This window comes from Notamacropus eugenii, chromosome 3 (genome assembly GCF_028372415.1).
Source record: "Notamacropus eugenii isolate mMacEug1 chromosome 3, mMacEug1.pri_v2, whole genome shotgun sequence".
Taxonomy (NCBI): Eukaryota; Metazoa; Chordata; class Mammalia; order Diprotodontia; family Macropodidae; genus Notamacropus; species Notamacropus eugenii.
Genome location: NC_092874.1, coordinates 10,120,534 through 10,261,081, shown reverse-complemented (window position 1 = coordinate 10,261,081; position 140,548 = coordinate 10,120,534). Strand labels below are relative to the sequence as shown.

The 140,548-nt window shown below is 44.1% G+C and overlaps 1 protein-coding gene and 1 long non-coding RNA gene across 3 annotated transcripts in view; one reads left to right on the top strand and one right to left on the bottom strand.

Annotated features, from left to right (window-relative positions):
- LOC140532407 (uncharacterized) overlaps positions 1-12,318 on the top strand; it is a 110,368-nt gene extending 98,050 nt beyond the window's left edge. The window contains exon 3 of the long non-coding RNA XR_011976500.1: positions 11,907-12,318. This is a non-coding gene — a long non-coding RNA (uncharacterized lncRNA). The remainder of the gene's footprint in view (positions 1-11,906) is intronic.
- A 68,598-nt stretch (positions 12,319-80,916) lies between these two features.
- AHR (aryl hydrocarbon receptor) lies at positions 80,917-138,713 on the bottom strand. 2 transcript variants are annotated; one of them, XM_072650833.1, is made up of 11 exons: positions 138,272-138,713; positions 124,492-124,679; positions 105,914-106,017; positions 96,494-96,583; positions 93,703-93,826; positions 92,931-93,061; positions 90,557-90,759; positions 89,536-89,645; positions 87,051-87,192; positions 84,363-85,821; positions 80,917-82,330 (listed from the first exon to the last, which is right to left on the bottom strand). In XM_072650833.1, exons 1-11 carry the CDS (start codon positions 138,337-138,339, stop codon positions 82,193-82,195), a joined length of 2,757 nt encoding a protein of 918 aa, XP_072506934.1. In that variant the 5' UTR covers positions 138,340-138,713; the 3' UTR covers positions 80,917-82,192. The 2 variants fall into 2 exon arrangements, with proteins under 2 accessions (XP_072506934.1, XP_072506935.1); XM_072650834.1 differs by lacking the exon at positions 138,272-138,713 and adding an exon at positions 106,231-106,346 and having other exon boundaries at positions 124,492-124,601.
- Positions 138,714-140,548: the final 1,835 nt, after the last annotated feature.

Genomic DNA, 140,548 nt, shown 5'->3' with positions numbered 1-140,548 from the left:
TATTTAAGACTTCAGGGAGGAGGAGCAGAGCAGGGAGAGTGCCCTAGGATATTGTTCTTTGGGAGGCCCATGGTGGGAGGAAGCATAGTTTCCTTAGCACATTTGGTCCTCAGGCGTGTACGGTGAAGACTGCAGTCTATTACCAGGTGCAGCACGCTATGTGTGTGCACACCTAGAATTTTCTTTCTTTTTTAAATATTTATTTTATTTTTATTTTATGGAATAAAACAAGCATTTCCATAATGTAGTACAATAAAAAATGATTGTACGTGAAACTGCAAATCTACTCTGTATGTGTTATTCCTTTCAAATATACAACAAAATTATCATGTAAATTTCTTTTTTCCCTTTATTTAGTTCCCTTCCCCTCTTTATCCTAGAAATGGCTAACATTAGACACAAAAAAGGGGTGCGCGTGTGTCTGTATGTGTGTGTGTGTGTGTCTGTGTCTGTGTGTGTCTGTATGTGTGTCTGTGTGTGTCTGTGTATGTATGTGTGTGTCTGTGTGTGTGTCTGTGTGTGTCTGTGTGTGTGTCTGTGTGTGCATGTGTGTGTCTGTATGTGTGTCTGTGTGTCTATGTGTGTCTGTGTGTGTCTGTGTGTGTGTCTGTGTGTGTCTGTGTGTGTCTGTATGTGTATGTGTGTGTCTGTGTGTGTGTCTGTGTGTCTGTGTGTGTGTATGTGTGTAAAACTATTCTGTACATGCTTCTATTTATCAGTTCTTTCTCTGTAAGTGGATAGAGCTTTCCTTCATAGTTCATTTGGTTGTTCATGCTAAGACAAAACAACTCATTTGTTTGAAGTCGTTCTTAACACAACGTTGCTGTTACTGTCTACAATGCTCTCTTGGTTCTGCTGCTTCACTCTTCTTTATTTTGTGCAGGTCCTCCTGTGTTCTCCGAAGATCATCGAGCTCGTTACTTCTTCCATCACCATCATACACCACAATCTGTTCAACCATTCCCCAATTGATGGGCATCCCTGCAATTTCCAGTTATTTGCCATCACAAAGAGAGCCGCTGGAAATATTTTAGAACATATAGGTTCTTTTCCTTTTCCCCTAGTCATGTTTGGAAACAGATCAAGTAGTGGTATTGCTGGGTCAAAGGGTATAGGTAGTTTGATAACTCTGGGCATAATTCCAGGTTGCTCTCCAAAATGGCTTGATCATTTCCCAATTCCATCAACAATGGATGTGTCCCAATTTTTTCACATCCCCTCCAACATTTGTCATTTTCTCCTTCGATCATTTTAGCCAGTCTGGGTTTTATATGTGTGTGTGTGTGTGTGTGTGTGTGTGTGTGTGTGTGTGTGTGTGTGTCACTGTAAATTGTTTTTATTTCTTTATTGGAAAACTGCCAGTTATATCCTTTGACCATTTATCAATTTAGGAATGACTTGTGTTCTTATAGATTTGACAAAGTTCTTTATATATTTTAAATATGAGACTTTTATCTGATAAACTGTCTATGATTCCCCCCCCAATTTTTTGCTTTCCCTCTGATCTTAGCTATATTTGTTTTGTTTGTACAAAACTTTTTTAATTTAATGTAACAAAAATTATCCATTTAACAACTAACTGTGCTATCTCTTTTTTATTCAGAAATTGTTTGACTATCCATAAGTCTGATAAGTGATATATTCCATGTTCTTCTAATTTTCTTGCAAAATCTCTCTTTATATCTAGGTCATGTATCCATTTTGACCTTTTCTTGGTAAATGGTGTGAGATATTGCTCCATGTCCAGTTTCTGTCATACTACTTTCTAGTTTTCCCAACAATTTTTACCAAATAATGAATTGCTAACCGCAAAGAAATGGGAGGAGGTGTGCACCGACATATGGGAAAGGGTCAGGAAAGGAGACAGATTTCAAGCTGAGTCATTTTGGGGATTCAAAAAGCTGAAGTGAGGAGGAAAAATGTGCCAGACTGGGTGATCTGGGGCAAGCTGCTTTACCTTTGTTTGCCTCCATTTCCTGGATCATAACAGGGAGAATCATAGTAGCACTTACCTCCTGTAATTGTGGAAAGGATCAAAATGAAATCATATTTTGAAATGCTTTATTTGAAGTGAAGTATTTTTTCGTGGTGCCGGCACATAGTAGGTGCTTGATAAATGTTGATTTCCTTCTTTCTTCTAGGATATTTACAACTATTTCTATTATTTGGAGTTCTGCTATATTTACGTGGTCATAGGCATTGAGCACATTGTTCTTCTGTTCTGTTTATTTTACTCAGGGCAAGTTCAAACAGATCTTCTCAAGTTTCTCTGCATTTGTCATACCCATCATTTCTGGCTGCATAATAATTCATTGTATTTACATGTGTTGGGTGTTTTTCAGCTCCTCCTCAGGCACTGGGCACCCTCTCTGTTCATAGTTCTCCTCTCTCAGAAAGAATGCCACTATAAGTATTGTGGCATATATCTGTCTTGGACTGCGTTATCTGTCTTCGACTTCTTTGGTGAATACACCCAATGATAGAATTACTAGGTCAGAGGGTAGAGGCAGATTAATTCTTTCATGGCATAGCTCCAAGCTGAGATCCCAAATGGTTAGACCACCCACTACTCCACCACCAAATCCTTTAGTCCACCTGTCTTCCTCATAGTCCTCTCACATTGATGACTTCCATCTTTGGTCAACTTTGCCCTTTGCTGATTATGACATGAAACTTCACTTGTCTTCATTTGCATTTCTCTTACTGTGCTTTTAATGATTTGTAGCATGTGTTCATGTGTTCATTTATCGTCTTAAATATTTCTTCTGCAAAACAATGTTCTCATTTCTTTGATCATTTATCTATTGGGGAATAGTTTTCAGTATTCTATATCTGTGCAAATCTCTGCATTTCTTGCATTTCAGACTTTTATTGGTGATGTTTTTTTCTCAGTATTTACCCTTTATCATTAAATTTGTCTTTGTTGTTATTTGTGCAGAAGATTTTTTATGTAGTCAAAGTTACTTATTTTATCTTTGACAGTCTCTTCTTCCTCATATAGATCATTGTATTCATCACTGGGCACCATATTTTAGGGAGGATCATCATAGAAGGACATGGAGACTGTCCAGAAGAGAGAATCAAGGGTGATATCAGGAAGAGAATTTATTCCATTCATTTATTAATTAAAGAAACATGGCAGTGAGGGGGATTGTTAGTGTAAACCTGAAGAATCAAAGGGAGAGGCATGCTACCTGTCTTTAAGTATCTCATAGACAAGAGGGGATGAGACTTGTTCTGGTCCCAGACATCAGGATGAGGAACAATAGGTGGGGTTACAAAGAGGGTCTAAGTAAAGAAGAAACCCACAAACATTGAGGGCTTTCACTCAGTGGCATGGATGATTCATGGGGGTGTTTAGAAACACCTCATGCCTGCTCTTCAGCCAAAGGCTAGGTCCCCATGAGTGGAGGATGTCATGGAGGGAATATGGTTCTGGTCTGTTCTGGTCTAGACAGCCCCTGGTATCTTTCTTGACTCTGAAAACTTGTGTTTCTAGGACTTCTTGGCATGACCAAGAGCCCGAACAAGGAGGTCAAGGAGCCTGGATTTCTATTCTGCCTCAACTTCCTCAGTTCACCCCCAGAGACCTAACTATCTAATATTAGTGATAGATACAATAAATATGAGCGAGGGATCCCAGTGAAGTGTGCATCTCCCATGTCTTTTAAAGACAGTTGATCCTTAGAGAGAGCTTCATTCGAGCCTCTCTCCAACCCTAGGACAGTAGGCACTTTGGCTTTGATTAGGTTTCTGTTTTTCTGATATACCTGTGATTCCATCAATCTCTCTCTGCCAAGAGGCAGACCAACTATGGTTATGAATTTGTAGTTTTAGTGAGTTATCTCAAAAATCAAAGTGAGTTGCCCAGGGTTACAAAGCCTGGATGTGACTGGGATGGTAGTTGAATCCAGATTGTCATATCTCAGAGGGTCACTGTCCATCCAGTATCCCTCACTTCCTCTCATTGTTTTAAAGCTTAAGAAAGAACCCAAATTCAAGCATACGTAAGTGAACACTGAAACATTGATTTAGAGCTAAAAGAGACCCTAGAGTTAGCTACGGTGACTCTCTTATTTTAGAGACGAGGGAGCTGAAGCCAGGAGGGACCTGAGAAGCAGGGACATCAAAGCATTTTATTCAATCTACTAAACATCATGCGTTGAATTCAAACATGATTTAACCACCTAATATTTTCATGATATTTGTCCAAAATACTAAGAGAGAGTGATTGAATATAAGTATTTTCAAGTTTTCAAAATGAGAACATTTTGAGAAACTTTTTTGCTCCTCTGAGTTTATAGATGCTGAACACTTAATGTTGACCCTTCTAGGCTCACTCATGAACTCAGTAATTGGTGACTTGATATTTTTCAGGATATTTTGTTTTCTAGAAAATTCATGCTATAGTTTCCCACTGCCCTCATTTTGTACTAAATAAGATGAAGTGATTCACTCAAGATAAGACAATTAATGAGGATCCCTTACTAAGGCTCCCTTCCCCGAGCTTTGTCTCAGTTTCCCCAACTGTAAATTGAAAAGTGGATAGAGTGTTGGATTGAAAGACAAAAATCATACAGTCTCAGAGTTGGCAGCAATCTCAGAGGCAGCTAGAACAACCCACACCTGAACAAAAATCCTAAAAAGAGGTAATCCAGAGCCCACTTGAAGATCTCTAGTGAAGCAGAACTTGGATTTTTATCCTGCTTCTTATACTGAATAGCTGGATAGCCAAGGGGAATTTCTGAAACTTATGGGACTTCTGCTTCTTTATGTATAAAATGAGTATATTGCAGGACTTGGAGTTAAAGAGCCCAGGTTCAAATCCAAGATTTTGGACTAATCACTTTCCCTCTCTTGTCTGAGGTCTGCTTATCTGTAAACTGAGAGCTTGAGATCTTTTCCCAGGGATGTGAGGCTCAAATGTAAAATATTTTCTGCGTGGAAAATGTTTTCCAAACTTTAAGTGCCTTTGAGGTATAGTTGTTATTCAATCAACCCATTAATAAATAATTATTGTTCAGCTACTGTGTACCCTGAATTATGTCAGGTGGTGGGGATCCAGATACACAAATGAAAGTCTCTGCCCTGGAGGAGAGGGGAAGCTGCAGTGTGATAATGATGAGTCTTCCAAGGTAAAGGCTGGGCTCCTGACTCCGGGTCTCTGCTCCTTCCTCTGCCTCCTCCATCAGAACAATCTGCCATGACATCAGTAGCCAATTTCAGGGAGTCCAGGCCTTTATCCTAGAAAAACCTTTGCTAATGCTGACAGTCAATCCCAGATCAGTAGTGTCAGTAAGGCACTCCCGTTCCTAGGAGATATTGGCAAGATCTTCATCTAACAATCTCACCGGGCTACTTTTGTCTGGGTCAGGAAGACTCAGGGCTTGGGAGTTTCCATTTCCCCACCTCCCCAAGCCAGTCAATGATATAGTGAGAAATCCCTGAGTTACTTCACTATGCACCCACAGAAGGAGAGCATGCAACCTAGGTTAGATTAACGACAACAGAATGAACTAGGTGCTGTTCTGGGTGGGAAAAAACCAGATCCACTTTGACTCCAGCTGTCTTCAAAGCCCTGGGTGTGCTCTAGGTCCAGGGCCTCCTTCCTTTGCCAGGGGTAAGGGTTTCCTCCTGACAGCTGAACAAGTCCGTCTCCTAGCAAACGCATTCCTATAAGATATCCCATAACCAGCAACACATGGTTCACCATCATCCAGTTTGGCGTAACTTTATCCTTGTTTGTGAGCTGTGTGCAAATGAAGGAGAAAGCCCTGCTTAGGAAACAGCCCAGGAAGTACACCCAATTAAGTGCCCATGAAGGGAAGGCCACATTTTTTTTTCTCTGTCTCTGGTGTTAAGAGCGTACCGACTGTCTTGAACTGTTGGAATATCATGCAACCTCAGGCAGGCCAGTTCTGGTGTCATTTTACATGAATTTGGGAGGGATTGAAGTGCCTTAATTGTGACCCACTGGTGCAAGACACATTCTAGAACCACTGTGTTGTCTGGTCCTTTGAACTCAGAATTACAAAGAAGTGCATCAATACCAGTTGGCTTTGCCCCCAACAAGTGCAATTTGATATTAGAAGGGGGGAACTAAATGGAGGCAACGATTGTGCACCAGAGCCCAGCTTTCCCCATTGGATTCATGAGAGTACCTCAGTTTCCTTTCTTACATAGTACAATATGGTAATTGTGCTTGGAGACTCTCTGGCCCACTTGGCTTGAAGGGTGTAACATCTGGTTTGCAGGACTGCAATGTGATCTTTCTTCTCATCTTTTTTCTTTGTATTTTCTCCATGAAACTTGGCAATGAAGAGACTTATTGAAGGGAGAGAGAAAGAAAACAAAAAGGGAAGAGAGAAAAACCCATTGCAAATGGAAACAACACTGCTAACAGGTCCGGGTGGCTACTCTGGAAACAAAAGAAGGATGTTCTGTCCTCCAAGGAAGACTTAGGTTCCAAGGAACAAAGCTTAAGGGAGATTTTTTTAAAAGGATATCTGTTACAACTCCATCTTGGTTTATTAAATTTAAATAAAAATCATTTTTAGATAATGAAAAAGAAACGATCTGTTATAAATCTTTTTTTTTCCTTTCAGAATCTGAGTTGGAAGGAATCTCACCTGGGACTCAGCTGAGTTCACACTTGAAAAATAATCTTTTCTATCAAATAAATACACTCATAAGTATGTATGTATATGTGTATATATGTGTGTATATTTATGTGTATATGTGTGTGTGTGTTCATATATATTTATATATACTACCAAACAAGTGGCCATCCAGCCTACCCTTGAAGATGTCCACTGCCTCTAGGGCTGTCCAATCCAATTTTGGGCAGTTTTCACTGTTAAGAATCTTTCCTTGCAGAAAATTTAAATTTGGCTTTCTGGGGAAACCTCTGCCCACTGGGCCCAAGAAAGACAAATCTAATCTATGTTCCATATAATAGTCCTTCAAAGATCTGAAGTCACCAGTAATGTGGCCAGGATTCTTCTCTCCCTATCATGAGTGGGAGTTGTTTCATTCTTCATCTCCCTACCCTCACTGCCCAGAACAGTGCCTGATACTATATAGGCTTAATAAATGCTTGTTGAGACGTGGTAAATGAATGTAATGGAATACTATTGTTCCATAAGAAATGATGGGCAGGCAGATTTCAGAAAAACCTGGAGAGACTTACAAGAACTGATGCTGAGTGAAGTGAGCAGAAGCAGGAGAATGCAGTGCATTGATACAATAGAATGGATGCATTGCACACAGTAATAGGCACATGGTGCACTGACCAACTTTGATAGACTTAGCTCTTTTCAACAATACAAGGATCTAAGACAATTTCAAAAGATTCATGATAGAAAATTCTGTATTCATCCAGACAAAGAAATACGGAGTCTGAATGCAGATTGAAGCATACTATTCTCTCTCTCTTTCTCTCTCTCTCTCTCTCTTTCTCTCTCTCTCTTTCTTCTTTCTCATGGTTTTTTCTTGTAGTTCTAATTCTTCTTTACAACATGACTAATGTGGGAATATGTTTACTATGAATACATATGTGTAGCCTGTTAGAGTACACACTGTCTTGGGGAAGAGGGAGGGAAAGGAGAGGAAGAAAACTTAGAACTCAAAATCTTATAGAAGTATATGTTGAAAACTAAAAATAATTTTTAATTAATTTTAAAAATGCTTCTTAATGGACTGGTTGATGGTTTCTTCAGTGAGTCCTCACCTGTCAAGGATTCAAAGCCCTTTGTCATTCTCTGGAGACTGTTCAGTTTATCACCATCCTTCTCAATGGGTTGTTCCTAGAACCAGTTGTAATGCTTTAGATGAAGTCTGGTGAAAGCCATGTAAAGCAGAGCCATCACCTCAACATTCTAATGCAATCCCTGAGTCCCATTAGCTCTTTTTGGCTTTGATGCTCAGAAATGGACTTAACACTGTAGCTCTAAAGTCAGAAGGTTTAGGAACAACCACTGGCTTTATCACCTGCTCACTGTGTGATCTTGGACAATCACCACATTTGATCGTCTGTAAGACTGGAGCCATTTCTTGCACTATCAACCTCACTGTCTGGTGAGGAAAGCCCCTCCTAGCTGCTTCAGCCCAACTTAAATGTGAGTTCTAAGCATCTGAGGTCAACAAAACGCTCTGAGAAGGTTCCACCTATAGGACTAGGATTAGACTCTTCCAGTCATAAGATCCAAAATACACCCTCTACCTTGACTCCCTGGAGACAAAAGTTTGGAATTCCTTAAAGACACAACCCTTTTCCATGACCCCTGCACTGTGGAAATTCTAAGATATGGTATTTTCCTTTTTCATTTCTGCTCAAATGTGTAAATGATTCAGTGATGTGTGTAGCCTTTCCCAATAATGCTTATCATGACTCATCTCTGATTTCCCATTCTGGGTGGCTTTCATCCTGGAGATCTGAGGGGAGATAATGAATCTAGAGGCAGAATGTTCTCCCTCTTCTTCAGATCTGTCTCTTGGCTCCCCTGGCTTCCTTCAAGTCCTAGCTAGAATCCCATCTTCTAGAAGAAACCTTTCCCAAGCTCTTCAATTGCCTTGCCTCACCTCTCCTGATTAACTCTAATTTATCATGTCTATGACTTGTTCATACATAGTTGTTTACTTGTGGTCTCCTCCAATAGACAGTGAGCTCTTTGAGAACAGGGACTGTTTTTGATGTTTCTTCATATCCCTAGCTTTTATCACAGTACCTGGCATGTAGTAGGTTTTTAATAAATATTTCTTAACTGAATAACTGACATGTTGAATCTGAGAAGCTGTGAGGAAATCTAGACAGAGATGCCCAGTGGATAGTTGCAATATGAGGCTGGAGCTCTAGAAAGAGATAAGGACTAACCAGAAAGATTTGGAAATCCTCTACTTAATGGCAGTCATTGAGCCCATGGGAATAGATGAAATTCCCAGGAGAAAAAATTAAAGAATACCAAAGACATAGTGTTAAGTGTCCTCTATGCTTAGAGAATGGAAAATGCATCATGCACTAGCAAAAGAGACCAACAGGAATCAGTCTGCAGAGAATGAAAATAAGGCAATCCAATTAAGCAGTTTCAGTTGAGAGGTGAAGTCTAAAGCCAGATTGGGAGACTAACGAGAAAATGAATAATGAGGTGGTGTAGAGAGCAGGTATGAGAGATACTTTGTCTGGGTGTTTAGTGGTGAAACAGAGGAGACGTAGAGGACAGTAGCTTGAAGGTTTGTTAGGATCAAGGGAAAATTACGAGTAAGGTGGGACTGGCCCCTGAGCCCAATCCCGCATTATGTAAGGATGGGAGAGACTTGAGAATACTTAGGGGAAATAAAGAGGGAAAGAGATAAGGAAGGGGAGAATGATTGAATAGGATGGGGTCAAGAGCATGGAGAGAAGGGTTCACTTTGTCATGGAAGATGTGCCCTTTATCCTCCGCCTCTGGAGGATAGAACTCTTTTCTTCAGTCTTGGTTTATTAGAACTAAAATGTCTTCTTAAAACTTATACAAGTGGAGGATAAATAGAAGGAAGTATTCCTTTATAAAGTAAACCAAGTGCATTTTTAAAAAGACCATGGAACTATTAACTGTATTAGGACAGATGCCCCTCTCATCCTCTGGGGCTGGAGAAAAGGACTTTTAAAAATCCGGGACTGGTTTATTAGAACTAAAAGGTCTCCTTAAAACTTAAAAAGGCTGAATGTAGAACAAATAGAAGCAAATGTTCTTTATAAAGTAAACAGGAGACTCCTTGTCCCAAGAGGGAGTGTAGACCATGTTGTTGCTCTCTGAAAGGTCTGGGGAAATTTGTGGTTGGTATACCCTACTGGACTATTAAAGGAAAGTCAGCTGCTTTTTCTTTGGGAGTGTGCCCCTAACCTTTGAAACTGATGACTTTGACGGATCACATAATGTTCCTTGGTTTACTAGTCAAAGGAAATACTGAGCTGAATGGACTATATAGCCTTACACAATTTGGAAATTCTACAATTGACAAATGACACAGCAGGGAAATTTGATTGCCTGTTCCCCCTCTGCCCTGTCTGGATTTACCCTTTCCATACCTCCATTCACTGGAAGAATACATAACCCCTCCCTGGAAATGGGTAGATCAAAGGCAAAGAGTGGTTTCACATTCAAACAAGGGGGAGAACACATACATACACACTCCCAACTGGGATTTTGTGTTGATTTTTGTGGGGTTTATTTTGGTGAAGAGCTGTTTAAATAATTTGAATTGTCAGTGTCATGTATGTATTTGTTGGTCACTTACAATGACAGAGCCAGAATTAAATCATCAGCCATCTAAGAAATGAATTTGACATGCCTAAGCAAAGCCCTTGACCCATCTCTTAGATAACAAGAAGGCCTCGAGAGAAGATCTGATTCCACAACTAACACTGATCATGGGAAATGAGAAGTGGGGACCCTTCGTTTAAGTTAAGCATGGATTTTTTTAATCAGAAAAAAGAGTCAGTTTTAACAGATCCAACTGGCAGTAAACACAAGAACCTCATTTGAGGCTTGTTTTAATGACTCAAGTGTCAATGAATGAGAAACACATGGATTACATCCTCCTCCAAATATCCAAATTGAGGAACAAAGATGAATAAGTGCAAAATAAAATTGGGAAACTACTAAACCTCACATGACTAAAAAATATTTCAAGTAACTAAAAAAACCCCTCAGTACCCCAGATTCCAACAACAACCCAAGTGCAGGATTTGCCCGACCCAAAGCGATCACGTGTTGCTATTGGCAACCTCTGTATCTGCCAGTACAGAGTATAAAGAATGGTCTAAGTTCAGGCGTTATGAGCATGATTTAACGCTCCGTAGTTACCTCAAATGATTGCTTGCATTCCATCTTTTCTCAGTATTTGACAAAATAGAAGACTAGATTGTTCACGTCAGGGCAAGTTTCTTTATCTGCAGACTTGGTATGATAATAGCACCTACGTCCCAAGGCTGCTGGGAGGATCGAATGAGATGACATGTGCAAAGTGCTTTGTAACAGAAGCTTATATACTTAGACCTATATGAAGGTTATCATTATTATTTGTGGTTGGTGTTATTTCTTTGATACATCTGTGACCCCACTGATGTGGGGATTCATAGCTCACAATCTACCCACAGCGGCTCATCCTCTGTGACTCCTGCTACATCTTCCTCAAAAATCCTCCACAAAGGACCACGCCTAGTGGGTGGGTGAGGGAGGGGGCCTTCTTCCAGGGCTTCCAACATTACATGGGCATCAGGGCCCCTGTTACCCCTTAAGCTATGAGTAGGTGATCAGCTTCCTTCCTTTTTTCATCTGTGCCTCCTTGACCAGTGATCTCAATCAGTCACTGGTCTATTACAGTCTTGCTGTGATAGGGTATATTCTAGCTTGGTCCCATGGGAGGGAAGTGAAAAATGGTCCCAGGAGAAGGGCATCCTGGCAATGGAACCCTGCAGATGGCAGCTCCTCCACAAGGTTGCCCAGACTGGCAGAGCACCCAGAGGGTCTGTTGGAGGTTCAGGGAAAGTGGTTGTTTTGAGGTGGAAGTCATTCCCCTGGTGATCAGTGCCTGGAACACAGTCCCACCGGTCCCAGCTGCTTGTGGCAATTTTGGGCACTGTTTTATTTTTCTGTCCCTTTCATCTCCTTCTCACAAAAAGATAGATACATTTGGCATACATACGTTGTGCTTCTAGTAAAAGGGAGATCATTCTCTAATTCCCAAAGATACAGCCAAGAATATTTTTTCATCCTTAATGCTTCTGAAGAGCAGTTTTGTGTTTTGAACATATTTTGGTTCCAGCACATGAGAAATTTCATCCGTTTCCTCTGAAAGCTTAAAGCTGAGCTTTATTTTGAGATAACTTAAGGTTATAAACATACTAACTTCTATTTGCTTTGCAGATCAGAGAATGGGAAGGGTGACTTTCCATGAAGGCTCTCTCCACTCTATCCTCGACTCATCCTGCTGATGCTGTGTCAAAACTGGAAGCACCAAGTCTGCTCCTTCCCCCAAATTCCAAGCGGTCAGAGGTTTCAGTTCATGTTTAGAAGTTCTCCAGCAAATGCGCCAGGCACATGTTGCCTATGGTAGATTCGGACAGATTAAAATAGGTTGAGAATTGGAGGGAGTCCTTGATTTTGTTAATTATGCCCATGGCTTCCAAACTGTCTTACTAAGTAACTCTAAAAGGTAGACATCTTTGAGCATGCACCCCAAAATGTGTACATTTATTCACAAACTGTATTCATGTTCTTCTGTATTAATAATGATGTATATTATAAAAAGACATATTAAAAGGATGAAATAAAGATGAAATAATATTTCACGTTAAGAGAGCAGTGAAGTTTATGGAGTAAGGAATGCTGTAGTCAGACCTATGCTTTAGGAAGATTCATTTGACAGCTGAGTGGAAGACGGATGGAATGAGGAGTGACTTGAGGCAGGGAGCCCAGGTAGGGGGTGATGAGGGTCCTGAACCAGAGGAAGACACTGTGAGTGGGGAGGATACATGCCAGGCATGCTATGCAGGTAGAAATATCAAGATTTCAGTGAGAAGCCAAGAATAACACTGATGCTGTGACCCTGGATGATGGGCAGATTGATGGCAGTCTCAACAGAATTAGGGAGGTGCAGAGAAGGGAGGTTTGGGGACAAGGATGGTCGTATCAGGACTCTTTCATATCTGTTCATCCTGTGCTAATTCTTTCCAATAGAAAAGTGTAATTTTTATTATGTAAAAATGACTTACCATGATTTTGTTGCTTCCACAAGATGATAGAGCATCAGGGAGTGAAGACGCTGAGGGGTTGGAGGGGAGTGGAGCTCAGGATACCATCAAAGCTGCAGGTGCCCATGCCCTAGCCAACCTCTGGGAGCCACCAGTGGGATGTGCCATGAACAAGCTTACAGTCGTTTAGGGGGAAGGGAGAGAAGGGAAATGTCACCCACTAGACCACTCTCCCATTGGTTCATCAAATGCCCCTTGGGAGTGAAGCCATCACTTTAGATACCACCGCAACATTCAAAAATAGCAATCTATTGGCTATTTTTCTTGTTCTGATATTTATGAAGGGATCCCTGCATCCAGCCAGATGTTACAGCCTGAGTGAGGGGCCCAAGTCTTATCTCCATCACCTATTTCACAATCAGTGGAGTTCATGTGCTTGGTTAGCTTTAGGAGTAATTTCATTTCTGAGATTTAAAATTAGTCACTCCACCAACAAGTATGCATTCAGAGCTTCCTCTATTCCAGCCACTATACTAGATATTTATTGTGCCTCCTTTGTTTTCAGATGACGGATAACAGATAATAGGTTGACTTGTGCTTGATCAGGAATGAAGTGAGGCAGAATCGCATGAAGTCATTAGTATCACCCTCTCTGTCAGAGTCATTGAAATACAGTGGCAGGACAAAAGTGGCACTCAGGAGACAGCAGATGACCTTGGCGTCTTCCATGCCTGACCAAGCTCTGAGCCCTCCACAGCACCAGCTTCTACCGCCTTCAAGGCCATGGAAACTATTATTCTTATCCACTCATTTCTCCAGGGGAAGTCCTCACATATTTGGGGTCACCTCAACTCACCAATGGATTTGAGGCCCCTTAGCTACCTTCAACTTGGTTTAGCCAGTCTGCTGAGATGGTTTTAGTGGGGTATGGCTGCTGTACACCCCACAGCTTTCTGGGGCCCCAGGTGAGACTGAGTGATAGGTGGGCACCAAAGGTGGATGAGCAGCTTTGGAAAGGGCTCAGCAAGCCCTCATCCCAGAGAAGCTAGTCCTTCTTGAATACCCCATGTGCCCCGATATTTGGTGACACAAATGCCCTATTAATAGAAACAGAAAAGGCCCCTCCTTCTCCACAGAATTTATCAGTAAAACAAAGTGTAAACTAGGTGTGAGCAAGTGCTTAATCATTAGGAAATGGTTTCCTGTCAAGACAGTCAATTCCTTGCATTTCTCACTTTTATTTGTGTGTGTGTGTTTGTATTCATGTGTGACATTCAGAGCTCCCCATTTCTATCTAACACCCAAGAATTCTTGGAGGAATGTCTTTTGTGGTCTTCAAATCCTTTAGCCTCTTTCATTTTTTAATACTGAAAAAATACTTTATTAATGATATTAACATTGAAAAATATTTAAATATATTTTTCATAGTTTCCTATGCCTGTCTTTGCATTAATAGCATTGAGTATTGAAATGTATGTGAATTTAATTTGGAGGATCTTATTAGGTTCTTTCAATTTAATTAAATTCATCTAGCATTAAATATCGTGTGTTTTCTATAAGATGCAGCATGGTAAAGTGCATGGAGTTGTCCAAGAAGACTTGGGTTCAAATTCTACCTCAGACAATTACTATGCAAGTGACTCTGGGCACATCATTTCATCTCTCTAGGCCTCAGTTTCCTCATTTGTGAAATGAGTGAGCTGGATTCGATCAAAGCCTAAAGCCTATGACTTCATGATTTTTCAGACTAGATCTTGGTGCTAGGTGCTCCCAAGACCACAGGGAAAGCTGCCATCAAAGCCAGGGATATTGAGAACCTGGCCACATTGTCTCTCTTGAACCCACTATTTGAAAAAAAAAAACACACACACACACTAAACCCACCCACCTCTAAACTTCATTAACTATAAATATTGAACACTGACTGGAGATCAAAAGTACTGTTCTAAGTCTAAATGGAAGGAATTTTCAAGTTATTTGGGGGTCATCAATCAGGCATCCCAACAGCAGTGCAAACATGTTTCTACAAGCCATAAACTTTGGTCAGGACTAAGCAGACACAATTCTTCCCTAGGAGGAAAAAGACCTTAAATATTTCAAAATCTTGTATACAGAAAAGAGAATCTATAAATAAAAGACCTCTCACACTCAGTGGGGTAATGCTGTGTCCAGAGAAATGCCATCTCTGAAGCATCTGTGACTTTTTGGTGGAGTCTGGGCATGGGAATGAGGACTGTGGTGTGTTCACTAATGAAAAAGCTTTGTCATGGTGATCATTTCAAATTCATCTAAGAAGTCCAAAGTTGCACAATCTCTTTCAACTGAGAAAAAAAAATCACCAAATTCCTTTCAAGTTTCCAAGCTCCTCCCAGGAACAGAGGCCCAACTGATTAATGCCAGTACAATTGAATGACTATGAGAAATGGAACACCACAGGCTCTAAGGAAGTGAAAGTGAATGCTACCCGGGATCAGAGGGGTCAGTGACTTGGCCGAGGCCACACAACTAGTGAGTAGCAGAGGTGGAATTCAAGTTCGCTCCTTTGGCTTGCAATCTAAGGCTCCCTCTGCCAGGCCACCAATAGGCTTTCTTCATAAACTAACATGGTGCTATGAAAGCTCAGTAGATATGTAAAAATGAAAAAGTCATTTGCTAGAACTGAAAGACAAAAACAAAGAAGGTAATTACATAGGCGCCTTTTGCCTCTGCTTTCTGAATTTCTGCAGGTGTGAGAGCCTGTGGCTAACCTGATGGCCTCTCTTTGTTCAACTCTAGGGCCCTGGCAGGAACCTCAGAAAGCCCTAATTTCAACATGTGGTGCAGGAGAGTTTGGACAAAGCTTGACAGAGGGATATGGGGAAGGCAGTTAACAAACCTCTATTACTACCCACCATAGAAGAGGAGAGCAGATGCCAAGTGTCTACCTCCCATTGTCCCCAGTTAAGGGGGCTTACAGTAGGGTGGCGTCACTCGACCACTCAAGAGCTTTCTCAGTCCAGGTCCTTCAGGGCTCCAACTCTGGTAGAGTTTTAGGCAAAGAATCAAATGGCATCCAACAGAGGCTGCCTTGCCACAACCTAAGGGATAAAGGTCGGGTGAAATGGGGGTGTTTTCTGATTACTTAACAAGGAGTGAAGAAAGAGGAAAATGCAGGAAGCAGTCTAAGTGTGCCAAGGCAGCAGAAAGGTGGGAGGGGAAGCAGTGCCTGGTCTCTAGTTTGTTAACTCGGCATACATGCATCCTTAGGGGCTAGGCAAACATTTCATTGGTTCACACTATGGCTTCTTTAGATTTGGAGGGCAGTATGGCCCCACCTCCATCACTAGCCATGATGTAGAAATGTAAAGCATGCTACAGATGTGATCTCAGTGGAGTTTCCCAACAGCTCCGGGAGGGGGGGTGTGTGATAGATCATGTTCCCATTTTGTAGATGTAGAAACTGAGTCACAGGATGATTTAGCTACTTTCCCTGTGTCACATATGGCTACTAAGTGCCCACAGTGGGATGCAAGTTCAGATTTTGCAGATTTTTTTTTTTTGGTTCTATGTTCTATTTATTCCAGAATTCCCCTAGCTAGCTGTGAGATGTTGGGAAAGTCCTTCCCCTTTCTAGGTCCCATTAGTCTCAGTAAAATGAGAGGGCTCAGTTAAAGGTAGCTGGCTCAGCAGAGTGCTGGACTGGTGTCAGGGGAGGATCTTGCTAACTAGACCCGGCCAAGTCATTTGATCTCCCTCAGCCTCAGTCTCCTCTTCTGTAAAGAAGAGGTGGCTGGACTCAAGAACCTTCAAGGTCTTTTTCACTTCTAAAGTGTATGATCTCTTGAAAAACCATCTCTTGCCTCAGAGCTCTATTGTACAATAAGCACAGTCAGAAGTTTTCTTCCTGTGCCAAATCAATAGCATACATTTCAGGAAGCACTGGTGAAGGAAGCCCAACATGAAACGATGTAATAGAAACAGCGACAACAGGTTGGCTGAAATTCCAGCCTCTGTGTAACACTTTCAAGTAGACTGTGGGATTTCACACTGTGTTATAATATAATAATGATGTTTTCCATTTTTTTCCAGGGCAAATTTTCTCAATGTCTGAGGGAGGTTATGGTCAGAAAAATGACCATCTGCAAATGTCCCCTTGGACTCCACCTCTAATTTTCTGCCTGACTCATTCGAGGTCTGATGATTGGATTGGCCAGCACCAAGCAGTGGCAACCTCCTTTTGCCTGAAAAGAGGAAGATGGGATTCATTTGACCTATGGGCTAGATTACGAAGCACCCTCCAAACTCCACTTCTCATTTCTTTACCAGGAGAGAAGATGGAAGATTTGAACACAACCTCTCCCCTAGTCCAGAACTTCATCCTCTCTACACTACTAAGGCAATAACCTCCCTGCTTCTAGTCTCTCCCCTCCTCAATCCATCTCCCACAAAACTGACAGTTGATATATCTAAAACCTAAGCCTGATCATGTCTCTCCAGAGATTTTCAGTGGCTCTCTTGCCTAGGTGATAAAATGCAAAACCCTCAGCCCTGCACCATTTACCTCCCATCTACCTCGTTGGCCCCATGTCACTCCCTTTCCATTCCAGACAAACTGGATTGCTGGCTCGGTATTTCATCTCTGGCCTCTATCTAGGCTTCGGTATGTCTGGAATGTCATGTCTCCTCACCTCTGCCTCTGCCTCAAACCTTGGCCTCGTGCAAAGCTCAGCTCACCTCATCTCTTACTCAAATCCTTTTTCCTCCCTCCCTCCTTCCTAAGCTTAGCATTCTAAGCTAGAAGAAATCCTTTCTAAAAATTGCTTTCAGTATAGTCTGCCTGGATTTACCTGAGCACCAGCTATGTTCTCCCCCACTGCCCTGTAGAATGTAAACATCTTGAAGACAGAGTGTTTCATTTTACTTCTGTCTCCTCAGTGCTTAGCATGGTGTCTTCCAAAAAACAACATGTGTGGAATTGAACTGAACTTGAAGAGAACAGAAAGAAATTGAGAAGGAAAGTGAAGGCTGAGATCTCCAATGAAAAACCATTCCAATGTAGCATCTTAATTCTGGAATAAATTGAAAGGAAACAGCTTTGAACAAAGTCATTTTTCAGCCTGTAATCAGAGGCCAAACTCAATGTTAAAATTCTCATAGACTGCAGAATTCCCTGACTGTGGTCTAAGGGAACTTAAACTCTAAAAGAAACCAAATTGTTGCCCCTTGAGAATGGGTTCATCAGTCCGTAATCTCCCCCTCCACAATGACATTCTCCATAGGATAATTCCAGCTATGTTGGCAGACAGTTCTAATGAGATGACTTCAAAGCACAGCTGTCAGTAGGGTTGGAACTTCAGGTAGGGTTTCCATGAACCATCACACAGAATTAAGACTTTGAAGGAAGACTCAACAGGCAGACTTCACGCTCTAATGGAAGTGTGTATGATTAATGTCAAGAGATCCCAATGGAAACTCTGCTTCCCATAAAACTTTAAACTGCTAGGCAGCTGGATGGTGCAATGGCTAGAGCATGAGCCCTGCCTTAGTCTCCTCCACCAGGAAATAGGGATAACAATAGCTCCCACCTCCCAGGGTTGTTGTGAAGACCAAATCAGATCATATTTGTAAAGTGCTTCACACAGTGCCTGTGAGTACACAGTAGGTGTTGTATAAATACTTATTCCTTCTTCCTACCAAGACACGAGATCATATGATCATAGATGTGAGGCTCATCCAGTCCAGCCCATCCATCTTATGAAGGAGGTTATGAGAGCCCAAGGTAGAGAAGGAACTCTAGCCCAGGTTGTCTGACTCCATACTCAATGACCTTTTCTGTATATCTCCTTTTCTCAGTCTTCATCCTTCTTAATCTTTGTTTTTTTCCCCAGTGTTTTTGGACACTATTAACCACCACCTCCCCCTTCTCCTAGAGACTTTCCTCCTCCAGCTTCTGGCTTGCTTCTCCTCCTGCCTCTCTGATCACTCCTCCTCAGCCTTCTCCAAGGCCCAGTGTGAGAAGTTGGTCTGACCCAGTGCCTTTCCTGAAGCCACTCATGGTGGCTACTTTCTCCTTTCTATGAACTCAGATGTATTCTTTTACCTTAGAGAGTCAGCATGATATGGTAGACTACAGTCCACTGAGTGTCCACACTAATCTTGGAATTGTGGAGCCTGAGTTTGAATGGGACTTTACCATGTACCACTTGGGGACCTTTGACTAGTCAATTATTGTCTCTGTGCCTTAATTTCCTTATTTGTACAATGAAGGGATTGGACTCAGTGGTCTCTGACACCCTTCTAGTTCTAGAGCGATGATCTTATAAATCAATCAATCAATCAATCAATCAATAAACATTTATGAGTGTCTCCTAGATGCCAAGCACTGTGCTAAGTGCTAGGGATACAAAAAGAGGCAAAAATAGTCCTGCCCTTCGGGAGCTCCCAGTCTAATGAATTATTTTTTATTTCGTTTTTGTGTGCTAAGTGTCTTGTATATAATAGGCATGTGCTTCAAACCTTGGTTCAAAGGGCCCCTAGAAAAATTATTACAGGTTCCAAAGATGTGAATTCTGGACTCTAGGACTGTTCCCAATGCCTTTTTGTCACCCTTTCATCTGAGTCTTTAAAGATCTGTCTTACTGGGAACTCAGCTTGAGAACCAGCCCAGCTAAGTTCAGAGAGCTCCTCATCTGGGCACAGCAACTCTCAGAGATGTCTGCTAAGTCACAGAAGGGACTTTGATCTGTGTGGAAAAAGGGAGCAGCCCCTGGACGGGTCCTAATAGATCCTTGGAGTCCCAAAGAATTGAACCCTAAGGGGGGTATCCTTGATGCTGACCTGGTCCCAAAGAATGTGCTGTCCCAAAGACTTCTAACAGATTTAAAACTCTAAAATGTATTGCAGTGTTAAAGGATGGGTAGAGTACTATGGGAACAAAAAACCCCATATTTACAAGAAAACCTTCTAGTAGAAATAACAAGTAGATGAATATTTCACTGTCATCAAAGATTTAGAATGTAATCCTCCCCCTCTGAAACTTTACTAAAAATTGAGAACATCTTTCCAGTTTCAAGAAAACTTACCCCACCCCCACCCGTCTGTACTCTAGAGGAAGGTCTGCAGAGCAAAGATATAGCCCCCAAATGTGTCCTCTAAAGATTTCATGTCTCTGAGATTAATCCACAGATGATGATACGAATGATGATTATTAATGATATGTTATAATGACTTGAAGCAGCTAGGTGGTACAGTGGATAGAGTACTGGGTCTGGGTCAGGAGGACTCATCTTGCTGTGCGATGTAGAACAAGTCCTCAACCTCTCTGAATCTCACCTGCCCCCACAAGATTGTGAAGAGGATCAAATGAGGCGAAGCATGCCAAGCTCTTTGCCCACCTTCAGTATTTCTACAAATACTGCCAATGATAATGATGACAAAGATTACTTTAGAATAATTTCGATGCCTCTGACATCTAACCTGCATATGACCATGAACAAAGTCCTAAATAATCACCTGTGTAAGCCTCAGTTTCCTCATCTATAAAATGGGGATGGCAATGCCTTCAGCATCTACCTGATTTCGTTTTGGAGAAGAATCAAATGAGATGGTGTTTGGAAAGTGTTGTGCCAACAACACAAATCTGTAGAAATGGCAGCCCTTATTATCGTCTTGTCACTACTTAGATATTCACATATCTTCTAACTTAGATAAGAAAAATGCTCCGAAGTATGGATGGACAAAGTGTACAAAACTGGTTTGTCACCAGCCTACCTTGGTGATGAGTATATTTTGTTCTGTTTTTGTAGGGATACCGCAATCAAGGGGGTAAAAAATAGCTATCCACGGATGATGTGGAAGTAGATCTAGGCCACGAGTCATTACAGGTTGCCCGAAGGCTGGATATGGGGATGTGCTTGGTGCTAGACTTCAAAGTAGAGAATACTGATGTTGAATAAACATCTAGGACTAGGCTGAACTCAATCCAAATCTTGTTGGCATGTGAGGTCCGATCTAAGTCTAGATCTGACCTAGGTCTTATCGGAGCCACAGTCTCCATTAAGAGGGCTAGCCCATGTAACGGAAGGATGAATAATTGTGGAGCAGATTCCTATAACAACTCTAGATCCCATTCCCCGGTCAAGTAAAATCAACAGTTCAGAGTAGCTAGCACCTTTAAGGCCAAGTACAGATACCTAATGTCTACCTTTATGTATCCTTCAATGAAACCTACATAAGCAAACACAGCAATGCCCTTCTTGTATCAGACCTTACCAATCCTTTGAAGGCAGTAGCTCAGTGGACATGTTCTCATGCCTTTGGCCTAAAATCATGTAGAATTATCCATTGGTCTGTCTAGGTTTCCCACTTAGGTGGAGTGTATTAGAGACTAAAAAACACATCTCCCTTGGGAAGTCCCGAAACCACCTACCACAATACAAAAAAAATGAAGGATCTGTGACTTTTTAGGACAGGGAACTCTTAGCATGGAGCCCAACTCTGCTAACATCAATGGCAGCCTACTTGTGACTGAAAAAGTAAATCTTAGGAAGTGACCCAAGTATCCAAGGTTAAGTGACTTGCCCCAGGTCACATAGCCAGTAGGTGCTGAAGACAGCCACCACCACCCCCCCCCCCCCGCCCCGTCCTCTCACCAGGTGCTTCTCCCACTGATCACAACATCCTCCAAAGCAGAATTTCAAGAACTATTTTTTATTACAGAGCCGTAGATTGTTAGAGCCAGAAGGGGCTTTAGGCATCATATACTCAAATCCTCTCATTAGGAGAATGAAAAGAATCCACCCTGATTCACTTTCTGCATCCTTGAAAGACCCAGGAGAATTCCAGGAAACCCTGATTTTCCTTCATCCACTTTGCTCTTCAGAGACCATGAGGCTGGATTCTGCTGGATTTTCACTGCAAAGGCATCTTCCCTTCTGCAGCTGTGGGCGCAGAGCCCCATTTATGGGACAGTTATTTCAGTCCATAGAATGGCTATGCTGAGAAACCACAGAGTTAATCAGACTCAAAATGCCCCAAATTCTTTCTAAAAAACAGAGAGAGAGAGACAGAGAGAGAGAGAGAGAGAGAGAGAGGCAGAGAGAGACAGAGAGAGCAAGACAGAGAGAGAGACAGAGAGAGCAAGACAGAGAGAGAGAGAGAGAGAGAGAGACAGACAGAGAAAGAGAGACAGAGAGAGAAGATAAAAAGGAGCTGTGTTTGCTGCTTTGGAGTTTTCCATCTTCAGATCAAAGTTTTCATGCCCGTCAGTGAGTCTTTAATGTCGTGGCCCCTCTCGTGCTTGACTTCCATTAAAAGACTCCCCTTGGCCTGCTGCTCGGAAGGAGCCTGTCAGCTTGCCAAGAGAGGCTACTCTGATGGAGAACTTGCCCTGTGGAGCCTTCAGGGAAAAGGAAGGGGAACTGACCTTTGGCAGCTGAAAAAGAGGGGAGATTTCCAGTCGTGAGAAACTGAAGGTAGGAGGGATGTCAGCTCAATACTCATCTTAGAGCATCATCTTTACATGTAGACCTGATTGTGTCACTCTTTCACTCAAAAGTATTCAGTGGCTCCCTCTGGCCTGCTAGGATAAATGAAAACTCTTTGGCCTTCAATCGATCTTTTACCATTTCCCCCTACCCAATCTCACTACCCTAGAGTAAAGCTGGTAAAAGGATGGCTTGTGTTTCCATGGGGAGCTTCATAATTCCCAAAAGGAAATCCAGTCAGCCTGTGGGATGAAATCTGGGTTGGGCAACAGACATTTTTCATCTTTGAGTTTTCCTCTAGTCAACCCCAACCTTCCCATTTTACAGATGTGGAAAATGAGGCTTAAGGAGAGGAAATAACTTGCCCAGGGTCATACAGTATCAAGTGGAGTTTTAGATGCCCGGGACATGAAAAACCACGCATTACCATAAAAGTTTACTCTCCTGAAAGAGGGGCCAGAGGACCAGAACAGCCTTTCTTGGCTGGTCCACAAATCTGTGGCCAAACACTAGATGCATGGGCCTGCTCTTGCAATAATGCTTCAGTGGCTGTCAATGCTGTCTGAAAGCCCTCGTCAGCCTCAGAGAATTGAAAGAGCTCTGACCTTAACGGATTAATCACAGCAACAGGTGAGAAAAAGATGGTTGTATCATATAGAAAGGCAAACTGTAGAGACCCAAGGCTAACTGCTGATTAGCTGAAAACATGTGCATCTATTTTCAGCATTTAGAGGAGATAGCAATAGAAAACATATTTCTAAGTATCCATATGGTTCTTCTCACGGTAATTGGGGCTGCATATCTCTCCTCCCCACCTTCTGTCTCTGTTTCTGTCTGTATCTCTGTCTTTTCCTCTCTCTGTGTCTCTCTATCTCTCTCTCTCCACCCCCACCCCAGTACTAATTTGTATAGTCTTTCCAAGTTTTTGTTCTTTGGGGTTTTTTGTTTGTTTGTTTTTTAGTATATAAAAGGTAATTGAATTAAGATAAGATTCTGGTCCCCAGCAGAACTCCTGGTGCAAACTAAATCAGAGGAGTGTATGCATCCCCTGGAGAAGGGGGGAGGGGAGAGAAAGCAGCAGCAGTAAGAGAGGGGACAACATTCTGATTTTGCAAATGTGAGTCTTCAGCTGGTGCCTACTCCTTGGAAGATCAGAGGAGTGAGAGCAGGACAAACTGTTCTCATTCATCTCGAAAGGAAGATTTGACTTTTTTGGGGACTAATCTGACTGTAGAGGCTCTTCTCATCCCCAGGCCCCATCGAAAGAGAGCTGATTGATGGTAATGAGGGTTCTCTTACATCTAGGTCAGTTAAAACGGTCAAGACTACAAAATTTACTACCCAGCTGACTGTGAATAGGTCCCTTAACCTCCTTAACCCATTGACTCCTTGCTTCTAAAATGAGGGGTTTCCAGATAGAGTGCGCACTCTGCTCTCTCTTCCAGCTCTGCATCTCTGATGCTACAGAGTGAGTCACTGTTAGAGTCAGGGATAACCTGGGTTCTAAACCTGCCTCAGGATAAGTCTCTCATGGCTCCAGGCAGCTTTTGAGGCCTCAAATAACAGGGCAGGAGCTGGCTGAATTAATCGGAAGAGAGAGTCTTCTCATCCCGAGTGCTCCACTGGAATCCCAGGTGCAGTCCCATTCAGCTAGTGGCCCATGATGTGGATGGACCAGCCCCCAAGCTTGGAGAGTTCTAGACAATGAAGATAAGGCATGGGAGAGGTGGAGTGGAGGGTGGTCTTTCTCTGGAAGGGGAAATAAGTGGGGGCTCTCAAAGCTTGCTCTCACCAGGAAAGAAGAGAGACCAAAGCACTTAGAGGAAGATGTGTGTGTGTGTGTGTGTGTGTGTGTGTGTGTGTGTGTGTGTGTGTGATGGAATGGAATAGATAGCTTAGAAGGTCTGGTTCTACAAGAAAGAGCTGCACTTCCAAGGACTGCATTTCACTCCAAGAGAAGAGAACATGAGGCTATGAGTCCCTAACCCCCACCCCTGCCACTACCATAGTGACCAACATCCAACTAACGGAACACCATGTCCTGAATATATTTAAATTTTTAAGTTTTACTGGTGGCTTTTTCTTACACAACAGACATTGCCCAATATCACTTCCCCCCAGACCAGAATCCTCCTTATTCTAGAAAAAGAGTTAAGAAAAATCACCCAACAGTGACCTCAGTGGATGGTATATGCAGCCATAATGCCCACCTCTCTAAAGGAGAGAAGGGAAGTTGGCTTCATCATCTGTCCTTTTGTTGCCTTTAATTAATCACTTCTGCATGTTTAATAATGAGGTCTATCCTTACATGTGTCCTTATTTCTCCCTCTATTAAACTGTAAACTTCTTGACAGTAGGGATGGTTTTATTCTTTGTCTGGGTGTCATCAGAGCTTAGCACAGTGCTGGTGCTAAGTGGTTGGCCAGCCCATAATAGACTTTGAGATAAAAGAGATGAAAATTTGCATTTCAACATGATTCTAATATCGGTTATGCTTTCGTTAAAAACTCCCAGTGTACCACTGGACACTTTTTAAGAACGAAATGGGAAGGCTTTTCCTTGCCCAGCACTCATTGGCTTTCCAACCTTCCTTACCCAAGAGTAATTAAGTGCATTTGGCATTAGCCTCTCCATTAATAAGTCTAATACCCAGGGAATCAGTCATGATTGCGTCTTTGTGTTGTCTCCCTAAGCCTGAGGCGGTCAGCATTGCATGCTCTGGTTTCTGCCCATTCCTCAAAGCTTTCTCCTTCAAAAGACACATGATACATAGGATTTACTTTCTAGGCCAATGATTTAATCTGACCTCAAAAGCCCCAGGGTTAGAGGGCTTAGAAATGGATTGAAAAACACTCCCAACTTGAAGGAAATAGTTCCTAACATTTCTGCATTTGGAGCAAATTGGTGTGATTGGATCTGATGCTGGCCAATCGTCGAGGCAGGGTGGGATTGTAGCCTCTCATAAGTCTCATAAATGCGTGACTTTGCCCATGCCATGACTGAGTTTCCAAGATCCCAGCCAGTTATGTCAGGGAATTGAATCAAGCCAAAGAGGCTTTATTAAGCACCTACTGTGTGCCAGTCTCTGCTTTAACTACTGGGGACACCATAAAAGGTCACAAGAGTCTCCCCTTCAGGGAACTTAGAGTCTACTAACGGGATAAGTCCCAGGTTTTTTTTCTAGAAAAATTGAGGAAAATCAACAACTTTAGGATCTTGGCCATATCTAAGATGATAAAATGGGGACGGCCACATCTTTCTCTATCTGGGAGTGCTTCTTTCAGTCAATGGGAGGGGAATCACCTCCATGTATTGTGAAAACCCAGGTAGGCACAGATTCCTAGTTTCATTCCCATCCACATGTGCTGTTCTCTCTCTGATCTCATGAGCTGACTATGCTACTACCCTACTTAGTAAGCATCAGTGGCTCTCTATTTCCTCCAGGATCAAAGGCTCACTTTCCCATTTGGCATTCAAAACACCTCACCCCCTAGGACCCACCTATCCTTCTAGCCTTATTCCACATTCCTCCCTTTCACACACTTTGTGACCTGGCCAAACTGACTTTGCTGTATCTCCTCCCTCCATGCCTTTGAATAGATTTCCCTTATACCTAGAATGTCCCCCCTCCCACCCCCCTGCACCCCCATCCCCACATATAACTCTTAGAATCCTAATTTTCTTTCGAACCTCAGTTCAAATGCTACTTCTCACAGGAAGCCTTCCCTGATTTCCTCCTCCCCCACTTCTAGTACATCCACTGTCAAGTTGTAGTTAAGTTGTATCAATTTTAATATACTATGTATACATATTTTCCACACCCAAAATCGAAAGTAAACTCTTGGAGAGGGATTATGTCATTTTTATCTTTGTATCCTCCAGTGCCTGGCACATGGCAGGAGCTTAAAACATACTGACTGATTGGAAGCTGGCTCCGCCCTTGCCTCAGTTTCCAGTGTCCCATGTTCTCAAACTGATGTTCGCATTTTCCGGGAAGATAAATCTCCTGCAATTAACTTTTGGGTTCCGCTGGCTCCCAGCGGTCTCTCTGTCCTCTTTTCTTCACTATCATTTCTTGCACCTTTCCTTCTTTCCCCTCTCTCCTCCTTCCTATTCTTTCCCCTCTCTTACTCTCCTCTTTCATTTTCTTCTTTCTTCCTCTTTTTCACATTTTCTTCCACTCTCTCCCACTTCCTATCCCTCTATCCCATTTCTCTCTCCTTCCTTCCTTCCTTCCTTCCTTCCTTCCTTCCTTCCTTCCTTCCTTCCTTCCTTCCTTCCTTCCTTCCTTCCTTTCTGTCTGTCTCATTTGTCTTTCTTTCCATTATGGTAATCAAATATTCCTTTCCCAAGTCCTCCCTATGTCTACTGGTATAGTACCACATCAACACGCCACTCCCATAGGGAACTTCAATGGATATAAAGATGTCTTAGTTTACTAAATATACCATCAAAACATCTAGAAATCTGGAAAATGCATGATTGAAAAGTTAGAAAATGTGATCCAGAATGGGGTTCTAAATCTAGGATCTATGATCTTTTTCCCAATATTTTGATGATTATTTCTATGTAATTGGTTTTTTTTGCAATCCTATGTATTTTATTTTATGCATTGAAAAACATGATTTTTGAGAAGGAGTACCCGGGCTTCACCAGACTGCCAGAGCCCTAAGGGTTCATGGCACAAAAGGATTAAGAACTGCTTCTCTGGATGATTAAGAGTTTGTTCCCATACGTGCACATGGAACTCTGGGCATAAAAGCAACATTTCAGAATCAAAGACTCTCAAAGCTGGAGGGAAGGTCAGAGACCATCTGTTGCACGCTAGCCCTAAACAGGAATCCTCTCCATCCCATCCCTCAAGGTGTCATTAACCTCTGCTTGCAGATCTCCAGTAAGGAAAAGCCCCTGACATCCTGGAACCAGCTAGCCTGTTTTGGGACAGCTATCATTGTGAGGAAGTTTTTGGTAACATCAAACTGAAATCTCCACCTTCTATGCTTTACTTGTCTTCCTCACTCTGGGGACAAGTCAAACATCTGATCCCCCTTTCTAGGTAATAATCTTTCAGTACCTGAAGAAAAGTCTCCTGTCCTTCCTCCAAGTCTTCTCTTCTGAAAATTAAAGCTTTTGAATCAATCCCTCTATAGCATGGTCCCCAGTCTCCCAGTCATACTCTGGAATCAATGCCCTTTCTAAAAAATGGCAGAATCACCCCATTGAAAGGGACGTCATGGAGGACCACTTCACCTAAGCAAGGCTCCAGAGTGTAGAACCAGGAATTGGTGGGGGTGGAAGGGGGCACACAGAGACAGATTTTAGGTCCTTCCCAATACTTTCAATGAGTTGCCTCCATGGGAGACCTTCAAGCTGAGGCTAGAGGTCTGCTCAGTGATAATGTAACAAGGATTCTTGTTCAGGGAAGGATAAATGACCTCCAAAGTCTCTTCGAACTCTGTGATTTCTCCTCCAGAGGAGGTTGGAACAGAGCCCCAGACTGCTGCAGAAACCACATTCTTGTTGCAAATCTTCTACCTCTCAAAGAAGCCTAGAGTAATTAACCCTAGCATTTGGAGCTGCCATGTCTTGGTATTCAGGCTCACCTCTAAGGTTACTGAGATCTCTTCCAACCAAATTGTGACACAGCCCTGCCCCTTCTTCTTGGACTTGAACTCCCCCCCTCCCCATAGAAGAATTTATAGAATTCATCTATATTAAGTAAGAAGGATCATATTTCTGTGTCCAAGGGTCTTGATTTTTTTGGTGTCATGGACATTTTTGGCAATCTGGAAAAGTCTTTGGACCATTTCTCACAATAATGAGGTTTTAAAAATAAATTCATAATCAAAGGAAATGCTCAATAACTTCAGTTGGAGGTTAGTAAAAATCAAGATGTCCTTTTTCCCATCCAGAGTTCCAGATACCCTGAGATTCCCCCATGGACCCACTAGGCAGTCTGTAGGACTCAAGTTAAGAACCTGTGCTCTGAGTATTTCTCAAATCAGCATTTTCATTTCTGGAGTTTCAAACTTCAAGGGGATTTTTGACAGTTTGGAGAGAATTTAAAGGGCAAGTACCAAAAAAGACATGGGAGGAAGGTTAAAATATAAAGGACAATGAACCTCACAAAAACCTATACTGATGGTGGCTTAATGCCGGTTCTGGGGGGAAAGGGCAGTTAAGAAACCAAGCCCCGCCCCCACAGAAGACTTGAGATGCAGCCATGACCTCACTCTCAGAAACCCACAGTCAAAGACAAGGAAATGTTTAATGAAACAGAAAAACAATAGCTGAAACCTGACCCAAATTCAACTTAAATCCATTAGTCATCATGCAGATGGCTGGAAGCCTAAGACAGAGCAAGCCTTTGCAGAGACAACTGTCTCTTTCCAAGACTATCTCCCAACTTGTTTCTGTCCCCCTGTAGCCCTCACTCACTCAAAACAAAGTCAAGTGCAAGTCATGTCATCATTTTTCTGATCAGAAAAATGATGACATGGTCTTCTTAGAAAACAAAGGACGAACACAACCTGTGAGTAGACCAAACTACTAGATGGGTAACCCAGCTCATCCTCTCCTTCCTTCCTTCCTTCTTTCCTTCCTTCCTTCCTTCCTTCCTTCCTTCCTTCCTTCCTTCCTTCCTTCCTTCCTTCCTTCCTTCCTTCCTTCCTTCCTTCCTTCCTCCCTTCCTCCCTCCCTTCCTTCCTTCCTTCTTTTTTTCTTGTCATTTCAAAAACCTTCAACCCAGTACACTCGGAAGTCCATAGATTACACAACAATAGGTCCCTGCCCAATCTCCACTTAACGCTGGGCTTAGAGTGATTATCAATAGTAACAGTATCCCTTTCCCTCCCAGCTTGATTTAAGATTTTTTTCCTTTCTTTTTTTTTTTTTTTTTTTTTGCAATTATGGCTTTTATTTATGGAGATTTCTATCTTACATTCATCTCTTCATTCACAGTGCATTATACTAGGTATATGTTTGGTGAGCGTTCGAGTTTAACAAATGGTCTCGAAGGCCTTGAAATCCTCCATGTTTATTTGTCTTTTGATTCCTTTGACTTTGCATCCCTACTCTCCTGGACGCCCAAGAGCACAACATCAGCTTCTAGTAAAGTTGTATCTGTTTTTGCTCCCAGGAATCTGGATGTGAGTTCAAGATCCAACAGTCGCAGGACTACTCTGGTTTCTTTCTGGTATTTTCTGTGGGTGGAGGGACCTGCGTGGCGCTGGAGATTCTGTCCCTGAAGCCTGCTGGGATCTGCTCCTCTAGGTGCTGTGGAGGCAGGGATGGGCTTTGCTCTGGGTCCGGTGCGCAATGGACCTTTCGCGTCAGGTTTTCAGGTCTCTCTGGAACAGAAATTTTGTCCGCTCCATTGTTCTGTGGCTTCTGCTGCTCCAGAATTTGTTGGGAGTTCTTCTTTACAGATATTTTATGGGCTGTGGGTTCGGAGCTAGCATATGTGTGTCTTTCTACTCCACCATCTTGGCTCCTCCCCCAAGTTTTTTTTTTTTCTCATTAAAGAGGCCATTACCTGATGACTTCTTAAAGAGGCTTATTCATTGAATGGTTGTTACCTCCCTCTAAGTGAACATCTGAAAAAGCCTAGCCTAAAAAGGCCAAGGTCTCTCAATACATCCTGGGTCATCTCCAGTCATCCTGATGAATATCTGGTCACTGGATTCAGATGGTTCTGGAGGAGAAAGTGAGGCTGGTGACCTTGCACAGTCCTCCCTCACTCAAAACAAAGTCAAGTGCAAGTCAGGTTATCATTTCTCTGATGTCATGGTTTTCGAAAAAGAAGGATGAACATAACATTCTGTCCCATGAATTGAGGAAGGCAGTGAGTGTTCTGAAATGCTGAGAATCTGTGTTCTGTACCATGCCTGATCCCCAAATGTTCTAAGGACTTTGGTGTTGTATACAGTTAACACTTGGCTTGGGGGAAAGGGGAAAGGGAGGGCATAGAAGGAGCCAAGGGAGGAGAGAAAGGGAGGAACAGGGCAACACGCATTTATTCAGCACATACTACATGCCAGTCACTGGGCTAAGCGCTTCACAAATGTTATCTCATTTGATCCTCATAACAACCCTGGGAAGCAGGTGCTATTATGCCCACTTTATATTTGGGGAGACTGAGATTAAGGGACTTGCTCAAGTGAGTAAGTGTCTAAGGCAGGTTTTGAACTCAAGTCTCCCTGACTCTAGGGATCACTGAACCCATAGAATTTCTCCAGCTGAATCCTTTCTGCTCTGGGTACCTGGCCCAAATATCTGCATAGAGTGTATAATTCAAAATGCTTCCTCACAGTGCAAGCTACCCAGAAGGATAATGGGATGCCTGAAAAGGGGGTAGATTCTTTTTTCTTGAAGGTCTTTAGGCAGATGCTGGATGATTACTTATTGAGTAAGTTATCATGGGATTCCTTTGGTTGGGTTTTGATGGCCACTGAAGTCAAAGGTTGTGACATATTGTTAGCTGAGAAACATATACTTTTCATCCACTTAAATTTTTCTGTGTGGATTGTCAGGATAATCTCTTTAAATGGCCACAGATCTCATTGAAGAGGCTCTGGAGCATTCTGGGATTTAACTCAATCATCATTAAGTTGACTTTTCTCTGACTTAGTTTATTTTTTTAAGACTTGACATGACTTTATTGGTATAATGAAGTGATAAGGAAACCCCATGTACCAGTGCTGGTCAGTAGGTGTTTTATAACTTTTGTCATCCAACAATGATTTTTTAAAGGTCCCCTTCTTATCCTTAGCATTTATCATCAGTCACAGTATGCACTTAACATAATCCTTCTGTACATTATTTTTAGGAGACTCAAGCATCCTCATATCCTCTCCTTTCCTTCATCTTCTTTTTCAAATCTGAACTCATTAATGAATTTCCTACAGTATTTCAATCAATCAGTCAACATTTACTAAGTGCTTACTAGGTGCTAAGACAGCTAGTAGCTCTTGGAAGCCCTGGCTCCCTTCAAAGCTGCAGAAGAGAGCTTGCTTTGTCCCACTAATATTTTAAATAGTTGATCTGATTTCCAGACTTTGTCATTCTATGTTTTGAAAATGGCTGGTTGTCTACAGAGGGAGGAAAAGCCCTGCCCCCACCTTGTCCCCACCCTGCGGACCTATTTTCAATTAAGAAGGTGCTTTAATTTTTTAAAAATTCTACTCTCCTAATGCTCTCCTTGTTGTGTCTTGAAGCCAAGCTGGGGGGTTGTGCTTCGTTGTTGACATTCACAGTGGCCTCATAGCCAAGACGTCCTCCCTGGGGCCAGAACCACCTCCCTTGTCTTCCATCTTGTTAGCAGGGCAGCCACCAATGCCTTTATAGGCATTCTTGATGTGCGTGAGGTCTATGACCGTCATCCTCAGCCTTCTCTTCTCCACAGCAACCAAATCAACCCTTTAATCATCTTCATGTCTTCTTTTTATGGGCAAATTTCCCAGAGTGCTTGCAAGCAGGGAACCCCAAATGGGAAACAGCCATAGCCAGGCAAGAAAGCAGCAGCTGCCCCAGAACCTGCATGGTGGCTGCGAATTGTCTCCTTTGTTGTTAAGGGCTTATTCAGAAAACTTATTTCAGATGACCCAACAGTCCCTTCATTGCCTGTTGTTGAAGACACATCTCAAGCTTTTTTAAAATTAAAATTTTAAATTACCAGTTTCATTAAAATGCCAATTTCAGTTTGAGAGGCTGCCTCAAATTAAAAGCAACTTTTAAATCCCACACCTGGAAATTTTCACTGGGGACTCTGGAATCTTCTGCATGTAGGAACACTTGTATATACTTGGCAGCAACCTGCCCATGGCAGTTAAGGTGATTTTATTGTTTTTGTCTGCCTGCTAACTCCATAAAAGTCAGTTTAATTGTCTTTTGACACACCTTTCCAACTCAAAAATGGAGTTTTAATGTGATTGTTTTTAATCCAGAATTTAGATTTTGTCTTCATTTTGGTTAGACTGGTTTGCTACTTTAGACATAGAACAGTTCATTTGCTAAAGGATTCATTTCTAATAATAATAGACAGCCTTGATTAAAACTTATTATGTGCCAGGCCCTGTGTTGCTCACTTTATACCTCTATCTCATTTGATCCATACAACAACCATTTCACAATTGAGGAGATGGAGGCAAATTTGGGGAAATTACCCAGACATCTCTGGACCTCAGTTTCCTTAGCTGTAATGACTGCAAATGTGTCCCCTCTAAATCTATGACCCCATGAAAGTCTGCCCTTTAGAGTTGGGACAATTTCTATTAGTCATTGTATTACAAACTCTTCCTCAGTCATCTACAATGGATGAACTTTGGTTGAAACAACATTCTTAGGGGGCAGCTTTCTTTCATGGCATGAGGGAGCCAGGCCTCCTGGGCTGCCAGATTCTTGGAAATTAGCAAACATGGGATGCCCCTGACCCTAGGGATGGATATCCTGGCACACACACATACACATACACATGCACAATCTACATATGTGCACATATACATACATACATACACATATATACAAACAGATTTTCGAAGATCTCAACATGGCTAGATATATGTTACAATCATTGTCCAAGAGAGGTGAGGGTCTGCAGGTTGTACTCCACAGCCTCCCTCTTGACAGGTCCTGATGAAGTCGATCTGAACTTTCAAACTGAGAACAAGCAAACCATTGAGAGAAGAAATGAATTTGCTGTTGGATCCACAGCTAAATGGGGCAAGACCACAGCTGATTGGCTGCTCTGGTAAAGGACGTCCAGAGGTGTCTGCCACCTAACAAAAGGACCAATTCACTAACAACAGGATCCAGCAGTCTCAGGCCAGCCTCAGGGCTATGGGGGAGAAATATCTTACCCATTGTTTGTGTTTGGGATAAAGAAATTAAGTACAACATTCAGAACTATCTGAAAACCATAGTCCTTCAGACTTTGCCCCAATGAGCCCCACGCCCACGTTCGAGGGGATTTTATCTCAGGGAAACCAGCAGCTGAACCTCAAATGAGCAATGGTCCGTTGGGAGCTTTATCTCCAGAAGGGACATAAACATCATCTGCAGGGCCATAGACACAGGCCTTCTTAGGAGGCATCTCATTAATGGCTAACTAAGACCTCTGGCAGCCAGGCCTTCACCCTGGCCAATGGCGCCCAGCTTCCTTAGGCCTGCATTGCAGTACAGTACCCTTTGGCATTCATTTCAAAAGCCAAAGAGCTCGCTAAAGGAGAAGGAGGGCTTCCATTACATCAGAACTGGAAGGGACTTTTGAGATCATCCGGTCCAATCCCTTCATGGGGCATAACTCAGAAGAGAGGATGCTGGGCTTAAAGTCAGGCTGACCTGACTTCACATTCTGTCCCTGTCATTTGCTACCTGTGAGAGCCGACAATCATTAATTCTCTCTTTGCCTCAGTTTCCTGAGAAAGCCTACAGAAGGGAAAGGACTTCAGAGAAACACAGAATTTAAGAGTTGGAAGACCCTAGAGACTTCTAATCTGAGTTGTACATGAAGGAATTTTCACTAAAACATGGCCAAGCGATCCCTCGAGGGTACCTAACTTCTTAGTGCCAAAGCCAGAAGTTAGCCCCAGACCTCTGGACTCTGATGCCAGGGCTTTCCCCAATCCTGCCTGTTGCTCTCTCCAAGATTCGTTCACATACATATTTAAAGTAAAATTAGAGCAAGGTCTAAGCAAAACTTGCAAGCTCATCATTAGGTTAATGACACCATAAATTATAAGGCTATAAAACAATTTACTTCCAGCCTAGGAATAAATAGATGTCGATAAATGGCATGATTCACAGGTCACGGAAACTGGATCCCTTTATGCAGATTGTTACAGATCTGGGAGAAGCGAGTGTGGCCTCAGGTGAATTGAAATGTTCTTGTAGAAAACTGTTAAACAAAGAGGAAACAAAAAAATTCCCATCCCTTCATTTTGGATGGGGGCTTTCAGATGAACATAACGACCTCACATAATAATTTATGAGGCAATGTTCTTTTCTTCCGATAGTAATGAGACCTTGTAATAAGATTTCATAAAAGCTAATTATGCTGAGGCTACAGATTCCCATAAAAAGAGGTCAATTTAGGACACATGTCTCTTGGTGGCAGCCTGGGATTCTGGAGCAGAATTCTGGAGACAAAGAAAGTCATGGACCTGGAAGGAGGCAGACCTGTCCATGCCTCAGACCCTACAGGGGCGCCTGCCTTGATCCAGAAGCCCTTGTCTTTTGTCCAGCCTGTGATACAAGAATTGAGAGGCCCAACCCAGGGTTCTGTTTGGAAAGGCTTTACTCTTGTCTGTTGTTTGTCTGCCCAGAGGTTACTGGTGTGGGCTGCTGCCCTCCTAATGGAGGGGGTGAGAATCTGGTCTCTGGCAGAGTCACTTTGTATCTCAGCCAGATAGCAATGTAAGCAGAGGGAAGGGTGGCTTCCTGGTCAACCATCCCAGTACAGGACTCCTTCCCCGAGGTCACTGCAACCCCATAACCCATTAGACTGTGAGATCCTCCAGGGGTACAGCCTGTTACTTACCTTTCTTTGTATCCCTAGAGCTTAGCACAGTGCCTGATGCAGTGTAAGCGGGATTTGAAGTCTGATTCTCTGGCCCTAAGAGTGCTGTTGTTTCCAAAACTGTCACAGTATAATGTAGCCTCAAGAAGGCCAAGGAAAGGCTGGTGGACTCACTCAGGTAAGATGAGGGCTGGGTTGTGCTTCTGGGAGAGAAGAGACAGAAATATGTGGTTCCAGAATAGAAATTTGTTACAGAGAGGATTCATCTTCCAAGACTACCTTTGACAGAGGCTATCTAACAAAAGAAGAAGACCCTTCCAAAGGAAATCAGGGCAAATAAGGGTCTCAGTTTCCTCACTTGTAAAAAAGAAGGGGTTAGACAAGATGACCTCTAAGGTCTGTCTCAGCTCTGCATCTGTGATCTGTCCGACCAGATGATCCTGAGATTTCTTCTAGCTCTGACAGCCTGTGATGCTTTGGTCCTTTGTAATCAAGAGTCCAAGCACAAGGCTTCCAGGGAGACAGGGAATGAGGGTATCACATTTGAAAAGCAGTTGTGGGGTTTTGGTCCAAGCAGCCTAAGGAAACACCATCAGCCTGGTTAGGGAAGCCATGGAAAATCTTCCAGAGCCTCCAATTTTGACATGCTCTCCAGAGGAATGGAAAATGTAAATTACTGGGCAATGGAAAAGAGGGAGGGGAAGAGGCAAGGAATACCACCAATTAGTTACAGTAAAGTCTAATTACTGAGACCTCATAACTTAGAGAGATCAAAAGAAGGTCAAAGGATGAGGATGTCCATAACATTTCCCAGATGGGATAGCACCAGGCAAGGTGTAATCCTTGTTACTGAGCTAATAGAAATAAAAAATAAAAGGAGGAGAAAAACCTTTGGCTCATTTTTACTTGTAGGAATTAGAGTAGGAACAGGGTCCTAACCTTGGACCCTGGAAGACAGGGTGCACTGAAAACAATGTCAATCAGTCAACTGTTAAATTTCCACAGTGAACAGTCATACCTACAGATTGGCAAATGCTACAAGGCAGGGCTTGTTTTTTCTTCCATTGATTATCTGAATCGAAGAAGATGCATATTCAACTTAGAAGTGGGTCCTGTGTACAGTTTTCTTTTCCAGATAATTGTCAAACATTTAGCGGCAGGGCACCACTGGCAAGAAGGGGCCTCAGGAGCTATGTAGAGAAACCATGCTTCACGTTTTACAGATTAGGAAACTGAAGCACATGGAGTAAGGTGACTTGCTCAAGATCACCCAGGTAGTAAGTCACAGTCAGGATATGAACCAGAATGGCATACTGGAAAGAGTATTGGATCTGAAATCAGAGGACCTGAACTATGGTCTTCACTCTGCATTGACTTTTTATAGGACCTTTCGCAAGTCACTTCAGTATTCTCATCTGTAAAAGGAGGAGATATTTCCCATCTTTTATTTTCTTATTACCTAGATATCCCCCTGTGTTCCTTCTCCTTTTCTTCCCAGAGAGTCAACCATTATGCCAAAGATTTTCCTAAAAATAGAAAAAAGAGCAAGAAAAAAATCAGTGAAATGAAATACTACACCAGCACATTCTGACATTGCATGTGATGGTCTATGGGCATGGGACTGCCCCCCATTTTTGCAAAGGAGTTGGGGAGATGTCTTCTCATAGCTCTTGGGCCCAGGCTCAGACTTGTTCTTTGTAATGGCTCTTCCAAAGTATCTCTGAAATTCCTTCCAGTTCTAGACCTATGAACTCAGATTTTCTCCTTCCATTGCCTCACCTAGTCCAATCCTATCGTAGTACCCAGGAAAACTCTCAGGCCCAGAGAGAGCTCAAAGCAGTCAATTTAGAAATAAAACATCTAGCTTAATATTCTCTTTCCAGATGAGGAAATTGAGGCTCAGACATACTTGTATGTGTTTGGCGTAGAATCTGCAAACTCTTGACATCAGCTGCTTTGGGGAAAGAACGTTGCCATCCTTTATTGGTGATGCAGATTTTGGTTCGATATCTATTTTTTATTTTTTTATTATTTTATTCATTTTCAGTGTTCCACAATCACTATCATACAACTTAGAGTTTCTTTCCCTCCCTCGCCCTCCTTCCCCGCTACGTTCCTCTTTTCTCTCTGAGGTGGCATGCCATTTTATATAGGTTCTACATATACATTCCTATTAAATACATTTTCACCATAGTCATGTTGCATAGAAGAATTAAAATGAATGAGAAAAACCATATAACGAACCAAAACATAATACAAAAGAAAATGATCTGCTCCATTCTGCAATTGAATTCCATAGTTCTTTCTCTGCATATGGAAGGCAGGTTTTGGTTCGGTATCTAGAAAATCCTTAATAATAAGAGCTGTCAAAAAGTGGAAGGGGCTGGCCAAAAGGGTAGTAGAGGTCTTCAAGCAAAGTCATTTAAAGAGAGTGAGTGAACTCCCAGCACCTCCTAATTCTACCCTTTGGGCCCAACACAAGTCTAGTCTCTGTTCCCTGTGACAGTTGATCACATATTTGAAGACTGCCATCATGTTCCCCTGGAGTCTTCTCCATGTTGAATATTCTCAATTCCTTCAAGGGCCTTTAATTATCTTCCTTGTTCTCCTCTGGTTATTTTCCATCTTTTCAATGCCCTTTAGAAAATATGGTGCTCAGAATGGAATGGATTGTTCCAGCTACTGACTGCTGGGGTCAGGGTGTAGTAGGACCAGCAGTCCCTGGTACTAGACCCTGTACCAAAGGTCACACCGGTGTTTTTGGCAGGCCCACCATGCTGTTGGTTCCTACTGACCTTGCAGTCCACTGAAACCTCTAGCTATTTTTCAGAACAACTATTGTCTGATGCCTTCCTATCAAGTGTTTATACATTGTGAAGGATTTATAGGAAGACATGGATCAAAAATTCCAGGGAATGAGAAGACTTGGGCCATGATGTGTACCACTAGAAGTGAGGTCATGGATCCATAGAAGTGATCTACAGAAGGCCAAGTTATTGTTGGTTCCAGTTGGTGGAAAAACGGGCAATGAAGTTTCACTGTGGGATTGGATCACCAGGGGAAACCGAGATAAGAAAGGCAGGGTCCTACATTGGTATAATGAAAAAGGTAAGCCTTGTCCTAAGATTGTTTGTGCTTGTGACTTGGGAAAGATGACGTCTGTGAAACAAATTAAAGACCCAGAAGAGGGCTTCCAGTGCCTTGGGCAGGGCTTGGTTAGACAAACACAGCACTGAAGGACAAAGGTGGGTTGCAATCTACCCTATTGTTTTCCCTATTAAAATGTAACCACCTTGAGTGTAGGGACTGTTTTTGCTTTTCTTGGTGTCCTCAGCACTTACCATAGTGTCTGGAATACAGCAGGCTCAAAAAATGATTGTTGATCGATCAATTCTATCAATCAGACCAATGACATCCATTGAAGGATACAATTCCCAAAGAATTCCTAAAGAATATGCATATATATATATATATTCAGACAGTTGTGGATAATCAAATTCAGGGTCATCCCCTTTAACTTTAGCACTTCAGACATTCTGGTATAAATTTATTTCAGATGTTGGGAAATACTGAACCCATAGGTCTATGGAACCCAATCCTAGACCCAGAATAATTGAGAGAGAAAAAACACAACAGTTCCTTGGAGACTCTAAGACCTCTACATTTGTTTAACATAGAAAATGAAGAAGTCACAGGGTCTCATGCAGCCCAACCTGATGTGACTGCACCATACCCACCATAATTCCACCTTGGGGACTTTTAGCAAGAGTTGATTTAGTCCCCTGTTACAATCTTTTGGTGGAATTCAAGCCAGTTTTCTTGTATTGCCTTTTGAAGTTCTTGAAGAGGAAGCAGTGGTTAGCCATTTCCTGGAGGAGAATGGGACACTGGGGAACATTAGCAGATGGCACAATAGCAAAGGAAATGTCATTTGTTTGAGTTCACTATGTTCGTGTGAACAGTGATTTTTCATGAGTCTGTGGGGCATTGAATAGATGCTCAGGAGCTTTCGGTTGGAAGGGGCAGGTTCTAAATCCATGCCCATCATGGCTTGCTCAAAGGACTTGCTGCAAGCCACTTAACTGCCCTGAGCTTTAGAATTTTCACTTGAAAAAACAGCTGACATCTGACCTACTTCCCTCAGCAGGCTCACAAGGATGTTGGCTTCCTTAGATTAGCAATCATGGGAAAGACCCTTGGGAACCCTTGGAGTGAGAAAGACAAGCTACAAAAGAGGCATTAATGACAAGAATTTTTGTTTTGTTTTGTTTTAGTAAACTCTCATCTGTTAAAACATCTCACACACATTTGACTAGTATCTTCCCTGAGAACTGATTGACATTCTCAAGGGAATCTTATATTTCCCAACATTTCCATGCACACTTTGCATCAGGGATATGATCAATGGATGTCTAGTTCCTCCAGGACTCCTCCTCTGAGGCACTTGTCTACTACCTCTCCAGTGGTGCTGCCCAGCCTGGTACAGGCCATTCTCAGCTTCTCCTGATGTTGCACAGATACCAGTGGAACATGGGAAGGCCAGTGGGTCTTTGCTCTAATGCTATAACCATCTTTTTTGTGTTTTTTTTCTTAGTCATTCAGAGGATATAGGCTTCTAAAGGTGGATCTGGAAAAGGTCATCTAATCATTTCCTCTTTATGCCACATGTAAATTCCTTGACTGTTATTTTTTTTTTTGTATACCATCTCTCTCATTAGATTGTAAGCTCCTTGAGCACAGGGACTGTCTTTTTGTAAGTCTCAGTGCTTAGCAAAGTGCCTGGCACATAATCAGCACTTAATCTAATTTAATCTAACTGACCTACACATAGATAGAGATACAGAGTAATCCATTAGATTGTAAACTTCTTGAGGAACTGTCTTTTGCCTCTTTTTTATCCCCCGAGTTTAGCACAGTGCCTGGCACACAGTAGGAGCTTAATAAAGATTTATTGACTGATTGACCTAGTCCAATTCCCTGATTTTACATATGAAGAAACTGAAGCTTATGGAGGCCCCAGTGTTGAAGTATTGAAGGCAGATAGAGATCTTTCTGACTTAGGAGACAACACTCCATCTCTTGGACCATATTGAAAGGTGTTCTTTAAAACTCTTCTAAGGGCATGAATAAATGCACACATGCTAGGGACACATCAACCATGTCAGCTGAACTCATTGAGCGATTGATTGGTCAGTTAGTAAGAAAGGATAGAAAGGAGACGCTATGCCACCGATGTGTGAGGTAGGACCCCTGCACTTGAGAACATGACCAATGAGGGGGCAGATGAAGGGAAAAAGTCTATGGGGGCAGGCAGTGAGGTGGGGCAGTTAGAAGTAAGCCCAGCCATATGGGTGGAGGATGCTCTTTCTGGGGCATCACCAAGCTCTGGGAGAGATGGCTTAATACTGATGTGGCAAGAAAAGATTTCATTAAAGAGTAAGGATTAGAATTGCCCTGGTAACAGCAGGTCTTTGAGGGTTTGTGGTTTTCCCCTAACAACCCTGGGGAGGAGATAGAAGAAGGATTCATTACCCCAACTCTGCAGATGGGAAATGGAGACTCTAGTTCATTAATTGACTTGCCCAAAATCACATGACGAGTGAATGTTTGGAGTAGGCATCCTCTATAAATTCCCTTTCTGGTTCTTGCTACCCATGTGACTTTGGACAAGACTGATCCACTCTCTGCTACTCCATTACCCTATTTGGTAATGAGGGGGTGATCTCAGACAATCGTTGAGGTCCCTTCCAGCTGTAACTGTAACTTGTGGGTCAAATTGTATCCAATCCCTTGCTGTCAGAACATTGGGAAACTAAGGTATAGGTGGAGGGTGGTTGGATAGTGGTGGAGGCAAGTGTCCCAGGCAGGCAGCTGAGGCAGCCCCAGGATCCAAAACAAGGGAGGGCCTTTGTTCTCCCATCCCCCAGAAGGATGTCAGAGATGAACTCTTGAGGCTTCTTCTACAGTCTGCCAGGTTCTATACTCAGGGTCCAGGATACCGATAGCAGGAAATTCGAGCTTCTCGGAATTCTTTTCTTTCCTGGCTCAGATCCAATGCCCTAGGCCTGAAAATGAGCAAGGCTAGGGGTGGAGACTTTCATTTGACTTTAATTGATGAGAGTGAAAAATATTCAAGTCTTTCCTGGCAGAAGCAAAACTTTCCCTACCTCCCAGATGTGGTCAGCCTCCTGATGAGACAAAGTATGCAGAACACTGGAAAGCCTAGAGAGGTGGTTCAAAGGGCAGGGGTAGCAGCATAAGTAGCTTTTGTGTCCTGTGCTCACCAAATCCCATGTAATAAGACTCATACCTGAAGGAGGACCCCTCCTCCAAAGGATCATCCAGCCTCCAATGGAAGCCATACTCCAGTGAATAAAAGAAAGTCTCTCCCTCACCAGTCAGTGCATTCTGTCGCTGGTCTTTTCCCTCCAATTGCTCAGAATGGTCCCAGCTGATCTGGGCCTTGGTCCCAGCTAGGATGGCCATGTGATGCTCTCCTTCCTTTCCCCCCACAACACTATCTTGAATCAATCTGTTGCCCCGTCTTTTCATGCCAAGGAAGACAATACCCTCCTCTTCCGAAGCTCCGAGAGGCCCGCAGGATAGATGGAGGACAGCATGTCCTTGCCTGGGAGTCTGTGAGAGCCCTTCTACATGGGGAAGCAGTGAGGTTTGGGATTACTCCTCCTAAGGAGAGCCTCAGAATTTTGCCTTGAAAGGGTTTTGGGTCTTAGCACAAAGTAAGTAAAACCCAGCTAGGCTGAGTTGATGGTGATGATCACCACTCACATCCTTGTTCCCTCTGTCAAAGGGCTGTATCCTGGGCTAGGAGAGCAATCGTTGGACCAAAGAGATGAGGAAAACAGTGCAGGTCCTCTAGCAGGGAGGCACCCAGGTCCTGGCTTAGAGGGTCAGCCCCCATACAGCCCTCAGGAACCCTTCAGTCAAAGCTTCTGGGGGCCCCTCTCAAACATCATTTCATAACCCTTCTCCCTTCAGAAACCCAGAAGCAAGGTTGTCCCAGAAACTCTCTCAAGAGGAAATGGCCCGGACTTTTTTGACTTTTGGGACACGAGAATCTCTCCTTAGTGGATGGTACCTTAGAGAACATCTAACCTAATCCCTTCCCTTTACAGATGAGGAAACTGAGATCCCAGGAGGTTTAAATAACTGGTCTAGATCACAGGGCTTGAAACCCCAATCTCTGATGATGTCCCTCAGACTTCCCTCTGTCATACTGCCTCCTTTTCCAATGGTAGACCCTTTAGGAAACTGACCATGTCAGTTATAACATTTCTCAAGATCATCTTTGTCTGATCCTCAACACTCTTTCATGGACTGTAGAAAGCCATTCTCTTTCACAGACAGATTTAGGAGGTAATCAAGAGGACTCAATGGCCAATATCAAAATTTGGATCAAACCCATGGGTTCTAGTGGTCAAAGGAAGGCCTTGACATCAAAGAGTTTCCCTTGAGAGAGGAGGGTTGACATGATCAGAACATCCAGAGAACTGCTTGTCTTTGGAATGAAGATCGCTAACAATAAGTTTCTGGGCAAAAGTCTTTGTGGTTCCCACTCCAGTTTATCTCAAACCCTTTCATGGGGAACAGGAGACAAAAAAATAGTCTCCCTTCACAGTGAGTTCTTATGTGCTTGTGTTCCAGGTCTTTTGCTCTTCAAAGGCCATATCCATCATCCCTAGGGAAGGGTCTTGAATCAATAAGATTTTTATGGTAGCAAAGAACTGGAAACAAAGTGAGTGCCCATTTATGGTTGGTTGTCCTTCATCTTTGAAGAGGACCAAAACAACATCACCATTGTAAAGTGAAATTTCAGTGTGTCCAGCTGTGGCTGACCAAACCAATGCAAGCTCAGAATGCTCTACCACAGGTTGGGCACAGATAGTCCATTTGGGACGGATATCCCAAATTTGGGCATCCTGTGTTTTGCTGTCTCAATTTTGCTTTGCTCAAAGAGCATAGCACCTTTTCTTATGTGGGCACACCATGCTCAGCCGTCCTGTGCCAGTGTCTCCCATGCTGCACAGTCAAATCCAAAGTTCTTGAGAGAGACCTTGAGAGTCCTTTTATCGTTTCTTCTGGCCACCATGTGATCGCCTGCCCTATGCAAGTTCTCCATAAAATAGTCTTTTTGTCAAGCATACATTTTGCATTCTAACAACATGGCCAGCCCATCAGAGTTGTGCTCTCTGAAGCATAGTTTGAATGCTTAGTAGTTCAGCTTGAGCAAGGACTTCAGTGTCTGGTACCTTATCATGCCAGGTAATCATCAGAATCTTCCTAAGATAGTTCAAGTGGAAGCAATTCAGTTTCCTGGCATGGCTCTGATAGACTGTTCATGTTTCACAAGCATGTGACAGTGAAGTCAGCAAAACGGCTCTGTAGACTTTCAGTTTGGTCGTCAGTCTAATATCTTTTCTCTCCCAAACCTTTCTTCGGAGCCTCCCAAACAATGAGCTAGCTCTGGCAATGCATGTATCAATCTCATTGTCAATGTATACATCCCTGGAAAGTATACTACCAAGTGAACTTATATAAGTGAACTTATCCACAGCATTCAAAACTTCTCCATTTGTTGTAACCAATCATTCTACATATGGATGATGTGGTGGTGGTTGATGGAGCATCTGTATTTTTTTGGTGTTAATTATTAGGCCAAAATTAGCACAGGCAGCAGAGAATTGATCCATACTTCATTGTATCTCAGCTTCAGAGGCTGCGTTGAGGGCACAATCATCTGCAAACAGAAAATCATGCACCAACACTCCCTCCACTTTGGTCTTGGCTTGTAGCCTTTTCAAATTGAAGAACTCACCATCAGTACAGTAGTTGACCTTGATGTCGTGTTCATTCTCACTGAAAGCATTTGACAACATGTCTGGAAACATCATGCTAAAAAGCACAGGAGCAAGCACACAACCGTGTTTCACTCCATTGATGACTGGGAAGGTATGAGAGCTTTGTCCATTATCCAGAACCCAGACAAACATGCCATCATGAAATTGACATACAATATTGATGAACTTCTCTGGGCAACCAAATTTTGACATGATTTTCCTTAAGCCCTCATGACTAACAGTGTCAAAGGCCTTGGTCAGATCCACAAATGTGTACAGACCTCTGTTCTGCTCCTGGCATTTCTCCTGGAGTTGTCAGGCAGCAAACGCCACATCGACTGTTTCTTGGCCCTTTCTGAAGCCACACTGGCTCTCAGGTATATGACCATCTTCCAGGTGAAGGATCAGCCTATTAAGGAGGACTCTAGCAAGAATTTTGCCAGCAATGACTAAGAGAGAGATCCCCCTGTGATTGTTGCAGGACATTCTATTCCCTTTACCCTTATAGAGATGGACAATGGAGGCATCCTTGAACTCCTCAGGGATAACCTCTTCTTGCCATATAACCTGGAAAATTTCAGTCAGCTTTTGTATGAGCAGTGGTCCCCCTACCTTGTAAATCTCAGCTGGAATAGAATCAACACCAGGTGCTTTGCCACATGAAAGGAGCCTAATGGCCCTCAAAACCTCTTCTTCAGTTGGAGGTTCAGCTAAGGAGGGATTGACTTCAACCTGAGGTAAGTGGTCAATGGCCTCAGCATTGATTGATGATGATCTGTTGAGAACACTATGGAAGTGTTCAGTCCATCTCTCTAGGATCATGTCCTTATCACTAATCAATGTGACTCCATCAGCACTGAGTAGTTGTGATAGGTTTTTGGTCCATAAATAGCTTTCAGGGAATCCTAAAAGCACTTTGAATTGTTACTATCAGCATAAAACTGAATTTCATCTGCCTTCTTGCTGAGCCAAGAATCCTGCATCTTGCTTGTACTTTGCTTTTGATGGAATTAAATGCTGCCTTCTTGGAGGTGTAGGGTGTGTTCAGGGAGGATCAGTACTTTTGGTTTGATGGCTGCTGAGCCCTTTTCAGGGCTCTTTTCACCTTTGATGTCCATCTGTTCCGTCTAAATCTCACCTGTGGCTCCAAGAATCTGTAGCATGTGCAGCAGCCACATCCCAGTAAACCATTTCGGCAGACAGGCCAAACTAGGTTGAAGATAACCAAGGATCCTCAAATCCATTGGTGAGTTAGGGGGGTGTCTACTTCAAGCATGTGAAGACTTCATGTGGTGGAATGGGTGGATAAGAACAGTTTGTTCCAATGGCCATGAAGGCAGATGAAGCAGGCGATGTGGAGTATTTAGAGCTTGGTTTGGTTTGGTGCACCAAAGACACCAAGGTCATCCACTGCATCCTGAGCCATTGCCAGCCAATTGGACTCTGTCCTGCCACTGGACTATGATGACTCAGGAGCAGAGAGTGAGGCTGACAACTTCATGAAACTCAGCCCATTTAGAGGAATGGCTGGCTAGGTTATGGTATAGGAAAAAATGGAATATTGTTATAAACGGTGATTATGAAAAATTTAAGGAAACTTTGGAGAGACTTGGATAAATTGATGAAGGGTGAAGTCAGTATGCACTTCATAAACACTGATCATGAGTGTTTGCTTGCGTGTTTAAAGGACAGCTTCAGAACACTAACCAAAGAGGTGACCAACTGATCAGAGTTGGCCCAATGAACCCAAGGGATGGGTTGATGTAGAAGTTCTCAGATCCTGCCAACATGTGGATATGTTGGGCTTCTCCAAACTTGTTAAAAGGCGCAACACCAAGAAAATAAAAGCATCAATCAAACAAAGAAAATGCAAAAGGAACATCAGAAGGGGACATAAACAGCAAGTTTGTGAACACCTTTTAACTTTTATGGACACTTTAAAAATAAATGGTATTGAAATGGCTTCATGGTTGGCTATACAAACAATAGAATTCCTTACAAATTAAAAAAAAAAAAGACGAAACAAAGCACATACACCCATATCCTGATCTAGGACAGCCAAAGAAATGTGGTCTGGAGTTGAATTCTGTGGTGCTGCTCACCGGTCAATATTGACTCCAATATTCCAATAGACCAGTGACCTCATCCATGGGAATGGTACTTCTGATACTCACAAATCTCACAGAGAAGAGAAAGAACCATCTCATGGTATATTGTTAAGCTCAATGAAGAAGTCAGCTAGACAGGAGCTTCAGAGAGGAATCTAGGTCAAATTCAAAACCAGATAGAAGAATGCAAATGCAAAATCAGCGAGGCTGGACTTTTGAGGAAAGACGGCAGCCACCACAAAGCAAGAAGAACCCATCTATACCAGAATAGGGCAAAGATCCCTCTCATCTTTGATCTAGTCACAATCCCGGATTCAGGTCAGTCCCTCAGACTAGTTCAACAAAAGGATATCTGACACTTTCTTCCTCTCCTGCTGTTCTAAAATACTCAACAGACATCAGCAGATGGGACCACACTGGAGTTTGCTCGAGAATGAAACGAGAGATGCCCTGCTTGGCCACTGTCCCAGAGCAAGGGAAGAAAGAATTCCTGTAAAATTTGTCTTCTCCTCTGCAGTGCTGGTATTGGAGGGGTGGGATGCAGGGGGAGAAGAGTCTCAAATAGGAAATTGCATATGAAATCCCCGGACTGTGAAATTGATAATGCCAGACCATAGGAAACCACAGAAAGTCAGCCTCATTGGGTTACTTTATGGTAAAAACTCCTACCTGCCATGTGGTCGATTGAGAAGTATTCTAGAACTGGAATCAGTAGGAACATGAGTTTTAATGTGACCTCTGACACTTACCAGCCGTGTGATCCTGAGCAAGTTAGTTAATCTTTGTCTCAGTTTCTTTATTTGGACAATCCATAGGAGCTAATTCATGGGGTTGCTACGAGGAACAAACGAAATCACGTACCAATAACAATAGCTCACATTTGGTAGTGTTTTAAGGTTTGCAAAATCCTTTTCAAATGTTATCTCATTTGATCCACACAACAAATCTTGAAGATGGGTGCTATTATCTCAATTTTACAGACGAGGACACTGAGGCAAACAAGTTGAGTGACTTGCCCAGGGTCACAAAGCTAGTAAGTATCTGAGGCTGGATTTGAACTCTGGACTCGCTGATTCTGCTGAACCATTTGGCTGCTGCATAAAGTGTCAAACATTATGTAAATTGTGTTTACATATATTAAATAAATATACATATATTATTAGTAAGATAATTATATAAATGTAATTGCTTCTCCTAGAGACAAGACAGAGTCATTGGGGTTTCTTCAGCAGAAGAGTGACATGGAGATGAATAAAATTCTTTTAAAAGCGAAAACTGATTAAATTGCTTATTTCACATGGAGTTAGTTGAAAAGGATCAAATGAAAAGGCAATTGAATGTTTTTGAAGTTCCAAATTGGATCAACTCTAGAAATCAGCAAAGATTTTCAGGATTTTTTTTTCTTTTCTCTTCTTCTTCCAGAATTCTTTATCACACTTCATCTTTCATTTAAAGGGGAGGAAAAAAAGCCTTGGCTTCTTTATCCTCTTTAAGCCCTCATATATTGGAAATGACTGTGGAACTTCTGAATGCTTTTTTTCTAGCTTCAAGTCTGCTCTTTGTCCTAAACAGAAACTAAAGGAACCCCCACTCAGGTCTTCCTAATAGTTCATTAGGTTAAATTTCCATACAGCTATAACATTTTTGTGGGTTTGATGTTCTGTATTCTGGTTTTAACCTCCTTTTAAATCTTCCATTTGGGGAGGAAGGAGAAAGAAAGAAATTTCAGGGTCCACATGTCTTCTGGGGAAGCTGAGAAGGATTTCTGGATTAGCTGCCCTCTTAATTTGAAATACAGCTGGATTCAGATCAGATGCTTTCCCAATTGTGTTACAACCTGCTTCCATAACTGTTACCACAAAGTGTTTGTAGGAAGAGGCGAGCAGAACACTTTGGACTGTTTGATGAGAGAAAACATAAATATGCGATCTTCCCCCTTCCTGAAAATTTATCTTAGAAATGGTCCCTCTTCTAGAGCACAGTACTCTGTCAAAAGAATGATTCGTGGATCGATTCTCAGCTCCTCTGGTACGTTTCCTTTAAATCTTTATCTGTATGAGCTCAAGGAAGATTATTTAAGTCTTACTTTGTTTATTAAAAAACAAACTTATAAGTCATCATTTAGTTCCAGTATCAGATATTTATATTGATATACCAAATGCTGATATTAAATGCTAAGATCTCTATTAAATATGTAGAAGGCAGTGTCATTTGCTAGATAAAATGATGCACTTGGAATCAGGAAAATCTGAATTCATAGCCTGCTTCAGGAAGTTGCTGGTTGTGTGCACTCTGGGCAAACTGAGTCAACCTTAATTTCCTCATCTGTAAAATGGAGATAATAATTATACCTATCTCAAAGTGTTTTTATGATGATCAAATGAAATAATCTCTGTAAAGTGCCTTGAAAACCTTAGGTACAATATAAATGTTCGCTGAGTTGTCATATTACCTAGACATGGTTGTTGTCGAGTCTTTTCAGTCAAGTCCAACTCTTTGTGCCCCATTTGAGATTTTCTTGGCAAAATAACTGATGTGATTTGCCATTTCCTTCTCCAGCTCATTTTACAGTTGGGGAAACTGAGGCAAACAGTGTTAAGTGACTTGCCCAGGGTCACACAGCTACTAACTGTCTGAGGCTGGATTTGAACTCAGGAAGATGAGACTTCAGGCCAGGTACTCTATGCACTATGGTACTCCCTAACCGCCCCTATTACATAAAAGTATAATGGCATGATAGAAAGAGTGTTGGGCTCAGAGTCAGGAAGTCCGGGATTTAATTCTCTCTCTGATATTTCCTAGTCTCTTAACCTCTCCATGCTTTACCCTTTTGCCCTCCATCTTTGTCACTGTCATAACTGACTGCAATCTGCACTGGTGAAGAAAATATCCACAATGAGAGTTCTCAATCATAGAATCTTCATGTGTTTGTGTATTAAATACAAAATGCTGGTCTCATTTATTAAATAAAACATGATATTTCTAGGATACAGTGGATCCTGTCAATAGCAGTTCCTGAGTCTTTAAATGTTACTGAAGTTCCCAAAGTAAGTACTACAGTTTCAATCATCCATCCACATCACCAGCCTCCTCAAATATCCCTCATAATATGATTATTACTGTGATAATCATATAAAAGATTTCTCTGAATCACCGAGAGAAATGCAAATCAAAAAGTTTTCTAAAGTTTCACTTTCTACCCAAGAAATTGGCAAAGATGACAAAGAATGGAAATAGTCTATGTTGGAAAGGCTGTGGAAAGACAGGCATCCTGACACATAACTGATGGAGCTAAGAAGCTTTCCAATTGTTTTGGATAAGAAACTGCAGAGAGGAAAAATGTAACTAAAATGTTTAGAACTAGAGATCCTGCCATGAAGTATATGTTTCACAAAGGAAAAGGACGTAAACGAGTCCTACATACTCCAAATACATACAGCAACACTTTTTGTGGTTACAAAGACCTAGAAACAAAGGAAAGGCCCATGGATTAAGGAATTCTAAACAAAGTGTAGCACGTAAATGTAATGGAGTATCACAGCACCTGAAGAAAAAAAAATGTAGAAAATTCAGAAAAGAATGGAAAAGCATGAAGCAATGCAAATAAATTCATGCAGGTCCAAGAAAACAATATGCACAATAACTAATAAAATGTAAAGAATTAAAAGAAGGAAATTGAAAATTGTGTGATTATAATGACCAACACTAGTCTCATCAAGGAATTGAAAAATTGCACATCCCTCCCTTCTTCGCAGAGATATGGACCCATGGGTTTAGAATATTGTATATACTGTCACACTCAGTTCATAAACTTCATTTTTTTCTCTTTTTAAAATTCTTTGTTACTTAACTTGCTCAGTAGGGGATGGATTATATATCTGAAAATGAAAATTTTGTGAAAGATATATCTGAGAATTTTAAAAATAGCAATAAAAAATAAAAAAACTATAAAGTGATTTCAACATTGTTCTACAGATATGTTGATAAGAAATATTAATTCCCCGTAAGATGCTACCCCTTCATTTATTACAGTATTGACTTTGGGCTCTTGAAGGCTATGTCAGAGGGGAGGGGTTACAAACTCCAGCAGGCCCTACCCCCCGGAAATATTAAAAATCCAGGTCCAGCAAAGGTTCCCAGAAGGTTTTTTGTTTATTTATTTTTTTTTTACCAGATTGGCAATTCACATTTTGACCACACAGAAATTCTCAAAGTGTATTTGTGTACTCCACTATAAGCCCTGTGTTCTAATAAATCGAACACTTAAAGGCAAGAAGACTTAGATACAAATTCTTACGATTATGGGACCAGGAGAAATTCTATTTTCTTCTTTGCAACTCAGTTTCCCCATCATTAAAGTGGAGGAAATTATACCACCTACCTCCCATCCCAAAGGTTGTTTGACCCAAGGTGCTCTGCCAAAGTCTGTTTGTTGTTATTGTCACACAATCCAAATGTTGTGTTTGCGGGTCTGAGAAGCATGAGCACACCCACCAAAAAAAATAAACCATAGAACTGATAAGATAAGATTCTGGGTAAAAAGTCTAAATGAGCCACTAGTATTCAAAACATATTAACTGTCCCACTGAAATTCAAACCACACCTACATTTTAATGGAATTCTTTTGGTGATTCAAAAGTGCTTAACACAATCTGAACCCAAAATGCATGAGTTTAAGTCTGGGGATTTAAAAATCAATCCTGCGCTTGGCCCTCACCCCATCTTTCCAATTCATGTTGGAAAGCTGATTCCCAGCACCCTGTCTGAGGCATCTGTCCCTAATTATATTCCATATCCCCCAGCCTTTCAGGTTCTGAACAGTCCACTTCTAAGAGCTAACTCTGATTTCACAGACCTCCAGTTTCTAACACCATCAAACAAGGCCCCTTTTGTTGGAGGCTTGACCTTGCCTCAGAGAGGTTTGGTTTCAATGAGAGTTTCCCAAGGTGACAGAGTTTACCTTTGGGTGGTTATCCATTTCAAAGGACACAAAAACTCTTATTCCTGAATCTTTGTTTATAATTTCTCTTTTCAGTTCATCCAGAAGGAAGAGAACTCCTGCTACCACTGCTAATAACCTTCTTTACGTTGAAATTCCAGTGTCCTTAAAATGCTTTCCAGAGCCTCCAGGGTATGCTCCTGCCCCATCTCAGCCACACCTGCTTATAGTTAAACATGCAGGTGAACTCTCTGGGTCATTCTCTGCCTCTGCTGGATTACTTTTCATTTCATGATTATCACCATCTCCTCTTTCCTTCTACTTCTAAAAGTCTAAGGACTTATAAAACACAAGTGTGATTTAAACAGCCATGACTATATTTAGCCTAGATATAGTCAGAGCTAGATAGGTTTATTCATTCTTACATATAAGACCATAGGAGGTCATAAATACTGTAGAAGGTCATAGATGAAAGTGACCTTATGGGTCATCTGGTCCAATCGCCTCTTTTTATCGGTGTGGAAATTGGAGCCTAGAGAGGGGAGGTGATTTGTCCAAAGTCACATAACTAGTAAGCAGAACAGCTGGAATTTTAACCAGGGTTTTCTGACTCCAGACAGCTAGATGGTACAGTAGGTAGAGCACTGGCCCTGGTAGGAAGACCTGAATTCAAATACGGCCTCAGACATGTACCAGTTGTGTGACTCCAGGAGCAAGTTACTTAACCCTGTTTGCCTTGGTTTCCTTATCTGTAAAATGATCCAGAGAAGGAAACAATAGATCACTCCAGGATCTCTGCCCAGAAAACCCCAAATGGGGTCACGGAGAGTGAGATACAAATGAAGCAACAAATCATCAATGACCCCCACCTCTGACTCCAGTACCAGCGTTCTCTCCACTATTCCCACCATGCTCCCTGTGCTGCACTAAATGCCTGAAACTTAACCCTTTAGGCAATCACCTTTAATTTATTTTTCATCATTCTTGGTGATAACCTTTCTCAATTAGATCCTTGTAGCAGAGATATCTGAGTGGTCCTGTGCTACCTACATGTTTCTCAATAAATCTGATAGATGAATAGCTGTCATGCTTATGCTACTTGTAAGTGACCAAGTGCTAAGGGATAGCTAACACAATGGATGATAAAATATTCCAAAAACTTCAAAGCCTAGAATACATGCATTAGGCATCAAAGAGAAGCATCAAATACTGGGCCCAAAACATTGACTTTTTAAGAACAAGATAGAGGAGGAAGCCATGGCTAGACAGCAGAATGTCCCCACAAATTCTCAGTGTTTTGTGTGTTGCCCAAGATTGTGTGATAAGGAGGCCAACCAAAGCTGCAGGAACCCAGGCTGCTTCCAGAAACAAAGAGAAGATGGATGGGCCAACCACATCTGGGCTGTTGTGTTCACTCCTGGGCACCTCATTTTAGGACAGGAGAGAATCCCAACAAAGAGATTCCAGATCTCTAAAATGTCAAAGAGCAACCATTGAGTTTTTCCCCCACAGCTGCCCTTTGGGGAAAAAAACTAAAACAAAAACCACATCTTTCCTTGACAGTGGTCTTAGGGATTCCTGTGAGAAGAAAGTGACCAAAGAGCAGTGAGAACTTGGAAAGTGTTTGGCTAGAAAGGTCAGATTGTGGGATTCGTTTCTCTTCCAGATCCCAGGGAAGGAAATACAGGTGGAAGCCTTCTGAAACAGAAGGAGAACATGCTCTGCTTTAATAATAGAAGGCATGAACTACAATGTTCATTGCTTGTTTTTAAAAGCTGCTTCATTAAAAATATTAATATTGAACATTTCTACAAATAGCTAACTGGGCTGAGGGATTATTTAAATTTTAAATTTTAATTTGTTTAATTGCATCATCTTTTGTGAATGTCATCATTCCTTGAAATATTGGCCTGAACTTACTTTAGGAATGACTGCTGGGGTCCTCAAGGTCCCAGGAACCTCTGTTTCTTAGTTTCTTATTTTCCAGCTTCCAAACTTGACTTCTGTAGGACTGCAGGTGGACTTGATTTTTGCAGGAGTGAGTGCAGGTGACCACCATGGCTGTCATCATCTCTCTCCAAATGGGGAAAAAAAGGAATGATCATTGGGGGAACTAGGAAGTGGCTTCCTGCCTTTAGATCTTGAAGAGTCAATGACTGTACACATCAGCTTCCTGATGGGAAGGTTGTTTGATTATCACGATTACTATTGCTATTAGTAGTAGTAATAATAGTAGTAGTAGAAATAGGAGGAGTAGGAGTAGGAGTAGGAGTAGTAAAGGTGGTGGTGGGTGCTGGTGATACCAGTAATATAAAATATAGAACTAAAACTTTGGAAGTCAATCAATCAGTCAAGAAATACCTTTAAGTGCTTACTACGTGGCAGGTACCATCCATCAAATGGGAATTCCAGTTGACCAACTGGTTCTGGTAGAGCTCATGGATAAGGCATGCAGCAAGACCATACTAGGAGGCAAAGTCACCTAAGAAAATACCTGCCCCCACTAGTGGTTTCCTTGACAGCAGCACCTGACATGCTCTAAGGGAGGGAGAAAAAGGTGGGGATGAAATTCCCTTTTTGTCAAAAAACAATGAATAAAAACTCACTCCCAGGAAATGGTCATATGAGGAGCAAACCTGATTCATCTGCTGCCAATGTGGATGACTCACACGAGCCATAGAGAAGAAATTAATATTGGAAGGTTGCAGAAGATTTAGAATATACCTTATTTGTTGTTGTTGTTTTTAACTTTCTATCTCCATTACCGAGCACAATCCTTGGCACATATAGGGCTTAATAAATGTGTGTTAAATAAATTGAAAGAACACTGTATGGAACACACGGGGAATCTGATTTATGAGACTTACTGCAAAACTGCAACTAATGGAAAAGAGAAAATTGCCATTGACCTTAATCTCTTTAGAACAAACAAAAATGGTCAGACTTATTTTCCCCTCTTAGTTCTCATTTTCAAATTACTTTTTCCCTCCCAAATTTTTGGGGAAATGAACTCAGGGCATGTCTACCTTGTGGCAAAAAAAACAATTCATCAGGCATGTGGAGATTATTCCAGCAGAAGTCTCCTAAAACCTTGAGGGGTGACATTCAGCACCATGAATGAGAGTGCAGGTATCCAGAATGGGACAGACCTCAGAGCGGAGGTGCTTTGTCAATGCCATGGGCAGAGATTTAGCTCCAGGTTCTAGGCAAGATGGTTGTTCAACTGTCCTTGTAAAATGGAAAACCTTCAGAGTCTTGGACCATCATAGAGGCTGTCCATGTCATACCCTAAGGTGACATCATACTTTAAAGAATCTAGGTCTGACTCTCATATATATCCTCCAATATTCCAGTAGATTTGTGATATTATCAATATGGGTGTTTGCTTTTTTATCCAACAACAACTCTCACCCGCCATTCATGCCGTCCCATTCTATTCAATGGCTGATCTGTGTTTAGAAATTCCCCAGAAGACGTTGATGCATCTTGCTAAGGGCATCATTTGCCTTCTTTTGACATTGCAAAGATGTAAATGGAACATGCAGCGCAATGGTTGGGCCGTTCTTTTTGGTTCCTCTTTTCCGCTAGTCCAATGACAGTTTCATTTCTCAACCATTTCCAAACTATACAATTCCAGCTATCCTCCTCATTCCTCAAGCAAAGGAACCTTGAAACCTGCCCATGGAACCACTCTGGGCTCTGACAAGTGAGTTTTTCTTGATTTTGCCTGAAAGTAAACCTCCATGCCATCTTTCAGACATTTCCAAATCACGGTGCTGGATGTGACCCATTTCTCTCTTTATAGCTCTCTGTTGTCTTTCCCTATTAGAATATAAGCTCCTTAAAGTTATGGCCAGCCATGCTTAATTGTCTTTGTAGATCTAGGACTGTCACATAGCAAATGTGTGGATAAATGCTTCTCATTCATTCATTCATTCAACAGATGGTCCCTGTACCTTGTGGGTACTTGATTCATTTTTCCTTGCTGTTGTAATTCTGTCTTTGGACAGTTAATTGAACAAAAGGCCATTTTCAGAAATACCACAGGAATTACATTGGTTGAAGAAAGATTAAGCAATTTAGAATTATATTCTCAAGCAATTTAGAAATGAAATATTTTGACTGTACATGGACTAGTTTGGAGAAGAAGTGTCTGTTAGATATATAGTATAAATATACAAAGTCCAGACATATTGTGTGACTATAAAGCAATGAATTAAACTACCTGTTTTGCAGAGATCAGATTCCTTATGTTAGAAATACTTTGTATGGCATTCATATTTAAATAAACAGTTTTTTAGCACATCCACGTTCAACACAGTTACAATCCAAAGTTACATTTGCCAGAGGAATCAGACATCATTCGAGACACTTATGTACACTTCATTCAATATTACAAAACAAAAAAAGTGCTTCTCCCTCTTTTTCTACGTAACCAAGGGCTTTTAGCCTTCACAGAAATACAAGAATTAAAGCAGTACAGAAATAGTGCCTAAATCCCGCAGAGAGACAACTCTTTTAGCTAAAAATGTTCATCCAAAATTAAATGTGTTTGTGCATGTAATCTGTGTAGCGATGAAGGCTTAACAACTGATGATAATGGAACAAATGAACGTAATGGAATCTTCCTGTGTCATAAGGAGTGAAGAAGGATTCATATGACAATGAATCAGGAAACAGTCAGAATCTGGGAAACGACATAACAAAGGATGACAAGGAGGTAAATGGAAAGAAAAATCAAATGAAAGTGACCACAGTGCAGGTAGAATGACCAAGGCTGGCCTTGGCAAAGAGCTGAGAAAAAGAACCTCCTTTCCTTCTTCAAAGACACAGAGGACTTCTGGTAGCTAATATGGCATATAGTCTCCAACATGGCTATTGTGTTGGTGGGTTTTTTGGCCCATGTCTTTTTTTTTTTTTCCAGTCCTTCATTTCTTTGAAGAAATCCTTAAAAATCTTCCCCTGTAATCCTCATTTGTGATATAATGTAGCCTGATCCTATCCACCAAATATCTTATTTATCATTGTTTTTTAGGTTATTTCCAAATTCAGTTCAGTCAATACTGTCATGTTTAACAGCTCTATATAGTATAAGATTTATCTTCAAGTATGTAATAGAGATTGGGCTTGAGCTGCTTGGCCATGGAATTGCAGTGGGTAGATGTTGCAGGGAGACCAATTAAGGCTTGATTTTAAAAAAGCTATTCTTCATCATTAGCACTATCCCCAAAAGGAACAGGCTGCCTTGGGAGGAGAGTAATGGAAGACCCTTCATTATCTGTCTTCAAACAGTGGCTGGAGACCACCTGTCTAGTACGTAGTTGAGTGGTTTCCTAGTCAGGTAGTCAGGTTGGACAAGCCAGCCCCTCACATCCCTTCCTTCCCAGACATTCTATGATTCTGAAAACAAATTTCCACTCTTTAGCCAGTGCCAGTTGATCGGATGTGATATCTACTTGGCTTTTGATGGTAGGACTGTTTATATGCCCAAAGCCAAGGGGCCTCTTGCAAAGCCATGTTTCCAAACGATGCTTCAAAGGATGCTAGTTTGCAACACCCTGTGACTAGAATCAGTATAAATATTTTGAAACAACAGTACTTCAAACATGCCTTTAAACCTCACTTTTTAAGCTCTAGGAATACTTTGAATTCAAGCATGTTTTACATGTGTCATTGCCATCTTTGCTCTGAAGTAGAACCGGGGCTATTGGTGAAGCTGCTTCATGGGGACCCGGGAAGCCAAAACCAAGTGCTGGAATGCTGCTAGTTGGGATGGGGCAGCCAAGTTGGGCACTCCACGGGGCCTCTTTCCCGTCCCATTCTCTTAGCTCTTTCTTCTCTTACTGACCATTGTATTATTAGCACAACCAGAGTCCCTGCATTCCTTAATTATTTCTCAAGAAAATCCAGGCCAAAGAGCCAAAAAGCAGGCTTTGGAAGCTGAAACAAACATGGTTCTTATTTTAAAATTTCTTCATTAAATTGGCTCTGGCATTCTACAAACTCAAGCTGCATCTAATGGGAGAATTTGGCCCCATGTTCACTGGTAACCCAACTCCCATTCTCTATTTTTACACAGTGCAAAACAAAACAAAACAAAAATCCCCAGATTTCTGGTATTAGGTGTTTATTCCAATGATCTTGATTTCCTAATGAGTGGGAACATCCAGGAGAGATAGTGTGGAGTAGTAGTAGCTAGATGTTGGCTTTGGAGTCAGATACACTTGGGTTCGAGTCTTTTTTCTAGTAATTGCTAGTGGTGTACCTATGGACAAATCATTTCACCTCTGAGTATCCCAGGGAGCTCTGAGGTGAGACTATAATTTAAAGAGGAGATGACGAGCTATTTGGGAGAGGGAGCTCCTATGCAAGGACTTTTCCTGCACTGGTGGAGTCACGAGTTCAGATTTATGCACACACACATCCATAGGATCAAGTTCCAGTGTTTACCACTAGAAACTATATACTGGCATGTGGTCATACGAGGTATACAGACGTATTTATGCAAATATACACATGTACACATATACACATATATACACATGTGTAAGTATGTTTACAATGTACATTTACATATATTTGTATGTATATATGAATATATATACATGCATACATATATACATACATACACATATATGGATGGTCTAGATTAAAACAAAAAAATAACTGAACACGTTGAATTTGCAGGGAAAAAAAAATCAAAGTCTGAAACCCAACCTGAGCAGTATAGCATATTCATGCACTTGTATTGCAATATCATAATGATATCTGATTTCGCCAATGTAGGCATCTCATCCACCAGAGAAGACTGCAGCCCACCCCCGATCCCTCCTCCTGCACTATTATTGTTTATATCTTAGCAGAACCCTGCTTCTCCCCACCACCACCTCCCCAGGAGTAGGACCAGTCAGCACACCAGAGGCCATGCTCAGACTCTTCAGTTTGCAGATGCCAAGCTATCTGTTATTCCTAACTCACACAACATGATCATCCCATCTTCTTTTCCAATTGGTTGTTTTCATATTTCTACTTGCTCACAAGTCATCATTTCAATGATGGCCCAGCCTACTAAGCATGTATTTCTCTCTACATGGCCCTATGGGTCATCTGTCATTCTGATTCCTTAGAGACTGGCACTTCATGATTCATATCCCTGTGGCATCACCTGTAGACAAGCATAATGGCTATGGGATTGGAGATTTAGGAAAACGATGCAACAGATGTTGAGGAACTAGAATTAAGAAAGATATGAAGAGAGAGGGAGGGTGCAGAGTAAAGAGTGACAGAGGCTTGGAGTACTGCAAAACATGGTGGCAGGAAAAAGAAGCCAAGGAGGATCAGTCCAATAGGTTGGAGATCAACAGAGAGAGAGAGACAGAGACAGAGACAGAGAGACAGACAGAGACAGAGACAGAAAGAGACAGAGAGAGAGACTGACAGACAGACAGACAAATAGAGACAGAAGGAGACAAAGAGAAACAGAGAGACAGACAGAGAGGGAAATAGAGACAGAGAGAGACAGAGGGAGACAAAGAGAAACAGAGAGACAGACAGAGACAGAGACAGACAGAGAGAGCAGAGAGAGACAGAGAAAAGAAAGAGAGAGACAGAGGTGTCACACAAACTCAAGGTACAGAGAGTACCCAGAAAGAAGAGGTGATTCTCAGTATCAAAGGTTTCAGAGAAAGCACGGGAGATGGGGCCTGAGAAAAGGCCTTTGGATATGGCAACAGAGAACTCAGTGGTGACCCAGATGTGAGCAGCTTCTGTGGAGTCACAGGGACTGAAGGTCGATTAGCAGAGGGTGACAGGTGGGTGGGAGGTGAGAAGGTGGAGGCCATGAGTTTAGACAATGTTTTCTAAGAGTTGGGTTTTTAAAAGGAGGAGAGACACAAGGTAGGAACTCAAGGGAACCAGTAAATGCTTTGAGAAGAGCCTTCAGCGTTAGGCTATACTCTGTAATCTTGTAGACTTTTTTACTCCAAGGCTAAAAAAAGGCTTGACTAACTTTAATTCATCCAAACAATGAAAGAAAAATAGACGTTTCTTACTATTGGATGCTTTTGTGCTTATATAATAACACAAAAACCTGGTCAGAATATCTTGGCAGACATACAGTGCTTTATACTGTTTAATAACTTTTGGTGTTCAGGAATCAAAATAAAAAATGGCTTAGATATCATGGTTTCCAAACTGGCAAGGGAGCCCACAGAGTCGCTTTTGCCTGCGGACTTTTGCAGGCATCCTCACAATGAAAAACAGACCTGGAAGGCTATAGAAATGATTTAAGACATTTTGCCCTGAAGTGACCCTGTCTTCTGGGTGAATGCTATGGTGGGATTGTCTTATGTAAGAGATGACGACAATAATGAATTATTGTCCCATGAGAAAGCTCCCATGTTCTGTTGGTCTCCACATATTGTCAAAGAACCAGAAAAAGGCCCCCGGGACTGAGGAGGGGCCTCCTGGGGAGGATTTATGTCAGGCTCAAACAAGATTTGTACATACAAGATGAGAGATGGTGCTGATGGGTTAAAACCCAAATTGTTGGCAGGGTACCCATGTCAATGAGATCTCAGATCCTCTGGAGTAGGGAAGTAACAGCTACCACCCATCCAATTCTTTCTTCCCAAGGCTTCCATGAGGTAGACATAGTGGGTGGACTGCTGGATTTGGAGTCACCTGGGCAGGTTGCTTAACCTCTCCCAAACTCAGTTACCTGATCTGTAAAGTGGGGATAATAATGTCATCCCTCTCCCAGGATTGATGTAGGGGCAAATGATACCAGAAATACACAGCTCATTGTAGACCTTCAAGTACCACCTCCAGACTAATCATCCCATAAGGGCAAGGACATGAAGGGACTCCTTGGCCAGCGTCCAAGAGGCAGCCTTTTCATTCAACGCTCATTTCAATGAAGACAAGTGTCACAGTGAGGCTGTGGGACACCTCAACACTCCATCTTCTTCAAACAGTTCTCAAGTTTCTTACCTTTTCTTTTAGCTTCCAAAGGAATAAATAAATAAAAAAAAAAACAACCCAGTCATTTAGGAAACAAATTCACCTGCCTGAAACACAAGTTTGCCAACTGTGAGAACAGGTCCCACAAGCCTAAGGGACAATCAAGAACCACACGGGGGAAAGAACACAAGGTTGTCAACAGCTAAAAAATGGTGAATCAGAACAGTGGAAAATCCTTTGAAGTCAAAGGATTCAAATCCAAATTCTGTCCCTTGGGAGCTTGGTGACCTAGGCAAGTCAAATGAATCCTTCTGGGCCTTGATTTGCTCACCTGTAAAATGGGTTTACTATGTGAACAACAACCACAGGTTGCTGTTGGAAGCTATCCCTCATGGAAAGTGCTTCCCAGGGTTATCCAGTGTTCTCTATTCATGGTCTTACCAGCTCTGGAAGCAGTTTTCTGCCTATTTCCCATCCCTGTCAGGCCTGACTGGTGACCCACCTTTACAAGTGTTTCTGTTATGGGTTAACAGTCATTCTTTCCAAAGCTCTTTGGAACAGTTAACCCCCAAGCAGAACAGACTGCCACTGGGGCTTCTGCTGTTCAGTCCTCTCTAGCTGGATACCCTGGCCAGCTTCACCTTCCTTTCATTCCATGCTCTCTCAGGCACATCTCCACCTATCTCCTTTTAGAACAAAGGACTGGCCAAAACCTGATGCTTTTTTTTTTTGAAAGGGATTCAAAACAGGACCTGGAAGCCCCCAAGTTACTGTAATAAGAAAGATTTAGTACTTTCTGCTTCAATTTAATTCAAAGAAGTCCTGTGAGAGAGGGCACTGTGTCTATACACTGAGGATAGGGCAACAAAACTGAAAATTCCCCACCTTCAAGGACTAGGGACTGAGGTAAATAAAACCTTTTCAGCGATGAGCGCGGAACAGTGGAAAGTGCCGAGGGTGTAGAAAGAGAGGACTTGAGTTCAAAATCTGCCCTGGCACTTACAACCACTTGCTTCAGTTTCCTCACCTGTAAAATGATACAGCTGGACTCTGAGAACACCTACATCACTCAAAGGACATTTGAAACTTTGTCTTTTCCGTGTAGCTAAAGGACCATGGAGGGTAGCAGCCCCCTTAGATGTGGGAGACCTGGGATCTGAAGCCAGATTTCTCTTGACTCAAAGTTCAGAATTCTTTCTACTGAACCACACTGCTCCAGGAGATGCTTTTTCTCAAGAATGCATCCCCTAGTGCTATTACTGTCTCCAAAAGAATGCAATCAAAGTTTCAAATGGATAATGGACTCGGAAGTATTGCTGCAAATACTTGGCGTGCCTCGCAAACAGCCATGTGGTTTTACTTTCCAAAAGCTCACCCTCATCGCACATGAATGTGGAAGCCTCCATGACAAAGCTGCTGTTATTTCAGTGCTTGTTTGTCGTAGCATAAGAAACAAAAAGAAAAGAAAATATGGGCAACAATAATAAAAAACTCAAACTCACTACAGCCACAGACTCTTTTTTACCCAACAAGCATCTTCTTACCATTTACTTGGATCCTGCGCCTCTTTGGGGACAAAGAAAGTGTGTGTGTGTGTGTGTGTGTGTGTGTGTGTGTGTGTGCGCGAGTGTATGTGTGTGCATGTGTGTATGTGCGTGTGTGCACACGTGCGTATGTGTGTGTGTGTATGTACACACATGTTGGAGGAAGGGGCTCATTCCAGGTCTCAGAAAGTAGGCAACAAGGTAAATAGCAAAAAAGAAGGCTGTGGAATTCAGCCTCTCCCCAGTGCTTCACTCATCACCTCAGGGCCCATCAGGTTTCTGAGACAACAAGCAGTTTCCTCAGGTTGCAGCAAATGTGCGTCCCCTTAGTCCTTGGGTTAGCTCATCTTCTCAGTTCTCTCCTGGTCCATTTGCTCTTTCCTGAACTGGTCACTCCCTCTCCCTCATGTGTATCTTGACCTCTGGTCTCACTTCTGTCTCTTAGAACCTTGGTCTCATCCCAAATGCCTCTGACTCTGAGCAAGACTTGGAGGTTCTGTCTCCTCTCTCCCCCGCACAATGGAAGCTTGAGAATACGTGTTGCAGATCATGAGTATTTTTCCTAGTCCTAGCGCTTTGACCCTGACTCTAGCAGAGGGTGCTGGACTGAGCTTCTGGAGTTGGAAAGACCTGGGATCTTTGCACATTCACCGGTTGTGTGAGCCCAGCAAGTCGGGTAACGTCTCCCAATTTGTTTCCTCAGCTGTAAAATAGGAGTGACGATATCTGTAGTACTTGCCCCATGAAGTTGGGGTGAAGTTTAGATGAGACAAGAGGATGTAAAATGCCTTGTGAACCTTGAAGGACAGTTAATCATCATCATCATTCCATGGCAGGTGTTTCCATGGGGCAGAATTTCAAGCTCACATAGAAATGAGACCCACTATGTGCCCCATATGGACTTTTACAACCCCATATTATTATCTATGTTTTATTGTATTTTTATTTGTTATTTATTTCCCAATTACATTTGTGTGTGTGTGTGTGTGTGTGTTTGTCCTTCACTGCCAAAGAAGACCACGCCATCAGAGAAATAATGACATGACTTGCACTTGACTTTGTTTTGAGTGAGGGAGGGCTGTGCAGCTCACCAGCCTCACTTCTCCAGAGCCATCTGAATCCAGTGACCAGATATTCATCAGGATGACTAGAGATGATCCAGGATGAGGCAACTAGGGTTACTTGCCCAAGGTTGCACAGCTAGTGAGTGTCAAATGTCTGAGATGAGATTTGAACTCAGGTCCTCCTGACTCCTGCACTGGTGCTCTATCCACTGCACCACGTAGCTGCCCCAACCCAATTACATTTAGATCTATTTCAAAGAACACTCAGATACTGTGGTCCCACGCCCCTCTTGGGTCTGTATTTGATGTCGTTGATGGAGGGACAGCATCATGATATGACAAAGAGGCCAACTTTGGAATCAGAGGGTTGGCCTCAAATCTGAGCGTGGTCTTACCCTCTGAATGAGAAAGTTACACCCTCCCTAAGCCTCTGTTTTCTCCTTTATACAAGGGGAGGTGGGCAGGGTCCAATGCTGCCTGCCCTGAAGGAGTTTACAACCTGGGTCTCTCCTTGCCCTTTCCACACATTCCTCCCCAAGTCAAATTTAACCATGTCACCCCTTGATAGAGCATAAACTCCCTGAGGGCAAGGATCACATAATCACAGTGCCTAGAACACAGTAAGCACTTAACAAGTACCCTTTCCCCCTTCCCTTTTTTTGAGCTCAATTAAATTGAATTGAATGATAAAGTAGCTAGAAGGAGAAAGTGTGATTTAAGTTTACAACTTAAAAAAAGGAAGTGATTGGCCCTGGTATGGATGATACTTCCCTCAGCCCTCTCAGCTCTGGGTGAGGGAAAGCTACTTCTGCCAACTCTGAAAAATGGGGGAGGCTAAGAACCCCAACTCTCCAATCCCCCCAAGCAGAAGTGGGCTCCCTGTCTATGAGTCCAGACACCAAACCCCTTACAGCTCCATTAACTAGTTGTACAGATGTACCAAGGCACAGCCAGTAGCCAAGAGCTAGGGACTAGTGTCCGTAGTCTCTGATGATCAGAATTTGGATTTATGCTAGACTGGGTACAAAGAGAGGAAAATGATAGTAACCTAAGACAGCTGGTAGCACAGTGGACAGAGCCTGGAGTTAGGAAGTAAGTTCAAATCCATCCTCAGATATTTCCTAGCTGAGTGACCCTGGGTAAGTCACCTAATCTGTGTCCACCTCAATTTCCTCAGCTGTAAATGGGAATAATTATAGTCCTAGGGTTGTTGTGAGGATCAAATGAGATACTATCTGGAAAAAGCACTTAGCACAGCACTCAGCACTTAGTAGGTGCTGTATAAACATGAATTCCCTTGCTTTCCCTCCTTATCTTCTACATGATTAACCATCTATCCTCTCAATCCGTGATTTACTCATTAATCTCTGAAAGGTACATGAGTTGAGCTTAAGGCCTTTGTGGATCAATGAACATTACGTAATTTTAAAAGATGTTTTCATTATAAAAATCACCTTCAATATCCCTCCTAATCTGCCCATTTACTTCTTCTAGTTTTCAGAGATAGAGTTCACCTTGTTACTGGAGGGAGGTGACTTCATGACCTGAGTGCAATTTGAACCCATGTCCAAATACCCAAACTGGTTTGCTTGTGGTGCTCGCTCTTCCTTGGCTGCTGTGCCCAGGGAGCTCTTTTCCTTTACAGTGCGCTGGCCAATGTGCTGACTTCTTCAGCTTAGTTCTCAGTCTTACTTTTCTAACTGAGCGGACTGGTAAAACTTATCTGCTCAGCCTGAGCCTCTAAACACAGTCCATAGGCCAAAAGAGAATCAGCCAGGCTCATTTCATTAGATTCAACCAACAAGGATAATTGCAAAATTCCTAAATTCTTACACACTCAAAGACCTGAACCACATCAAAATGCAAATCCCAAACCAGAATGCCCGGAACGAATGCCCCAAAGACTTCCTGGTGCTCAACCAAATATGAACTTTTGAGAAGCTGCAAACAGAACCAAAGCTTTTTAAAATATTTTTTGAAAAGATGAAAATAGTGAATTGGTTTATCCTTGGCTAAAAGGTATAAAATTGGGCCAAAAATGGACTTCAGCGTGTCTGAGGTAACTCCCTAGGAAGTATTTACCAAATCCTCCAATTGTTGTTGACTTTCTCTACATTGGGAGTGGGGATGGCAGGAAGGGTGGTTCCCACACCTCTAGCTCCCCCATGATGAAACCATGGCTCCTTCACATGTTTGATCATGTTCTGGACATTTCACTAAGGCTTAAGGACTGGAAAACAAAACAAAAATATCTTGCCTCCAAGGAACTTCAGACATTTTCCTGGGGGCATAATCTCTCAATCAATAATCAATAAATATTGAGCTCCTCCTATGTGCCAGGTGCTGACACAGTGTGTTAAGTGCTGGATTTAGGGTCAGGTACCCAGCATGGCCTGGTGGAGAGTGCTGGATGTGTTGTCCAGAGATGCAAATTTGAAATCCAGTTTCTGCCACTATCTGTGTAGAGATGGGTAGGTTGATAGGTGTCTGGGCCTCTGTTTCCTCACCTGCAACAAGAGCCATTAGGCTAGAGGACTACTGAGATCTCTTTTGGCTCCAAATCAGTAATCCTATGAAGGAAGGATGGACACAAAATAAACAAAAAAATCATGTCAGGTAAGAGTGGGTGATTGCTTAAGATCAGGCACCGTAAGAAGCTACCTCATTGAGAGTTCATCTCAAGATTCTCTTTCCCCAATATAGTCACATTAAGAGGCAAGCATGTGGATGAAATATTGGCAGGACCAACTCAATTTCCCCATTCACCAGCCAGTCACCCAATCAATAAACATTATTAAAGACCTATTATTGTTGGTCACTATGATCACTAAGCACCAAGGATACAAAGTGTAACGGGGGAGACAAGCCATGTCCGTACAAGATATAGACAGAGTGAATTGGAGATTATCAGTGAGAGAATTCGCTAGACTAACCATTTCCCTAAATTCTTCTTGCTGTCTAGGAGGCAATGGAGAGAAGTGAGGGTCCCCTTTACCCAGGAAGTTCACAGCTTGCTTCAACCTAAATCTTAGCATTGATCTAAAGCTCACTCTCCGACCATGTGGCCCATCTTTTGATGTTGGATATTATGGGCTAGGGTAAAGATAGGTTTGGGTTGTTCAGTTATTGAAGAAAAGCTTATAGGATACATCTCATACATGGCACTCCTGCTGTCAAAAGCTCCAAAGCTGTCTTACTTTGGTCCCACAGGCGGAGTTGGCAAAATATATCCTCCTTCCTTGGTGCCGCTGGTTTCGACAGTGTGAGGGTAGCCTGTTGTTCATGTGTTATTTGTGTGGCCACAGCTGTGATCTGAGGGCACCCACTGCCCAAACCCACATCTGCTTCCCATTGAATCAAGAGGGAGCCGTCCACTGACTCAGCACATTTCTGTCCAGTGAAACAACCGCTCTGGTTTTCCATGTCTTTTCTGATAACGAGATCTGAAAAGCAATCCAAAAAAAGCACATGCTTGAAACCTGTTGCTGCCCCATCACTGGCCTCTGTTGGTTTTCATTTAAATCAATGCCACTTGAACTCCCATCACCGCCTCTGTGCAGTGATGGCAGAGAAATTGTATTGGGATCACAAGCTGATATGAGGTCCAATAAGGGTAGAAGAGCGGCCAGAGGCTGAAAGCCAAGGACGAGGTCCAGAGGAAATTAAACTGTGCATTTGCAGATAATGGAAAAGTGAATCACACAGATTTGCCTTGACAGTGCAAGGGAAATGACCACAATTCCTCCACGCCAACTTCAACACCATTGTTCCGTTGAAATCTTTGTAAAGTTGTGGCTCATATCAAACTAGGGAGCAAGGTTTTGATTGTGCCAGTGAAGAAATAAATTAAATGGCAGGGGCCTCTAAAGCATCCTCTGGCTATTTCTGGATAAATAGGGATCTGGGAAAGAAGGCCCACCTTTCCCTCTCTGTAACTAGAAGGTACGTTAGCATTGCGGTTCTTTCATGCCCATTCTCTTCCTCGTGCAGATGGGAGCCGTGCTGTCTATGCCCTCTCCCCCAGAAGATTCTTCCCTGGACCATCCCCTCATGCCCTCATGGAGGCCTGATCCATGCTCTGGAAGCCCAGAGCATGGCCAAGCTGACCACCATTGCTCTCTTACTTCTACTTGACATCAGGACCTCCTAGTTTTCCAGGTGCGTGCATCCTCTGGAATGTCTCTGAAGTCACTTCTCCCACTCAAGTCATCACAAGTCAAAATCATTGCTAGGTTTAGTATCTGATGTCTGGTTTGGAAGCCTGGCCCAACCCTCCTAATCTCAGCACCTTCACTCTGTTTTCCCATTTCCCCTGTAGAGAGCTTGCTTGGTAGATGTCTATTTGCATCTTGTCTCTCCCATCAGACTGTGAGCTCCTTAAGGGAATGGGCTCTTTCATATTTCCATTGCTTAGCGCAGCACTTGCACATAGTAAGCACTTAATCAGTGTTCATTGAAGTGAATCAACTCAATCCATTATGATCTTTGTTTAGATACAGCTTTCCCTGAGATCACAATCAGTCTTGGACTCTTTCACACCAGGGGTCATCTTTCTGCTCACGTTTTTAAAATAGATCTTCTTGGCTAGCCTTTTTAGGACCTCACCTCCTTCTCCCAATGTATCTCTTTGCCCATCCCTCCCCAAAGAGATTCCTTTATCACAAAGAATAAAAAAGAGAAAAAAATGACAGGACAGCAAAAGTAATATGTTGAAAAGACTGACATTACATGTAGCTTTCCATATTCAAAATCTCTCATCTCCTACTATTTTCACTAGTATGTGAAAATACTGGTTTATCTGTGCAACAGGATTTTCCAACTATGATGCTCCAGCTTTGCAGACCAGAAGGGCATCAGTCCATGCCATGGAATCCACTTTCAAGTCTCATAGACCCTCACACTGGCCCCATCTAGGTTTAGGGACTGGGTGTGTATGGAATGGGGTGGAGAGTGCGGTGGATGGTAGAGGGTCAGTATTTTGTTGGAAATGATCACATCTTCCCCTTTCTGGAGGGTCAGGTACTTGACCAGATCCAATCCCTTGAACCCTACTGATGTCGAGTCCACATATCTCCATCTTGTCCAAAATAGATCACGAGACCCCTTGCCAGATGTTTTGTTGAGATGGAGGTATCCCTTGTCTCCTGAGGTTAATTAATTGAGGGGCTTTGGACAGTAGTCTTTTAACAAAGCAGGCCTTCATCCTCTTGTCTGGGTGGAGCCTAGGAAGTGGCCTCTTTCCTCTTTATACCAATCTTATTGGGGAACACAGATGTGAAGTTCACCTTTATGAATAGAATGAGCTTCTTGGTAGAACTGCGTTGCCTAGATAAAACGTCCCAGCTCTGGAGCCTGGCTGGGGAAGATGCGCCCTGAGATAGGGCTGACAGCATGCAAGGGACTCCTCCTCTGGTAGATTGTGGGATTTGGCAGAAGTGAGATACAGACATTTTGAGAAGCATCCCTATGATACTTTCTGGTTGACAATGCCACCGACCCACCAAAACGCGTTCATGATGAACCTGCTACGTATGATGTGTCAGGTGCCAAGATAGAGAAGCAGAGTCAAAAGAGGGGCAGCCCCTGCCTTCAGGGGGTTTGTATGCCATAAGACACACATAAGTCTAGGCAAAATACATCAAAGATAACTACAAGGCAAGTTTTGGTCAGGGGGAGGGAAGGGGGCTCACACAGAAGATAGCATTCAGCTGAACTTTGAAGGAAATCAGAGATTCGAAGAGATTCAAATGAGGAAAGAATGCACTCCAGGTAGGAGGCACAGTCAATGCAAAGGCATAGAGGTGGGGGGGAGAAGCAATGAGAAGATCAACTTAGAAGGAGTACAGTGTGTAAACAAGAGCGATCTGTAATAAGGCCAGAAAAGTCACTTGGAACCTGGTCATGAAGCATTTTCTCCCCAAATCTTTTGAGGATACACATAGAAGCCCTTAAGGAATGTTTGTTTAATAGAAGTGAGTCTCAGAGAAGTCATAGGACTTGCTCAAACTCACACAGGCCCCAGGCCTTGGGCACAAACCCAGGTCTTTGGACGTCAAGTCCTGGCTTCACTTGGCATCCTTCAAGGCTCAGCTAAAGCCCAACAGTCTACAATAAATCTTTCCCAGGCTTCCTTTTTCTGAATTCATTCCCCTCTGAAATGATTTACCCTATGTATGTATGTATGTATGTATATATAAGTACAAATTTACACCATGATATCATATAGTGAATATGTGTGATACCCTATGACATTATATATACACTTTGTATGTCACTGCTTGCATGTTCCCTGCCCAACTGCACTATGAGCTCCTTGAGAGCAGGGACCATCTTTTGCCTTTCTTTGTGCCCCAGAGGTCTGCACATAGTAGGCACTTAATAAATGCTTGTTATGTTGTCTTGATTTGACCCTCCCATCCTTGTGGAAAACACACTGAAATAAACACTGTGACTACTTCCTTAGAACCGAGAGACGACTTGGCCAGTGATGTTGGCTTTGCATAATTCCAACACTCCATCCTGTCAGTTTTTTATGTCACATTTAGTCTGCCAGTATTTTACGTCCAACAATCCTCTTTATTATTGGCATTTATAGAATCATAAAAAAAAGAATTTGGATATGTGACCTAATCAGAAATAAGGCCAAACCACAACAAAACCTTACTCCCTACCAAGCTTGGATGCAAACCCAAATGATTCTGGCCTTGAGTAGGGAAAACACTCTGGTTGGGGCCAAGCAACAGCTGGTGGGCCTGCTGTCTGAGGACAAGCTCCATGGAGTGCCCAGAAGCTCCTCTCCAAAGGGCTGGTCATAATGGGTCCTCCAAAGGGCTGGTCATAATGGGTCCAATGGTTTGGTCTCAGTGAGTCCAGCTATTGTCACCTATGTTGTGGATGAGCTACAATGGGTACATATGAAGATGTCCATACCTTGGTGTCTTGGCCCATCCCTCACCAGAGAATCTCTAGAGCCTTGACCCAAGAGGAAAGAAATAAAGATGAGATCACAAGCCATCCAGAAAAAGTCTCCTTGATGAGGAGTTTCAATGTCACAACATAAGCCGAGTTCAGCTCACTCCTCCCAAATGCCCTTTACTGACATTGTAGAACGCCTTAACCCAGTGCTATATTGTAGCTTTCCAACGACCTCTGGAATCTGATGGCACAAATACATGGAAACAGCCGTAGCTAACATTCGCCCTTTAGGCATGCGTCCATCTCCAAAGAAAGAGCTGAGGAACTCTGAGTATTAAGTGAAATTGAATTTTCTCATTTTCTTAATGTTTTTTGGTGACATGGCTAATATGGAAATATTTTCCATAAATTTTGAAAAATTTCACACACATTGTTGATATCATAGTGTTTGCTGTCAGTGCGTGGGGAAGAGGCTGGAGGGAGGGACAGAAATGGGAATTCAATATTTTAAAAAAATGACAAAAATAAATAATAAATTTACAAACAACTTTAAGATTCGCAAAGTGTTTTACACATATATCTCTCTATATAAGTACATATACACACATGAATTATATACAAGTGTTATTGATCTTCACAAACCACCCCAGGGGGTATATGATACTATTATCCCCACTTGAGGGATGAGCAAACTGAGGCTGAGATGAGGTTAATTGAGTCGGCCAAGATCCCACAGCTCAGATGTCTGAGGCAGGATTTCACACGCTCTCTGTCTGCTGGACTAGCCAGCTGGAAAGGAGGCTCGTACAAGCAGCGTGGCCTTATGTTTCCAGCCCTGACAGAGCTCTAGGTCTCACACCTGCTAGCTGAGCCGTGTGACCACCGGTAAATGGCTGAGCCTCCGTATCTTCATATATAAAATGGAGATGTTAGTACCCACAGCACCTGCCTCCCAGGAGCGTTATAAGGCTCAAATGGGATAATGTGGGGACAGGAAGGGCTGTGCAAATGCTGCTTATAGCATGAGACTTGCTCAAGGTCACACTGCCAGGCTTGACCAGGTAGTGGCATTAAGGAGCTGCATTATCCCAGGTCCTATTTTGTGCCTTTAGGAAAAACCAGTCAGGAAACAATCCATAGAATTGGGCGGGACTCCTCTACAGCGGGAATAATCAATGAGAAGAGTCTGCCAGATGCCACACCTCCACCCCCTCCTGCCCCCACCCCACGCTGGCCAGCCCGTGGAATTCTTCTTGACCTAGCCCTGCTCTGTTCCTTCCACCCTTATTACGACGAATGTCTCATGTCCAGTGGTCTAGGTCTCCTCACTGCCTCGGTCTTCACCATTGTCCCGCAGAGTGTTTTCAGGGGCCTGCCCTGTGGGTCAGAGCTGCTAATTCAGCTGTGCCATCTGGTCAGTAAAGAGGGGAGGCAATCTGTGTCACTAGAGGGACTTCACCACACTGCTGGATGTCCAGCTCCTGGAAGTGCTGCGAGAAAGAGAGAAAGAAAGAAAGAGAGAGAGAGAGAGAGAGAGAGAGAGAGAGAGAGAGAGAGAGAGAGAGAGAGAGAGAGAGAGACAGAGAGAGAGAGAGAGAGAGAGAGAGAGAGAGAGAGAGAGAGAGAGAGAGAGAGAGAGACAGAGAGAGAGAGAGAGAGAGAGAGAGAGAGAGAGAGAGAGAGAGAGACAGAGAGAGAGACAGAGACAGAGACACAGAGAGACAGAGACAGAGACATAGAGAGACAGAGACAGAGAGACAGAGAGAGACAGAGGGACACAGAGAAAGACAGAGAGACAGAGAGACAGAGAGACAGAGAGAGACAGAGACAGAGACAGAGATAGAGAGGTCCCTGGAGCTGGTATCTGCCCTCTGGTGAATGATTCCTCAGGGCATCTGCTGTCATCCCTCATGGCCAGGGAAAAGACCCACTTATCCATGTTTGCATTTTAATAGCTTTTCTGATCTTGTTAGTATGGAAGAAGAAAAAGTCAGGGATATTTTCCTGTGACTCGGCTGCAGGAAGCCTCAGCAGGGGCGCTGGGGCTGGGCCAGATCTGGGCTCCATGGGAAGGGAGGTGATTGTTCCTGAAAGTGTATGAGGAGAGGGAGCAGGGAGGGGGACATCTCCCCAGGGCGTGTGCCCACCAGGTCCACCCTCCTCACCAATGCCTCCTGGCAGATTTCTGGGCTCTCTTTTGGGGAACATCTCAGGAAGGGGAGCACTTAGAAGTCAAACAACTTGTTTTTGGTTCTCTTGAAGGCAGCTAGTGGATAGAGCTCTGGGCTTATGGGCAGGAAAACTGAATTCAAATCCAGCTTCCCACATTTCCTGCCTGACTGGCTCTGGGCAAGTCCCTTACCTCTGTCTCAGTTTCCTCACTGTAAAGGGATAACAATAGCACAGAACACCAATGGTTGTTGTGAGGATCAAAAGAAGTACATAGTAGGCACTTAATTAGGTCTTCTTCCCTCCCCTTTCTGCTTCATAGTGGTAACAACATGGATCTAGGTGCTCTGATCGATAAGAGTCACTCAGAGCCTTATCCATAGCCAGGATCACATGTTGTAAATAGGCGATGAATGGTTATCCAGCGAGAGATCCCCTGCCAAGGAGACTAAGCAACCTTTTGACCTTGAACCCCACCTGCCCAGCTGCTTTCATCACACCCAACCCTGCATCCTGCCAGCTGTAAGAGTGGGTGTGCATCAACAAGTCACAGAATCCCAGAAGGTGAGAGTTGGCAGGGCCATCTACCTCATCTTTGAAAAGAATTCTCCAGATAATGTACCCACAAGGCTGTGCTAAAAGAATCTGATGACAGGAAGCCCTTGACCCTCCAGAGCTGTTAGAAGGAAGCTGTTCCTGATATTGAGATTATACTTCCCACCAGGACTGTTGGTTCTTTCTGCCTCTTAGGAACAAGGAGAATATGTCTGCCCATCCAATGAACGACTGCTCTTTAGAGACCTGAAGGCAGCCACCATGTGTCATCTCCTCTCCAGGCTAAACATCCTTGGTGCCTTCACTTGGTCCTCATGCCAAGGACTCATGATCATTCCTCATCTTGGCTGCTCTCCTTTGGCCTTTCTCCCAATTTACCAAGGTCTTTCCTAAAAGGTAGCCTCCAGAGATGAACATAATACCCCATATATGCTCTGTCCAAGGTAAAGCAGCCAGAATGTCCACCCCACTATTTGGAAGGCTATGTCCCCCTTCATGCAGTCTTAGATCATTGCCATATCACACTGAGACTGACATCTGCCAGAACCGCTTAATCATTTCCAAAGATCCACTGCCCTGTCATGTCTCCTTTATCTTGTATTTAAGAGGTTGATTTTTTAAAATCCTAGCTTGAGAATTTATATTCATCTCTGTGGATCAACATATCCATTGACAACCATCTCCCCAGAGCTGGGTTGGTCCTGGACACCCTTGCCGGGCTTTATGCTCACAACAGAGCAGTTGCCTAGTCACCTTATTATGGTGATATCAGAAAGCAGAAGTATTTGGGTGGCCTCTCCTCTCTCCTAGCAATAATCTAACAAAGATAAAAAATGACCAGTAGGTGCTGCTTTGTTTCAGATGCTGCAAGATCCCAGCCACAGATGACATAATGCAGTGAAGCTTCATGAAGCTTGGTGATATCAGCAGGAGCCAAATTTTCTTTTTAAAAGCCTACAAGAATGAAAGAACAAAACAAGTTCCATTGCTAATGGGAGGGAGTGGGGAGAGTCAGAGAAGAAAAGTTCCAATTCAATAAAAATTCCTTCTGAATTTGGAGAATTATTGAAATTCCAGTAAATAGGACTGTTCTTTTATTTCTTCTTGCCAACTCCAGTCAGCCATTATCCAAACAAAACCTTCTGAGTCAGATAATCAAGAATTTTAGTCCTAGTTTCTGTTTACGAGGTTTGGAAGGGCACGGCATGCAGATGAGTGGACAGTTCATTGATCAATACATAGACCAGGGCCAGGGCCACAGTTGGACATCAGCTTGTACTCTGAATGGACAACAATAGTCTAGAGGAGGGGTTCTTAGCATGGGGTCTGGGGATTTGTGTTTTTAAAATACTTTGATAACTACATTTGCATATAGTTAGTTTCCCTGGTAATCCCATGTTTTCCATTTGGTGTGGTCACAAGTATGATTCTGAGAAGGGGTCCATACAGATTCCTCAAGGGGCTGGTTCATCACCCATAGAGTTAATAATCCCTCTTGCAGAATGTACTTGTGGTATCCATGACTCAGTCCCCAAAGACCATGATATTCCCAGGGATTCTCCCAGGTCTCAAGTATTAGAAGTCTTAGAAAGGACTTAATTCAAGCACTCCTACATATAAGTAAACTGAGGTGAAGAGAGGGGAAGTTACCCAAGATCTCATAGATAGGACCAGATCAAGGATATGAACTGAAATATTAAGAGAATAGGGACTTCAAAAGGCATATGACCTAGCTTTCTCATTTTACAGATGAGGAAAGTGAGGCTTCAGAAAAGGGACTTGTCCAAGATCATGTAGATAGTAAAGTCTGGATTAGATAGTCATAGGCTGAGAGGTGGATGGCACCCCAACCACCATCTTGTTCAGCATCTTCATTTTACAGAAAAAGAAACTGAGGTTTAGAGTGACTCACTAGATCATACAGGTAACAAGCATACAAGGCAGGATTTAAACTCAGGCCTTTAGACTCCATACCCAGCAGTCAGTTCATGGGATCTCACTGCTTCTCCAACACCATCTCACAGATTACCATAACTAAGATGGATTCTAATCACCAGAACAGAGACCAGACCCCTAGATTTATCCTTGGATCAAGGCTTTCTTCAGGAGTCTTGATAACATTCTAAAGAATTAACACCATCCATAAATCAAATGGGCTGCCCCGGAGGGAGGAGGGCTTCCCCCAAAATGGAGCTGCATGGCCACTTGTCATGGATACTGTAGAGAGAAAATGATGCTGGTAGGGAGTGGACTTAGGGCCTCTGAGATTCCTTACAGTGCTAAGAGTCCAGGAATGAATGAATGAATTAATTAATTAATGCATAGGTTGAGTAGAATATGTTTACTTCACATTTTGGGGGATACACAACATTGAACTTGGTATTTTTTAACAAGGATAGACAAAGGGTAGGGAGTCCAGACCTTGAATATCTGTCTCTTCCCTCCTGTCTCCTCCTCCCTTCCCCTCCCCTTTCCCCCTTGGTTAAAAGGTTAGAATACTCATAAATGTTCTGAAAAATCAGCAGTCTGCTCATTTAAGCCACCAAGATCTAGACCTTGAGAGATTTAGAACAATTCTCACAAGAGTGTCCTGCCTACGTTCTTCTGGGAAGTTGGCCAGCTTCATGGGGCTCTTTGGACAGACCAGACACACTGATTAGTGAACTTGACAAACACATGTGAGGCTGCAAGTGGAACGTTTCCTGACTTTTACCATCAACCTGACATCTGGGGAGAGAGAGTGCTGGCTGCATTAGATGTCTTCTTCCTTCTTTTTGTGGGGCCCTGATGAGGTTGCCTCAGCCTGGTTTCCAGCCTTGCCTCTTGGGGGCAGCTGCTCCAGAGTAAGGAGAAGGGGGAGGAAGGGAAAGTGTGACTCCCAGATCCCTTTTCCTCTGTTTGGACCAAAGATTGGCCTTGGTGAGCTGTTTCAGGAGGCAATTCTGCTTTAGAAATGGTTATTCTGAGACAGATTAATGGTCAGCTAGTTCACTGCAGTCACTCTACTTCTGCTGTTGCCTACTTTGATATGCAAGGGAGACTTAGGTGTCAGGTAGCATCCCTATCAATTTCAGACCAGTTGCATGACCCTGATTTGGTTACCTTTTCTGTGCCTCAGTTTCCTGGTCTGTAAAATGGAAAGACACAGGCTCACTTTCCAGATAAAACATGCCATCCACAAACCTTAAAGTCCTTTACATTGCACATATTCTTTATAAAATGATTTTCTTATTCAAACAATTTTTTTTCTACCACAAACATTTTAGGGTCTTTTCCCACTTCTTTCATCTTTCTCATTTTAGGCCATTTGTCACCCTGCTAAATGAGCTGTTCCCAAACCCACACATTTGACATTCTCAGCAAGACCCCTTGAAGGACTCTCTTTGCCCCTGGTGCCAGGGGAGGCCAGCTACACTGCTGGTCAGCTGGGTGACTTTGAGAAAGTCAAGTGACTCTGTCCCTTGAATTTCTCCATTTGTGGAATGAGAAGGTTGGCGAGAGGCAGGGTGCTGTGCCACAAAGATACATGGATGTGGGACCCAAGAACCAGGTCAAAGGCCAGGCTTTGCCACCTGCCTCTGGGTCTCCACCTGCAAAAGGAGAGTGTTAGACTCGATGTTCTTATGGTGGTAGGATTATGGGCTTTGAGTTCACTCTTTCTTTCTTTGAATTCTTCTCTGGATCCAAGTCAGATTTGTGTGGGCTGTACTCTCTCCATCCTACTGGCCTTTCCCCAGTCCCTCTTTCCCAATACCCACATTGCTTCAGTGAGGCTGATTGGCTGTACATGAACACGACCCTTTCATGTCCTTGCCAACTATGCAAGGAAGATCCCTGTGATAATACCAATGTTCAGAAGTCATGGACAGAACTCACTTAGCAATAGAAGATCCCAGGGGCATGATGGATTGAGCCTAGAATTTGGAGTCAAGAACCTTGGATTTGAATTCAACCTCAGACACTTCCTAGGTGTATGACCCTGGGCAAGTCACTTCACTATGCCTCAGTTTCTTCATCTGTAAAATGACCTGGAGAAGGAGATGGCCAACCACTCCAGGATCTCTGCCAAGAAAACCTCAAATGGGGTCATGAAGATTCAGACATAACTGAAAAGAGACTGAGTGATGAATGAGGTTTCTTCCAGTTCTAAATCTATGATGCTGTGGAGGTTAAGGGATATTTCCAAAGAGAAAGAGGGAGTAAACAGCAGTCAGCTATTGTAGCCAGGTCCTCCCATGTCCAATCCAGTGGTCTCTCCTCCTTCTGCCTCTCTCTTCTCTTCTGTACAATGGGATTCATAATAGCCCTTACTTGAGAGCACTGCTTTGAGGATTAAATGGGATCCCATGAGTGCATATTTCAAGTTTTCTTAAATCTTTAAATTTCTACACAAATGTCAGAGGGAAGCAGGACCAAGGGAGTGAAATACTGGTAGCAGAACCACAGAAGCAATGTTCTAAATGAGCCAAGTGTCTGTGACCTCTCAGAGTTCTCCCCTTCTCCTCTCCCCTCCTCCTACTGACAGCGGCTGCCCCAGTTAGGGAGATGTGCAGATAAACCACAGGAGCAACTGAGACTCTTTGCAGAAGGAGACTGAAACCACTCTCCCTGACACCCGTGTCTTTGACCCAACCATACACGTCACTAGACTTGTGCAAACCTCCATACATTAAATACCGGCCTCAATTCAGGACTGGGAAAAAGGAAGCGGCTAGCGCTGTGAGAGGTGAGAGGTGAGCAGATTCTGTCCAGTGCTGTTGGACCAAAGGCCAAACTGGCTGAGGGTGGCTGGGCATCACCCCCATGGATGCCCCATGGAGTGGCTTGGGATCATTCACAGTGTCAGGAGATGAGAACAGACTGAACTCAGACCCATAATGAGTAATCCAAATGACAGAGACAAGTCTGCAGATTGTCTAGGCCAACTCTTCACCCCACCTCTCATTAAGTCCTCATTTTACAGATGAGGAAACTGAGGCTCAGGGAATTCACTTGACTTTCTCAAGGTTGCACAATAGGTCAATGGTAGAACTTGGTCTTTCTGGAGGTGGGAGAAGAAGAGAAAGCCCTGGGGACCACCCTAGGACCAGGACCCTGGACTTGCTGGGAATACCAAATGTGAGAAGGTGTGTGTTGGGAAGTGACTGAGGGGGAGGACAGGGGAAGAAGGCACTGAAGAGGACCAAGGAGGAAAGCATTAGTGGGCAAAGGATGTGTCTGAACAAGGCCAGCCTCCTGCAGAGACATTGGTCAAAGGCTTTGGGGTTTGTGGGTGGCACGCTTTTTCTGAAAGATCTTGTTCTTTATTTTCTGGTGATACCAGGAAGCTATTTCCTGGGTGACTCCTGTTTGCAAAGAAAAGTCCTTCACTGCTTTTTCTGTTGATTGTTAAAATTTGTCTCTCTCTCAAATCCTGTCTCAGGCATTGAGTAACTGTGTGACAGAAGGAGCTAGCCACTCCATCTCAGTTTCCTCATCTGTAAAACAGGGAGAACAGTACCTTCCCAGGGTGGTTGTGAGGATCAAAGAAGATAATATTTGTAAGAGTCTAACACATAGTAGGTGCTGTCAATGCCCTGCCCTTGGGAGTTCTGATGCAGAGGTGCCATATCTCTGCCCATGATTCCCTGGACTCTCCCTGGTCTGTGCAGGATGATTGCAGTGACTACCTCTGGGGTTAGGTTTTTGTCTGGACCCCACCCCGCAGATATCATGGCTTCTGCAAGAGCCTTGCCTGGCAAAACTCTCTTGCTATCGTTTCTCTTTGGATTTCCTGATCCTTTCTAGGTCTGATGCTTTCCTATTTTTAATCCTTATTGTAGTTATGAGAAAGCTGAACTTGCCTGGTCCTTGGGTTCTTCCCACTTCTTTCATCTTTCTCATTTTAGGCCATTTGTCACCCTGCTAAATGAGCTGTTCCCAAACCCACACATTTGACATTCTCAGCAAGACCCCTTGAAGGACTCTCTTTGCCCCTGGGGCCAGGGGAGGCCAGCTACACTGCTGGTCAGCTGGGTGACTTTGAGAAAGTCAAGTGACTCTGTCCCTTGAATTTCTCCATTTGTGGAATGAGAAGGTTGGCGAGAGGCCATCCTTGGGTTCTGCCATCTTGAGGATGAAGCCTGTGCCGCTTCTTGGCAGGATTGCCAAGCTGGCATCACTAAAAGTACAGGACTGATCACTGCACTCCCTTAAGAAGGTTTGCTGGCTCCCTACTCTCTATCCACCAAGATAAAATTAAATTCCTGTTTGCATTTAAAGGCTTCCTGTTACCTTTCCAGATTAACTTCTAATTCCCTCCCACCCATTCAGTCTCCTTGTGGCTTACTGTGGGTGGCATTGCAGGACCATCCTCCCTCAAGACCCTTTCTTGTAAATGGGAACTTTTTCAGTTGACATTGAATATTCATGCGTACCTCAGGTATTACTTTGTATTTTTCAATTTACCTGTGTACTTGTTGTGGGGAACATTTTGTTTGTGTCTGTGTCCCCAGAACCAACCATGGTTCATGGCTCATTGAAGGCCCTTTCATGGCGCTTTCTGAATTAAGTCCAGAGCTAGCCTCTAAACAAGGTACCTTGGAAACACATGCGGAAGATAAATTCCCTGTGCTTTAAGTGTGTGCTGGCTCAGCACTTCCTGAAATCTGTCCACCCACCGATGGGGGCTCTGCTGCACACTGATGGCTTGATGAAAGCTCAGCTCAGCTGGCCCCTGCACAGAGCCCACAGTGAAATCCGAACTGGCTCAGGACACTGGGGTGAATTCAGACCCTTCTAAAAGCATCATCTAGAGTGGGAGGTGACTACCCTGGCATGACGGCTCTCAGAATTAGGAGGACGAGTGTTGATAATGGCCAGTTAAGGTGATAGTGACCCCAGCTCCTAGAATCTGGAAGGGCCCCCCGATCGGCATCTGGTTCAGTCTCATCAGGAAGAAGGAAGGTCCCCAAGGCTGCCCAGAGTCCCAAAGCTGGTATGTCTAAGGTGGAATCTGAATTCAGGTCTCCCTGACTCCAGGCTCGGTGCTCTTGGCACTGCCTCTGGTTAGTATCCTAGTTCCAATGTTTGTTAGTTTGTGCCTGGATTACTGCAACAATAGCCTCCTAATCAGTCTCATTTCTAATGTTCCCCCTCCCCACTCCACACTTATCCACTCCCGAAGTTGCTAAAATAATATTCTAACTCCAGGTCTGACTGCAGCTGTTTCCCGCTCAAAAATCTTAGACTTGCTCCCTGGGGCTCCCAGGATAAAGCATAAATGCCCCTTCTTGGCATTTACTGCCCTCCATAATCTGACTTTCCCTCTCACCTTCCCAAACTTAGGCCACCTCCCCCTTTCATTCACTTCGCATTCCAGACAGACTACTTTCTAGCTGTTCTTCAAAGCAGACATTCCAGTTCCCAACTCCATGCTTTTGCATAGGCTGTGACCAGTGCCTGGAATGCCCACCCCTGTCTGCCTCTTCAAACTTCCATCAAGATTCAACTCAGGTTACTTCCTAAGTGAATCCTTTCCTGGCCTGCAGTTCCTAGCGTTCACTTCCTTCAAACGAGCTTCTCTTTATTTATGCATGTGCATCTTATATCAATTCTATTTTTGTCCTCGTGGCTCCAGAACTCGGCTCAGAAGCTTGGGCATCAGAGGTGCTTTTAATTACCACTGAATGGAATGGATGAAATACATCTTTTAAATGCCACCCTAGCCTGAAAGTCAGGTGAGAACTGAGGCGGGGATTTACCCCTCATGAAAAGACACATCTCGGAAACAAGAATACGCTTAAAACCACTCAAGGAATTGTGCTGAGAGGCGCTGTGCCCTGAACTCAGGGGAGTCCAAGCTTTCTCATCCCAGCAGCAGAGTCAGTTTATGTCTTCCCAGTTCAGTTATGCAGATCAAATTTTCCACACATCCATTTAGAGGCAGAAGCTGGAAGACAATATGAGATATGGGCTTTCCTATTAAGAATTCATGCCAAAGAACAAGCTGCTGCGACCCAGGAGGGGACTTGGCGATTATTTTATTACCATATATTATCATTTACAAGTTTTGCTTGAAGGGAAATAACATGAAAAACCATATATTAAATATGAAATTACTCCATGGTATGTAAAAGCCATAGCAAATTGGAGATGAAAGAAATACAGGTCATGAAGATATTACCACAAGTACAGTAATACTGAACACTGCGAGGTTATGTATTTTAACAGCTGGAAGATATATAACTGAAGTTCCGCCTTAGAAAGGTTCGGGTGTATTGGAAAGGTAGCGCTACGTAGCAAAGGAGAAAATTAAATATACTAATGCAATTATGCGTTCATCATGGGCTTAGCTCATGCAAAAATACTGACTACATCCCCTTTAAAGCAGCTTGCCAGGAATTACTGCTTCCTTTGGCACTTAGCGATACAGACAAGGTGTATTTGGTTTGATGGTATTTATTAATCTCAATAAGACAAATTTAATAGTTTTATTGACAAAAATACACAATATCCCTTTTACCTTTCAGTTTTACGTTATCTATATATAGCTGATTGTCACATTCACAATTTCATTGAATATCTAGTTTCTTCCATTAAATACTTATTTCCAAAAAATGGAAGATTCCACAGAAAGTGGTTAAGACTTTTAATGAAAATTTAGATGGAAAAATAAAAACTATTCAGATCCCGGTCTGTATTTTAATGATACCTCATGTTGCAAAATGATGAAATGTTTTAGACAGTCCAATTTGTGCTTAATATTTAAATAACATTCTACAGATTTTTTTTCTGAAAATGGATAGACTGATAAAATTTACTTTTGGGTTTTTTATATGTATTAATTTACTGCAAAAGTAATCGTAAAGAATGTCTTCTGCTGTGTCTCCATTGGAGATTCCAGCTGATATCATCCAACAGGGACTCTGCCCTTCAAATAATGAATGAAGAAGGCCAGGCACTAAGTGGCACGTGGCTTGGAAACGAGTCAGTGGATCTGAAGCCACAGGACAAATAAGCTTTTTTGTTTGTTGATCATAAAAGTTCCATTCTGATACCTGTATTACTGCAGGTAATGAGTGGCTGTCTCTTATTAATACAGGACACCAACCTAAGCATATTTGGGTTTATTATTTTATTTTTTAAAGACACAGTTAACTGACATATATAGAGCTTGAATTTATGATAGCTATATGTATTTAGATATGATTCATTACATTTCAAAATGGAATATTTTAACTATTGTACAAAGGGCAGTTTTCTTCATTCCATCGATAAGACACAATTCTGAATTTCCTTTGGAACAACACTAGGCACCACACACTGGTAGTTTCATTTCTAACAATCCTCAAATATGAGAAAAAAATCATTCCCACTGCCTTAAAACTGAAATTTATTAAGACAACCCAGTCTATCTGAACACACCGAAGACCTTGGAACTTCTCTCGATCAGGTCCGATGTGAAGTTGGCCCAACTGGCGGCTCTCCCCCCGTGCACAAGCCTGGCCTCACCGAGCCCCTTTGGAAAGTCAAGTGTGCAGCCCAGCAAAAGGCATGCCATCATAGCGACCTTTAACATCATCCTCATTCCAACAGGTTTCTTCTGAAGATAGAGGCTCCAATTTAAGTGCTACCCTTTTAATATAAATTTCATGACTATTTATTTGGAAAGAACAGATGAGTTTTGTTTCCTTAAGAGGACTGTATTTCAATAAAAGATAAGGCACGTTGCAAACATTTAAAGTCTCAAAGTAAACAGCAATATTATCAATTATTTTCTTTTAAATAAATATCTTAGTTTAACCTTCTATTACCTGAAGAAAAGCAGGGAGGAACACCACAGGTAACATAAAGCTGGAGCGAGAGTTTGCTTTTTAGAAGTCCAAATGACAGAGTGAAGTGGACAGAGGCTGCAATCCATGCATTGTTCAAAAGGAAATTATCTTTACTGTCCAAAATTCCTGCACTCCCAGAGGCACTTGGGTGGATGTAGAGGAGGTGTACACTGCACCGGAATGGGGCAGGATGCACCAGGCTGGACACTCACAGCCCAAACCGAGTCCGTAGGAGCAGCTTAGGACCATGGAGAGCCGCAGCAACGCTGGGCAGAGAAGGGTCCCAGACTCTGCAGAGCTCCCACCCATGGCAGGAGGAGGGGGCATTCCTTCCCAGCTCTGCTTACGGATGCTCCCACAGGCTTCCTCGGTCAGTGCCTCAGGGGCTGTTTGGCCCAAGGTCCAGACTGGTCAGAACTTTGTTCTGGATGGAGAAGTGCCAGCTGCTTCTTCTTTCTTTTGGTTTGGCTGTTCCTGGCAGTGCCTCTGCCTCAGGTTCCGGGCTCCTTCCAAGCAGCATCTGCTGGGCCAGGTGAGCAGGCCAGGACCAGCATCACAGGAACCCACTGGACGGCAAGTGCGAGAAGGGTCTGGCTTCTGCTTGGTGGAGACAGGCAGCAGTCGAAGGGCTGTTCAGGCCGTCTAATTGAGCTGGATAGTCTTCATTTAAAATACCTCCACTTAAACCATTCTGAAACCAGAAAGAAGTCATGAACTTAATAATGATAAAGAACGATGATGATACTGACATTTACATACAGCACTTTGAAATCTGCAAAACGATTGACAGATATGACGTCATCTGATCCTCACAGCAACCCTATTGATGTTCCCATTTTAGGAGCCAAGGCAGACGGCTTAACTGACTTGCCCAGGCTCACCTGCTGACACATGTCTACAGCTGAATTTGAACTTAGATCTTCATGACCTCAGGCTCAGGCATTCTATCCACTGCAACGCCTGGCTGTGTCTCTGATCGTTGGCATTTGAATTGGAAACGGCACCAATATATACTTCAATGAAGAAAAATTAGCCTTGAAATATTATAATAACAATATACATTTCTAATTTAGCTTGTTTGAAAAATCCTTTGATACGTGTACTCAAGGACGAAGAACAAGCCTATGAAGCTGGAGGGAAAGATCGAAAGGGAGTGGAGTGGGGGTTGGGGGCTTAGCAGTCTGGAATTTTTACTTTTATTTCAGAATATAAGAGGCCTCTCATGAAGTGGGAGTCATCTCTAAATAGAAGTAATATAAATAAACTATTAAGTGATTACCCTCTCTTCCCCTCCCCCAAGGGAATGAATGAGCTGAGAGGGAGAGATTAAAGAGAGGCTTCGATCTGCTGGCCGCCTCACCTACTGTAAGAGTCCAGAGTTGGGGGTGCTGCCGAGGGAAAGTGTGAAGGTGCCCCAGCTAAATGCTTTCCATTCTCTCAGTAAAGTTGGGGCTGGGGTCCTCGGCTGAGCTGCTGAGGAGGGCAGGGAGACAGAAGGACAGGGAAAGACCACGGACCAGAGGGATGGTGAAGAGCCCATAAGACCCACCCAGTAGCCTCAGGAGAGGGAGCCCTTTCAACTTCCCTAGGAGGGCCTGAGGGAGGGAAGGAGGAGGTCACAATTGAAGGATTTCCCTAATTAGAGCTGGGTCAGGAGCCACCAGAATACCCCGTGCCGAGGGTACTCCTCCTCTTCCACACTCAACAGTCCAACCAGAAACGGCCTTCGCACCAACCACCCCGACCTGAGCTGATGGCCGCTCTCCTTCTTCATCACTCCCTCAGAGTCTGTCACCCCCAGGGGTAAAGTGCCACTTTGCAGGTAAAATCTTTCTGTTGCCCTCCTCACCAATACTGGCCCTTCCCCCTCAAAATTACTTTGTGCATATTTTTTTAAACAAATGAGAAGGAGGACCCCTCGTCAATCCAGGTCATGGTAAACGATAACTATTCTCTTCCCCAGGCAAACTTCCATTACACTCGCAGGCAACCAAGGGGCCTACTGTGTGGATTCCCACAGGACTCTCTGAAAGGAGCTGAAAGTTCCTGGAAGGTGGCAGAAAGTGGGCACACAGTAGGTGCTCAATAAATGTTTAGTGGTGGACCGATCAGGAACTGGAGTCAGAAATACTTTCAGAAAAGTTTATCAATAAGTTCCTTAAAATGACAAACTAAATGGGGGAAAAGAGTTGATTTTGCAAAAATAAGAAGACTAAGTCTGTATTTGCCAAATATCCATCTTCTAGGATTGATCCTTAGATTCTCAGGCTTGGTCTGAGCTCCAGAACAAACCACTGGGGCTCTGTTAAGTTAAACTTGGGCTTTCTCCTCAAGCCGTCTCATGGAATTCCCAAATGAAGGCTGTTACTTCAAAAGTTGCAGTGCTAGTTTGGGAATGAAAGCCTTTGGAGAGTGAAGGACCCACTCACACTGCCCACTACCCCAACTGCCAAAGAGAAGGATTTCCCAGACACATTAGGAATATGGCGGCTTGGACAGACAACTGGAGGCCTGTCCCAGAAAATAGAAGGCTGGACTGAAAGGAGCAGGCCCTGCCTTGGGGAATGTCAACACAAGATTCCTCCATAACTTCTAATTTTCTAATTTTCCAATATTCATTGAGGAAACAGTCCATAATCAAAGGAATGGAATCTAAAGTCTTATTTTTTTACAAAAACTCAAGCAATGACTGAAGAGATACCCTGAGCTAGGCCACAATTTACCTTGTTTAACAACATGTTCTGACTGGAGGCCATGTGGTTATACTGCATCAGATCCTCACTGGAAGCCTGGCCTTCGGGCTGGCACTGAAACATCGAGACAGCCCCTGCGTAACATGGTGGAGGGGCAGCCAGGGTGGGCTGGGAATGACCCCCATACCCTGAGTTTTCTGGGATTTGCTGTAAACAGTTGGAAAAGTCTCCTAAGTGAGACACTGAGTACGGTGATTGTTCAAAACTTCCTATGGGAAAGTCTAAGTGGCTCATGGCAGACGGCTGAGGGAACAGAGCCTGGGGGCAGGACAGCAAGCTCTGGGCATAGGGCAGGGCACTGAAGTCAGACTTGTATGGGAACTCAGGATCAGGAAAGACACCATAGGACTGCGGCTCTGGCTGGGCACAAGGGAAAGGCTCGGGGTCTCCCGGCCTCCAGCTGGTCAGCACTCCGCCCACCTGCAGGTGCTTCATCTTCTGACAAAGATGCTGTTGCTGCTGTCTTTGCTGATGCTCTAATCGTTCTTGGACCATGCAGCTGGAGCTGGGGACGTGTGGGTCCCCCTGTGGGGGCAGCTGCAAAGGAGGTTGGGGCTGGGGCTGCAGAGAAGGCTGAGGATGAAGGGGATGGAGAGAAGGTTGCTGTTGAAAGGGATGCTGCTGCTGCTGCAGAGGAAGCTGGGACTGCAGAGGAGGCTGGGGCTGCAGAGAAAGCTGGGGCTGCAGAGGAGGCTGGGGCTGCAGAGAAAGCTGGGGCTGCAGAGGAGGCTGGGGCTGCAGAGAAGGCTGTGGCTGCAGTGGAGGCTGGGGCTGTAGTGGAGGCTGGGGCTGGGGACCTGAATGGGAGAGAGTGGACTTGTTTAAGGAAGTCTGGACATATGTCAGGATTTCATCTGTCAGATCGATATCTCTGATGTCATCCCCACCAGAAAAGTCAGTTCTGAAAAACTCCTCCTGTTGCATGCACCTAATATCTTCAAAATCAATGCCCAGGCTTTTCATGATGCTGTGCAGTTCACTGTTTCGGTTATCAGGAAAGGGGCCAGTGTGATCCACGTTGGCTTCGGGAGAAACCTGCATCTGTTCCTGCTGCAGCACATTTTCATTCCCCTGGGTCAAGAAGCTCTCCTGCCAGTCACCAGCCATGACACCGCTCAAGTCCTCCACCATTTCGCTGCCAAAGTCCCTCTGCAGGGGCACAGCACAAGGCGCGGGGGGACACAGATACACAGACTCGTCTTGCTGCAGCATGGCACTCAGTATAGAGGTGGAGTGACAAGATTCTTGGCTCCGAGACTGTTTGGGGGCACTGTCTTTTCCAGCCCCAGGTCCTTTTGTCCTCACCAGTGTGGGGTCCATCAGCGCAGGGAAGGAGAAACTGACCTCATATAACACGGCCTCTCCTGTGGCAAACATGAAAGGTACCTTCATGTTGCGTTTCTGTAAGTGCTCTGTCCCTTCTTCATCACTGAAATCAAAGAGGAGAATCATTCAGAAACGGAAAAGTTATTAGCTAAGTAGAGCCCTTCGATGGACCTGGAGGCAGGAAATGAGACCAACAAGGTATTTACATGGAAATCCTTATGTGGAAACAGACATCCCAGGACTGTCATCAGCAGTGTCCTTGACTTAGTTATGAACTTTAATAAGAGGCCTTGGAATCTGTAAGAAAACTAAGGCACCATTTGGAGGATATGTTTATTTAAATTCTAAGAGGATAATGATTTAGCCTTTTTCAGAGGGCACACAGCATTACAATTGCCTATCCTCACAAAAGAGTTTGGGGCTTATAATTGTGCCAATATATCAGGTGACTATTAGCCACAAAACAAGGAAGGAGATAATGAATAACTGGCCTTTTACAAGGAAACACTTTCCGTTCACTCAACTCATCCTTGGATGATGAGCCCAAGAGGTTTGCTCACACATTCCCGATAAGACACTTTGGACTCAAGGTCAAGTCTTTCCAATGAAGGATCCTGAACTCAGTATTTTCTTGAGAGTCTCTCCATGGAAGTGACTCCATCAGGACTTGGTTGGGCGGGGTCTGCCTTGGAGCCACTGAGAGGAGAGGAACAGGGCTAAACTGAGCTAACGGAGGGGGCTTCACGAGTTCCCTGCTGCCACAGGGCAGCTCCCTCTACCTCCTCTAAGTGGCAGCTGTCTTTCACGCCCCAAGAATACCACAAAGACATCACCATTTTGGGGTCAAGATATGGTATGTCTGACCATGACTGATCGGCCCAATGCTGGCTCAGAAGGCTCTACCTCAGGCTGGGCACAAAGAGTCCACCTGAACATCCAGAGAGCCCATACCTCTAAATCTGCACATCTCACATTTCTTTTGCGTTATTGCAATTCTGTTTCACTCATAGAGCACAGTGCCCACAGTGATGTGGGTCAGCCATGCTGGGTGGTGCCATGGGACACTATCTATTCCAAAGTTCACTCCACCTCCCCTAAATACAACCAGTAAGGAAAAAAAAAACCCTGATGGTCTCCACACCGACCTTGGGCATTCAGGCACACAAGACCCAAGAGAATGGACGAATGGAATATCTACATATCCAAATATCAATTTTTCCATTCATAGTTCAATTCTGAGTGGAGAGAATAATTTGCTTCCCCAAAATTGATTTCCAGATTACATATGGCATTGCATAATCTCACTGATATATACTAAGTCTGTATGCTCACGTGAGTGGTCTTTGTGTTGCAATGATATAATCTGGTCTTCCGTTCTTATACACAAAACGGGCATTGGATTGAACCCACGTCCAGCGATTCTCCTTAGTGAGAAGCCTAAACACTGTCATGCCACTTTCTCCAGTCTTAATCACTAGAATGAAAGAAAAATCAAATCTTAATTACCAAATGCCAAAATTCAAGATATTAAAAATAAGTATTTTCCATACTCATTTCTCTATATATTTTAAGTATTTTATTAAAGATATGAACAGTTCTTGCTTTCAGTAAGTTGACAGTTCCACTGACCTCTGTGTAAAGCGATTTTTACATAATGTGAATTTGCCATCTAATGTGGGGGAAGTGGGGGAAGGAAGGGGCCATATATCTGTGGAGGGAAGGGGCTTGGCACAGGGTACACGGACATATAGGAGCCAGGGACAGAGAAGTGAGAACAGGAGGAAGAACATATGGGGTGTCTGTACACATGGGCTAACAGATATGAAGGGGCAGACATGTGGGTGGGTGGGAAGAGCAGGGCAAAGGTCTCCTCTGTCAGCCACCTAGACCTCAAGCCAAGCCCCCAGCAGAGGCCATGGAGATCTCTCCAAATTGGCCTGTTATGCTTTCACTTAGAGGTGTGTTTCTTCCCCCTGCCCAGGGTTTTTCTTTTCTTCTTTGGTGGTGTTGGTAGGGGGGATGCCATGAACTGAGAAGTAGGGAGAGAGACTAAGCATAGCACTCTCCAGCAGCGTTCACATTGGTGCTTTCCAGAACACAGATTTCTTTCAGAATTCTTCACATAAAGTTGAATTTGTGTAATGTAAATTTATGTAAAGTGAGAACTGTCTGTAATTAAATAATATAGTAACATGATGTCACTATCTTAATAATATAAATACATTGCATAAATGTATTTTAAGCATCTTTTTTATCAAACTAAAATTTTTATTCTTTTATTGGTTTTTAAAAATAGTATTTAAAAGGACTCCAGTAACGTATGCAGGCATTTCAAGAGAATGACAGCATGAAAAACAGGAAGGCAAAACAAAAAATTACAATCAAGATGCAATCAAAAGGGGAAAAAATTTATTTATTAACATGAAACTTCTTTAGAGCGCACCACCAGAAGGAAAATCCTGATAGTGAGATCATGGAGCCATGGAAATATTAGAAATTCAAGTTATCTTGTCTCTAAGTAAGAGGATTTTATTACAAATATTTAAAACGTCCACGTTCCTGGACTCTCACCTTTGTCAGGGTCTCACTGACCAACTGAGAGCCAAGCTACAGCTAAGAAGTCAATCCCTTCCTTCCCTGTAAGACACAAACTACACTCTCACCTGCCTCCGCTATAAGACAGCTACCAATGGGAAACTCCAAAGACAATGGAGACCTACTGACAATGCCTGCATTCAAATGCCTGAGAAGAATGTAGGGTCAAGGACAAGCTTAGGGCCCTCTCGTCCAAGGGAGCCCCAAAGGGGGGGCAGTCATTTGGGTAATGCCTCAGTCCACAACTGGCCTCTCACCTATGCCCTGTCTCTACCCATCCCCAAAAGGACATCCTAAGAGACTCCTGGGAGACCACTGGTCCTGCTGAAATTCAAATATTCCATAGCATAGTGTCACAGTCTGGAGCTAGAATGGATCTAAGAAATTATCTAATCCAGCCCTGCATTTACAGAGGAGGAAACTGAGGCACCAGGGAGGTGGGAGGGATCTACCACTAGTCACAGTGACTAGTCCTCTGGATCATATTCCCTAGTCTATGGCATTTCCTCATCTCTCCATGACACTGGCAGGGATTGTTATCAACGAAGTTCTAATGGCTCTGTGATACCCTCTCTAAATGCTCACAAAGCCTAACTTGACCAGTGTCTCCAAGAATTTTGCAAGTCATGAAAACCAAGCTTGGGGACTGTAGACCAAAGAACTACACCATGCCCCTTTCAGAGAGTAGGGGTGGTGTCTATCAGTTGCCAGGCCAGTTGCCAGTTGCTATCTTCATGTTTGTCAAAGATTCATTTTCCGATGCTTTGGGGGCTCAGGAAGGATTGTTTAAATGTGAGTATGTGCCATAGAATAGCCTTCAAGGGGGGCATATTTCCAATGTGCCACTAAGTAACAGTGGTAGAAACTGCCCTTACCCGCTCATTTGCTTGCCTATGGAAACCAAAAGCAGGGCTGTGCTGGCCAAGTTTCTAATGGCCCTTACAATTCAGATTCGATTCCCAAATCTAATTGGGCTTCTCACACACTCCTGGAAACATCCAGAGTACTCTGGATAACATGGGACTGACAGTCATCTGCCTCACAACTGAACCCCCTGAGGCTGGCATGAAGATGAGACACTGAAACCTCACAGGGAAGGGAGGTGCCCTTCCCCTCAGTGCTTTTCATGCATCTTTGAAAACACCACCTAGTACAATCCAACCTATGCCCAACAGGTACCATTTTTCAAGAGGAAAGTGCCATCCTTGTGAGATTCACTTACTCCGGAGATGATTATCCGCACAGTACAGCATGTCAGCAGCATGGATAAACTGGTACCCCGATCCCCTCATGCATAGTTCTGCCTCAGTGTACCCTAAAACAAGTCTTCCTCTGTAAGATAAAAGGCATGAGAATCAACACACAGCTATGCTCATGAAAAAAGCAACATAGTTTTATCGAAACCAATTTCCAAAGTCAGTCTAGAACAGAACACGATCTCTTTTTTCTCCTAACTTCACATTAGCAAACAGAATGGCAGCTGGGGTGCTAGCTCTTTCTTTGGACAGAGTTCTAAGTTTAAAGTTTTATCCTGGTTCTTCCTTTTACCTTGAATATAAGCTCAAATCATAAAACAGTCAAGCAAACTGGGAAGTGGCCCCAGATGAACCTGCAGTAGCAGAAAACCAGTCCTCTTTCCCAAATGCCAAGCTATGATGTACCCTACTTTTAGTGTGTCTAAACTACTGATTCCCAAGCTGTGCCCCCCCCCCCCAAATCGCTGCTTCTACATGGACAGGGAGGAAAAATGTAGCCACAAACAGCAGGTTTACAACCAGGCCTTGAGAGAAAACAATTTGGGGACTGAAAACACATATTAAGCTCCACAATTCACCATCCAGGACCTTCCAGCCTAAAGCTCCTGGTCCTCCTCAGAGCCAGTTTAGCATCTTTTGAACAATGATAAGTACAGAAAGGAATGCGAAGCTTTTACAAGACAGTTGGGTGCTCTGTTTGACTGCAGAAGTTGTGGAATCTCAGGAGTCATTATGGGAACAACTGACTAAGAAGCAGTGATCCATGTTCAATTATACATCTTCAAAGGCCTAACATGGACCAGACTAAGGACACCTCTCTGTGTCTTTCTTAAGCACATGAATACTAAATGCCAGGAGCTGGGCTGAACTAGGGTTACAAAGGAATCCAACAACAGGGGCTGCCCCCCAAGAGCTCCCAGGCTAATGGGGGATACCATGTGCAAATAGCTACATGTAAGCAAGCTAACTGGCAGCCCTCCCACTTACTTGGCATCACAGCCTATTGGAGTGAAGTCTAGTTTGTGTTTAGTTCTGAAGATGAAGTTCTTGGTCCGGATTTCTAGGATGGATGGAGGCTGCAAGGGTGTGGCCACCGCAAACAGGGCCAGCTGAGGAGCCAGGGAACTCCCGTCTTTTGCCTTCTTGTTCTGGCCATGAAGAAATTTGAGTCGCCCTTGAAAGTTCATGGCCTTAAAATGGATAATTTTGATTACATTAAACTGAAAATTTTTGCACAACCAAACTCATTGCAACCAAGATTAGGAGGGAAGCAGAAAACTGGGAAAGAATTTTTGCAAAAGGCCTCATTTCTAAAATATATAGAGAACTGAGTCAAATGCACAAGAATACAAGTCATTCTCCAGTTGATAAATGGTCAAAGTATACAAATTGGCAATTTTGAGAGGAAGAAATTAAAGCTATCTATAGTCATATGAAAAAATGCTCTAAATCACTATTGATGAGAGATGCAAATCCAAACAACTCTGAGATACCACATCACACCTATCAGACTGGCTAACATAACAAAACAGAAAGATGATAAATGTTGGAGAAGATGTGGGAGTGTTGGAATACTAATTCACTGTTGGTAGAGCTGTGAGCTGATCCAACCATTCTGGAGAGCAATTCGGAACTATGCCTAAAGGGCTACAAAAATGTGCAGACCCTTTGACCCAGCAATATCACTTCTGGGACTCTATCCCAAAGAGATCACAGAAATGGGAAAGGGTCTCATGTGCAAAAATATGTATAGCAGCTCTCTTTGTGGTGGCCAAAAACTAGAAATCGTGGGGATGTCCATCAACTGGGCTGAATAAATTGTGGTATATGAATGTAATGGAATACTATTGTGCTATAAGAAATGATGAACAGGAGGACTTCAGAGAGACCTGGAAAGACTTATATGACCTGATGCTGAGTGAAAGGAGCAGAACCAGGAGAACTTTGTACACAGCAATAACCACAGCATGCAAGGGATTTTTCTGGTAGACTTAGTACTTCATTGCAATGCAAAGATTTAAATAATTTCCAATAGTCTCTTAAGGCAAAAATGCCTTCCACATCCAGGGAAAGAACTATGGAATTCGATCACAGAATGAAGCTAAAGCTGATCATTTACTTTTGTATTATGTTTTGGTATATGGCTTCTCCCATTCATTTTAATTCTTCCATGCAACATGTCTAAGGTGAAAATGTATTTAATAGGAATGTATGTGTAGAACCTATATAAAACTGTATGCCATCTCAGGGAGAGTGTGAGGAGGTGGGGGGAAAGGGGGAGAGAGGGGAAAAATCTAAGATATATGGAAGTGATTGTAGAACACCAAAAACAAATAAAATAATAAAAAAAGAAAAAAAAAGGAAGTTCACGGCCTTCCACAAAGAACATGATTCACAATTGAATGATCCTGAAATTAACTCAGCCTACTATCATGCAAAGAAGAGAATAAAAATTATCATGAATATTATGATTACTATCTTTACATGGCACAAGGTCAGAGCAATTGCATTCACTAAGCGTTTATTCATTAAGCTATGGGGTAAAGCTCGGTTAGGACCTGGGCATACAAGACAAAAATAAAAGGAAAAAATTCCTGACCCTTGAAGGGCTTATGTTCTTAGACCAAAGAGAGAATAATAGCCAAGAAAATAAAGAGTTTGCACTTTTCCCATAATTCACATTTCCATACGTGGTCCTTTCTAATTTTAAAAATGTTTTCTTTGCAATCACCCTATGAAGTAGGGGAGTACAAGAATAATTTTCATTTGACAAATGAAGAAACTGAAGCTCTTCTAAGAAGTTAAATGATTTGTTCATGGGGAGAGGGGAATTCAAACCTATGTGTCTGATTTCAAATCCAAGACTCAGAATCACTGTGATTCTGCCACTCTGCGGCTCGGTGTCTCCAAAGACATTTTCTTTTCACAGGAGAATAGTGGAAGACCGGCCAGGGGGAGCTCTTCATTTGGGGAAGCTGAGGTCTCTTGAGTGTGTGGCCATTCCAAAGTTGTGAGCGTTTTGCTCTGATAGAAGAGATGGGGAAGTCTGCTTGTTCCACCTACACCTGGTGTAACCTCGAGGGAGGCTGGATAAACAAAACTGAACCATATTTCATACAACAGCTATTACTACATCTGTGAAAGAAAGGTCTTTGGAGGAATTTTCTGAAACAATAGTTTCCAAAGCGGACAACTGTGATTATTTTAAAATATCTTTTTCTTTTATCAAACTTCTTTGCTGGCTCTCATTTCCCTAAGGTAAAACCTCCAACACCAAGTCAGTCCCATGACTTCTGCAAGGCTTTTCTTTTTCATCCTTTCATGTAGAAACTATGTGACCATCTGAAGAATTCCATCTTACCAAGAAGCCAGAAGAGTTATCCAGGAGGCAGCGGAGGCGGCAGATGAAGCATCTCTCCAGGAAAGGGGAGTTTTCGGGAGGAAGCTGCTCGGGGTTATAAAAACCCGAGGTCAGGGCTAGGCTATGGCCTTCTACAGAAATCCAAAGACAGAAAGGTCAAAGCTCTGCTCGCCTCCCTGCAATCAAGGGTTTGGAGAGCTGGGGGCAGGAAATCTTGCCCCCGCAAGGTAAAGCTGGCTCTTCAGTCATCAAACATAGGGGAAAATAGCAAATGGCATTTGAAGATTAGTTCTGTGCTAAGTGAAGAATCCCCACCCCCACCTGGGAAAGCAGCCCCTGCCGAGCTCCAGAAGCCCTCTGTGAGGTGAGAGCAGAGCTGCTGCCTGTTGTCCTACTGGGCTGAAGGGACATTCTCCACCCCCTTATTCCGCCTTTCTTATCACTTCACCCTCCCATGTTTTCAGCTGCCAGGATGGGTATCCTTTGGGCATTTGGGCAGTCTCATCTGAAAAGACAGACAAGCAAAGCTTCTTGGTTTCCCATGCAGTCTAGACTCAGTGGTCAGGGATCCCAGAATGACCAACCTAGGCATGGTCAGCATATCAGAGAGACAAGTGACAATGCTGTGTATTTCACTAATGGGTCTAAAAACTCATTTCAAGCCAAAAGGGATTTCTGTGTTCTTGAGGTCATGGTACAGTTCCCAGCCACCCCAGAGCCATCCCTAAACTGAATCAGATCAGCCACAACAGCACTTGGGAAGCCAGGTCACCTTGTCCTTGGGGTGCTGAATCTGCAGCCTGGCCTGGATTTAATGTCCAGTGCAGCTGACGCTGGAATTCCGCTCTGTCTTCAGTGTGGATGAGCTCAAACACACTCTGATGGATGACGTCAGACTGAGGAGAAAGTCAAGTGAAATCTATGAGTTCCGACTGCAAAGTCCTTCTGGGAGCACATGAAAACAGTTGCGTTGTCTTTTGTGAGTGGGAAATGTGTGACCATTAACTAAAGGGAAGCCAAGAAGGAAGATGGCTTCCCTGGTGGAGGTGAGGGATGCAGGTGCTTGGACCAAATGCCACTGAGCCAACACCAAGGGAAAGAGGACTGCTACAGAGTACCCAGCCAGTGGTCATGCAGCCTTGGCTTCAAACCTCCAGGGAAGGAAGGGCAGCTCATTCCACTGGGGAAGGGATTTTCCTAAGAGAAGCTTCTCTCTAAGTGGAGTCTTAGGAAGCTTCCAGCCTTCCTCAGGCACCTCTCTCACCCCTTGGGGGCTGAGGAGATTCTGTCACCAGTCCTCTGTGGGCCAGCCCTTCAAATACTTGGCCCAGCCAGCACCTTCTGCTCCTCCACAGAAGTCATCCCACTGTCCCCCGAAGTCCTCAGGAAGGGGAGCATTTTGTCTTAGAGGGCAGCCCTCCCTTTCCCAGGTGGCTATTATGGTTTCTGTACATGACCTCTGGGGCCCAGAAGAACCAGCCCAACCCTCTGACCCATGACAGGCCTTCAAAACCTTTCTGAGAGCAATCATGTCCCCTCTTAGTATTCTCTCCTCTAGGCTACTCCAGAGGCCCTGAGCCCTTATCTGTTACACCGATTTCCTTTCTAAATAGTCAACCAAGACAGACACGGCCTCTTCTCCAATTGAAACATATCTCATTCTTTCACCCAAATTAAACCTAGCATAAATTTAAGGTCCCTGACTTCATAGTCAGCCTTCTCTGGGTACTCAAAATCCTTCCCAAAGGCTGTGCCCTAGAGCCAAACGTTGGACTCTGGCTATGGTCTGACCCAGGTCCAGCAAAGAAAAGCAGGGCCATCTACTTATTGCCATCCAGGTCCAAGGAGCCATGTCCCAGGAACAACTTGTGCGGGACTCTGTGCCCATCAGACTGTCCAGAGCTTTCTGTCACAGTAGATTGTGCTTTCATGTGTGCCTCATTGTGCTTTCCCATTGCATACTTTTCAAGTTGCTTTCTGAATGCAAAGACAAGACTTTCTATTCATTCTGTTTAAAAATCTATATTACTGAAATAATCCAAATGCTCTAGCCTGTCAAGATGTTCTTGAATTCTCCCATTCAATATGTTGGCTACCTCTCCCAGCTTTGGCTCATCTGTCACTTTGAGAAGCATTTCATTTCTGATCAGGGCCCTGCATGGAGGAGCTTCTGAAAGCTGCCATTAGTGCACCTTCCCTAGGGCCATCTGTAGATGGCCATGCTCTTCCCTTGCAGGCTTTTACTCTTGACCCGAGTCTGTGACATTGGGCTTCGGACTGGTGAGCATTCACTACACTGAGCTGGGACCCAGAACCACCATGCTTACTCTCTGGCTTGCTTCTTGACTTGTAACCACAGTGTCATGAGCCTCTCTCCTCCCCTGGCTACCCTTGCTAACTCTACTTGAAAATCTGTAATCTGTTACTTGGGAAAAGGAATCAAATCAACACACTCCCACAATATTCTTCCCTGGCCACAATCTCCCTTGATTTCTTGTCTTCTGGGATGAAAATGAGGCCTGGGAGGTCAAGGCATGTTTGCATGCTTGTGTTTGGATAGCCATCATTTTGCACAGTCCCAAACGCTCAGTGAGTGCTTCCACCCTCACTCAGCCCGTTGGTGTCTCTCCTTTGGATCTGGCCATTTGACATCATCAGTATTCACCTGTGAGTACCGGTGTGTAGTCCACAGGTCTCCTGCCCTGCCCTAAGAAGCGCATTAGAGATGTTTTCATAGGAGCTGTAAAGTAGAGGTAAAGCATTCCCCTGACCTGAGCCTGAGGACCCTGCCAAAAAGGAGAGGAGGGCCTCTGCTGCCACTGTTTGCTTTCCTAAGTATTCACTAACTGCTTCTTTAATAGGGTCTGGAATTAGGGGCCCAAGGCCCTTGATTTCATGGACCACCCCCCACTCTTTTTGAAAATCATGGCACTTTTCCCTGTTCCCATCCGAGCGTCTTCTCTGTCAGTACCTGACCCTGCTCCAGGAGTCACATCTACTTGTTGGTTAAAGATGCCAGATGACCTGATCAGGCGCCTCAGACTCATGGAGGACAGGGAGGAGCTCTCTTGTTCTCTCATCTCAGACAGAGGGGGATGATAACAATCAACACCCAAGATACCAGATACACAATGGGAAAACGGGCCTCTGGTCCCAAACTCTGCAAGAGAGATGTTTCTCCCCTCCTCCCTGCCCCAGGCTGGCTCGCCCCATCAGATGCCCATCTCTTTCCAGGTGCAGAAACTTCCAAGTCAGACCTGACCAAAAGGACTGGACAACAAGAGCTAGGGAATAATTGATAAGTGGGACCTTTTATCCAATGGCGAAGCTGTGCCCTAGAAAGGTAGACACCCTTTGTTCTGCTCCAGCCTTTCCTCTCTAGACTCACAACCCAGCATCTGCTGGCCCCAAGGCTTGGACAGTCACCCAAAACCCCAGCAGTCACCATCCCACTGCCAGGTTCCCCGGCCCATGGGCATTGGAGGCTTGTCCTGCCCCATTACTGGGCGGATGTCCCTCCGCCTCTGTCCCCGATGATAACAGACATGAACAAAGCTACTGACCTGCTGGAACCCCAGGTAGTCCTGGATAGTGGAGGAGGCATAAAAGACCAGGGCATCCATGGTGACCACCAGAACAAAGCCATTGAGTGCCTAGAAGGACAGAGCACACCAAGCTGTTCATAAAACTTGAACAGCCACAATCTTTTCATTTCTGAAAGTGCAAAGTTAGAAATGAACACTTAAAATGAAAATGACAAGCTAGCCAGGAGGAGACACGGTCTGATCCATGCTGCCTGGCCTGCCCAGAGAGAATTGCTGTCCTGTTCCCAGAGAGAAGCCTGTAGCTCTACAGGACAGGTCAATGACCGGGAGCCAATGACTGGGAGCTGGCAGGAAGGATTCCTCTCTTCCTGGGCCTGCTCCTCACTTAGGAGGCCCTAAGATGCCAGACCTTTAGTTGGAGATCTCCAAGGAGATTTTTAAGATCTGAATGCTGACCATGGGAGCCCCTCGGCTGCAATAAAAACATGAAAGTTCTCAAGAAAAGAGAGCTTGTGGAAAATAGAACAGAATCCCTGAGGCCGAGGCAGCCCCCAGCACGTGGCCTCAGCAGGGGGCCACACACGCACCTCCAGCATGCTTGTCTGGCTACTGTGGAACATAGGCTAATGACTTCCAGGGGCCTTTTCAGGACAGTGCAAAGAGCTTTGCCACCTAGGTTCAAACTCCATCATCTACCTATGACTAGCAAGGGGACCTTCGGTTAATCTCAGAACCTCTTAAATCTTGTCACTGATTAAGATTTAAAAGATAATTAGATTCTCTTAACACGTCATTGTTCTATAAGCTACGGCTTAATCTAAATTCTTCCCTAAATTGATTGCTGCCTCAAATTATCTTGGAAGTAGATGAGTAGATCCAAACCTTAAATATATATGAATTAGGTTTCAGCTCATTCACATACAGCAAAAAGTAGTATTCCACTAAATAAACTCCGGTAGGCTACTCAACAGCAGGGATGAAATTAAAAAGATACTTATAACATTTTAAAAGCTTGTCCAGGCTCTCCCTGGGGAGACAAGAAGTTGGCACAGTTGGCTTCATGTTGTAACCAGGAGAAACAATAAACGATCCTTGCCTGGTGTCCTTGGTCCTCTCACAGTGGTGAGCACCAAGAACCAGGCTGCATTGAGCACAAGGAGAACTTGGGGAGGCAGGAGGAGGAGAAGGAAAAACAACAGACTTTGGAAGGATGTTGAAGACCCAGGAGAGCATAGATTTAGAAAGTGAAGAGGCTTCAAAGCCCCTGTAGCACCATGAGACAAAAGGTCCTGTCCAACGTCCCCCTGGGAATAAGCAGCAGACACTTGTGCCCACACCTGAAGACCCTCAAACCTTTCCACTGTCACTGCATCATGAAGGCTCTGAAAGAGGACCTGGGAGGTGGGAGGTAGAGCAGCTACCAAATAACACCAGAGACACAGAAAAGAAATCTACTTGAACAGGCAAGAAATAGCTGGATAGAGATATGGGAGCCACTTCTGAATCAGGTCTGCACAGTCCTGTCGCCAAAATGCCAGGGCAAACCCCAAAGTAATACCAAATTACAACGGCTGATAATGAGGAGAGATATGGCAAGCCACCAAGGCAGCTCCAACCTGCACAAATTTAAAGACACTGACAGCAACAAAATGAGATGTGGATGAAAAAACAGAAGTAACACAGATCATCACCTCTTACAAAGGAAGGTTATCCTGAACAGCCTCCATGAAGATCAAGAGCTGAAAAAGCACTTAAGGAAGCAAAGACGATCTCCCAGCTGAGAAGCAAGACACTGAAACCTTATTTGGGCATGCATACACATATATGCTTGTATGTGTATGTGCATACAATAAAAACTCATTTGTAAACTCTTACAGAGTATAACAGAAAAGCATCAGGGTTACTATCTCATGACATAAAGACAATCAATACGAGGAAAAACTCATTTATAGGAACCTTGGGGAGATGCCCAACTCAGAAGGGTCATCCCCTGGGCACTGAAGTGAACTAAAAAGATGGGCAATGAACGGCCCAAAACAGGATTGGTCAAGATTTCCATAATCGATTGTCTTCCTCATCAAGACCAGTGGAGTCACCCTGCTTAAATTCTAGCATCACAATCCACACTGCTTTCTTGCAGATCTTATGGACCATTCATTGATCATCCCTTACCTTCATTACAAGACAGGCCTACTTCCTTTTTTGATAATGCCTCTTTTTTTTTTTTAATATTATCCTTTATGCTGGAATGTCATATGAATTTATTTTTTGGTAATAGATTGTACTGGCCCAGATCCATCAAAGGCACCCTCCCTTTTGCTCAGTGACCTACAGCTTATTTTTTAAAAGTCTATTTTATTTTTAATGACCAAAAATTTGCCTTTTTTCTCTTCTCCCCCAACCTGCCCCCTCAATTGCCTTATGCCAAATATATTTAGCTAAGCAAAACATTTCTGCAGTGTTTATGTCCAAAACCAAACCACAACAAAACATCTCATTCTACACTAAGTCCTTCACCTTTCCATCAGGAAATGGGCAGGGCATTTCATCATCAATCCTCTGGAATTATGGTTGGCCATTATGATGATCAAAGCCCCTAATTATTTCCAAGTTGTCATCATAAAAAGCACTCTCCTGGTCCTATTTACTTTGCATCAGTTCATACAAACCTTCCCAAGTTTCTCTGAAACCATCCCCTTCATTACCATATAGCACTTCAGTGTTCCATCATCATATTATGCCATGTTTTGCTCAGCACTCCCCAATTTGTGGGCACTTCCTCCAATTCCTATTCTTTGCCACCTCAAAAAGGGCTAAAATTATTTTTGTACATCCTTAGAGTTTGTTTGTTTAGAACTAATCCTCGCCTTCTAATTCTTTCTCTCTTTCTCCCCTTTCCCTCTCTGTTGAACTCCCTGTTGAATGAAATGCTTTTCTCTACCTAACTCTTTGTGTGTACACATGTGTGCATGCATGTAGTCTTACCAGTTTATATGAGAATGAAGCTGCCCCTCTGACCCCTACCCTCCTTGTTTGTCCAGATGTCTACTTATATACCCTGATTACTTGAGATAACTTTCTTCAGTCTTATTCCGCCCCCCCCCCCCCCCTGGAGATATTCCTCTTTCCTTTTCTTTCTATTCTCTTAACCACTCCATGGTCTTGCCTAGTAATCCTCCCTCTACACCTGCTGAAAGGGAACACATGCCTCAGCTCCTCATATTCGATAAGCAGTTTATCCTTTTGTAGTCTCTATGTCTGAGCTTCAAAGTGTTTAGGAAGCTCTGGTCCTTTCTTCAGGAAAGCTGATAGAAATCCTCTAGTCATCAAAGGTCCATTTTCCCCCTTGCATGATTATACTAGTTGCTCTGGGTAGGCTATTCTTGGGTGGAAGCCCGATCTCCGCTTTCTGATGGAGGTTGTTCACCGGAGTCTGATCCTACTGTACTTGATCTTTTTCTTTCTAGAAGCTAGCAGTATTTTTTTTCTTTGACATAAAAGCTCTGGATCCTAACCATCATGTTCCTAGGAGTTTTCACTTTGGGGTATCTTAGAAGTGACCAGGTGCATTCTTTCTATTCTACTTTGCCTGCTGATTCCAAGAAATGTGGGCAATTTTCTTGAAAAGTCCAAGGGTCTTTTGGGGGCATGGCATTCAGAAAGTTCAGAGATGATTAAATGTTTTCTCCTTATCCATTTTCTAGCTCAGTTATTTTGGTTATGAAATATCTTACATTTTCTTCCATTTTTTCAGTCTTCTCACTGTTTTAATATTTCTTGTTGTCTCACTGGCTTCTATTTCATCCATTCTAATTCTGAAGGAGTTTATTGCCTAAGCAAGGCTTTGTCCCCTTTGTGCCAAGCAGCTAATCCTCTTTCTAATGACTTCTTCCATACTTTTCATTCCTTTTCATTCTTTTCTTCTAATGCTCACATTTCACTGATTTAAAATAATTTCACCTTCTCTTTTTGGCTTCCTCTCTTCTAGGAATTCTAGTTGAATTTATGGCCAAGCTGTGTTTTTCTTTGAGGTTTTGCTTGTAGATGTTTTGGGGTACTCCTTCTCTTCTGTCCTTAGCATCCTTGTCATCGTAATAGTTGTTTATGGTGGAATTCTGCCTTTGGGCTTGCTCATTCTTCCAGCGTATTTCCTGACTTCAGATTTGATACTGGGGCCAGACTTGGCACATTTTGGAACAAAGGTCTGGCTGGTCCTGGTAATGCTTTCACGGGGTACTGAGTGTTCTCAGGGACAGCTCAAGTCAAGGATCTGAAAACAGCCAAGGATCTGAAAACTTCCGGTGCCCCCAAAGTGGTCTGATCCAGGGCATAGTCTGATTGCTGCCCCTGGTCTGAGTTCAGGTTCCTGACCTGAGTTTGGGTCTGAGCAACACTAGACACTGTTGGATTTTGTCTTTATCAGGCATATGGGAAGCTCTAGTGATTATGAACCTGGGCAAGAGGAGGATACAACTTCATACTGGAGCACTGTCTCATGGTCAACTGGCAGCACTACTGCCCACTACTCTGTTTTAAGTTTCAGAGGAGGTTAAGGAGGGAATGTAGGCACAGGTTGGCATTCCAAGTTAGGGAGTGGCCACAGGTCCTGGGCTGGGTTGTTAACAAGGAGAAAATTCAGAAGCAAACAGGAGCTCCTGGATTCCAGAAGCAGAGCAGAGTCTCAGTTCCAGTTTTTACAGAGGAATGACTACAGCAGAAATACCAGCCCAGAAGATATTTTCTACATCTGCTTAAAGGAAGCCTTCTATGGGGGAGAGGGAAGAGCATTATTAGGACTCTGAAATATTCCAGAGTCTGGTGTCATGTACACAATGCTGACTCACAAAGAGGAGTACCTGGAAGATCCCATCACCTACAGTGAATCTCTTCTGTCTGGACTCCAGCCTAGACTACCTCAAGACAAGCTAAGCTGAGTCAAGTGGCATTTATTGAGTGGGAGACACTGTGTGAGTGCTAAAGATGACCCCTCCCACCAAAAAAAGAGTCCTTGCTCTTAAGAGTTGGAATATGAGATGCATTATTACAAATTAAATATGCTTTAATGTTCCATAACTGAAAGGAGCTTAAATAAAGGCTGAAATATCACCACATTTTTTAAAGATCAGCATTCAAAGAAAACTGCAATCAGTAAAGTAAAGAGGAACAAAGAACTCAGACTTAAAATGGGAACCATATAAGTCAATCATGCAGACTGAGAGAGTCAAACCAGAGCACTTAATGTCACGGGAAATGGTCTGAAGAAATCTGGCCAGGCCGACTGGAAGGTGCCTCGGAGGCAAGAAGAGCTAGAGCCGGAGCCACGTCAGACACAGATGCAGGCCTGGGCCTCAGGCAAATGGAAGAAGACAAACCTTAGCATGGAGCAGTCTGCATGTGAAAGGGAAGTGTCCTCTTCTGGAGCTCCCTCCACCAAGGAAATTACAGATTAGGTGGGAAAGAAGGGAAATGACAATGAGACAACAAATCAACCCTTGCATGATTCAGCTCCAGTGGTCCTTGGGAGCTGCGCCCAGGGGTGAAAGGAAAAGAAAGAACACTTAAAGGAAGCGCTATGCTGGTTAAATTCAATGAGTGGAGAATATTTTTTATCCCCAATCTCCTATCACCAAAAAAGATCAAAAGCTTAAAACATTTGATTAAAAAAAATCCACCAGGAAATTAATTAATGAACAATCTATGAAACGAGTACAAAAGTAAAAATCCTGAAAAATGAAACAAAAATACTCGAAGGAAAGTTAACAGCAATGAAGAAACAAAGTCTGTCTGACCCACACACCGAACCATACGTCCAAACCCAAAGGAACCCTTCTCATCCTCCATGGAGGATCCCTTTTATCCTTCCTCCACCTGCCCAATCTGCACCTCATCTCTGGCTCTCTCCAACCCCACATCCAAACGCTCTCCCTCCTCAGCACCAGCTCAAACCCCATCTTCTGCAGGAGGCTTTGCCTCTCCTCTCCCCAGTCCCCACTGATGTCTCTGAAACTATTTCCTTCTCACTCCATCCACATCTTGTACGTACATAATTTTTGTGTTTTATCCTATAGATGGTAGCGAGTGTGTTGTCTCCGCCAAGAGAACATGAGCTCCCTGAGAACAAGGGTCAAGCTTTCCTTTCTTTGTGTCCCCTTGCTTAGCACAATGCCTGGAGAAGAGGAGGAGCCCAATAAATATTCAATGATGAAGAGGAGGCTGAGAAATCAAGGCTGACCCTTAAGCTTCAAAGCTGGGACAGCCAAAGTTTGATGGCTTCTCAAGAGAAGGTGGGCAGGGCAGAAGAAGGGCTGGTTTGGGGTGAAAGATAAGGAGTTCTATTTGGGACATGAGAGACACAGAACCCCCCAACTGCTGGCCTGACCCAAAGGGCACAGAGCCCCGTGAAAACACAGGCAAAGCATTAAAGGAATGAGTCATTCTTTGTTCAAATCCTTTGAGAGATAACATCCAGTGGGCCAATCCTTTCACTGAGTCATTTGATTTGCATTTTGAATCAAAGAGCTCCATTCCACAATGCAGGTGAGAAGGTACTGAGGGGGGTCAGGCAGACTCACCCACAGGGTAGGGGTGGGGGCCATACAGCCTGTGCATGAAGATCTCTCAGGGGACTCTGGGACCAGGGTCTGAGGAAGTGTTTCCTCACATCAGATTTGTATTTGTATTCTGAAACTTCCCTCTATCACTCCTGGATCTGACCTTTGGGCTAAGCAGAACAAGCCCAATCCCTCTGACCCGAGATAAGCCTGCGCCACTCCACCTGGCTCCCTTCACCTGGCGCTTTCTAGATGATACTTCAGAGCTAGTCTGACCAAGGCAGCCTGTACCATCTATGCATGCTTGTACCCCCTGCTCTCCCCTGCCACGCCCTCCCCCAAGAACTTTCTGGATCTTGACTTTGCCAACCAGCATGCAAACTATCATAGCACTGAGTCATCTGCAGCTCTGACTAGTGGGCCATCCGTCTAGGATGGACCCTTGGGCATTCCACAAGAGATACCTCCCCCCAGGCCCTTACCCCATACACATCCTTCAAAGTTGACAATGTCATTATTTCGTCTAATGGTAGCTATTAAAAATTTCCACAATGCTTAAAAACAAGGACATTCCAAGAAGGGTGCTTTAGAACACAATAAATTTGGATACATTAAGTAAGCAGGCAAGCATTACTAGATGCCAGGTATTGAGCCAAATGGTGGGAATACAAAAAAGGCAAACACCTAGTAGGTCCCTGGTCTCAAGGAACTCCCTCTAATAGGGGCAACAATGTGCCAGTGAGGACACACATTCAAAAGATAAACACAGCGAGTTCAGGTTTCTCTCAGGGAAGATGCCAGCAGCTAGGAGTGCTCCCACAGTTCAGCTCTGAGATGAGGCCTGAGAGGAGCCAGAGAAGCTAGAAGCCAGAGGGAAGGAGGGAGAGCCTTGAGATAGCCAGGGATGGCCAGGGGCATGAGGTCAGTAGATAGAGGCATCCTGGATTCTCAGGTCTATGGAAGCCAGGCACAACTAAGAGAATTGGAAGGCTGGGCAGGACTCCAAGGCCAAAAGGGATTTCAGATTTGATCCTGGGGCAAAAGGGAGTTTATAGAGAGGGTAAAGCTCTTGGGCAGCTGGAAGGGACTGAGGAGGGGCTGGGAGCCAGGCCCACATAAAGGGCTCTTGTTCAGACAAGCAGGGATGCCAGAGGGACTGGAAGGAAGGACAGCCAACAAGGGGAGGGAAGTTCAAAAAAGAGGAGGGTCTCTGGGGAAAGAAAGCAAATTTAATAATGGGGATATTGAGTTAATGATGTCCCAAAGTTTCAATTTAATTAAAATTATAATACACACTTATTTTTGATAGCTGAAGATAACCTTCACGTTCCAAATATTTGATAGTAGAAAAAAAGATGATGATTCTATAAGTATAAGCTACATGATGAGAACTTACTCTCTGGGCGACTGTCAAAGTAGTCTATCTGTTCTTTACGCTAAATATTGGATCTAGTTAACAGATAACTAATTGGTGATAACTGTGAGGTGCAACTCAGAGATATCCCTTCCTTCCTGTTTGAAGAAAAACTGGGAATTATTTCAAACTTGTCTAAGGGAAAGACAGAACCAAGATGGTGGAGAAGAGAAGCACTCAGCCAAGTTCTTCCAAGTCCCCTCCAAATAACACTAAAATAATCCCTCAAATCAAATTCTGGCATGACTGAACCAACACAAGTTTGGGTAATCCAATTTTCCAGTCCAATATAACTGAGGCTGTCTGCATGGGCCATGACTTGGGGGAAGCTGCATTGACAGAAGCAGTAGCTTCGGGTGCTCTCAGCCCATGGAGAGGGGATGCTTGTCAGGGAATGGCTAAACAAGTTACAGTATGTAATTGTGAAGGAATACAACTGAGTTATAAGAGATGATGAGCTGGATGTTCTCAGAAAAAGTTGGAAAGAGGTAAATGAAATGTAGCAAAATGAAGGCAGCAGAAGCAGGAGAACATTGCATACGGTAACAGTAATATGGTCAAAGATTTAACTATTTTCAGCAATACAATAATCCAAGACTATTCTAAAGGACTTTATGATGAAAAATGCTGTTTACCTCCAGAGAAAGAACTAATGGTGTATAAATGCAGATTGAAGTATACTACTTTCTTTTTTATTTTTGGTCTGTGTTTTCTTTTGCAATATAGCTACCATGGAAGTATTTTGCATGACTACATATGGATAATCTATTTTAAAATGCTTGCCTTCTCAATGGCAGGGAGAAGGAGGGAAAGAATTTAGAACTCAAAATTTTAAAGAAGGTGCTTAATTTTTTGTTTACATGTCATTGAGAAAAAATAAAATTAAAATTAAGTGAAAAAAAACAGTGTGGGGCAGTTTAAAAAAATTGTTCGAGGTTTGATGATGACTCAAGCTTTATTTGACCCCCTTACAAGAGTCAGACCTGTACAAGGAAAGCTATGGGACCCCATATGAGGAAGTGAGGCTGGCACAGATTCCAAAGACTTTTAGAAGCCAATCCCAGAAGCCATTCCAGCTTGCCCTGAGCTGGACAATGTGGCCACAGAGAACCTGCACAGGCCATTCGAGGAGGGACGGCAGAGATGCTGGGCCACTGTCAAACACACAGGATGTGCAGGTGTGTGTCTCATTTTTTGCCATCAGTAAAACAGTGTGACAGAAGGCTCCCTGATGGAAGCAGGATGCTAGGATTCAATCCCCAACTCAGGCACTGATTATCAGGGAGATGCAATAACCATTTCCTTTATATCCAATCACACATGACTGTATGAAAGTACAGGCTCTGAGTCATAAATAAAGTTCGATCATTAAAGGATTTTAAAAATAAGAAAGGATGAAAGGCAGTCCATGGTGATCAGACTGCCTATGGAATCCCTCCTCCCAGGAAAAGCCCCTCCCCACTCCCGCCTCACCTGCAGCAGAAGCTCCCCTTCCTGTAAGCGAAGGCTGTCCTGCAGTTGGTTTCCGCTGCTCTCCCGACTTTCATTTGGGTCAGTCTGGGAAGATTTTAATGCAACTGTGAAAAAGGGGGAGAAAAAAAGCATTCAGGGATTTGTTTTTCACATGAGTTCTGAAAAAGTGTCAAAGTCAGTAAGCTGTGGATTGGCTCTGTGTGTGTGTGTGTGTGTGTGTGTGTGTGTGTGTGTGTGTGTGTGTGTGTAGGGTAAGCAGAGGACCTTCTCTCACATCTCCAACCCTCCAACCCTCCACCACAATGAGTGATCCATACCTCTCTTCCAACCAAGGACAGTCAGGAAGACCTAAGGTCAAACTCCTCCTCAGCCACCTACTAGCTGTGTGACCCTGGGCAAGTCACTTCACCTTTGTCTGCCTCAGTTTCCTCATCTGTAAAATGGATATAATAACACCAGCTACTTCTGAAGGGTTGTTGTGAGAATGAAATGAGATAACATTTGCAAAGTGCTTAGCATAGTAGCTGATATAATAAATATTATATAAATGTTATATTATCTTCTTTCTTGGCTACTGAATGTGAATTCTTGCTGCTACAAGTAGCCCCCTACAAACTCCTGCAATAGAGGCCATGCCCTGATGTGATCCATGGGCAGAGGAATCCCTTTGACTCATGTGTCCTTTCTTCTCTCCACGGTCTCGGTGACTTCATCAGCTCCCATGAATTCTTACTGCAAAGCAATGAATGGCTCCTTTCCTCCTAACATCGGTCCTAATCTTTCTCCTGGAGACCAACTTCACCAACTGTTTCATGGACGTTTCCCCCTGCATCCTATTCAGCATCTCCCATGCAGTATCACCTATTCTACTGAGGATGCCACAAGAGCCACATCATGTGGTCTTGAACTTGTCTCTCTCCCATACTCCCCTCACAGCCGAGTCTCACCATTTTGACTTCCACCAATATCCCTCTTACCCATTTACCCCCTCCTCTCTTCACTCACAAATCCTCCGTGGTCTGGCCCTTATCATCTTTCACCCAGGCATTCTCCTTGTCCCATCCCACCCCCCACACCATTCCTGCCCCCAATCTCGGTTTCACACAGCTGCCAAAGGAAGGCACAGGTGTACACTAATGAAGCCAAAAGAGGCTTTAAGGTCTTCAGGAGAAAATGCTAACTCTTTAAAGGCTCAAAAAGATCAAGGTCCTCCACCATAGGGCTCCAACTCACCTCTCCAACATCATACTGATGTTATGTGACTTTCCCTCATGGACTCATCATTCCATCCAGAACAAGCTTCTAACTGTTTTCCAAACCTGACCTGTGACAACTTTTCTTTGGTATCACTTCCACAGGGAAACCTTCCCTGCCTACCTTGTTGGTGACTCTCTCTCCTTAGATTACTGGGCATTTACATCTGCTGAGATAGAAGGTCAGGGCTGGAGAGCAGGGCCTCACTCAGTCTGCCTTTCCAAGACTGGAACATGTCTCACAGTCTCCCACAAGAGGCAATGACGAAGTCGCTTTGGCCTGAAGTTTTCATAATGTTTGTGGAATTCCTACTTAAAACCTTCTGAATTAATGAAATGCGACTGTACAAAATGCCCCAAAGCAGTTTTGTCAGACTTGGGACAATTTATCCAACAAGCAGACTTGAGCCAACCTCAGCTTTCCAGAATGATCACCACATCAGAAGACAGAAAATGTCCCTGCTCAAGAAAACCAGATGCCTGAGTCTTCCTCAGTCCCCACCAAGGTTCCTGGATAGCTGTTACCTCGGAGTTCACTCTTTTCAAAGCAGATACTGATTATCCCTATCAGAGGAGGTGGGAAAAGGTCAAGCGGCATAATAACAGTAATAATACTCCCCATTTATACAGCCCTTTAAGGTCTGCAGAGTTGTGTGTTCAGAACCAAGGCTTCCATGAAGTTAAGTGATGCAACATGGGCAGGCAGTGCCCGAAACACTTCAGATTCATCACATGTTTGATTTTTCGTTCCTTTTTGGTCATTGTGTGTTCAGAAACCTTTTACTGTTTTTTTACTGTTACCCCATATGGGGTCTTGACCTACAGTTTCAAATATGCTCCTCTACAGCATCTGATCCCCCCATTATCTTAGACGCTTAACTTGGTCAAAGATTTTAAATACACGCGACCAGAATATCCATGATCTCAACCACGTCATCTCTACAATCCTCCGTCCTCACAGCATTACTGAGTAAAGGAGTTCTTCTGCTTTAGCAGAAAAGCCCAGGTGCTGACTACAAATTTGGAACCCAAGATTTTTGTTGAACTGGGCCACACAACTTCAGACAAGAACTTTGGCCTCTCTAGTCCTTCATTCTCCTGAGAGTTTACAACAACAACATGCTTAGTGAACTGCCAAGATTGAGCGGGGTTCACCTCCCACCCCATGAGAGGTTCTTCATCACACTGGGAGGAGACATTCTAAAGGAATCTAAGAGAGGATTTGTCAGGACAGATTACATAAAACATATGACTACTTACACACTCACTCTGATTGTTCAAAGGGCCTTGTAAAGACTTTTAGTTTATTTTTCCTATTTTATGTAAGAAGTTAAGGTAAACTCATTCAGAAAACCACTGATTTGACTATTAGCACTTCTTCTGATTAGCAGAACCAGGCAAACAAAACATCCAAAGACTACAAAGGGAGTGGGATACTCTTGGGCCACAAGCATGGAGCTCAGGGATACAGAGGAAGGTAAAGTCAGCAGAGAGCTTCAGCCTGGACAAATAGACCAGAAAATGAACTGCACAGAGAGAGTGGAGTCTGTGGGAGCTGATGAGAGTGCAGGGGGAGAAGAGAAGAGAGCCGAGCATCAGGCCTGGGAGAATACCCTCAGGTCACAGCTGCGCCCTGGATGAAGATGGAACGAGAAGGAGTGGTCAGGTATGTAGGAGAGGGGGTGTCCTGAAAACCTTGGGAGGGAGGAGAGAATGATTGACAGTGGTAAAGTCCACAGAGAGGTCAAGGGGAATCAGGACCGAGAAAAGGCCTTTGATGGGCAACAAAGAGATCACCCATAACTTTGGAGAGAGCAGTTTCGGAGGAGTGAGGAGATCTGGAGCCAGACTTCAAGCAGGATCCCTAAGAAAAAAACAGGAAACTATGAGTGTGGGCCATCTTCACATAATAGATACTGTGGATGGTTGTGGAGGGGACTGCATAGCTCACTGGAACTGTGACTTATGCCATGCAGGGAGGGTTACCAAGATGGGCAGGTCATAGTGAAGTCAGATGAAAGGTGACCCAATAGAGAAGGAAATGGCAAGCCACTGCAGTATCTTTGCCAAGAAAACCCCACAGACGGTGCCAAATGCTAAAAGAGATGTCATTGGAAGATGAGCTGCTCAGGCTGAAAGGTGTCTGAGACGCTCCTGGGGATGAGCAGAGGACAACTGCAAGTAGCTCCAAGGACTGTGAAGGGCCAAAGGGCCAAAGCCAAAGGAAGCCCGGCTACAGAAGTGTCTGGTGACAAAAGGAAAGTCTGGTGACAAGATCAAGACTACATAGAAACCTGGAAGGTAAGATTTATGGGCCAAGGTAAGCTGGGTGTGGTCAGACAGGAGATGGAAAGGTCAAACATCAACCTCATGGGGGTCAATGAATGTAAGTGGACAGGTGGGTGAATTTAGTTCAGATGATCACTACATATACTACTGCGGGCAAGAATCCCTTAGAAGAAATGAAGTAACCCTTATAGTCAGCTAAAGGGTAAGAAAAGCAGTTCTGGGGCAGAATCCCCAAAATGACAGAATGACTATTCAACAACATGGCAATGCAAGTCTATCTTAGATGTTCCTTGGACAGCAAGGAGGTCAAAGTAGTGCTTAAAGAAACCAATTCAACTTATTCATTGGAAGGACAAATATTGAAGCTTAAATATGGTCACACAATGAGAAGATAGGATTCACTGGAAAAGACCCTGATGTTGGGAGAGGTTGAAACCAAAAGGAAAAGGGGATGGCAGAGGATGAGAGCGATAGGTGGTGTCATGTAAGCCACAAACACAAGGACACAAGGGCCTGGTGCGCTATGGGCTATGGAGTCATGAAGAGTTGGGCATGACTGAACAACAACAGATACCAGACTGTATACTTTTGTTGAACTGTTTTTCCACATTTAAAAATTCTGTAACAAGGGATGGCTCTCTGGAAGGGAGGAGTGATACACTGGGAAATACAGGTGATGTGAAGCTGAAAGATCCATTCACACTTTTTTTGATAACTCTGAAGATCAAAAAGAAAGAAGAAATTTCCCCCCAATATTTTAGGGGCATGTGCTCTGCTGGCACTCATCCTCCCTCTGCTAATATAGACACATCCCAGCACTGCCCTGGATCGTGGTGCTCTGATTTGTCCTTCATTCTTGAGGAGGACCATGACATCAGGGAGATGATGACATGACTTCTAATCGACTTTGATTTGAGTGAGGGCGGGCTGTACAGTCACCAGCCTCACTTTCTCCTCCAGAGTCATCTGGGTGCAGTGGCCATATATTGATCAAGACAACTGGAGACGGCCCAGGTTCTCACTTTGAGTGAGGCAGCACCCATTCAGTGAATAGTCCTCTTTAAGAAGTGAGTCAAGGGATGGCCCCTTTAATAATAATAACAATAAAAAATATCAAAATGGGAAGGGAAGACCTGCTGCTTTGCTGGCCAAAAGAGAAGTAGTTACTATAAACATTAATGGTAGCCTGGAGGGCCCCAAAATAGCCATTACATGGTGCTTGGGTGGGGACCTATTCTTGTCCAATCCATGAGATCCAGAGTGAACTGGGTTTAAGGCTTAGTCTTTGAGAAAGAAATCCAACCAATAACCCCAAGTTAGCTAGGTAGTTTCTGGCCATCAAAATTTACCGTCCTTTGGGCAGAGCATGCTCAGGTGAGAGAAGGGGAGGGAAGAGGAAGGCAGAGGAGGAGAGGAGTCACAGAGAATTAGAAGAGTGTTCCCAAAATGTAAATTAAGTAATATAAGTAACTTAACTCCCCCAGCTCCTGGAAATCAGTTATCAAGCTGGAATTAGAACTGACTAAATGGTAAGTAGACTTGGGAAGCCGACATGGAGAAGGTTGAGACCTCCCTTCCCTGTCTAGGGCCAGATTACCATTTCCCTCCATAAACAACTCTCTGAATTTAACGAGCAGAAACCTATGAGGTAGAAAGAATGCTTGGCTGTCACACAAGCTGCTGCGCGTTGCCCCAAAGTGACGTGGGAAAGCCTGGCTCTGAGGACAGCACCCTGAAAGTCTTCTTCCTCCCTGCACAGGCCACCTCTTGACTGGACCCTCTCTGTCCTTCACAACCAGCACCAGGCTTTTCACTCTGAAAGGCTGAATGCCTCTGCTGTGTCTCCAGCTCGTAGGAGTAAGTGGACTTTGGCTGGAGCCAGGCCTTTTCTTACCCCTCCCTCACGGAGGCATCTCCTCTCTCCCTCATCTTTTCCATCTGCACCCCTGCTCTTGGGGATCTCATCGGCTCTCACAAATTCAATGATGGTCTCCATGCAGACGCTTCTCAAATCTACTTGTTCAGTCCAAACCTCTCCCCTGACCATCAATTTCACATCTCCAATGGCCTATTGGTCGCTCCAAACTGGACATCCCACAGACATTTTAAACTGAACATGTCCAAACTTAAATCAAATGCTCCTCAAATGCTCCACGTTTCCTAACTTCTCTGACTGTGGCAGGTACCCCAGCCCCCCAGGCTCACAACCTAGGAGTCATCCTGGATTCCTTGCTCTGTCACACACACTCCCCCCGCCCCCACCTCCACACTCCCCATCCCATATCCAAGCTGTTGCCACGGCCTATTGAGTTCATCTCTGCAGCATCTCTCAGATACACCCCTGGTGCAGGCCCTCATCATCACCTTGCTCCTGGACTATTTCTTCTAGACCGAATGCAGAAACGGGAAGGGCATTTCCATTAAGTTTACACATTCTATGACTCTTCACCACTTAAACGATCTTTACCACTTTGCTATTCCACACCCAACAGCACCAGGACTGCTTAAGTGTCTGAAGTCAATCAGGGAGGAGAAAAAAGCTTGAATAGAACCCGAAAGAAATGGAGATGTCACAGATTTTAAAAACATAATTAAAATTTAAATACAAACATATTCAGTTAGTTACAATATGACCAAGGATTGAAATCTAAATGACAAAACTACCAAGTCCCATTCAGCTTCATTTCTATCATGACATAAGCGTATGTATCACCCAATCTACCATGTTCTCCTTTGCAAACCTAACCATAAAAACATCTAAGTCTTAACAAAAACTGGAGAGACCTAAGCAATGCATTTAAGTGAAAGGAATACGTCCTTAAATTAGTTTAGTCTAGCAAAGATGACGATAAATGATATTTTTAAGACTTCAAAGTTTACATCGTCAGCATACCTAAATTCCACCGCCATTTATGGGAACCAGGCCCCACTAGCACATGCTTCGCCCCGACGGACCAAGCTTTACCCTGGAGAAGTACATCCGTGCTCTCCTTTTTTGTAGGTGAATGGCTGACAGTTTAGAGGGGCAGGAGTTCTGTCTACCACTGGTCTCTTGGCACATACATCCCTGGAGCACAGATAGGCCTAGATACGGGTAGTAACTCAGAAGATCCTTGGATGGGAGGCCACTGAGAGCCCTCCCTCACTGTCTCTCCCAGCTCTCTCCCTTTAATGTCTGTCTTCCCAAAGTCCTGACCTTTGGCCCTTTCCTTCTCCATCAAACCTACTTTGATGATCTCATCTATTTCCAATGCTCCAGATCCCTATTTTCCCTCCCAGTCCCTCAAACTCAGTACAGGCAAAATCAAACTTCCTAAATTTCCCTCCAAAGCTACTCCTCCCTTCCCGATCTCTATCAATGAGACTCTCACAGACTCAGCCCCCAAGCCCAAGGGCTGCCACCATCCCACCAGCCCTCTTGCCTTCCACACCCAATCAGCTGCCACATCTTGTAGGTTCTATCTGAGTCAAGCCTCTCCCATCAGTGCCCTCTCCTCTTCTATCCTCTAGGCTGTCACCAAGTTCAGGCCCTGTGTGCCCACCACATTTGCTTTTCCATGATTCTCATGGTTCTCAGATTATTTAGGCACTCCTCCCTGACACCACTTCTGGATTACACTCCATTATCAATCAGTCCTAACGTGCCTGCTTTGTGGCTCGGACTGTTCCAGGTATGGGGGGCACAAAGCTAAAAATTAAATAATCCCTCTCTCTGATGGGGGAGGATCACACCTAAGTCTTTGTGAAATATGGAAAAGTAAATAGAAGGTAATTTTAGAAGATGGGATGGGGTGGAGTGGGGTGGTGTCATGAAAGGCATCACACAGAGAAGGTGGTATCTGAGCTGAGCTCTTCAGGCAACTAGAGATGCTAAGAGTGGGGGTAAAGAGAAAAGTGCCTGGCACCAGGAACAGCCCAGAGGTGGAATGCTGCACAATAGGTATGGTGAGGAGAAGGGTCTAAAATACCAAATGGGGAATTTGCATTTGGTCCTGGAGGCCATAGGAAACCCTCTTGAGGAGGGGAGTGATGTGATAGGAGATCACCCTGGCAACTGTGTGGAGGGTCTTAGGACAGGGCAGCCGAGGCTAAAGAGTCATCTCTGCAAGGGGCATGACATGATTGGCAAGGGGGAAGAGTCTACCTGTTCCATCTATGGAGAAGGGAAGAATTCATGACCAAACGAGACAGAGCATCATGTAATGTGGTGCTCTGAGCAGCCCTAGTCAGACACATGCAACTAGACTCTAACCCAGGGATGTCTATTTGGTTCTCTACAAGAACAAACGACAATCGTGTGTGTGTGTGTGTGTGTGTGTGTGTGTGTGTGTGTGTGAGTGTGTGTGTGTATGCATGTATCTGTATGTGTGTGTCTGTGTGTCTGTGTGTGTCTGTGTGTTTCTGTGTGTGTGCACGTGTGTGTATGTGTGTCTGTGTATGTTTCTGTGTGTGAGTGTGTGTATGTGTGTCTATGTGTAGGTATGTAGGTATGTGTGCCTGTGTGTGTGTATCTGTGTGTGTCCGTGTGTAGGTATATGTCTGTGTGTAGGGGTGTGTCTGTGTGTGTCTGTGTGTATGTGTGTCTATGTGTAGGTGTGTGTGTTTGTGTGTGTATGTGTATGTACGTGTGTATTGATTGCCATTTTAGGAAGAAGAAGGGGAGGGAGGGGGAGAGAAAAATCTGGAATTCAAAATCTTGTAAAAATGAATGCTAAAAAATGGTCTTGACCTACAATTGGGGAAAAATAAAATACGATTAAGCACTCTGTCCACTGCTCTACCTAGGTGCTTGAAATGTTTGGAATTTGTTGCTAATTAGTTGAGTATCCTCACATGAGCCACATTCCTTCTCTGGGTCTCAGTTTCCTAATCTGTAAAATGAAGGCCTTGGGCTCCACGACCTCTACAGAGTCCTCCAGATTTAAAAGACTATAGCCAGTCCATAGGTTCTAAGACTTAACACCATGTACAATCATGGTTTCTGTTTATCATTCTCTTCATGACTAATTTGCTAATTCAACAAACATTTCCAAAGGAGGCCAACACTCCCCAAATCCCCCAGGAGAGTTGTGGTGCTGCTGGCTGAGGACCCAGGAGGCAACGGGGCTGGTGACAGAACAGGGACCAAAGGCCCTAACTCCTCACCCAGCATTCTTTCCCTTGGAACAGCCTCATTAAAGGGCTTGTGGAAGGGGCAGCCACAGGATAGAGAGTGGGGAAAACTGTTTTTCATACACTCACACACATATATGTATATATACATATATGTGTGTATATGTGTATGTGTGTATGTATATGTTGTGTATGTGTAAGCATCTATATGTTCGATATATTATTACATATATTATATATATTTACATAAATTAGAAGAACCATTTTTAATATTCATCAGACCATAAAGTTAATTCCAGCAGAATACAGGTAGATATTAAGAACTGTACCATTGAAAAAAGGGGTACAGTTTTTTAAAAAATGGATGCAACTCATATCAAAAATCTTACATTTCTCTAGTTTCAAGTGATCCATCTTCCATTGCACACATGGTGTGTTCCTTTTCTTTGTATCTAAGAGTTCCCCATTTCAGACTACACATGCACTGGAGTGGGGGCCGTATCTTCCTCCACGTAGTGCCCAGTTCAGCACCTGGATTACTGAGCAGTTTGAAATTTAGTCCCGGAAGGAACCTTGGAGTCATCTGACCTAAGAACTGGGGATGGGCGGATGCAGAGGCCTGCTGGCCAAAGACCCTTACCCCCTTTCTATTTTTCCCAAGAAGCCCGCTGAAAAGATAATTACTTGTCAAATCTGAAAATGGACAAAGCTGAGAGGGAGATGAAAGCAGACTGCAGGATCAGGGTTTAAAACGATCCGAACAAGTTGTAACAAGAAGAAGAAATCGAATGAGGCGATTACGAAATCCTGCAGTTACCAAACAAGCTCAAACCATTTTGTCTGCTGCAGTCAGGGACAGAAGTAGAGCTTGGAATCAGGGAGACTGAGTTCAAATCTAGTCTCCCGAGTAAGGAACTGAAAGCTCTTGGTTGGCATGACCCTACTGCACAGAAATTTCAGTATGGGAAATGCTAATTTTATATGCAGCAAAGGGGGCTGAGAGATGGGCCTCCTGGAATGACTTTGGAGCTCTCTGTTTCATTCAGTCTGCCCCAACATTGAGCCCCTGTAGTCCCTGCAAGGCCTGCTTCTGCTCATCCTGTCTGTCCGTCTGTCTGTCCCTCACAAGTCTCCTCTTGCACTCCCTGACTCCCTCCTTCAGCCATCTCACTCACTGGAAACATAACCTCTCATGGGCTTACGCCAGCCTCAGTTGTCCCAGTATGACAGAAGTAACCCTGCACTAGGAGGCAGGAGTTCTCAGTTCCTTCCCCCTCCCACAGCAGCGACAGGACAATGAGAACTCTGGAAAGCTGATCTTCCCAGGGGTACCTGAAAGATCTGGGGAAGTTTGTACTGGAGAAGAGATGATCTGGGATGGTGGGGGAATCTTCAAATGATCCCTATCTTCAAATATCGGAAGGGTTCTTGTGTGAGGAAGCCTTGGCTTGACTTGGTTCTAGAGCAGGGGTGGGGAGCCTGCAGTCTTGAGGCTGCCCATAATGGAAAGGCTCCCAGCAGGGGCAACTGAGCATAGGCTAGCTAGCGAAGGAGGCGACCTCTGAGGAAGCTTACTATGGCTGCCAAGTTTGAGACTCGAATTCTTTGAAGGGTGCCATGTTGAAGAAGAATCCGATTTTGGCATTGCTACAAAGGGCAGAAGGTGCAGGGAGACGTTTTCCACCAATGGGACCAACAGACAAGACATTTTAGTCATTTGGACAGATGTAGCTACTTAAGTTGGTCACTGTTCAACTGGAAACAGAAGACTGATGAGGAGAGGCAGGACCAGGCTGCCCATGGAGCCCTTTCCCTACCACGTTGAGCTTCTATGAGTCTCTATGAGTCAATCGATCAATGTGTATAAAGTGCCTACTGTGTGCCAGGTACCTTTCATTGGGATTTTAGCTACTCTGTTAGAAGAACTTCCTGCCCTACACCTCTCTTCTGTTATAAACAAATTGTTTTGCTATATTTTGGGTATTTAAACAGATACGAATAGTTCTGATACTGAATAATGTCAGTCCACAAGCTGCCAGCATGCTAAGTAGTGGAGGGAGATGCAAAGAAAGGTAAGACAGCCCCTCCTTCCCTCCAGGAGCTCCCCGTCTATGAGGGGAGACAACATGCAGACAAGATCTAGACTGGAGAATTCTGAAATAGTCAACAAGGAGAAGACATCAGAATTAAAGGCCTGGAAAGGCTTCCTGTAGAAGGTGAGATCTAAGCTAGGCTGAGAATGGAGTCAGGAGGCAGAGAATCGTGGGCTTGGGGACCAGCCATGAAACAGGCCCAGAGCCAAGAAGACTATCAAGGAGACCTAGGTCAGTCTGTCTCACTGGGCACGGATGCAGGATGAGAGGGTGCAGGGCGTAAGAAGACAGGAAAGTGCAGGGAACTGGTGTGAAAAGAGAGCTTTCAGTTGGATCCTGGGGATGACACAGAGCCCTGGGGTTCACGTGAGGAAGGCGAGAGAGGCACTGACCTATGTATCTACTGCAAAGATGATGCCAATTACAATACTTCAAGAAAAGGCTACACCTGTCAACTGACCACTTTATTTCCCCACATACAGGTGATGATGCAGCCACACCAGCCTACCTGCTCCTCTCCTCACATGACGCTCCGTGCCTCCACATTGGACATCTCCCAACCCTACAGTCATTTCCCCCTTCATCCCTGCTTCCTGGAATCCCTGGTTTCCTTTGAAGGCTCACCTCAAACTCCGCCTTCACCAGTTCCCCAGCAGTGACTCCCTTCCCTTCCCTTCCCAACAGGTATCTCACATACACCCACTGAGTTCTCTGCTAGCTACTCCATCTTGAGGGCAGCGGCTATCGCTGCTTTTCTCTGTGTTGCCAGAGGTTGGAATAAAGTCCGGCACACAAAGAATCATCACTTCATCACCGAAGTGACCAGTGACCGACTGAAAAGAACACCAGCCTTAAAGAGGCCCACGCTCTAATTCACTTTAACTTGTTTGTTGGAGCTCAGTCTTGGCTTGGTCATATATCACTAAGAAATATGCATTGGTTATAGTAATACCAAAGCAGGGCTGCAATCCAGAGGAATGCACAAGCTAAGCAGAAGTGTAAACACAAGAGTTCTCTTCTGTAAAACCTGATGAACTGGGAATGAACTGTTAAAGCAGCTGCGGAAAGTTCCAGAAAGAAAGGAGAAAGAGGTGCCATTTTTTATTTCAATGAAGAGTCCACAAAGAGTATGACAACAGCAAGGACAAATGAAGGAAAAACTTTTCAGAGTCTCTTCCCCATATATAAAATACCCCTATATATAAAATACCAAGATTTTCAAAACTTTGAGTCCTTCCAATATGTAACTGACTAATGAAATAGCACTTTCCGACAGAAGTACTTCTATGACCATCCACGAGGTGTGAAACGTATCCCAACATTGCCAGAAATATTCTTAATAGCCCAATGCTCCAAAGTGATTTTAAGATTGTAAACGAGACTTAACTATGGAAAACATTCTATGAGGAATCTATTAGAATTCTATCAAGGTAATAAACATGCAAAAAGTCACATGAAAAGGCCTGACCACTCCAGGAAACACCCAATATTTTCAAGTGAAAATAGTAGCTGTAAAGCATTCTGATTTTTAAATTCATTGAAAATCTTTAAAGAATTTCCTGTAAGCCCTCCCCTTTCTCCCCCACCCCCACCCAACAGTCTAAATTAGAGGACCAAGAAAATCGACAGCAGCTGTGGCTAATTAGAAAAGATGGATCAGCCCTTTTCCATTCCTGGATACTGTTCTGTTTACTGGCAAAGTCCAATTAAAGTTGATGCCGTAACATATAACATGATGTGTTTAAAATTAAACAACCATTTAGGAAAAGACGAAGAATTCCATTTCAGGTTGATGACAAATCCATTTCATTTTCTCTTGAAAGCAGGGCTTGGAAGTCTGTGATTTCTGCCTTCTAATGATCTACTTCGCTCCCCTTTACTGCTCAGCAGACAGGATCATCCAGACTTACGGAGACAGGAAAATTCACGACCTTCTGAGATAAGAATGATGGCACAGCCAACCTCCAAAATGAAGGAGGCTGATCTCTGCGAGGCAGGCTCACCAGGCCTGTACCTTAAGCTTTCGGAGGTTGTTAGAAGCCACAAAGATCTGTCAGCTTCAGCACTGAGGACCTCAAGGCCTTTCCCAGGCCCTTCTGAGGCAATGGAGAAGGAATCTGGTGAAGAACTTTAGCAGTCAGCTCTCAGTGGAGGTTCAAATCCATGGTGAATCTAAACCATGGCCTGCTCCTAAAAGTAATGCTAAGGGAGCATATTGGAAAGCCATCCACTTCAAGGAGGAGGTCTAAATGCCTGAAATGGCCTAGACTACCTTAATAAGAATCACAGCTGCTATCCACTATCCACAGAAATGTGTAAAAATCTGCCTCTGTTCTTAGCCTGGACCACTTTAAAGAAGCAATGAATGAAGACACATCCTCTTATGGTCCCCAAACTATCACGGACAGAGCAAGTCAAGATTTGGTGAACTTTACTGTGTTTTCCCTAAACATATTTTGCACATGTCTACAGACTTGGACCATGTAGCTTCTCCTCTGTCTGCTACGTATTTGGGGGTCAGTCCTCCCTGGGGGATGCAGGGGAGGGTTTCACCTTTCCCCTCAACCATTCGGTTATCCTTTTCTGATTACTGTCTACTCCCACACCGTCTTCCTCGTGGTGCTGATGCCCAATGGCTCTTTCCTACAAACAGACCAGTGTGTGATCTTGCTGTACAGAATTCCTGAAGATTTTACTAAGAAGGAAAGGTCTCCAAGATGAAGACAGGTCTGTCATCCAGTTCCCAGCCCAATCCAGCTGTTCTAAGAGGCTCATTAACCAAGACTGGGCACCAGGTAACCAAGGATTCACCCATGGTGACTCACAGCCACCGTCTAACTAAAGTTTGGGGTGAAGGGAGGAATGTTGTTGTCTATTCATTATCCAAAATGGTGAAATTATCCATTTCAGGGAACCTTTAGAGGTAAAGGTAGATGATGGTTAAACTAATAAACTAGAACCAAATGGAGGCTAGAAGACAGGGAAAGAGGGAGAAACAGAAGCAAAGGTGAAGAGAATGTCTAAGCTGGCAGAAGAGGAGCCAGAGGCAGAGCTTTGGGATGGTCTGCATGGGATGAGGGGGCTTTCTGGGAGCTTTCATGGAATGAGGGTCTGGCAATACCTCGAAGAGAGGGGGGCAAGAGGGAGAAGAGTCAGCCCTGAGACAGCACTCGATACCAAGTTATTAAAGGCAGCCTTTGAGTGTCAGGGATCAGAGCAAAGATCCTTCCGTAAACCCAGGTCACCCCATCTCTCTCTTCTTCAGACCTCCTTGCTCCTCCTCACCTGACTCTCAGGCCTTTGAGTCTTACACTGGACTGCTGGGTCTGCCTGCCTCTGACCTCTGACATCTTCAGGCCAGCTTTCACCTGTCTGCTAGACAGCTATTTCTAAAGAACAGGCATGACTATGGCATTCCCTGCCCTAATCAAGAAGCTCCCTAATGCCTCTGGAATATTATTATCCTCTTTTCACAGGTGAGGAAACTGAGGCAGAGGTGAAGGAACTTGTCCAGGATCACACTGGTGGTAAGTGTCTGAGGCTGGATTTGAACTCGGGTCTTCCCAACTCCAGGCCTGGTGCTCTGTCCACTGAGCCATTAAAGCTGCCTTGTGTTTAAAGCCCTTCTAGGTCCAGGTTCAGCGACATTTCCCAGGAGGCCTGAGCGGTATTTATTCCCCCTCCCCCCAGCCTCTCTGGCCTCCTCATCCCAGCGCTAGGAGCCTTCCTTGAAGGGGCCTTTACTGATTCCCCCAATGCCTCCTGAAAAGGATTTTGTGCTTATTATAGTTGCATTTGCTGATCTTCTCCCTTCTGTCCACCCCCACCCCCATCTCTGGGAAATACAAGCTTCTTGGCCAAGACTCTCTTGATTTTATGTCTGCACCCCCAGGACCTAGAACAGTGTCTGGCACAGAAACATTAAGAGTGAACTCTATGTTAATAATCCTCAGATTTGTTTCTTTGATTGGGGAAAAACAAAACAACCCAAAACAGTTGGCTGAAGATTGGGTTGTAAACATATGCTGAGAAGAGAGAGCAGTACGGGAGGGGAAAGGGAAGCAAAAAGAGAAGGAGGAGAGAAAAGGGAGAGAAACAGAAGGGAGAGAGAGAGCAGAGACAGAGAGGAGAGACGGGAGAAAAGGGAAAGAGACAGGGGAGACAGAGAGGGGAGACAGAGAGGAGAGACAGAGGGGAGAGACGGGAGAAAAGGGAAAGAGACAGGGGAGACAGAGAGCAGAGACAGAGAGGAGAGATGGGAGAAAAGGGAAAGAGACAGGGGAGACAGAGAGGGGAGACAGAGAGGAGAGACAGAGGGGAGAAGAGGGAGAGACAGGGGAGAGAAACAGAAAGGAAAGACAAAGAGGAGATATGGGAGAAAAGGGAGACAGGGGAGACAGAGAGGGGAGACAGAGAGCAGAGACAGAGAGGAGAGACGGGAGAAAAGGGAAAGAGACAGGGGAGACAGAGAGGAGAGACAGAGGGGAGAAGAGGGAGAGACAGGGGAGAGAAACAGAAAGGAAAGACAAAGAGGAGATATGGGAGAAAAGGGAGACAGGGGAGACAGAGAGGGGAGACAGAGAGCAGAGACAGAGAGGAGAGACGGGAGAAAAGGGAAAGAGACAGGGGAGACAGAGAGGGGAGACAGAGAGCAGAGACAGAGAGGAGAGACGGGAGAAAAGGGAAACAGACAGGGGAGACAGAGAGGGGAGACAGAGAGGAGAGACAGAGGGGAGACAGAGAGGAGAGACAGAGGGGAGAAGAGGGAGAGACAGGGGAGAGAAACAGAAAGGAAAGACAAAGAAGAGAGATGGGAGAAAAGGGAGACAGGGGAGAAGGAGAGGAGAGACAGAGGAGAGAGACAGAGGGAGAGAAAGACAAGAGAGACAGAGGGGAGAGACACAGGAGAAAAGGGGGAGAGACAGAGGAGAGAGAAGGGAGAGAGACAGAAGGGAGAAAGGGAGGGATAGCAGCCATGTTCTGGAGTTGAATGTCTAGATTTCATCCGTAGCATAAGGCTCCATTAAGGACAGCAGCTGCTCATTTTGCCAGCATTACAGCTGGCCCCCAGCAGGTAGGACAGGCCCAGGGTACTGGTACCAGAAGGGTCACTTAGAGCCCTGAGCCTGGCTGGTCACCAGAGCCAGGAAGTGTGAGGGGCAGCACCTGACCTGGGTCCTTTGGGCTCAGAGGCAGCTCCCTGGTCACTTGGTCACACTACTGTTCAATAAATAAATATACTTGTCTGAACTGAAAGATAGAATCCATTTAGGATTTAAACCTCAAATCAACAACCAGTTCTTTCAGCTGAAATTGAATTAAAAAAAGGAAATTATAGGTTTTTCTTCCTCTTTGGAAAATGTCACCGAAATGCCAATATGCATGTAAATGTATGTGTGCCCATGTGTGCGCATGTGTGTGCGCACATACACACACGGGGTTCTGTTCTGAAAGCATAAACATAAGTAAACTGCAGGCACATCAAAGAAATTACTTCTTAGTTTTCAATACAGCTCAAGAGTATCCCAAATATTCAGCAGTTACATCTGAGAGCGTCTTCTGGGGACGTTTTAGGAAAAGGGGAATGAGTGTGATTCATTTCCAACTGGGCGTTTCTTTTCAGAAGCCCTTCGAGGTATCTGGCAGGGCTACTGAACTTGGCGCCCCATTCAGGCTGGATTATTTAAACCAGGAATAAATGGATATATTTTCTTGGAAAAATATCTATTGTTATAGCAAAAACTTGGGTTTCCTTTTTCTCCAGATCATATGATTACTGGTTTCTATTTTCTTTCCGCAGGAATTCCCACGCCCCCCGTTTGCATCCTGTTATTCACTCGGCACTTCCCTTCCCTCAGCCAGGCTTGGCTATTTGCAGATAGAACTTTGGCCATCACTGACCAGCCACTCGGTCCTCCTCTCCACACCCTCCAGGTAAAGGGCACTCCTCTCACAAGCTGGAACTTCCCTTGGGGACAATGACCTCCAAGCTTTAAAATCGCAGACTTGGCTTCCCCTTCTCATTTTCCACTTAGTGTTGTATCTCTGAGAAGAAACTTTGCAAGAATTTTCATGTGTGATAAAAGCAAATCGAAACGTTGAATGGTGGCAGCCCTGCCAGGCAGGTAGACTCAGCATGATCATTCCCATATAACAGCTGAGGACACTGAAGTTTAGAGAAGGTGACAGGCCTAGAGTCCCTTAGTCAGTACCTGGGGTCTCCCATCACTACACCTTTTAGTGAATGAATGGCTACTGGCCAGCAGGAACCACACACTCTCCCCTGCCAACGTTCCCTGGGTGGCCAGCCTTCTGGAAGGCAATGACTATGGGAACCATGGGAAGTCCTATCAGAGAAAGGCTAAGATTCAATCTCTCTCATCTCCATGCATGTCTCACATATAGAAATCACAGAGCAGAAATGTTCGTAAAATTTGAGGAAGAAATAAAAAGCCTGAAAGGGGTGGACAGCTTGGGGCACAAAATATGTCTCCCAGGACTGCCTGTTCAGGGCCACGTGCCAGAAGGTGTCTGAGACCTCCCCAAGGACCCAGTACCAAATAAGGAATTAGGAGTACTTTGCAAGATGTCCATGCAAACAAAGTCATGCAGAGAAAGGATAGGAATTCTTGGTGTGTTTAGGTGAAAAGTCAAACTGATTCAGCTCTAAGTAAAGTTCATTTGTCCTTTGAGTCAGAAATGTGCATCGCTGTAAGTTTTAAATCATTTTCAAAGACAGTTCATGCTTAACATCTCTTCTAGACACTTTCTGCTAACACAAGAGAACTATGGAGGACAACTGTCCCCGGCGCACTGTGTGCCCTAGTAAGCATCTGTACCCTCTGAGACTACTGGCACTGGCTCTGAGCTCAGGGGTGAAGAGCCTGCTGAGGCTTTGCCATCCCCAGCAGGTATCCCATGAGGTCCTGGGAACGCAGACCAATGGGCAGAAAACCAACAGAGGGAAATCATGGCCTGGTTATGGGTAGTTATGAGATTACACATATAGACACACCCAGGCATATACAAGTGTATGTTTGCATATCCATTAACTACTTTACTTGAGTAAATATAACTCATGTTGATACAGTCAGGTTGGGGTATCTAAAGCATTTTTAATTATTTGCAAGATCTCACTGGAAGTTCATAACAACCCTGTGAGTGAAGCACTATCACTGTACCCATTTTACAGATGAAGACACTGAGGATGACTGAGGTTAAGTGACTGGTCCAGGGTCACACATCTAACCCATGTCTCCCTCACTCCTACATTCTGTCCACTGTCACCCAGCCTCCCCAATCAGTCACAGTTAATGGCTAGAGGACATCAGATAGCCACAGTTTTCAAAGAAAAATAAATGAGTGAAATCTACCTGAGTACACTTTTGTAAATCTGATGATAATGCTATATATTAAGGCAATGTATACATTTGTGTGTATTTATGTATGGAGATGGAAGAAGGAAAGAATTTTGTTAAAAAAAAAAAAAAGAAGAGAAAAGAAAAAAGAAAAAAAAAGAAACGCTTAGGACAACCTGGAACATTCATGAGGAGAACCTCCCTTCCAAATCTATTATTTTCAAAGGTTCATTGACAGACTTCACTTAAGTGGTGACATCTGGTTTGATGAATGAAACCGGAAAATTGATTTGAAAAGCCAATATAGATTTGGCTTTGCCATCATACTTTAAATGGAGAATAATAATAAGAATTTACTTACATATGGTTAATTTTTAAAAAATGAAGTGCCCAAACAGATGCAGTGCACCCATTTAATGTATTTTCATTTACTTTACAAGCAAACTTAGAGAAATGAAATCCTGATATCTCACCATCAAAGAAACTCTTGGCTCTCAGGTAACTGACACTGAGTCTGAGCACAGACAGTTTGTCCAGCTTGGAGATGACATCTTGGGGGAAGGGCAGCAGGCTGGCCAGCCGGTCAAGCTCTGTGTTCAGCCGGTCTCGGTGTCTCTTGGATGGGTTGGATTTGACTCCTTCCAATGGCACTGGCTTTACTCTGAGGGGGAAATGTACACATATTTTACAAAACAAAAAGTCACCACACACATCCATGAATGCTTTTGCTGAAGCTTTCCATTAGAGTTCCTGCTGAGATATTCTTCTCAGATACAGATCATTAAACTATTAGCTGACTCTTCCCAACCACAAATAAACTTTTGGAAAAAAAAAACAAAGTGAGTGAAAAATAAAATTAATTGGAACTATGTGTGAAAATGCTTAAGTGTGCATCATGGGTTTTTTAAAATGGCCATTTATTAAACAGTGACCCATCAATTAATGAGTTTGCTGAGAACAAAACTATCCTTTAAAAAGGTGATCTGTGAGGGAAGAAAACCAGCCCATGTGCATGTGCTTGTGCATGGCTGGTAGGCCTCGTGGAGGCTGGGGAGCAAGGCTTCTTCTTTCTGTTACCCTGAAAATGGACAGAACTACCCAGCACACAAATGCCATCTTCGGCTTGTTTTTCCCCTTAATGGCCAATTTATAATGGACTGTTGCCCTACTTTTGGACTTCTCTGGATTGTCTCCCATGTCTTCCTTTCCCAGGAAGCTCATCACTGGGGAATATTCCTGGTCCTCACCTCTCCTTGGTCTCCTCGACTGCAGGGCAGAGCCTCCATCTAAAGATGGGGCTCAGCATAATCACTCCCCACCAGTTCCACAGCTTTGGATCTCTCTCCAACGAGCCCTGTGTTGGGTGAATTCTCTTCCCCCTTCCCCTGTTCTGCTAAGGACCAGGAAAGGGACTTTTCCCCTGGACTTAAAGCTGGAACCCAGCACATGCACTGTCTCCGCATCAGATCTGGAACGACTGTCTGACTGGGATGGACACTCTCTCATCTGAGTCTTGCCACAGCCCTAGGAGGGAAGTATTGTAGCTATCATCCCTATTTGATGGGTTCAGCAAGGCTGACAGAATCAAAGCCAAGGTGACCCAAGATTTACCTCAACCCTCTAGGATTTTACGAAGTAGCAAAGTAAGGCCCAGTGAGGTGAGGCTATTCCTAAGGTCACACATGGCGTGTGCTAGAAGTAGGACTGGAACACCCAGGACTGTGGCACTGCGTGCCCTGTATCCCAGAGTCTCCCTAAGGTGCGAGGTTTCCCTAACTCCAGATCTCTTCCAACTACATCATACTGCAGCTCCTTTCCAAGAGGGATTACTGGTTTTAAAATAATTCTGACTATTAAATGACTGCAGTAGAGAGAAGATGAAATGCAGTGATCAGCTTGGCATTACCATCTAATCTTGCCTCCAGCACTGTCCAGCTGATGTCTCTCTGGCCCTGGACTGCTGCAGACACTGGGCCGTGGGTGTTGGGCTCCCAGCTCCTCTCTCCTTGGCCAGTCCTCCCCAAACTGCCCCAGGGTCTGGCCGAAGCCCACATCTCAGCACGTCACTGGCTTGCACAAACCTCTGATGTCTTAAGCCCTTGACAAACAGAACCCAGGAATGAGGTCTGGCATTTCCATTCCTACACCGGATGGTCCAGCCACAGTGGCCTCCATCTCCAGGACTGTCAGGCTGGGGGACTGCAAATGCGATGCCCCTGCCTCGACCTTCAGTGATCAGCTCCCTGGCTAGTGCCTCTGGGAAGCTTCCTGAGTGTCCCCCTCCCTTTTCCTCCAATCACCACATCCACAGGGTCTGTTTATCTGTTCTGTCTCTTTGGGACAATGTAAGCTCCCTTCTGCTGGGCATCCCCAAGTCCGGTGACTGGCAGCTTATGGGATTGGATCAACAGATACCACTATTAATAATGCACTTGGAATGCCTGGTGAAAAGCCTGTAAAAGTCAGATACTTGAATACTTGAGTGCAAGCGTCTTTGCTTTGCATTTGCTTGAGATAAAAGATGCTTACTCCAGACAGAAGGGGAATGGGAAGAAAGGTAAGAACAGGGAGAAATGAGAAAGAGAAGGGAGCCTCATCGTTCCTGACCTCTCCGTAGCCTGTGACATTGTCAATCCCCCTCTTCTCCTTCAGACTCTTTCACTGCCCCCAGTTCTCCTCCTTCTGACCTGACCTCTCCCTTCTCTGTCTCCTTGGCTGCAGATCTCACCCTTTAACTATAGGTTTCCCTCCAGGCCCTGTCCTGAACCCTCTTCTCTTCTCCTTCTAGAATGAGTCGCTTGGAGATCTCAGCAGCCCCCACGGATTTAATGACCATCTCTATGCTGAGAATTCTCACCTCAATCTATCCTGCCCCAATTCTCTGTGTCCCTCCAATCTCACATCTCCAGCTGCCTTTCAGATACCTGAAACTGGATGTCCAGAACTGTCTTCTTTCCCTCCAAAGCTCTCTCCTTCCAGATGTCCCTGTCACTGCCCAGGGCATGACTATCCTCCCAGTCCCTTTGGCTCACAATGGAGGAGGCATTCTCCATTCCTCACTATCTCTCACTGCCCAAATCTCTAATACTGCCACCATTAGGATGCAGGTGCTCAGTTCCTCATGCCTGGATGAGAATGATGAGGAGGAGGAGAAGGAGGATGATGACGATGATGACAACTAATGTTCTACTGCTAAGCATGTGCCAGACACTACCCTATGTGCTTTACAACTGTTATCTCATTATCTCACAACTCTGGGAGAGGGGTCCCATTATTATTTCAATTTTACAGACAAGGCAAACAGATGTTCAGTGCTCTGCCCAGGGTCACACAGCTAGTCAGCATCTGAGACTGAATTTGACTTGGCTCTTCCCGACTCCAGGCCCAACGCTCTACACACTGTGCCACCTGCTGCCCAGAACTGTCTGCTGGTGGGTCTCCCTGACAGCAGTGTCTTTTACTCCAGCCCATCCTGCACTCGGTTATCAAGGTATCTTTCTGAAGCCCAGATCTGCCCACACTATCTCCCTCCCTCACTCCACTCAGTATCCCCCAGTGCTTCTCTGTCCCCTCCAGGATCAAAAAGCAAATGCTGTTTGGCATTCTGAGACCTTCCTCACTTGGTAAGCTACCACCCTGCCTCTACCTCTCATATGTTCTGCCACTCTACACCACCTCCAGGCACTCTGAGCAGGGGCAGCAGTCTCCTCAAACCAAACACTCCCTCTCCTGGATCATTGCTATGTTCTCTCCTGATCCAGGAAGCCTGTCTCACCCCAGCTTTATTCTGGTGCCTTCCCTCTCTTGACCATCTCAGTATGTCGTACTTGGAGCCTGTTCATCCACCACTGTTTGCTTATTGTCTCCTTAGACCAGGAGCCTTGTGAGGCCAGGACCATCTTTGGCCTTTCTTTTGACCTCCAGCACTTAGCACAGCATCTGGCATGTCGAGGGGGTCAAAAATGTTCCCTGATCCATGTGATGGCCAGCTTCCCAACACCACTTGAGGCAGGCCTTCCAGGAGCACCTTCTTGGTGCTTTTTCGCTATTATCCTGAGTCACCCCTGGATGATATAACACTGTAAACTAGATAAGAGGAGTGGCATTTTTTTTCTATAAACTCTGACTCTCATCTCATAGGTCAAGTTCAACCCATCCATGAAGCCTAAGACATTCTGAACGTCACAGAGTGTCCCTGGGGCACATCTGGTCAACATAAAAGTTGAATGTACTGAGATGGTAAGTGAGTAGAAGGAAAAGGAAAGTCTTCATCTGAGTCTGCCTCTGGCATGTCAAAAAGAAGCACTGCATGTGCATGTGTTGTGTACTGTGTGCATGGGTGTGCACTTTGTACATGGGGATGCACTGCACAAGTGTGCACGTGTGCACACATGAGCTCCTACACTTGTCCTTTTTTATTTCCTCCCTGTGGCAATATGTGTGATGTCTCTAACACACCCCTCCTCCAAGCACTTCACAGGTCACCATTCTGGGTGACTTCTGTAATAAACATCTGGGAGAAAAAAGGGAATGAGTCATAGAAGGTAAGAAAGCACAGCCACGTTATGATCTACACCCTGTGAAGCAGTGATGAGACCACAGGTCCACTGAAATGTGGATGGGTGGGTGGATGGATGGACGGATGGACAGATGGATAGATGGATGGATGGATGGATGGATGGACAGATGGATGGATGGATGGATGGACAAATGGACAGATGGATGGATGGACGGACGGAGAGACAAATGGAGACATGAAGTCACCAGGCATCCAAGGTGCTCCTATTCAATGCATAACTGACTGTTTGGAAGCATTCACAGAAGCTTTCTTTAGATTTCCTCTAATCCAAAATGATGAAGTATTTTGTACTCAGAGATTCACAACTAAAGCTCTGAAGCAGAATCTCAGCGTAGATCCTTGTTTTAGACTTTGAGAATTAAACTTTAACATAACCCTAGTGTAGATTTCCCTTCTTGCCAAGGGAGTGAGGGGAGAGAAAGAGAAAGAGAGAAAAAGAGAGAGACGGGAGGCGGGGGGGAAGGAAGAGGGAGACGGGAGGGGGAAGAGAAAGAGGGAGGATCTCTGAAATGAGGATTTCACATCAGATGATTTTTAGAAAAGTCAATTTTCAAAACTTTTCATAAAAGATACAATGAAAATGGTGAAAAAATGCACTTTGTTCACAAAGAATCCGCCTGTTAATGAAGAGTCAGAATTCTAATCCCAGTTCTGCCCTAACCAGATACCAACATGCTTTTGAACATGTGACAAACCTTTCAGACTCAGTTTCCTCTTCTCAAAAAACAAAGTGATGGGACTAGAAGGTGGAACAAGTTCTCCCTCCCAGCTCTACCATCACTGATTCTAAAACACAGACACTTTCTAAATATGGCTGCTGAGTTGTACTTGTGTTAAAAGCAGCTCTTCTTTTCCTAGGAAAATGAAATGAGAATGTACACTGATCGGGGATTGGAGGTTAAGAAGTCCTTATTTTATTTCAGGGTCCATCCCTGATTTATAGGACAGGAATTTATAGCCACTTGGCTTCTATGTTTATCATTTTCTAAAGATATAAAAATGAGGGAAAATAATGGTTCTCACAAATGTCAATGAAATGAGTGGTGAGGATCCTTTGGGCAGAGAGCTGGCACATACCACCAAACTCAAACTCAGTTCACAGGTTGGTTCGGTCTTGCTAAACTTTTTTAAAAAAATAATTATTTGCTACAAGATGGCTTACTATGTAGGGGATTAAATTAGATATACGCAGAAATAAAAGTCATATTAGCAACAAAGGATATCACCATTCCAAAAACTCCTCTTACTATTCTGTCATCTTGTTATTTGTACAGCATTGTATAAATCATAAAGTGCTTTCACATGTATAATCTCCATTGATTATAAAAGATGATCTGTCAAAAATCTTAAGATTTGGGGAAGAAGGGTGTTAAATACAGAAGAAAACAAACTCCCCTGAGTATATTCTCCAAGATGGATTCACTGAGTATTGAAACAGTTTTTGGAAAAACGAATGCTGACTGTTGCCCCACGGTGGCCCAAGCATAAAGATGATTTTCATACACAACATATATTAAGTTAGACAAGTAAGTTTACAAAAATTGTTGGGAGCCCTCACTCGGGCTCCATATCGGTAGCGTGCCTGTTAGTAACAGCATATCATGGAAACAGAGGTCCCTAGAACAAAAGCGTTCTGTGGGCGACTGGGCTTTTCAGGGAAGGACAGCACTCCTGATCGTGGGTCTGTTCGAGAAAACTACTACTTCACCTTAAAACCATTTTATAATTTCTCTTCCAGAAATTGTCTGAAACCTAAGTCTGCTAAGTTCTGAACTCAGAATAAAAGACATAAGATTGGCTGGATCACAAGATCATTTTCCCTTGACAATACTGAGTTCTTCTAACACATTGGTTTGTTAAAGATAATACAAGTATAAATCTAAATGACAAAATGTTCAATTCAAGTATAACGTATCCACTGCTTTTAAAATGTTCTATGTCACGCTTCTCTCCTGTCAGCAGGTAGGAATAACTTCAGGGACTTGGTCCCAAATCTTTTTTCCCACTTTCCTAACCCCAAATGCTACGGATGATCCCTCTAAAAACTTAAATCATCCCCCAAAAAATCAGTAAAAAAGAAAACCACATATGGTGTAAGCAAAACTCCAGTCATCTGACCTCTTAAAATATTTCATCTTTCCAAGCTACAGAAGATAAGCCCTACATTCTGGGACTAGAGTCCTGGCTTGTTTATCTTGGGAAGTGAATATTGAATTTTGTATAAATATTCATAAATTCTACAGTAATAAGTTAAGAGAGGAGGCCCGTGCCCCAACTTTCCCTGCTCCCGCTGCTCCAGGCCCATTTCCTCAGTGGGCTGGGTGGCAGCTGAGATAATTTGCACCTTGGGGGCAGGCCTACTCCTCCACATGCCTCAGGGGACCCTGGCTCCAACAGCTGTGGCCAGGCACAAGACCCAGCTGATGTTTCCTCAGTTTCCTGACTCCTAAAGACCAGCCTCTTTGCAGAAGAGGCCCAGGGAACCATGGCAATGAGGCTATGTCCCAAAGACCAGGCTCCCAGGCAGGGTTTCTACGGAAGAAGCTGAATAGGCTTGCTGCTGTCATGGGAACAATGTACCTTCTGCCTCTGGTTGGTGCCGTAACACCTGCCCAACTCCTTCCTAAAAACTGTCAGCATGACCGCCCTATCTATGGGCCTCCCACCCAGGACTGTTTTCAGGGCCTAGCCTGTGACTTCATAGGACTAATCTTGGATCTGAAGGTGAATCTGATCTCAGGGACAGTCATATCCAAGTTCCTCACTTCACCAATAAGGAAACTGAGGCCTCCAAAGGTAAAGAACCTTGGCCTAGGCCCTCAAGGAGTAAGGGCAAGGGCAAGCATTGAGCTCTGCTTCTGACTCCAAGTCCTGTGTCACTACACCAAGCTCAGACTTCTTTTCCATATATCTGCCAGGGGAAGGGAAGCTTTGTTCTTCTGAATCCCCCAAAACTATGAGTACAGGTAGTAAAATGCACCACAATTTTAATGTGAGTCAAAAGGTTTCTACTGTCAACACTGGAATAAGAGGCTGGAGGTACAGTGGAGAAGACACTGATCTGCAAAATGAAGGAGCCTAAGCACCCACCTTTACTAGACCCACAGCTCTGCCTGGACCTTGCACCTCCCTGACCCTCAGGATTCTCTTCTGGAAACCTACATCATGTAGCTATGTATACACAGGAAAAGTTAGGACAATAAAGCTCAATGCTAAGCCCCAGAAGGGTAAGAAGCATTAAGACATGGCTGCTGGCCCCAAAGAGCTTTCAATCTAAGAAGAAAAAACATCCCCTAAGATGCCATGTGCCTGCCCATTCCCCTTGCTGACTTGCTACGTATGCAGTAAAATCTGCAAAAGACCATCCTTTCCATGAGCCCTGCCTCCAAAGCGCCAAGGGCTTTAGGGACCCCCTCTCTGCGATGCAGTTATCCATGAATGATCATTTCTGGTGCAGGATGAACCACTGACATATTTGGAAATAGGATGCTTTTATACTTTCCAAGAATTCTGATTTCAGCAGTAAATACTTTGTACACACACACACATACACACACACACACATCCTTCCCCCCCAACACCACTCCCCCCAGGTCAGTCACCAGGATCACAACAGGACTCTCTCCCTCTGGTGCTGAGCCTGCTGGCACTTGAGAGGCCCTCCATAGCTGTCACACTGTCCTTTGGCCAATACTCAAGCTTTTCTGACCTGGCCAGAGAAGAGCCAGCAGTCTGCAGGTGGGAGCACTCCTCGAAAACCTAAGTATCTCCAAGGCACAATGAGACCTGGTGTAAGGTTCACTTAATGGTTGAAATATTACACCAGAGTAAAACTGACTACATCTCTTGTAATTATTTTAACTAGTTACATCAGATACAAATCATATACTATGTTTCCCTCTTTCAGGGATCCACATTTCACATCTAGAAGGAAGTCAGATCTATTTGCCTAGCTCAGGTCCTTAAAGATTTAGAAAATTACCTGGGCACTGAGAGATACTAAGTGACTTGCCCAGGGGCACCCATCAGTGTAACACGCTAGACTAGAATCTGGGTCTTCTAAGCTCCTCCAGCTCTCTATTACAATGCTACCCTGCCTGTCACTGCGGGCCGAATTTTACAAACCCTTCAAACAGCATCGAGGACTGGTACCTCCCATTCTGGGTCTCAGAGAACAGTACCATGGCCAAGCTAATGACTGTGAAGGGCAGTGAGCACTGTGCTGAGTACAGGGTGCAGTGAGGGGGTCAGACCCAAATCCTGACTCGGCCCAGGGCAGCGTGGACCAGTCTTCAAAGGAGGGGCTTACTGCCAGCATCCAGGGTGCACCTGGCCCTAAGCTGGTCACAATGTTTGGGAATGCAGGATGAACCACAACACCCCAGACCTGCCAAAGGGACAGGCTTCCTAGATCACTGTGACCAAATCATGAGTCTCATTCATAAGCTGCCTCCTCCCAGGAGCTTCTGGAGCAGGGGGCTCACAACCACCCTGAGACCTCCATTCTCATGCCAGGAGCTCTACAGCAAGCAATTTTCTTTAAATTCAGCTGAAATTGGCCTTCTCATCCCTTCCCCCAAGACCTTTCATTTAACCTTGTGCAATATACCAAAATAACACTGATATTTCAGAATGATTTGGTTTGGTTTTACTGAAGAACACCCACACACACCCACACACAACATCAAGACAAACTTTTCTTCTATTTTGTTGTTCAGTTATTTTTCAGTCACCTACAACTCTCTGTGATCCCATTTGGGGTTTTCGCTGCAAAGACACTAGAGTGGTTTGTATTCCTTTATCTGGCTTGGTTTACAGATGAGGAAACTGAGACAAACAGGACAAAGTGACTTGCCCTGGGTCACACAGCTAGTCAGTGTCTGAGGATGGATTTGAACTCAAGAAGATGAGTCTTCCTGACTCCAGGTCCAGCGTCACCTTTTCATATTTGTATCTAAAAGCTTTGGATTGGAGGCAGAAGATCTGGATTCAAATCTTGGCTTTGCCATGGTACTTACTTCTGTGGCTTTGGGCAAAAGCTTTACCTCTCTGGGCTTCAAGTTTCCTTCTCTATAAAACTTGATGTCTGTCCAATGTCTACAGTCCATTCTCACTCCAAACCATGAGCCCCAGGGCCCAAAAAGCCCCTGGAATGAAGGCCGCGGGATGTTAGCAAACACTAGGCATGCCTGTATGGCAGCTCATACTAGAAAGGGGAAATGTTGATCTGACAATTATTGTCTTCTGGTAAGAATCTCCAACTAAGAAAGGATGAAGATTATAATTATTTTTATTTTGCTGGGTTCTTTTTTTAAAGGGTAAATTCCTAGTTAAGTAGCACTTTTTGCTCATATACCTCATTTTTCAAGGAAGTTGTCCATGCCCCTTGGCATGCTCGCTACGTAACATGATTTGGAAGGAAACTGGCAGAAGCAGAAGTCACAGCTCAAGTTAAAGACTCTTGTTACAGTGCCTGGAATTGCTGATGCTTCTGATGGCCCTTCAGCACTGAGGTCTGAATTGGAGGAGTGCTCAGACAAACGCGATTTCCAGTTCACATCAAAATGTTGCAGTTGTGATCAGACTTCACCAAAAGACATGTGGCAGTGTCCTCCTCTTAACCCAATCTTATGGTCTAATTGAATCTTTGATAAAAGGTGAGCCCTCCTTAGATAAATGTTCACCCAGAACTCACAGAAGACCTACAAAAGAAAATGGCTAAATATTTTTTCATTTACAAAACAAACAAGCAGCAGATGGCAAGAATTCAGAGATTTATTCTATCTCTTTTCTGACACTAAAATAGCAATAATGTAAGACTCTCAATACCGGGTCTTGTCTTTGTTATAAAAGGCTCAAATGATTTCTTCGAATCCTTCTGTAATCATAAAACCTCAAATATTCAGAGATAATCATAAAAATATTACTGAAACAAAAATTCTGGTGAATCTAAATTCAGTAGTAGGTTAATGGTCAGTATGATTACCTCAAAAAAAAGAAATGTAGCCCCCTTTTCTTCCTCTAGTAAAGACAGGACAAGAATGGCTGTGGAAAGTGAAGACAGGATGGTTTGGGCATCAGGCAGAACCTGAGGGGGATCCTGGCTCTGATGTCTGTGTGACCCAGGTCAAGTTACTCAACCTCTCTCTCTGCCTCAGTTTCCCCAATGGGACGAGTGAGGAAGAAAATGTTTGCCCTACCTAGGCCCTAGAAGTCAGATTTGGAACTGAAAGGCACTTCATAAATCCCCTGGTGACTTTTACAGATGAGAAGAATGAGGCCTGGGGGAAGACACTTTGCCAAATTCTGTGGCACCAGGAAGGGTCAACCTTCCAACCTAGGTCCTCTGCCGAGAAGCCTTGTGCTTTGGGCTCAACACTAACCTCCTTAATGAGAGGAAAATGCATTGTAAAGCTTAAAGCACTGTAATAAATGTGCTAGCACTAATAAAGAAAAAAATGGTTTGCTCACAAACATTTGGGGCTGACTACATAAAAGGATGCATTTTCTACTAGGAAGCAGAAACATTGTTATTAAACACTGGAGTGGGTTGTCAAGGGAGGCTGTAGTAGAAACTCCTCTGGCCAGCTCTGATGTGGCCCAGATGGTTCAGGCAGGGACTCATCCTGAAGGCAGGGGATGCACTCAAATCTTCAAGGTCTCTCTGCACTGACTGAGACGCTAGCATTCCCCAGCTCTGATCGCCAAGAAACCAACAAACAAGTCACTTTGGCAGGACTTTGCCCAACTCATTGGAAGCACGGCAGAGCTGGGGATGTGGCTTCTTGCCACAAGCGCTTTGCTGGCCACTGGGGGGAGCTGAAACTGTGCAGTGACTGCAGCAGATGGCACATGTCAGGGGCTTAGGAGCAGAGGGAGAGGGTCCTCGGAGATCAAGGATCATCTCCACTTTGCATCAAGCAGGGGGAGGGGCAGAATTCCATCCCCTCCCCACCTATTCCAAATCCAGGGCTCATTCTAGCATGCCAAGATGACTGGGAAGGTCCCAGGGTGAGTTCACACTTTAAGATAGAATTTTACTGAAAATTTCTATTTGTTTTTTTTTCTAGTAAAAAGGCAGCCAAAATTAAGGTGACAAAATGCTTTCACTAGGAGTATATTAAAATGAGAGCTGCTGTATATTCAAAGTCATTAAACTTCTCCAAAAAAGTTCTAAAACTTACTCATATCCTCAGTCGAGTCTGATCTGAGGTCCTAAAAGACAGTACAGAGAGAGCTATGCAGAGAGTGCTCTCTGGAGGGAACCATCAATCCATCAACCACAAAACTCTGGTACCCTTAGAAAGAAAGACTCAGGAAAAAGATTTTTGAGTTTAAGACTTAAGTGCTTAATGCACTGAAACCAAATTGACCAGAGAGTTTTTGGAACAAGTTTTAGGACGTGTCCCCCAAGAATTTCTGTGTAGGGTGAGCCCTCTCCTCTAGTTTTAATGACCTGGTGATTTGTAGTCATCTTTAAAATGAGAATAAAGTCAGTGAAATGATTATCTTCTCTCCCTCCAATGGGCACTGAATAAGACTCTGACTGGTGGCTTTTCTTTAAGCATGTCCAGTGCCCACACCCTGTCCTGCAGCCAAAGGGTCCCCTGCATACCAGGACCCTGTCCTTCCTACTGCCCAAGTGGATCATGCAGTAACCATCGGCCTGGAGGTATTTGTGATGTTAGAGACTGGATAACTGCAGCAAATCCTCCCTTAGTAATAAAGAAGTTGGAGAAATGGGGAGGTGAAGTGGGCAAAGGGTCCTAATCCATTCCATTCTTCCTATCGTCTCACTTGTCCTATCTGGAATACAACATAAACAGTGTGATCTCTATGGACCAAAGATGACCGAATGTTCCATACCGAGTCTTTTCTTTCAGAATTAAACACAGGTTTCTAATAACTTCAGAACTAACTTTGTTTCTCAGATGGCATAACAAAAAGAATATTAAATAGCAAAATATAAAAATATCACTTTATCATATTTTTAAAAACTTGCCTAAAAGAATAATAAGTATTTTATTAATGATTATTTTACGAGCTTTATCCTGTGATCTGACACATAGAAAAATAACCAAAGGATCTATGGAATCTAGAATACTTCCACACTTTCCATCTACTCTATTAATAAACATATGAACAGGGACTGTGCACATATCAACAATTTAAGCATCATTCATAAATAAAATCTAAAATCTACAAGCACATTTTTGAAATACAAAATATCTTACAAGATGCAAAGTGTTTGCTTTTGTTTGAGTTATCAATGCAACTACTCTTCCAATCATCAATTTACAATACTCTCAATCCAGGCAGGAAATCCCAGCCTCAGCTAAAAACCTCATGTAATGCACACTGTCTAAAGATGCTGCTGTCAAAGTTAGTGCATGCCATTTTAATTAGTGCCTATTTATGGCACAACTATGGAGTTCATATGCTAACGTCAATTTAGGTTTTTCAGAGTTAACTCTAAAGAAGTAAGATCACCGAGACCAAAGAGGAAATTTTTAAAACTTAAATGGGCTATTTCATGTTCAAAGAAACTTCTTTGAAGTTAGTTACTTCGAGCTACTTCAAATCATCGGCGTGCAACTCTTTTTGAATGTTTGTGCACAAGGAACACTTCCAATTTTACAAAGTATGGTTGCGAAATCCACTGTAATCCTCCTTATCAGTATTTGAAAATGTAAGTGACCTAAATATATTAATACTAACAAATGAAAATATAGGAATACAGCTAACTCTAAGAATGAATGTTAGATGTAAGAGAGACTTTTTTTTTTTTTAAAAAGAACTTTTATACATCTGTATACTTGAATCACCCAAGGTGTGCTTGCAAGGAGAGGGCCGAGCCTGAACTCAGGAAAACAGACTTTCAAATCACCTCTCTCCTAAATACTAGCTGCGATCTCCCGGCCAACTCACCCCTTCGCAAAAATCCAGCTAACTCTCCAAGCCCACAAGTTACAATGAGTTAGAGATGTACATTGCTGGAGGGAATTTCCAGACTGCGAATTCCTCACCACTCTAAAATTACTATTTTCAACAACATGTAAAGAAATCTGTTCTTTTGTACTCTGAACAGAGAGCCCCTGGAAAATTCTCAAGTTCAGGAAAAGAAAGACCCCCCCCCCCCAACTCGCCACTGTATCCAGTTTGTAGATTTCACAGTGAGAGTCTTTCCATTACACTTGCGGGGGGAGGGGTGTGGAGGTTTGGATACAATTTGCTACAAACATACCCAGCGCTCCAGGACCCGCCTGCGGTGCCCATACTCGGGCCGGCTTAGGTGAGCTCCCGCACCCAGGTGCCCGCTGCCTCTACTATTTCCCACCCACGAAAGTGAGGCGACAGCCCGGGGTGGGGTGTGGGCACCGCGGGGAGCTCCAGAAGCCGCCCAGCACATGTTTGGCCCCACTGGCCGCGCGCCCCAAGAAACTCCGCGGAAGCTGTCGGGGCTCGGAGCCCGCGCTCCCACCGGGCTCAGTGAGAAGGGCCCCCGACAGAGCGCGCCCCGGGGAGCCCGCGGCCCCTGGCTCTTCGATTCTCGGGGGAGAAGAGCCGTCAGGGTGCGTGCGTGTGTGCCAGGGGCACCGATCGGGAGAGGGGCAGGGGGCGGGCACGGACCGCGGGCCGACCCCGCTCGGTCCCGGGCGGCCAGGGACGCTTACGTTTTCTGCACCGGCTTCCTTCGCTTGCGGCTGGCGTAGGTGATGTGGGCGCCGCCCGCGCCGCTCATGGCGCCGGCCCCGCGGGGTGCGGGCTGCGCGCGGGCTCCGGGCGGCCGCAGGTGACGAGCGCGCGGCCGCAGGTGAGGCGAAGGCTGCGGGCGAGCGCGCGCAGCGGGGGGGGCGGGCGCCTGGACGCAGGCGCACAGGGCTCCGCTCTTCAGCCCCCCGAGCGCCCAGAGCCCCCGCGAGCCCAGCTACACCCGGGGGGGGGTGGTGGGAGGGGGCCCCCCCCAGAGGGCACGGCAGGGGGCCCGCGCGAGTCCTCCGCCTCAGGGCCTTCCTCGGCTCCTGCCGCCCGCCCGGGACCTTGGGGCCGCCGCCGAGGCTGCTACTGCTGCCGCCGCCTCAGACGAGTCACCCTGAGCGCTCCGTCCCCTCCCGGCCACCTCCAAGCAGCCTGACAGCCGCACCCTCCGGCCCCGCCCCTTCGCGCCCCGCCCTCCCAGGCCCCGCCCCCGCACTCGGGGCTCTACCCCCCCCCCCGGCCCCACCCCTATTGCTTGCGTCACGGCGGTAGACGTGCTGTCCCTCTTCCGGCGCCATCTTGATAAGGTCGGGAGCGAAGCTATGCGTTCCCCCCTCCCTCCCCGCCAAGGATGCTGCAGTTGTCTCCTTGGCTGCTAGAAGGCAGCTCGGCACTCGGCCCGAAGCCCCCCGGACGTGTGCTCACACACCCTCTGGGTCCACTTTCTGGTCAGTGGTCAATGGCCCTGAGCCTCAGTTTCCCCTCCGTGAAATGGAGCCTCTCCAGCTGGGCTCAGTGCGTGCAAAGTCCTGGCGGCCAACAGCCCCGGCCCTCAAGGCGCTTCCACTCTACACCGTGCCCTGATTGCCTGGGCCCGGGGAGTGGGTCTTCAGGGCAGGCTGTCAGCGCACAGCTGGTAGCTCCACGCTGACCCCAGGTGCCTAGGTTCCCTGAGCACCAGTCCAGCCTCGCAGTCCCGCGATGCCCGCATCCCCATTGTGGTGACAGTCCAAGCTTGTTTTCTACATCTCGCCTTCCTTAACAGCTGAGATGCGGAGCATCTGGAGACGGCTGCACCTGAGAGGTGGTTCCTGAGCAGTCTGCAGGGGCACCAGGGATTCCTGGATCTCGAGGAAGAAGAGGAGGGCAACTCTAGTCTTGGACCCGGGTGCCAGTGTAGGATCTGCCATTTCCTCCCAGTTCTCTCATGACCTTGGGAATGTATCCTCTCCCTCTCCACTTCATTCCCCTCCTCTATTCAGTGCTTTGTGCAGGTTTGATTTGTGAATCTGATCATTAATGGCTAAGTCCTAAAACTGAAAGAAGTGAAAACAAAACAAAAAGAAAACCACCTGCAGCGGTGCTGAGTTCCCTTTAGACACTGCTAGAGTAGCGATGTCTTGCCGAAGCTTAGCAGGTATGCAGGAGAGGAGGGTTTTAATAAAAGCATTCCTCCTACCAGGTCTTAGCAATGCACTCCCTAAACTGTCCCACTCAGGACTGAACACAATAGTGCCGCTGTCATCTGCCCACGTCAATCACCTCATTATTCTAGGAGGCCATAAGACTGTATTTTTTCTTAAAGAAAAAAAGATAAAAACCAGGCCCATATCCCATTGTTAATGCCTGCTTGTAGCCTCTTTCTGGAGAATTGCAGTCTGACCAGATTCCCTCATCTCATTCCTGTGAAGTTGATCCAGGCCAGAGGTACAAGAGATGTCGAGGTTGAGACCCTTGTCAGCTACATAGAGGGGAACATTAGTGCCACAGAGGTGTCAGTGAATGCTGTGGTACTGGATGACAAATGTAAAGAAAAGAGAAAAGTTGTGGGGACATAGCCATAGGGGAAACCCACCTTTAGATCCTATGGGGAAGAAAGACCTGCAGGGGACAGAACTGCACCCAGCAGAGAGATGACAGAAAGCCAAGATGAGCTGGGGGGAAGAGAGTGGTGGTGCATGAGAGGATAACTCAGTGGTGCCATCAGCTTCAGAAAGTTAGGACTGATGGAGGCTGGCAAAGCTATTACTGTGCACAGCATTTTAGAAAATACATTAATGAGATGGAGAACACCCAAAAGAGAGCACCACAATGGGGAAGGAAACTTAGAGGTTATCTAGGCTGATGCCCTAATTTGACAAATAAGCAAACTGAGACCCCATTGGACTAAGTGACTTACCCAAGGTCACACAACCTGTAAGTGGCAGAACTTCGTGCCTCAGATCCCTGAGCTCCAAATTCAGCCCTCTTGC

Coding starts and splice junctions, on each gene's coding strand:
- AHR (XM_072650833.1), bottom strand. CDS start 138,339: ATGAGCGGCGCGGGCGGCGCCCACATCACCTACGCCAGCCGCAAGCGA. Junction 124,680..138,271: donor AGGAAGCCGGTGCAGAAAAC/GTAAGCGTCCCT, acceptor TTTCCCCCTCAG/AGTAAAGCCAGTGCCATTGG. Junction 90,760..92,930: donor ATAACTCTTCTGGCTTCTTG/GTAAGATGGAAT, acceptor ATCCATTTTAAG/GCCATGAACTTTCAAGGGCG.